This window comes from Pogoniulus pusillus, chromosome 44 (genome assembly GCF_015220805.1).
Source record: "Pogoniulus pusillus isolate bPogPus1 chromosome 44, bPogPus1.pri, whole genome shotgun sequence".
In the NCBI taxonomy this organism is placed as follows: domain Eukaryota; kingdom Metazoa; phylum Chordata; class Aves; order Piciformes; family Lybiidae; genus Pogoniulus; species Pogoniulus pusillus.
In genome coordinates, this window is record NC_087307.1 from 16,438 (window position 1) to 143,195 (window position 126,758).

The following is a 126,758-nucleotide window of genomic DNA, read 5'->3' on the forward strand; positions in this document are numbered from 1 at the left end:
GCACCCTCGGGTACAGGCGGCCCCACGGTGAGGCACCCTCGGGCATCGGCGGCCCCATGGCGAGGCGTGACGTTATTGGCTCCATAGCAAGGAGCATTGCTATTGGCTGTGAGTCGCTCCCAGCATGCCCCGGCGGTGCAAAAGGGTGCCTGCGGTGCAGCCTGGCATGTGGTCGTGGCTCCTGGGGCTCAATCCCTCTGCTATGGAACTCTTCTAGGGTCAGGATGGCTTCACTAGTCTCAGGGGCAATGTAGCCGGGGATGAGCAGGTCGGCAGGAAGTGAGAACGAGGCAAAGTAACAAGGAGGATGGCTGCCCCATTGTCCCGAGGGTCCCCAAGCAGGGGTCCACTGCTGGACAGCCCTGGCTGACCCCAGCACGTCCAGGGAGCAAGCGAAAAGCCTTAGGTACTCCTCAGGAGTCGTCTCCTTGTGAAGTGCAAAGTGTTGCCATTTGCTGGGGGTCCCTGGGACTCCCTTGGCCATGGGGGAACTGCAGCCTCCAGGGCCCCACGGGGCAGCACTTAGCAGATAAGAAGTGCCATGGCCAGGCATGGTGGTGGCTGGTGGAGGCAGGGTGCTGTTTGTCCCCTGGGTGTGAAAGACCTGGGGGTTGAAGAAGCAGCCACATGGAGCCCTCTTCAACCCTTTTTGGGACAGAAGAATTTATGCTGCTGTGGGGGCCTGTCGAGAGTGACCTGCTGAGCCTGGCTTGGTCAGCATTCCCCAGCTCTGTGACAGGCAGTTGGGGAACTCGTGTCCAGGGCGCTCCGTGGGGTCAGCTGCTGGGCACACATCAGAAGAGACACCTTGCAGGTGACACATGAGGGGTGGGCCCAGGGATCTGGGAAACTCTCTAGGAATTGGACTGAATGGGCATGCATCACACAGGTGAGGGCAGAGGTGCTTGCCCAGGCACCCTGCACCCCTTACCAAAGCTGCCATGGGACAGGGGGGATGACTACCTCTATATAACTGATGTAATCTGATGTCTTTGTAACAGAAGAGTAAAATATTCCATGCAAATCAACTGAAAACTCTCCTGCTGTCTTCCCCCCACTCTCTTCCCCCGCCCGTTTCGTATCTCCTGGTGAGAAGAGGAGACAGGAGGGGCAGTGGGGAGGGGGTAGTGGGGGAGTTTAGCCCTTGCACTAAACCCTTACATCTGACCTCCTCGATTGGGCAGAATGCTGCAGATTTTCCGGTGTGGCTTTGCAGGTGAGATCTTCCTCCAGAGCTGCCCCAGAGGGCACTCTTCCACCACTGAAAAGCAGAGAAGCTTTATTAAGACACTTGTGTGTACTGAAGTGCAAATGCCATTTTAGCACTTCACTGGTCACAAACAGCCCTTGCCAGCCTTCCTAAGAATGGTCATAGACTCCTAGAATGGTTTGGGTTGGAAGGGATCTCCAAAGCTCATCCAGTCCAACCCCCTGCAGTCAGCAGGGATATCCTCCACTAGATCACCCTACTCAGAGCCTTGTCCAGCCTCACCTTGAATATCTCCAGGGATGGGGCCTCACCTACCTAGGGGAGCACCCTGTTGCAGTGTTCCAGGGTGCTGGTGGGTGAGACGCAGGACATGAGTCAGCAATGGGCACCTGCAGCCCAGAAGGCAAATAGCAGCCTGGACTGTATCTAAGGATGCATGGTCAGCAGCATTGTGTCCAGCTCTGAACTCCCCAGTTTAAGAGGGACAGGAAACCACTGCAGAGTGTCCAGGTTAGGTTACGAGGATGTTGAAGGGAGTGGAACGTCTGTGTGATGAGGAAATGCTGAGAGTCCTGGGGCTGCTTAGCCTGGAAAGGAGAAGGCTGAGAGGAGGCCTTGTTGATGTTTAGAACTATCGGAAGAGTGGGTGTCAAGAAGCAGGGGCCAGGCTCGTTTCAGTGGTGTCCTGTGATAGGACAAGGGGCAGTGGATACAAATGGGAACACAGGAGGCTCAGGCTCAACATGAGGAGACACTTCCATGGTGTGATGGTACTGGAGCCCTGGAGCAGGCTGCCCAGAGAGGTTGTGGAGTTTCCTTCTCTGAAGACATTCAGGACAGATCTGGATGCGTTCCTGTGTGACCTACCCTGGGTGATCCTGCTTTGGCAGGGGTGTTGGCCTGCATGATCAGTGGAGGTCCCTTCCACCCCCTCTCATTCCCTGATTCTCTGCTCCCCTGCCCTGTAACAGATGCTTTAATACCTGCGTATGCATCAGCTCCCCTAATCCTGGGTCTTCAGGCAGTTTATGACCCAAGGTGGTGTCTACTGAAGAAAAGGCACCATGAGCTGCCCTCTCTAGCTGCTCACAGCTTGAACTAGGACACCCAGAACAACTGTTCATGCCTCTTGTGGTAGGAAGAGGCAAGGTTTTACTCTCTGGAAACAAAAAAGTCAGAGGTTTACTCACATTTCAAAATCCAGTGTAGTGCAGCTGCCGTTCATGCTGGCTTGTGTCCAGCTTGCTGAACAGGATTCCCATGTCCCATCCTGTAGAGCTGCTCCAAGCATGTCCTAGTGCTAATGGGTTTGTTCTCCTCATCCCTTGCGCATCAACTTTGTGTCAGCATAACCCTCATGAATTCCCAGTGTCACAGAGGGTTAGGGGTTGGAAGTGGCCTCCAAAGATCTGAGTCCAGCCCCCTCTGCCAGAGCAGAATTGCCCAGTGCAGGGCACGCAGGAATGCAGCCAGATGGGTCTCGAAAGCCTGCAGTGAAGGAGACTCCCAGTCTCTCTGGGCAGCCTGGTCCAGGGCTCCAGCATCCCCACAGCAAAGAAGTTTCTCCTTATGATGATGTGGAACCTCCTCTGCTCCAGCTTGCACTTACTGCCCCTTGTCCTCTCATTAGACATCACTGGGCAGAGCCTGGCTCCATCCTCCCGACATGGCCACGGTGGTGTTGAGTCAAAGGTTGGAGTCAGTGGCCTTAGAGGGCTTTTCCAAGCTGAACAACTCCAGGATTCTCCAGGTGCGGGCATGCTTGGGGCTGGAGGAAACTGTCCCGCAGGAGGTGCGCGCCGCGGCTGCGGAGGTGATGCGGTGGCTGCGCATGCGGTTGCAGTGCCACCTGGCAGGCCCGTGGGGGCAGTTGGGCTGTTGCTGTGGAGCCCCAGGCAAACACTGCCCGCAGCGCCCGGAGCAGCCTGCAACTCTTGGTCTGGCCGGAAGGTGCTGCTGAGTGATCCCTCGTCCATTAGCTGCACAGTATGCAGTGACCTGCGCTGTGGCCAGCATGGCAGGGAGATTCTGTGCTGCCCTTGGCTTCCTGTTTGATGTGGCCTTCAACTTCCTGCTAGACAAGCCCTGGCTAGTGACAGAGCTGGTAGCAAGTGAGTAGAGGTTCTCCCTAGATGCAGCAGCAAAGCTGGCTTCTGCAGGGATGGTTTCTTGTTGTCCTGAGGAACTGCCATGATTCTTCAGCAAGGACACAAGGAAGAGACCATAGACACCGACACTGGAGTCTGTCACCTCCTCCCTTTTCTGGCTCAGCCAGGACAGCTTCCACAGTGCAAATGGGGAGGACTTCTCAGAGTCCTCCTAAAGATGCTGCTGCTGCCTCCAGAGTTCTGTAACAGTGCCCTTCTTTTGAGGGCCAGCAGCTTGCCTTGCTTTGCGGCAAGAGAAGCTCTGACTGCCTGAGCTGACACTTCACACTCGAGGGCTTTGGCGAGGAGCTGCCAAACTCCAAGCAGTTGTGGGCTGCTCCCAGCCTGAGGAGCTCTTCCTGGGCTAGTTCAGAACAGAGCTGCCATGGCCAAGGAGAGTCTGGGGGAAGCTTTCATGGGGTCACATTTTCAGCAGCTAAGGGTGCATGGAGGTGACTTGACTGGCCAAGTTTTGACCAAGTTTCTCTTGGTTGGATTTCCTGGTGCAAGAGGACAAAGATTGCTGGGAGAAACTGTGGCAAAAGAAGAAGCAGGGAGAATCTTGCCCTGCTCTTTTGTGGCTGTGCCAAATCATGGGTGTTACTGGAGGAAGGGTGGGAAAGAAAGGTGCCACCTCTTTAGGCGCTCTTGTTGTGTGGGGTTCTGCAGCCCAGGCATGTTTCTGATAGCCTCTGGTTCCTTTTTGCTTGCCCACTGCAGATCAGCTCGTCGGTGCGTTTGGAGAAGCCTGTCCTTCAGTGAGTGTGCAAGTCCCCTTCTGCTGCCAGGGAGTTGAAGAGTGGTGGGGCAGGCTGGGAGCTTGGGCGGAGAATGACTAGGACAGGGGACAGGGGGTTTAAACAGGGGGCCACTCACTGTCCCTCAGAGACTGTTGGGTCAGGGGCCAGTCTATAGCTTGGTTCCAGCCCAGTAGCATTGGGGGCCGGACTATAGCTGGGTTCCAGCCCAATAGCGTCGCGGGCCGGACTACAGTTCAGTTCCAGCCCAGTAGCATCGGGGGCTGGACTATAGCTGGGTTCCAGCCCAGTCCCGCGGGTGCCTGTGCGGCCGGTGAGCAGATTTGGTGGCAGGGAATGGCTGCTTGGTTCCCCCCAGCCCCTGGCAGAGGCGGGGGGAGGTTCACTAACTACCAGCGGCCCGGACTGAGTACCCTCAGGAGCTGTTACCAGCCCACAGGCCGTAGCTTGAGGACCCCTGCTCTAGGGCGTCCTTGCCTCCTTGGGCCAGAGGAGCAGCCTCTTGCATCATTGCCCTTCCAAAGCTGGGCACTGGCGCTGAGTCTCTCCCGGCTCCAGCAGGCTGTGTGTGTGTGTGCAGCTCTGTGACAGTGGCTCCAGGACAGACAGGGACGAGCAGCCATCAGCGCAGCCATGCAGTGAGCCCCAGGCCCGAAGATGAGGTCTCCCTTTTTGCTGCAGGCTGCACTCTCCCTACAGAGAAAGTGCAGCCTGTGTTAAGTTAGGGACTGGTCCAGGGCAGGCTGGTGAGGAAGAAACAGCTCCTAGGCAGGGAAGGTCAGCACTGGGGTGGAACCAGGCAAGCACAGGTGAAAAAGAAAGAACCAAGCAGCCTTTGCCTCCTCTGCCAAACTCCAGCCAGTGGTGAGGAGGCTTTGCCCTTGGCCATGTGTTTGCTCACTCAACCAGTGAAGGCACCTGGAGCTTCATGAGGTGCTACCAGTTCAGCAGGCACCGTGCTAAAGCAGTTCCCCAGTAGCCTGCTGGGACTTGTGGAGGTCTACTCCAGCTTTCCATTGGAGACACAAGGCAGAGTGAGGCTGGGAATGGTTTAGCTGTCCTTAGCCAGAATAAGAAGCACCCAGGTGAAGTGACAAAGCAGCATGGTGAGTGCCACTCACACTTCTGTCTGTCCACAGAACACAGGAGCAGAACCCGTGCCATGCCCCTGTCTCTCTGAGGAAGAGGAGACAGCCATTGAGGAGAAGGCAGCCAGTGGTGGATCTGGAGCAGTGCTGGTGCTCCAGCCTGAATGGACACAGTCAGTAAGTCCTGGCTTTGGTCATCTCTGTTCAGGGTCAGCATGTTTCTGATCAGACAGCTCTTGGATGAAGACTTCCAGGGCTGGAGTCCTCCCATGCCTTATGTGCCCAGCGTGCCTTAGAGCTTAGGCTTGTAGGACCAGGGGCATGTCTGGATTGCTTCCTGGTGTCTAAGCAGACTACATGAGAGTGTGATCACCAAACCTCCCAAGGGTAGTGACTGCCACTCGTGCTTCTATCCACAGTGCACACTACCAGGAGCAGGACCCCTGTTAGCCCCATGCGCTTCTAATGGTGAGGATGACCATGAAGAGCGTGATGAAGATGACGACGGGTATGGCTGTGAGGATGAGATGGAGGAGAACAGAGATGAAGGCAAGGATCTTACAGTTGAAGAGCAGAAGGGATACAAGGCTGAAGACCAGGGTGCTGAGAACTGGGAAGATGAGTATGAGGCTCAGCCTGTGATGGTGCCACCCAAGAACAGCCAGTGGGTAAGTGCAGCTCTGCGGCTGGCGCTACTCAGGGCAGCATGTCTGTGTGTGGAGAGCTCTTGGGTGAAGAATCTGAGCGCTCAGTGAGCAGCTTAGCCCACACCCTGCACCTTTCCATGCCTGAAGTTGGGTGAGAAAGAGCTCCACAGCTCTGAATTGTAAAGATAAGGGAGTCAGCATCTTCCCAAAAGTCTGCATTTGAAAGGTGTCTTGGGTTCAAATGCAAGTTCCCAGAGACTCTGATAAATTTAGTAGACCCAATGACAATTTATAGAATTTATAGAGTGCCCTCCCCTCTTCCCCCTCCTTTCCCCAAAAGACAGGGAGAGAGAGAAAGGTAGGGACACCCAAATAAATCAATCTCACTCGATTTGGAAGTTAAAAAGAAAAAAAAAAAGTTTAACAATAACTTAGAAAAAGGGATTGGAGGTAGGGGAGTTTACAAAGGATAAGGAAGGGAAAACAGCAAAATACAAACAGGGATGGATACAACCCGAGTAGTGTGATGGTGTCTCTGCCTCGTGGCTGCCACGTGGTGTGCTGGTATGCAGTATCAGTGTGTGTGTGATCATGAACGCAGGAAAAAGAGAAAGAGAATGAGGAGCAGGAAGTGCTCCTCTTTTATACCGCAGGAAGTGGGGGGAGTGGGCTAACCATCACCTGGAGTGTGGCCCACCCCTGGGGAGGGGCCAAGACCCCTAGGGTCAGGTTCAGGGTCACTCCCCCAGGAGTGTTAACCCTATACATTCCACCCCTTGGTTAGACCACTTCCACCTTCCTACGAACAGTCTTCTTCTCCAAAGATGGGAAAAGTGTCCATGGGTTAAGAGTTCTTAAAGTCCTTCTTGGTCCCTGGCTGTATCCCAAGGCGATGTGCTCCTCTAGTCTGGTGCAGGTTGGTGAGGTGTGAGCAGGACAGGAACGGAAGAAAAGTCAGTGAAACAGGAACAGTTCTTGTTGGAACTCAGGAAAGATTCTTTTCCCTCTGTGAAGAAAAACATCAGGAACAGTCTCTTGGTGTCTGGCATCAGGGGAACAGGTGTAGATGAGATGGCTGTAGACATCCTCTGGAGGGAAAATCAGGAACAGTCTCTCACTGCAGGGCATCAGTGACGAATCAGATGCAGGGTTCTGGTTGGACGCCTCCTTGTGATGTGATGCTGTAGGACTCTGGATAGCTGCTGCTGTCATGTAGGTTCTGTTGGACGCCGTGTAGTGGTGAGGGTGTAACTACAAAAACAACTTGTAACCCTTTATGAACTATAATACAAGTATTGCACAACTATGATACAAGTATTGCACAACTACGATACAACTATGATACAAGATAACCTGAAATATCTGGAACACATGGAATCAACTCTGAGATTTCAAACCTTTTTGGCTAAAGAGAGATTTCTCTGAGGGACACACTCGATAACACCAGTTTCCATCATCACCCAGTATGTATGACCAGGACCCTCTGCAGATACCACCCCTTTGATAGGTTTTCCCCCACCAGAGGCAGGAGCAACCCACACAGTCTTTCCCAGTAGATTCCTTTCACAGACCACAGGAACTCCATCTCCCTCAACTATGGGCAGTAGGGCAGACTGAGCAGGACCAGCTCTGTTAACTGATCCCCTGCTGTTCACCAGCCAAGTGGCTTCTGCAAGGTGCTTCTCCCAGTTTCTGAGAGTTCCACCTCTCATAGCCTTCAGGGTGGTTTTCAGCAGACCATTGTGTCGCTCAACCTTTCCTGCAGCTTGTGGGTAGTATGGGATGTGGTAAACCCATTCTATCCCATGCTCTTTTGCCCAGTTGCTTACAAGGTGGTTCTTGAAATGGGTCCCGTTGTCTGACTCAATTCTCTCTGGGGTACCGTGTCTCCACAGGATGTGGCTCTGCAGGCCCAGAATGGTGTTACGGGCAGTAGCATGAGGTACTGGGTAGGTTTCCAGCCACCCCGTGCTTCCCTCCACCATGGTTAGCACATACTGCTTGCCACTGCGAGACCGAGGCAGAGTGATGTAATCCATCTGCCAGGCCTCCCCATACCTGTACTTTGACCACCGTCCCCCGTACCACAAAGGCTTCATGCGCTTGGCTTGCTTTATGGTGGCACAGATGTCACATTCATGGATAACCTGAGTTATGGCCTCTATGGATATGTCCACGGATCTGTCTCGGGCCCATTGGTATGTGGCATCTCTTCCTTGGTGACCAGAAGAGTCATGTGCCCACCGAGCTAAGAACAGTTCACCTTTGTGCTTCCAGTCCAGGTCAATCTGGCAGATGTGGGCAGCCAGGTCAGCTTGGTGGTTATGCTGCTGTTCTTCAGTGGCTCTGCTCTTTGGAATGTGAGCACTGATGTGTCGGATTTTAACTGGTCGTTTGTCCAGGCGTGCAGAAATGTCTTGCCAGAGGTCAGCAGCCCAAATAGGCTTCCCTTTTCTCTGCCAATCATTTCTCTTCCACTCCTTCAGCCACCCCCATAAGGCATTTGCTACCATCCATGAGTCAGTGTAGATGTCGAGCATTGGCCACTGCTCTCGTTCTGCAATGTCCAGGGCCAGCTGGATGGCTTTCACCTCAGCATACTGGCTGGATTCACCTTCTCCGTCCCTTGCCTCTGCAACCCTGCGTGTGGGGTTCCAGACGGCAGCCTTCCATCTCCGCTTGCTGCCTACCAGGCGGCAGGATCCATCTGTGAAGAGAGCATATGCCTTTTCCTCCTCAGGGAGGTCACTGTATGGGGGGCTTCCTCGGCACGGGTCACTGCCTTCTCTCCTGCTGGTTTTCCAAAGTCAGTGCCCTCTGGCCAGTTGGTGATGACTTCTACAATGCCTGGACGCTCGAGAGTCCCCATCCTAGCCCTCTGAGTTATCAGAGCCATCCACTTACTCCAAGTGGCATCTGTGGCATGGTGCAAAGTTGAGTCTTTCCGTTTAAACATCCAAGTCAGGACTGGAAGCCTTGGAGCTAAAAGGAGTGGTGACTCCGTCCCAATCACCTCAGAGGCAGCTCTAACTCCCTCATAGGCAGCTAGGATTTCTTTCTCTGTGGGGGTATAGTTGGCCTCTGAGCCTTTGTACGCCTTGCTCCAGAACCCGAGTGGGTGCCTCGTGTCTCACCAGGAGCTTTCTGCCATAGGCTCCAGCTAGGACCATTCTCACCGGCTGCTGTGTAGAGAATGTTCTTAATCTCTGGGCCGGTTCGAACTGGTCCCAAGGCCATGGCATGGACCACCTCTCGTTTGATCTGGTCAAATGCCACCTGCTGCTCAGGTCCCCACCCAAAGTTATTCCTCTTTCTTGTAACGTCAAAGAGGGGTTTCACAACTTGACTGTACCCGGGAATGTGCATCTTCCAGAAGCCCACACACCCCAGGAAGGATTGTGTCTCCTTCCGGTTAGTGGGTTCCACCATAGTGGCCACTTTATTCACCACATCCATAGGGATGTGGCGTCGGCCATCCTGCCAGCGAACTCCCAGGAACTGGATCTCTCTGGCAGGCCCTTTCACTTTGCTTCTCTTAATGGCAAAACCAGCATCCAACAGGATATTAATGATCTTCTCACCCTTCTCAAAGACCTCCTCTGCTGTCTCACCCCATACAATGATGTCATCGATGTACTGCAGATGTTCCGGAGCTCCACCCTTCTCCAGTGCAGTCTGGATGATGCTATGGCAGATTGTAGGGCTGTGCTTCCACCCTTGAGGCAGTCTGTTCCAGTGGTACTAGACTCCTCTCCAGGTGAAGGCAAACTGCGGCCTACATTCTTCTGCAATGGGGATGGAGAAGAAAGCATTAGCAATGTCAATTGTGGCATACCATTTGGCCTCCTTTGTTTCCAGTTCATACTGCAGCTCCAACATATCAGGCACGGCTGCGCTGATTGGAGGAGTCACTTCGTTCAGGCCTCGGAAATCCACCATGAGTCTCCACTCCCCCGTCTCCTTTCGCACTGGCCATATCAGGCTGTTGAAGGGTGAGTGGCTCTTGCTGATGACAAGCTGCTGCTCCAGGCGGCGAATCAGCTGCTGTATGGGTAGCAGGGAGTCTCTGTTGGTGCGGTATTGCCTGCGATGAACTACACGAGAAGCAATAGGTAACTTAACATCTTCCACCTTGTGGGTACCAACCACGGAAGGGTCATCTGACAAGCCAGGCATGATAGACAGCTGCTCTTTGTCTGCAGTCTCTACAGCTGCTATGCCAAATGCCCACTTGTTCCCCTTGGGATCTTTAAAGTACCCTTCCTGGAGAAAGTCGATCCCCAGGATGCAAGGTGCATCAGGGCCAGTTACTATGGAGTGCTTCTCCCACACATTCCCGGTGAGGCTTATCTCAGCCTGCAGCACAGTCAACTCCTGAGACCCCCCTGTGACTCCTGCAATTGTAACAGTTTCTGTCCCCCTGTGGCTGGAGGGGATCAGAGTGCATTGGGCACCGGTGTCTACCAACGCTCTGTACTTCTTGGCTTCAGAAGTGCCAGGCCATTTCACAAACACGTCCCAATATACTCTGTTATCCCTGGCCTCCGCCTGGCTGGAGACAGGGCACCTCTAATGCTGAGCAGTGTGACCGCATGAGGCACATGGACCTGAGTTACTGGCTTCACCACCCCTTGGGCGAGAGGGCTGCCTGCGGGACACTGGGGCAACCCCTCTTCTGGAGGAGTTATTCCCTGTGTTTGTCCCCTGCAGTTCCCTTACCCTGGCCGATAGAGCTGAGGTGGGCTGGCCATGCCATCTGTCCATGTTTTCCCCATGGTCACACAGTGTTCTCCAGAGTGACCCCCTGTGTGTACCCTGTCTGCTCTGGGCTGGTCTCCTGCGGGGAGGAGGAGGAGCACGGCGTGTGTTCCTTACAGCTGAGACTCTGAAGGTGAAGAGCAGTCATCCTCTGCCTTCTGCATTTCAGAGAAAGAGGCTTTTAGCTCATTCATTTCTTGGGTGAGGGTCTCTACAGTGGCAATTAAGGTTTTCCTCGACAAACTGTCTTCAAACTGTATTAGGTCATTCACAAACTCCCTGATTGTGGGAAGATTGTTGGAGTCTCTGCCCAGCAGCAGTGCTCCCAGTGTAGGGGCATATGTGGAAGGGGCACACTGGGTCAGTTTCTTTAAGAGGGCTGGCTTCATGTGGACATCATCAGGGTCCGAGGGCATCTGGTCGGCTCCATAAATTATCTCCTGAACCGCCATTTGCCTCAGGTATGAGATCCCCTGTTCCATATCTGTCCATTTAAGGGGATGGAAAATCTTGTCATCCTTAGTCGGGTACCTGTACCTGACAGCAATGAGAAGCCTGGCCCAAAGTGAGTGGGTACCATCGAGCCTTCCCAGTTCCTTATCCACACCACCATCCCTCGACAAGGATCCCAGCTGCTTTGCCTCCCTCTGATCTAGGTCCACGGTTTCTGCTCCTGCATCCCAACATTTCAAAAACCAGGCTAAAAGGGACTGTCCGTTTGCCCTTGCATACTCCTGCCTTGTGTGCCTGATTTCCTTTCTGGGCGTGGAGCTGATAAGGATCACTCCATTATCAGGTCCATTTCCAGCTGGCTGCTGTTGCTGGGGGGTGCTGGTTCCCGAAGAGGTCCCTTGCCCTGGATCGGTGTCTGTGGGAGGGTTCGGGTTTGATCTGACTTGCTGCGTGGTAATTGGAGCCAGATGGAGGGGGCTGGGCTGTAGGGGCAGGATGCGGGGGGCTGCCCTGGGCGGGACCGGAGGCGGAGTTCGGGGCGGAGCCGCGCTACGGGCGGTGCCTGCGCTCGGGGCGGTCGGACCGGTCTGACCTGTCGCCCACCCCCCACAGCTGCAGCTCGGGCAGTGAAGGCCACCTCTCCCCCTAAGCATCCTAATGGCGGCGCCCACCCGATACTTCCACGTGTCCAAGTTCAGAGCTACCTTGTTAATTCCCAAACCCACATTTACACACAGTGAAATAACAGCTATCCAGTACCATTTCTCCCCCAAAATATCTGGAGCTTCTGTGTTCCAATGCATATACTCAGATTGATTCCATGTTCCAGAAACATTTCTAAACACAGTGATATTGCTAACAGAATTCAGGAAATAGGCATAGACTCGGGCAGGCAAATGCTTAGAATATTCCCAGAGCATATCAATGACAATCCAGAAGACATGGTAACTTATAAACTTTAACAGCCAGCCCCAAAACAGCCATGCAAAAGCCTGAATGATTAAGACTCTCAGAATATCCATTTTTTAACTTCCAAATCTTCTCTGAAAGAATTCTTTCTACCTAGCCCCACGTTGAGACGCCAAATAAATTGTCTTGGGTTCAAATGCAGGTTCCCAGAGACTCTTATAAATTTGGTAGACCCAATGACAATTTATAGAATTTATAGAGTGCCCTCCCCTCTTCCTCCTCCTTTCACCAAAAGACAGGGAGAGAGAGAAAGGTAGGGACACCCAAATAAATCAATCTCACTCGATTTGGAAGTTAAAAAGAAAAAAAAAAAGTTTAACAATAACTTAGAAAAAGGGATTGGAGGTAGGGGAGTTTACAAAGGATAAGGAAGGGAAAACAGCAAAATACAAACAGGGATGGATACAACTCGAGCAGTGTGATGGTGTCCCTGCCTCGTGGCTGCCACGTGGTGTGCTGGTATGCAGTATCAGTGTGTGTGTGATCATGAACGCAGGAAAAAGAGAAAGAGAATGAGGAGCAGGAAGTGCTCCTCTTTTATACCGCAGGAAGTGGGGGGAGTGGGCTAACCATCACCTGGAGTGTGGCCCACCCCTGGGGAGGGGCCAAGACCCCTAGGGTCAGGTTCAGGGTCACTCCCCCAGGAGTGTTAACCCTATACAAAAGGTAAGCTGTGGGGCATCTCTCCAAGCCACCTTTCTGAGGCAGAGCATTTTCTTGTCCCAGGTTGCCATCTGGTCATTCTTCTGCGAGCCATCAGGGCAGCAGAGAAGCACAAGCAGGGGCATCATGGAGAAACTGAGTAAGTGTTCTGGACTTCAGCTGTGGTCAAGCAGTGCTCTGAGGGGCTGGCTCAGGAGGCTGTGTACCAAACGTTCCTCATCTGAGTGTCAAGAGTACCTCAGGGCTCCCTATGCAAGCTGTGTCTGTGCTCATAGGAAGCCAGAGGGCACTGTGGGTGTTGCTCCTGCCTCTGAGGGCAGCTGTGCCTGGGCTGAGTTTGGCTGAGCTCCCTCCCATGCCAAAGGCCCAAGCAGAGATTGGCTCTGGGTGAGCAGAAAGCTGTGAGCAGTTTCTGTTGCAGTTCAAAGCAAGGAACTTGGGTTTTATTCCTTCCAGGGGACGTCGTGCGTGGGGAAGACCCTGAGGATAAATACTTAGAATTGCAGGAACTCGGCCAAGGGTAAGTCCCACCACAGGTCCTTAGACAAAACCAAGGGTCAGGGCTTTTGTGGTGTGCTGTGAAGGGTGAAGCTGGGCAAGCTGCAGACATCTTCAGACACTGGGGCTGGGCTCTGCTGTCTCTCAGTCCTGCTTGGAATTTCTGACTGTGGTCAGAAGGCATCGTCAAGGACAACTTGATGCTGGCAATGTCTGTCTGCAGCAGGCAGCAGGACCCAGAAGTTCTGGTGTCCCTCCAGGGTTTGGCACCTGTTTGGCTGCTTTTTTAGGAGGAAACATTTTGGGATGTCTCACAAGAAGGAAGCAAAAGCACAGCTGCCTGAGAGAGCAGCTTGCGACATGGGGGCTGTTAGAGACGCAAGGGTTCTGCAGGAGATGTCTTTGTGCAGGGCAGAGGGCTGGTGGGCTGCTGCCTTGCGTGATGCTGGGTGGACATAGGAGGTCTCTAAGCACTGCAGGCTGCAGACATCTCCTGTCTGGGCTCACTTTCCCTGCCAGAGAGCAAAGCCCTGCTCATTGCTCTGCTGCTGTTCTGTTTGCAGGGCATCAGGAACAGTTTATCGGGCTATTGAGATGTCCAGAGGACAGGAGGTGAGTGTCAGGATTCACAGCAGAGCTTGCAGCTCTGCACAGCTTCCTCTGGGGTGCTGGCTGGCCACAGGGCTTCCAGGTCACCACTGGACCTTGGCTGTAGATGCTGCTTCTCTGAAGCACAGAGCAGTGTCAGCTGGCAAACTCCAGCCTCTGGTCTCTTCACCTTCTCAGGGAGGCTCCCTAAGGGCTGTGCTGTTGCATGCTGAAGGAGCTGAACCTTCCTAGGCCTTCCCCTTTCCAGCAACCTTCACACACAGCTGTGCCTGGGGAGGGGTCTGCAAGTGCCAGGGGCAGATCTTGGTCTCTCTGGGGCCAGCTAGAACCTAGGTGTTGTCTGTGCATGGGCTGAGTGGGCCACTCCCGTGGCAGGTGAGATTCTCAGCTACCTGCAGTGCAGCCCTTTAGGACTGCTCTGAGGCTGAGGTGCTAAGTGAGGTCCAGCTGAGAAGAATGCAGGGCCAGACAGTGCCGGTAGAGATCTATGGCTGCACATCTGAAGAGCATTTGTAGAGGTTTACAAGGCCAAATGTAGGTGGCCTTATGTCCTGTAGCTAGTAGCCAAGGCAGCAGAGAACCAGGAGGTTGTGAAGCAAGGTCCTGAGCTCCCGTGGCCAATACCAGGCCAGTCTGGCACAGCTCGGCCGTGGCGCTCCAGCAGCACTTGCTGTGTGTTCCTTCTGAGCTGCTGCAACAGGCTGCTCCCCTTCCAGCTTTGCCATGCCATTGCAGGTGGCTATCAAGAACATTAACATCCAGAAAGAGGCAGAGGTGGTTCTCCTGAATGAAATCAGGTTCATCAAGGGGAACAAGAGCCCAAACCTTGTCAACTAATTAGACAGGTGAGGAGCTGTGTTATCACGTCCGTGGTGGTCCCCATCCTGCCAGCCAGTTTACAGATGAGTTCACTGGTGCTGATCTCCTCTGCCATTGCTTTCTTCTCAGCTACATGGCGGGTGAGGAGCTGCTGATTGTGATGGAGTACCTGGATGGAGGATCCTTGGCCAATGTTGTCCTGGAGATGTGGATAGAGGAAGAGCAGACAGCAGCCATCTGTAGGGAGGTGAGGGACCCGCGGGGTGATGTGCACAGGAGGGTCGTTGGCAGCAAGTGGTGAGAACATGAGCCATGTCCTCTCGAGAGGCTTCTGTTTCTCCTTTGCTTTTACAAGAGGCAGAGGAAAGGACATCTGAAGTGCCCTGCCTGTCAGCAGCACTGCACTTCTTGCTCTCAGCTGCTCCACTCCTCTATCCTCTTACGGTGCTCTCTCTTGGTCGTGGCAGTTTTGCTCTTCCCAGCCTTCCCAGAGCACCAGGCTCTTTCAAGTCTGCTGTAGAGCCCAACCATCCAGTGTGTCATGCAGCCTCCCACCCAGCGTGATGCCCTTCATGCTGAAGGAAGGGACTTGCCTGCTTGGGCAAAACAGGGTCTGTCAGCTGGCTGGAGGTAGCAGAGCTGCAGCAGCAGATGCTGTGCTGCCTTGCTTTCAGGGGAGAGTCTGCAGCAATGGACATTTCTCTTGCACAAGCTGCTGTGCCTTCCTTTAGAAGGTTGTTGCTGTGCAAGTGCTGGAGCAGCCAGCTGTGCCTCTTGACAGCACAGTCTTCTGGCACTGCTCACAAGTCCTCTAGAACTGCAACCCCTCAGAGTCATTTCCTTTCTGCACTGATGGAATCAGGTCCTTCCTTCTGACCCTTGTGTTTCTCTTTGCTCTGTCAGTGTCTGCAGGGCCTGGACTTCCTGCACTCCAACAGCATCGTCCACCGTGACATCAAAAGCTACAACATCCTGCTGGGCATGGACGGGGCCGTCAAAGTGGGTAGGTGTCCCTGGGCAGGGGCAGTGTTTGCAGGGCTGCTGTGGGGCTGCTCTTGCCTGACTGGCAGTTACCCAAAAGTGGTGCCTGTGCTCGTGGCCTGAGCTCTGCTGCAAGCTGAGAGAGCAGCTTCAGCCAGCAGAGAAGGGTGGAGAGGAAGGAGGTGCCCAGAGCTGCTTGGTGCCTGGCTCCATCATCCTAGCTGCTTTAACAAGCTTGTTTCTCTCCTCAGCTGACTTTGGACTCTGTGTTCCGCTCACCTCCGAGAAGAGCAAGATGAGGGAGTGCGTTGGGACCCCTCACTGGATGGTGCCAGAGGTGGTTAAGAGGGAGCCTTATGGTCCCAAGGTGGACATTTGGTCCCTTGGGATCACTGCCATCGAGATGGCAGAAGGAGAACCACCTTACAGCCACGAACAGTACAGCAGGGTAAGGTGCACACAAGCAGATGCCACTGCTGTGTCTGCTCTGAGATAAGATCTTGGTCACAGCAGCTGGAACTGGTCCCCCCAAGGCCTGCTTCTGCCCATGGCACTGGAGCACAGCAGCAGCAGCAGTGTGCAGCTTGCTTTCCATTAGGAGAGGACCCTCAGAGCAGAGGCAACACAGAGGCAGATGAAAATGTGCCAGCCTGGACACCTGCCCTGGGGATTTGAGCTCTCTTGGGCTGTGTCTTGAGAGATTTCCAAGGGCAGGTGTCTCCAACTGGGGAGCTTTCAAGTGAAGTCTCCCAAGCCTAGTTCCAGGCAAGGGAGTCTTCCCAAACTGCCAGCAGTGCCCATGGCTCGCTCCTCAGCACAGGGCTAGGATTGCTCATGGCTCTGATCAGACCTGGTGACCATTTGTATCCAGCAGAGCAGGATATTGGAGCACCTTTGCTTGGTGGCAGTCAAATCTGCTTCTGCTGCTGTAGTTCATAGTGACTGGGTCAGCCACAGCAGTCATCTGTCAAGGCCAGGCCATTTTGATGCTGGTATGCCTGTGGCTGCACCAGGGGCTCTTTGTTGGTTTGGCAATATCACCTCTGACCCTCTGCCAGAGAAGAAACTGCCTCTGGAAACTGGAGCTCAGAAAGCAAAGAGGGGGCTGTGTGAACATTGGTGGGGATGAGAGAAAGAGACCAAGTCCTGTCTTTGCTTCTTCTGCAGGTGGGAAACCTGATAGTCACCAAGGGGACCCCAGAGCTGCAGAACCCAGGGCAGCTGTCAGCTGAGCTGCTGGACTTCCTGCAGCACTGCCTGGAGGTGGATGTGCAGAGGAGATGGTCTGCCAAGGAGCTTTTGGAGGTAAAATGCAAAGGGCTGCAAGGGAAGAAGCTGCAGTAGGAAGGGGTTTTCTCCCAGGCTCAACTTCAAGGCACCTCCAGAGGCTGCTCACATTGGTGGCAACCTTGGTGCTGCTCAAGCGAAGAGTAAGCAGAGTGACAGAGTGGTTTGAGTGGGAAGGCACCGCTGCAGGTCGTCTAGGCCAAGGGCCCTGCAGGGAGCAGCCCATCCTCCACTGGAGCAGGCTGCTCAGAGCCCTACCGTGCTGCAAGCCAGGGCTGTGTCCGTCGGTGCTCTGCCCTGTGTCTGTTGCTCTGGTCCTGGTGCTGCAAACCTGCGCCTGGCTGGCCTGCAGAGCAGCAGCTGGGCCTTGACACCACTGGGCTCAGCATTTCCTAGAGGCACTGGGGCTTCCTCAGGAATGACTTGAGGCTAGGAGGAGCTGAGGTTGGGAAGTAATGGTCCATGCTTGTTCTTCTCCTGGCCAGCACCCGTTTGTGACCGCAGCCGGACCTGTGTCCTGCCTGGTTCCTCTGATCGCGGCAGCCAAGGAGGCCAGGCAGGCCAGGCAGTAGAGCCTGAGGCCAGCCTGCTGGGAGGTCTGGGAGCAGGGCTGGCAAAAGGTTTGAGGCCAGGACGTAGGAAATAGACTGTCAGAGGTGCTGACCTGTGATAGTCTATTTCCTATGTCCAGACATGCAAATACCATTTTAATGAAAAGCAGAATTCCTTCATTGCACAGACAAGCAGAGGGCAGCAGCCTGTGTGCTCTGGCGGCCGTGGGAGGCTGCCAGGGCCAGGGCTGATGAAGCAGCCTTTAGCAAAGCTCCATTCGTCCCACTGAAGCAGGCTACACAAACAGCCCAGCAGAGGAGGAAGCCTGGAGAAGCCTCAGCTGGTGCCCATGGTTGTGGCTTTCTCTGACAGAGAAGAGACTACTCCTGGAGCCTGGACCTTAGAAAGAAAGGGCTCTGTGTGAGCGTTGGTGGGGAGGAGAGAAAGAGACCCAATCTTGTGTTTGCTTTTTCTCTAGAGGAGAAACCTGACCACCAATGGGACCTCAGAGCTGCCAAACCAGGGCAGCTGTTGCCTGAGCTGCTGGATTTCATGGGCAAGCTGTTACAGTTCCTGACCACTCTTAACAGCGTAGCAGGTTTAGAACCAAAGCAGAGCCTTAGCTCTGAAATGCAAACAAGAGAGAGGAACTTTCTGCCTGCTCTTTTGAACGTGGAGTAAATGAGCAGGGCATTTGCTGTAGAAGGAAAAGAATGATCAATTCTCTGTCGCTCCTTGCTTTGCTGATTGGTACAAACAGCCAATATAGAAACAGCTTCTCAGTCTGTGTCCCCTTCTCCTTCTGCCTTCCAGCTTCCACCTCCTCCACTGCTGCTCCGTGCATGGCTGAACGCTGACCCCAGCTGAAGCGACAGACAACCAGCAAGATCTCGCCTGGGAGCACTCTGAGGGGAGAGAAGAAGGTGGCGTTGGCTCCTTTGGGAGTTCCTTTGTCCAGGGGAGAGGATTTGATTTCTGTGCTATTTCTAAGTTGTAAATAGATGTATGTGATTGTGAATACTTGTTTCTATAGGTGTTTGTGAATGTAGCTTGCTGCACAATGCAGTTTGATCTTATTGCCATGCTGTCTGAGCTGCTCTGCTGATTTCAGTTTTATTTAGGGGTAATTTCTCAACCCATCCCAAACAGCAATGAAATTTTTCCTCACCTTCAACCTAAACCTGACCTGGCACATCTTGAGGCCATTTCTGCTCATCTTGCTGTTAGTTCCTTGGAGAAGTCATCACTGGCCTCACTGCAACCACCTTTTATATAGCTGTAGAGAGCTATGAAGGCTCCTCTTAGCCCCCTTTTCTTCAAACTAAACAACCCCAGCTTCCTCATCCTCTCCTCATAAGTGATACTCTCCAAATCCCTCACCAGAAAGCAAACAGATAGGAACTTGTGTTCTTCATTTTAGCCCAAGTCTTATTTCACCTTTGAGCTGTGTGCTAGAAGATGTGGAACAGAAGACTGATGTCTGCTAGAGAGGCTGATCCAAGTATGTGCCCAGGTGCTGAAGGAAGCACAGTGTGACTGAGGACAAGATACAGCTTTTACTTCATGCCTGCCTACTCCAGTGCAGCAATGCGGGCAGTGATCAGAACAGCACTGCTCCTAATGGCTCTGGCAGCTAACACACATCAGCATCAGAAGCGATTTGTTTTCTGATAGTGCCATGGATTTAAAAAGAGGCAGGGAATATTTACCTTCCTGTTAGGCTCATCATTAGGATTCCAAGTGCAGAGCCACTCTGACCCAAATGATCAAGACAAGGTTTGTTTATTCATGTTGCAGGGATGTTGGCAGATCAGTTTTCACAAACCTGCTTAATCATTTAAGGCCTCTCTGCTTGGATTTGGTTTGGCTTCTCAATTCTTATCTCTAAAAAGATCTTTTCATTACCCTTAAATAAGTGTTAAGTCCATATTTGCTCTTACGAACACGCTCACTTCATTCAAGGGTAAAGGCATGCTGGTTTCTTTTGGACACAAAAGGGGAGACCTTGTTGCTCTCTGCAGATAACAGAACAAGAGGAAATAGCCTGAAATTATGCCAGGGGACAGGACAATATTGACAATATTTTTGCTGCAAGAGAGGTCAGGCACTGGAACAGGCTGCCCAGTCACAGCACCATAGAGTCACTGCATCATAGAGTCACAGCATCACAGTCACAGCATCACAGAATCACAGCATCACAGAGTCACAGCATCACAGAGTCACAGCATCACAGAGTCACAGCATCATAGAGTCTCAGCACCATTGAGACACAGCATCAGAGAGGAACAGCATCATAGAGTCACACCATCATAGAGGCACAGCATCATAGAGGAACAGAATCACAGAGTCACAGCATATTAGAGTCACCGCATAACAGAGTCACAGCACCATAGAGTCACAGCACCATAGAGTCACAGCATCATAGAGTCACAGCATCACAGAATCAGAGCATCATAGAGTCACAGCATCACAGAGTCACAGGATCATAGAGCCACAGAATCATAGACTCACAGCATCAAAGAATCACAGCATTATCGAGTCACAACATCACAGTATCATAGAGTCACAGCATCATAGAATTACAGCATCATAGAGTCACAGCATCACACAATCACAGCATCATCGAATCCCAGTATCACAGACTCACAGCATCATAGACACAGCATCATAAAGTCACAGCATCACAGAGTCACAGCATCATAGGGTCACAGCATCATAGTCGCAGCATCAGAGAGGCATAGCATTAGAGTAACAGCATGACAGTCACAGCACAATAGACTCACTGAATCATAGAGGCACAGCATCACAGACTCACAGCATCACAGAGGTACAGCATCACAGAGTCAGAGAATCACACAATCACTGCATCACGGAGTCACAGCATCATAGAGTCAGAGCATCACAGAGGCACAGCACCACAGAGTCACTGCATCATAGAGTCACAGCATCACAGAGTCACAGCATCACAGAATTACGGCACCATAGAGTCACAGCATCAAAGAGTCACTGCATCAAAGAGTCACGGCATCATAGAGGCACAGCATCACAGAGTCACAGCATCACAGAGTCACTGCATCATAGAGTCACAGCATCACAGAGTCACAGCATCACAGAATTACGGCACCATAGAGTCACAGCATCAAAGAGTCACTGCATCAAAGAGTCACGGCATCATAGAGGCACAGCATCACAGAGTCACAGCATCATAGAGTCACAGCATCATAGAATCAGAGCATCACGGAGTCACAGAATCATAGAGTCATAGCATCACAGAATCAGAGCACCACAGAGTCAGAGCATTATACAGTCAGAGCATGATAGAGTCACAGTGTCATAGAGTCACAGCATCATAGAGTGAGAGCATCACAGAGTCACAGCATCACAGAGTCACAGGATCATAGAGTCACTGCATCATGATGTCCCACAACTGCAGATTCATCTGAAAGTTCAGGTCTAATGGACAGTTTCAATTTACCATCCTCAATCTCTACAGCTGCTATTCCAAAGGCCCATTTGTGACCCTTAGGATCTCTGAAACAACCTTGTCTCAGAAAGTCAATTCCCAGAATGCAAGGCACATCAGGACCAGTTACAATTGTAAGTTTCTTCCGCTCTTTACCAGTTAAACTGATCTCAGCCTGCAACTTAGTTAACTCTTGAGATCCACCAGTGATTCCAAAGATAAATATTGACTCTGTCCCCTTGCAATTGGGTGGCAACAAAGAACACTGAGCACCTGTGTCAACTACAGCCCTGTATTTCCGAACTTTTGAACTTCCAGGCCAACTAATGAATACATTCCAATAGATTCAGTTCTCTCCACTATCCCTTTCCTCCTCCTGGCTGGAGGCAGGGCACCCCTAATGCTGAACATGGCATGTAGGGTGTACACAGTGATTGGTATTGTTGTGAGAGGAACTGCAATTGTTGGAACCATTGCAGTTGCTCTGGGGAGCTGAAGAAGTGACAGCTACTTTCCTGGCATTGCTGCCTCTGTCTCTGCCACTCTGCAGTTCCCTGACTCTCTTTGAAAGAGCTGAAATAGGTTTACCATCCCATTTGTTCATGTTCTCCCTGTATTGGTCACGCAGAATTATCCACAGTGACGCACGTGATTGCTGATGTCTGGGTGGAATTTGTCTCCTCCTGGGCTGGCATTGCCTTGCAGGAGGTGGGCGTCTGTTCCTGACTGCAGAAACATGCACCCATTCAGATGATGCAGGAATGGTATCCTTTACCAGATTGGAAATTGAGGTTTTAAGATCCTCCTTCAGTTCTTTCATAGTATCTTTAATGTCATTCCTTATCTCTTTCATCTCTGTAGTCATAGTCTTTATAGCAGAGACTAGGGCAGAGTGTGACAAGCTGTCCTGTACCTGCCTGAGCTGGTCAGTGAATTCACCAACAGTGAAAGCCCTTCCATTATCACCCCTTGATAGAAACCTGCTGGCCAAGATGCTAGCATAGGATGAAGGAGCAAGCTTAATCAGCTTCTTCATGAGACCTGTTCCACGAGGAATGTCATCAGGCTCATGAGTGCCATGATCTCCATAAAGCACTTCCTTCACAGCAAACTCCTTCAGAAGCTTAATTCCCTGCTCAACGGTGTTCCACTTCTTGGCAGCCCATGGCAAATCATCTCGGGAAGGATATCTCATAGCCACAGCCAACAGAAGGCGTGTCCACAAGCTAACCCTACCAAGAGGACTTGCTAGGTATTTGTCCACTCCACTCTCCTTAGTGAGTGGTCCCAGCTGCTTGGCAGACTTGTCTCCTACCTGGAGGGCATTGGCACCAATGCTACAGCATCTCACTAACCAGCTTAGGATTGGCTCTCCTGATTCCCTTGAGTATTCCTTTCTAACTTCCCTGACCTCTCTGAGAGGATTGTTGGAGTCCTGGATGTCATCATCCTCCTCTTCCTCCTGTTGATCTGGTTGTCCCTGGCCTAGAAACAGAACCTTCCTCATAGCACTCTTAAACTCATTGGAACCATCCTCTTTCTTGGCAGCCAACCTCACAGTGCTCTTCTCATCAGAGTACTGCGATCTCAGCATGTTTGCCAGGTCCCGAAGACTAAATGCCTCCTCTTCCTCCTCTTGCTCACCAGAGGTCCCCTCTCTTACATCCTCCTTTGAGTCACACTTTGTCAAATGCTGTGTCTTGGCTTTTGCCTTAGCAGGTGCCAAAAAGGCCTGCACAGAAACAGACTTGGACATGTCTGCTGGAGGGTTTGAATCACTGGGGGTCTGACCTGGGGTCTGTGAGTTCAGATCTGCCTTAGAGCTAGCAGGACTCTGGTCTGCTGGCTGGAGGTTCAGATTTGAACTGACTGAGCTGGTGTTACTGGTATTATCAGTGGCATTAGGAACATTCTGACTTTGAGTGTTTGCTGTGCTCCTGGGATGCTGCCAATCCTGCTTTGTTGTCATTCCCGCTGGGAGTGTTGGCAGCGTTCCCAGAATCTGGAGAGGCAAGTGTAGTAACTGCTGTCCCTTGTTGTGCCCCTGAATTTTGCTGGGAAGGAGATTGTGTTCCTGAGTTATCTTTATTTTGATTTCCACTGGTCCATTGTTGATGTGAAACTGTCCCATTTGGTTTTGAGATAGAGACCTTCCTAGTTCCTACAGGTATGGCACTCGAATTTGTCACACAAAATGCTAGAATTAATATGAAAATCCAAACTACAAGACATAAATTGACACCTGAGAGTAACATCGTGGTCTTACATGAACAAAATCCTGAACAAAGGTCTGGCATCTCAGTTCTGGGGTGAATTACCCTCATCAGGGCTGTAGTTAAAGCAGTATTTTGATTTGATGTAACATTATTGGTAAATGCCCCTGTAATGTTACTGGTAAGATTTTCAGTGCCATTAAAACCAGCATACCCAAGAATGAGATCACCCCAGGACCAGAAAATACTTGTGAGCTTAGCTTTGACCTTCTTATAAACTACATGAAGCAAGAAATAACCAATCTGGGCTTTGATCCAATTGTACACAAGAAAACAGAAAACAGGCCACATAGAAGCCCCCACCAAGTACAATAGCTGCTTCATTACCTTCATTCTGATTCCCAGAGTTAATTAACAGTCACTCAAATGAATTTGCCCTGCGCTGGGGAGAGCCAAATAAAAACTATGATGGTTTGGGTGTTCCCTGCCCCCCCACACTTTAGCAGGTAACCAGACTGGTCTCATCTGGCTCTGGGAATATGAATGAAGCTTTTATTTACAGCAGCACAATGCACAAGCAGCTATTTACAGTATATACATTTATAGACAGAAATAGACAAGGTAAAAGTAATACAGAAACACAACTCCCCTCCCAGAAACCTGAGTCCCCAGGAGGGGCTCTCAACCACCCCTGCACCTTCCCCCTGCCCCTCTCAACCTTAACCCAGTCCCAAGGAAGAAAAGAGGTTCGGCCAAGAGGTTAAGAAGCAAAGTTAGTGGCAGGTGAGGTTAGGGAGCTGCAGCTCAGTCAGCAGCCAGCCAGAAAGTGCCACAAACTGGTGAGAGAGTTATCTAATGTTTACATTTCTTCTTCAGCAAGGCTCTGAGGGAAGCAGACATCACCATTGGTTTTCCTTCACATCCTATGAGCTAGTTTTTTCTCACCAAAACATTTTACCCTGCTTCAAACTAGCACAGAAGCCTCCTGACAAACAAGAGCCTTTGGCCCAGTGGAACACTCCATGAGCTGAAAGAGATTCTCACAGATGGAGATCTCCTAAGGGTGAGGCCCTGAAACAGTCCTCTTTGACTGGTAATTTAGGCACCATTTTATAATTCATTACATTTGGGATACTGAAAAAGCACCAAGCAAAGCCCCTGACTTCTGCCCAGGGCCTCTGGTTGTCCTCTCTGCTCAGCCTCTGCCATGCAGCTCAGTGCTGCTCTTGCCTAGGAATGATCTTGGCTGTGAGAGGATTACTCTGCAGAGCTCGGGAAGTGCTTCAGGTGGTTGCTGCTTTGTCATTGCCACAGAGAAAGGGAACGAATGTGAAATGCTCTGAGTTCAGCAGAAGGAATGTGATTGTTCTACTCCTGTCTGCACACAGTCTTCTCCTGAAGTTTATAGAGGTCTAGGGCAGAGGCTGTGCTGCTTTGGCTTTGCACTAAAGGGGCCATCCCCAGAGTCTGTCAGATTAGGGTGTGAGAAGGAAGTTGCTGGCAGAGAGAGTGATTGGCATTGGAATGGGCTGCCCAGGGAGGTGGTGGAGTCACTGTCCCTGGAGGTGTTGAATCCAAGCCTGGCTGGGGCACTTAGTGCCATGGTCTGGTTGGCTGGCCAGGGCTGGGTGCTAGATTGGGCTGGATGAGCTTGGAGCTCTCTTCCAACCTGCTTGACTCTATGGTTCTGTGATTCTGCCTGGCTTACACTGCAGAAAATATCAGGGCTCCTGTCTCATGTTCTGCAGACTCTGCCAGACATCTCTGCTCTGTGCATTTCTTTCATGTTGAAGACTATCAAGACCTTCATTCAGGTTTGTCTGACTGACACAGATGTGTCAGGTGGGTTAAGGACTGAGCTAAAGCTGTCTGCATTTAGATATTTCCATAGCCATGGAAAGTCTCAGCTCCCACCACTGTCCATGGAGTTGTAGTCAACACCCTTAGAATCACAGAATCAGTCAGGATAAGGGACCACAAGGATCAGCCAGTTTCAACCCCCCTGCCATGCCCAGGGTCACCCTACCCTAGAGCAGGCTGCCCACAGCCTCAGCCAGCCTGGCCTCAAACACCTCTAGCAATGGGGTCTCAAACACCTCCCCGAGCAACCCATCCCAGCCTCTCACCACTCTCCTGCTCAACAACTTCCTCCTCACCTCACTCTGACTCTCCCCACCTCCAGCTTTGCTCCATCCCCCAGTCCTGGCACTCCCTGCTTGGATCTGTGACTCTGTGCCCTGTGCTGCAGGAGCTGAACAAGTATGGACTGTGAGAAGGCAGCTCCATTTCCTCCGTGGCTGCAGTGCCTGATGAGATGTTGTTGCCATTCTCTGTGCCCTCCTCTGGCACTAAATATGCATTAGAAATAAATACCTAAGCTTAGGCTGCTTTGTGCCCCAGGAACTCCTGCTCTCCTGGCCTCATGTGCACATTGGACTCTGCTTAGCCATAGAGATTAGAACAGACTTTTCCTGACCTCTATTTCCAGCTGAGGAGTTGTTGTTTGCCCACAGCACAGTGAGGAGCTGAGGGTTTGACTCTGCACCTTTTGGCTGAAGGGGATTATTGCCACTGCAGTGGCTGCTGAGATGGCTTCAGAGTTAGAAAGGTATGAAGTGAGGGGTGCTGAATCCATTCTGGCTCAAGGACCAAAGTCCTTCAGGGTTCTGATTTCTCTTACCTTGACACTTCCTTTAGCCTGTTCATTTTGGATCTGCCAGTGATGTGCAGCCAGTTCCCTACAGCCACTAACAATTGGCTCTCTCCTTTAGCATTGTGCAGTCAGGGATTAAATGGTTCCTTGGAGATGAGAGAAGCTCTGACAGCTGCCACCCTGGAGGAGTTCCAGCAAAGCCTGGCTGAGGCACTTAGTGCCATGCTCTGCTTGAGTGGTGTGCTAGTTTGAAGCAAGCTGGAATGTTTTGGTAACAGAACTAGATAACAGGCAGTGAAATGAAAACAATTGATGTCAACTTCTCTCACAGTCTCGCTGAGAACTCTGGGAAGAAGAAAGACTTTTTCTCCATTTTGTTTCTCACTCTTGCTTTTGCCTTAGACCTGGTCACATCTCATTAACCCTGCTCCTACTAACCTTGCTCCCTAACCTCTTGGCTGCACTTCTCTTCTTCCTGAGAACTGGGGTAAGGTTGAGAGGGCCGGGGGGAGGTGTTGGGGTGGTTTGAGAGCCCCTCCTGGGGACTCAGGTTTCTGGGAGGGGAGTTGTGCTTTTGTATTGTTTATCCTTTGTATATTCCTGTATATAATTGTATATAACTGTATATATTGTAAATAGCTGCTTGTAAATTCTGCTAGCTGTAAATAAATTGCTTCATCTATATTCCCAGGGTCCATCTGAGTTAGCTGGGGCAAATACAAAAGTGTGGAGGGGCGGGGTAACCCCCAAACCATCACAAGTGGTTAGGGCTGGGTGCTAGGTTGGGCTGGATGATCCTGGAGGTCTCTTCCAACCTGGTTGATTCTCTGATTCTACGACCCCAAACCATTTGGTGACTCTGTGGGTCTCTATTTCATCCTGCCAGTGCCTGCTAAAAACAGCTTTGGGGAGTGACTTTTTTTCTCTCCCAGTCTTCCTCAAGCCCATTTCTAGATTGTTCCCTAATGCTGGCAGTCTTTGTGCCACTGGAGATGACACTGAGCCTGCAGCTGTGGGAAGGGTGAGCTCAGCACTCACCCAGACTGCATTCACACTGAGGGGGGGTACAACACCAGCACAGGTCACTGAGAGAGGTGGGAGATGTCCCCTGCTGGGGATATTCCAGGTCAAGTTGGATCTCCCTTCAGGGAGCTGTAGACAGCAATGAGGTCAGCCCTGAGCCTCCTCTTCTGCAGGCTGCACCCCCCCCAGCTCCCTCAGCTTCTCCCCACAGGGCTGTGCTCCAGGCCCCTTCCCAGCTTGGTCTCACTTCTCTGGCCATGTTCCAGCACCTCAGCATCTCTCTGGAACTGAGCAGAAGCTGGATTGTTAAAATGAGTGTGTGTGGGGGAGGGTTTGAGACTCCTAAATCCCAACAGTAATAAACAACATTAATTTGGAAACTATCAGCCTGCAGTAATTAATTACCCCTGCACTACAACAGGGCTCTGAGCAACCTCAGCTAGTGGAAGATGTCCCTGATTAGTGCAGGAGGATTGGACTAGTAGGCTGGACATGAGCCAGCAGTGTGCCCAGGTGGGAGGCAGAGCCAATGGCATCCTGGCTTGTATCAGGAGCAGTGTGGCCAGCAGTACAAGGGAGGTTCTTCTGCCCCTGGACTCAACACTGGTCAGCCACACCCTGAGTGCTGTGTCCAGTTCTAGGCTCCTCAGTTCAAGAGATGTTGAGGTGCTGGAAGGTCTCCAGAGAAGGGCAATGAAGCTGGGGAGGGGCCTGGAGCACAGCCCTGTGAGGAGAGGCTGAGGGAGCTGGGGGGGTGCAGGCTGCAGAAGAGGAGGCTCAGGGCAGAGCTCATTGCTGTCTACAGCTACCTGAAGGGAGGCTGTAGCCAGGTGGGGTTGGTCTCTTCTCCCAGGCAAGCAGCACCAGAAGAAGGGCACACAGGCTCAAGTTGTGCCAGGGCAGGTTGAGGCTGGATGTGAGGAGGAAGTTGTTGGCAGAGAGAGTGATTGGCATTGGCATGGGCTGCCCAGGGAGGTGGTGGAGTTGCTGTCCCTGAAGGTGTTGAAGCCAAGCCTGGCTGGGACACTTAGTGCCATGGTCTGGTTGGCTGGCCAGGGCTGGGTGCTAGATTGGGCTGGATGAGCTTCGAGGTCTCTTCCAACCTGCTTGATCCTATGAAGCCAAACCATTTGGTGGCTCTGCGGGTCTCTATTCCACCATGCCTGTACCTGCTAAAAACAGCTTTGGGAAGTGATTTTTTTTCTCTCCCAGTCTTCCTCAGGCCCATTTCTAGATTGTTCCATAGTGATGGCACAGCTGTGCTTGGAACTGAAGAGAGGAAGGCATAAGGGAAGAAATGCTCACTTTAATTCAGGTTTGTTGATTTGTAACATCTGAGGAAGAATCTGAGCTCCTTAACCCTTGGGACCTCTTCAAACTTGGGACTGTCTTTTAAACACCTCAGGAGGTGCTTAGGAGGAGAGTGGATATGGTGCTTGGGGCTCTGGTCCAGTGATGAAGGATGCTGGGATGAAGGTTGGACTGGATGATGCTGGTGCCCCTTGCCAACCACAGCCATTCACAGGGATTGGATGTTGTGCTGAGGGATTTGGGTTAGTCAAGGACTTGTCAGTGTGAAACTAAGGACTGGACCCGAGGAGCTGGAAGGGCTTTGCCAATCTAACAACTTCTGTGACTCTGTGACTCTGTCTGCAGTAGCTTTCAACTCTCTACTGAGGCCGTGACCATGTGGTGTGAGTGACAGCACCCAGATGTCCAGGGGTGGTTATAGAGCTGGAGCAGAACATCCACAGAGGCCTTTTGTTCTGCAGAGTGTTTGATGGACTGTCCTCATCTTCAGACAAGGAAAGCAACAGCACCCAGCCCTGGCCAAACAACCAGACCATGGCACTAAGTGCCCCAGCCAGGCTTGGCTTCAACACCTCCAGGGACGGTGACTCCACCACCTCCCTGGGCAGCCCATTCCAATGCCAATCACTCTCTCTGCCAAGAATTTCCTCCTGACATCCAGCCTAGAGCTCTCTGTAAGCATCACAGCACAGCTATTCCATGGAGCAAAGATGTAAAGAGGGCCCAATTTAAGAGTCTGCCCGGGGAGGTGCAGAGGCACCGCAGATGGTCGGGGCCCTGCTGCCGCATGTGGCACAGCACCTTCTAGGCAGCTACACTGTAGGTAAGCTCAGGGCGACAGTTCCACCTCGGTGGCACATGGGCAGCCCAAGCCTGTAGGGTCCGAGATGAAGTGGAGGGGCAAAGTGTGCTCTGGGTAGTCTTGAGCAAGGAACTCACCAGTGGCTGCCCTGAGCCAGAAGCTGCCAGGCTGCAGTGTGGGTACAGCTGGAGGACAGAAGCAGCTCCCTTAAGTGCCTCTCTTCAGGCAGCCACTTGTAGAGGCAGGCAGAGCACAAGAGCCCATGGAACCCTGCAGCAGGGAGCTGTGCAGCTTTACTTGCCCCCTGAGGCAGGGGAAGGAGAGCAGGGCTGAGGAGCAGGGATGTGCTGCTGGCACTCTGCTCATGCGGCTGTGCAGAGGGCTCCGTGACCAGCTCTGGGCTGGCACTTCACCAGCTGGGGGCAGCTGTGTGCAGAAGGAGCTCGAGGCTTGCTTGGGGATCCTGGCAGTGCAGATGTTGCCTGCAGCACTCTTCCTGCAGCTCTGGCACTGGAGAGAGCCTTCACTTACACACTCTGTGAATCACAGAATGGTTCAGGCTCAGAGGGAGCTTCAAGAGCATCCAGCTCCAACCCTCCTGCTGTGGGCAGCGACACTGTACCCTAGAGCAGGCTGCTCAAGGCCTCATTCACCCTGGCCTTAAACACCTCCAGGGAGGGGGCATCCATGAGGTCCTGTTCCAGTGTCTCACCATCCTCACTGTAAAGGATTTCTTCCTAAGATCCAGTCTAAATCTCCTCTCTGCCAGCTTCAATCCATTCCCTCTCACCCCATCACTACAAGCCCATGTAAGAAGTCCCTCCCCAGCTCTCCTGTAGTCCCCTGCAGGGACTGGAAGGCTGCTGTAAGGTCTCCCTGAAGCCTTCTCTTCTCCAGGCTGCACAGTCCCAGCTCTCTGCAGCTGCCCCCATAGGGCAGTGTTAACATTTTCTTCTTTCCCCTTCCAGAGCACAGTGAGATTGTTGATTTGGGGGTGCTGAGCTCTCCTCTCTCCATGGCTAACTCCTTTGCTTTGGGAAAGAAGGGGGAAGAGGGAAAGGCTTCCTATAAATTGTTCTTGGCTCTGTTAACTCTCTTGGAGTCTCTGGGAAGTTTAAACTAGAGCTGAGACAAGGAGTGAGGCTGCACCTGGAATGCTGGGTTGAGTGTGGGACCCCTCTGCAGTGCAGACACTGAGTTACTGGAGTGTGCCCAGAGAGAGGCCAGGAAGCTGGCAGTGGGGCTGGAGAACAAGGCCTGGGAGCAGTGGCTGAAGGAGCAGGGCTTGTTTAGCTGGGAGCAAAGGAGGCTAAGGGGAGCCCTGAGTATTCTCAGCAGCACCTCAAAGCAAGCTGTAGTGAGGTGAGTGTTGGTCTCTTTTCCCACGTAGCAAGTGATAGGACAAGGGGAAATGGCTTCCAAGTGCACCAGGAGAGCTTTGGGTGGGTTGTTAGGGAAACTTCCTTCACTGGAGGCGTTCCCAAGCCCTGGAACAGGCTGCCCAGGGAAGTGTTGGCTCAGCAGCCTGGGTGGTATTTACAAGAGGTGTGGCTGTGTTACACAGGGACAGCTTTCAATGGTGGCCTTGGCAGTGTTAATGGTTGGACTTGATGCCCTTATAGGTCTCTTCCATTTGTTCATGTTCTCCCCATATGTGTCACGCAGAAGTATCCACAGTGACGCACATGATTGCTGATGTCTGGTGTCCTGGAGTCCTGTACCCCTAAATTCCTCTCCTGTCCGGACTTCGGGGGGAAAGGGGAAAAGCCGCCTGGTTTCCCCCCCCCCTCGCCTGCCCTGCAGCCGTGAAGGGGGCGGGGACTGCCCCGTGAGTTCCCGCACTGGAGCCAGGCTGGGATTGGCCGTGCACTTTCGCGCCTAAGGTGTGGTAACTCTGCCCTTTGTCTAGCCAAGGTTATAACTATTGGGGGTCTTCCCGCCTTTGGGGTTCCCGCTTTGGATTTTGCCTGTGCCTGGACGCATGTCTCTGCCTGAGTTCGTTCACTCCCTTGTGCCTGGACTGCAGAGAGACTAAGGATTTGCTTTGCTGTTAGGCACACCTTTGTCTGCCTAACGACCCTTAACGACCCTTAACGACTCCTGCAGCCGCTAGAGGAGGAAGACAGACCGCACGAGCCAGCCTGAGTGAGTTATTTGGCTTAGCTTAATTTAGTAAGAAACCACTATCAATTAATAGCTGAGTCCTTTTCCAAAATCTGACTTCCAAATATATATAGTCAGATTATTAATGGTATCCTTGTAGATTTCTCATGCAACTCAACCTGTTTATCAGACGAAATTAATCTTTGTATATATAGTTGTGGGGGCGGGTTTTGTAAAAATAAAAAATATCTATTTTTGATAAATTTTCGACTCGGCCACGAATTAATCCTGCTCTCTGCAACATCTGGGTGGAATTTGTCTCCTCCTGGACTGGCATTGCCTTGTAGGAGGTGGGCATCTGTTCCTGATGGCAGAAACATGCACCCATTCAGATGATGCAGGAATGGTATCCTTTACCAGATTGGAAACTGAGGTTTTAAGATCCTCCTTCAGTTCTTTCATAGTATCTTTAATCTCTGTGGTCATAATTTGTATAGCAGAGATTAGGCCAGAATGTGACAAGCTATCCTCTATCTGCCTGAGCTGGTCAGTGAATTCACCAACAGTGAAAGACCTTCCATTATTACTCCTTGCTAGAAACTTACTGGCCAAGATGTTAGCATAGGATGAAGGACCTGTTCCCAAAGGAATATCATCAGGCTCATGAGTGCCATGATCTCCATAAAGCACTTCCTTCACAGCAAACTCCTTCAGAAGCTTAATTCCCTGCTCAACGGTGTTCCACTTCTTGGCAGCCCATGGCAAATCATCTCGGGAAGGATATCTCATAGCCACAGCCAACAAAAGGCGTGTCCACAAGCTAACCTTACCAAGAGGACTTGCTCGGTATTTGTCCACTCCACTCTCCTTAGTGAGTGGTCCCAGCTGCTTGGCAGACTTGTCTCCTACCTGGAGGGCATTAGCACCAATGCCACGGCATCTCACTAGTCAGCTTAAGATTGGCTCACCTGATTCCCTTGTGTATTCCTTCCTAACTTCCCTGACCTCTCTGAGTGGATCCTTGGAGCCTTGGATGTCATCTTCTACCTCCTCTTCCTCCTGTTGTTCTGGTGGTGCCTGGCCTAACACAATCTTCCTCATAGCATTCCTAAACTCATTGGAACCATCCTCTCTCTTGGCAGCTAACCTTACAGCGCTCCTCTCACTTGAGTATTGATGTCTCAGCATATCTGCAGGGTCTCGCAGACTAACTATCTCCTCCTCCTCTTCTCCTTGCTGATCACTAGAGGTCCCCTCTTTTACATCCTCCTGTGAACCACACTTTGTCTTAGCTTTTGCCTTAGCAGGTGCCAGAAAGGCCTGAACAGCAACAGACTTGGACATACCTGCTGGAGGATTTGAATCATTAGGGGTCTGACCTGGAGGGTTTGAATTATTAGGGGTCTGACCTGGAGCTTGTGAGTTCAAATCTGCCTTGCTTTTAGCAGGAGGATTTTGGTTCTGGTCTGCTCGCTGGGGTTTCAAATTGGCTGAGTTGGTGTCATTAGGATTTGGACTGACTGGGCTAGCGTTACCAGCATTAGTAGTATTATTAGCATTAGTGGGATTATTTGCCTGTCCTCCTAGGACTCCTGCCAAACTCTGTGGATTGTTGTTGTTATTAGAAACGCTCTGACCTTGGGTACCTGCCGGTACTCCTGGGACGCCTGCCAAACTCTGCCCGTTATCATTATTGTTTATGTTAGTGGCGGGAACATTGGCCGTGTTCCCAGCGCTTGGAGAAGGAGGGGCAGAGGCTGGCAGGGGGGAAGCCGATAACTGTGTTCCCTTGTTTTGCTGTGAAAGAGACTGCTTCTGAGACGCAGAATTTTTCCTAGCTCTTACAGAAGCTGGTTTTGAATTTTTCACCAATAATGCCAAAATTAATATGAATATCAAAATCATGAGGCAAATATTAAAAACTGTGAGTAGCAAAACAGTTTTACACGAGCATGTACCTAAACAAACAGTTGGAATTCCTGTCATAGGCTGAATAACTCTCATTAGAGCCATATTTAAAGCAGAATTTCCATTGATTGTCACATTATTGACCAGAGCTCCTGTAATGTCCTTGGTAATATTCTCAGAGATATTAAAACCAGCATAACCAAGAATCAAATCACCCCAGCTCCAGAACATATCTGAAACCTTAGCTTTAGCCTTATTATAAGCCAGATCAATAAAATAAGCAACAATTTGACCTTTTATCCAACTAAATGCCAAGAAAACAAAACCAGACCAGAGCAATGCCCCAACCAAATACAATAGCTGCTTGATTAGCTTCATCTTAATTCCCAGAGCTAATTTCCAATCACTCAAATCTATCTAGCCCCACGTTGGGAAAGCCAATTAAAAATGTGATGGTTTGGGGGTTACCCCACCCCCCCACACTTTGTAGGTACCCAGCTAACTCAGACGGCCTCTGGGAATATAGATGAAGCAATTTATTTACAGCTAGCAGAATTTACAAGCAGCTATTTACAATATATACAGTTATATACAATTATATACAGAAATATACAAAGGATAAACAATACAAAAGCACAACTCCCCTCCCAGAAACCAAGGTCCCCAGGAGGGGCTTTCAAACCACCCCAACACCTCCCCCGGCCCTCTCAACCTTACCCCAGTTCTCAGGAAGAAGAGAGAGGCGGCCAAGAGGTTAGGGAGCAAGGTTAGTAGGAGCAAGGTTAATGAGATGTGACTAGGCCTGAAGGCAAAGGCAGAAGTGAAAAACAAAATGGAGAATGTTTTACTTCTTCTTCCCAGAGTTCTCAGCGTGACTGTGAGCGAAGGAGACACAATTGTTTTCATTTCACTGCCCATTATCTAGTTCTTTTACCAAAACATTCTAGCTTGCTTCAAACTAGCACATGCCGTGAGGGGGGAGGTGTTGAAGTGGTCAAATCCCCCAGTTGTTTAAATGGGTTTGTGCTTGAATTGGGTTTGGGGAACCTGAGCCCCTCTGGGCTCTCCTCCCCAGCATTTCTGTGTCATGGGGGTGGAAAGCAGGAGGTGCTGGTACCAGATGCTTCCCCTCTGCACCTGGATTCATCTGAGTGCTTTATGTAACCAAATGTAACAGAGATCTGTTTTAGCACTGCGCTCAGACCTAGAGAATATGGTTCAGTAAGGAAGGAGCTGGGAGACACTGTCGGCATCTTGCCCCTTGGAAGGGAGGGGAAGGGACTACCTCGGGGTGCTGCTGGCAGTGCCTGGCAGGGGCTTGTTTCTCTCTCTCCAAAGGCAGGCATTGAAGGCGGCGGTGGTAGGAAGGAGCCGCAGTGCTGCCTGCTCTGCCTCGGACAAGTTAACAATCAGCCACTCTGCTGCTGTACAAAGGCTTTGGGCTTCTACAGGAAGGATCCAACAGTGTCTCGATTGCTGTTGTTTCCCTTGCATATACTGTATTGTGCCTTGAAGAATGATTAAAAGAGAAGGTTGGGCTGGTTTTGGGGTTTTTTTCTATGTTTGAAAATGTTGAATTCGGTTTAAAAGTGTTGAATTCATTTAACAATGAAATGTAAAATTCAGCAGCAGTAGAGACTGCTTTGGTTTGCGTGGAGCAGAAGGATGCAATCCCTCTGGAAGAGTGTTTTGTGTCTCGGAGTGTGGTGGTGAGAGGAGCATCAGCATCTTCCCCCTTTCAGATGTGAAGTCTTTGAAAGTGCTCTTAGTGGGAAGGAAAGATTAACAAAAACCTAAGATTGGCTGTGAAATGGGGAAAGTGAAACCCAGACCCCCCCAAATGAAGATTGGCTGTGAAATAGGGAAAGTCAAACCCAGCCCCCCCCAAAATGAAGATTGGCTGTGAAACAGGGAAAGTGAAACTCAGCCACCCCAAAATGAGACTGGCTGTGAAATAGGGAAAGTCAAACCCAGCCACCCCAATGCTAACTTTAATACAAGCATTAGACAAAGATGAGTAGTAGTATAATAATAAGTAGTGGTCTCCTAAGTAGTGGGGATGTAATCCGAGTGCCACTCAGTGTCTCCAGACCAGTGTCTTCTGTTCCCAGCTGCAAAGGTGTCTTTTAATTTCTGCTTCTGCTGAAACCTTCAACTGTGAGAAATAGAAGCCAAGGGGCATCTGAAAAGCAGGGAGTGGGAAGCTGATGGAGAGAGCTTGGGATGGAAATCTCTGTAATATTAAACCACAAAAAGGCATTTTTGCTGTTGCAGTAAATGGCCAAACTTGGGTGGTTTTGTCTCAGGCAGTGACTGCTGGTGGAAGAGTGTTGCAAGTGCCTGCCAACTTTGCTGAGGTGGTTTTTACAGGTTCTGCAGGGCTGTCTCCTGTTTCCAAAGGAATTACTCTTCAGTAAGCTAGTGCCTTGGTCTGGTTGATTGGATAGGGCAGGTGGATAGGTGATAGGTTGGACTGAATGGTCTTGGAGGTCTCTTCCACCTGGTTGATTCCTTGACTCTATGATCTTGAGCGTGGACTCGGTTCTTGTTCCCACATGTTCAGTTGGTTGTTGTTGATTGGTTTGGTGCATCAGTGATTTTGGAGGGTTGGGTTTTCCTTAACTAGTTACTTACTTGTTTCTTCACACTGCCTTATTTTGAAGCCCCAAATGCTGGTAGTGTTAGGGCTTGGGATAAGTGTAACAAGCCCCTTTGTCTCCTCACTGGCAGCCTGTCTTTCCTTCCCTTTCCAATTGCATGTCACCAGCGGGATGCCTGGTGAGGAGAGAGGGAATCCTCCTGCAGAGCAGCTGCCTTGCCAGGAAAAGTCCCCAGCAGCCGTGTGCACGCCTGGCTAAGTACTGGAGGAGCAGGGGAAGCACTCTTGTGGCTCTCTGGTTCTAACAGCTCTAAATTAAACCAAAAAAATCTCCAATTAAAAGAATATGTTAAAAAATTAGAGAAACCTAAGGAGCAAGAACAGATTTTCTCCAGCTGCAGCATGAGGAGGATTTGCTTTGCTTTGCCAAGGGAATTAAACTTTCTGGAGGTGTTCTTTTTTTATGGGATAAGACTGGATGTGATGCTTGGTGCCATGGTCCAGTTGATTGGATAGGGCTGGGTGACAGGTTGGACTGGGTGAGCTTGGAGATGTCTTCCAACCTGACTGATTACAGTTCTATGTGCTGGGTAACAGCAGGCTGGAAATTGGGGGTGCTGGAAGTGAGGCCGCTCTCAGCCCTAGCCTGGGTTTTAAATTTATACCTTCCTTATATTTTCTCTCCTTTTCTGCTGCTATACATTGATGGAAATAGCTTTTAGCATTTAGTGTGTCTTTGTGTATATATGCACACACAGCTGTAAAAATAGATGAATCTATGGAAACATGGAATCAGTCATGGATGTATGTGCATATCTTCTGTGCATGTAGGAATGAAAACCACTCTGTGTAAAGGTACTGTAAATGTATCATAGAGAGTCACAGAGTGGTTTAGGTTGGAAGTGACCTCAAAGATCATCTCGTTCCAACCCCCTGCTGTAGGCAGGGACACCTCCCATTAGAACAGGTTACTCAAGGCCTCATCCAGTCTGGCCTTGAACACCTCCAGGGAGGTTGTGGAGCACAGAATCACTCAATGTGATCAAAGATGTATAATTGGTTTGGTTTCTTACTCTGTGAATACACATTTAGATATAATTTAAACGTTTATATATATTTATATATGAATTTCTGTATTATATGCTGGGTAACACCAGGCTGAAAATTGGGAGTGCTGAAAGTGAGGCTACTCTCAGCCCTAGTCTGGGATTTAAATATGTACCTTCCTTATATTTTCTTCTCTTTTATGCTTCTATAAATCAATACAAATACCTTTTAGCATTTAGTGTCTTTATATATATGCACACACACCTATAAAAGTAAATGAATATATGTAGGTATCTTCTACATATGTGGGAATAAAAACACTTTAAATGGAGGTGTTATATATATAATTGGTTGGGTTTTTTAAACTATGAATGCATATTTAGATATATTATTTAAAGATAATTTATGTATCTGTTTAAATTCACAGAATCATTTTGACTGGAAAAGACCTTTAAGTTGAGTGCAACCATTCCCTGACTCCCTATGTATACACACAGACACATAAGACACTGCTAGAGTGATGCTGGTGGCAGGACACTTAGGGAAACCCACTCCTGCTGCCCTCTGGGTGTGCAGGAGGTTTCTCTTAGATCCCAGATGGTGTTTCCTAAGGAGCTGCCCAGGAGAAACCCCTCGGAGCTGATCCTCTCGTAAGTGGATTCCAGTGCTGGTGCTGCCTGGGTGCAGTGCCCTCACTTCTTGTATTCTCAGATGTGGGTAAACTGGGAGCTGCTGGCATTTGCCTTGGTGTGCTTTTCTGTAGCTGCCTTTTTGCTTGCCTCCTTGCCAGCTGTTGGTATCCAGGGATGGTCGCAGGGTGGCATAGGGGATGGCAGTGAGGTGGCATCAAGGATGGGAGCAGGGTTGCATTCTGGCTGCAGAACGGCAGGGATGCAGGGGAGCCCCCAAGGACATTCATTCACTCTTATCTGTGTGGGTTTATAGTTCCTCTGGCAGTTGGAACTTGCCCTTCTGTGCATTGCATTCATGCCCTGCCTACCCCTTCTCGCTACCCATCTGCCTTCCCTGGTGAGAGGCAGGTACTGGGGCAGGAGTGGTTCATGGCTGTGGCTGGCAGGGGACAAGAGCAGGGCACAGCTGAGGAGCCCTTGCAGCAGCTCTGCACATCCCTTGCCTGCCCAGCACGGTAGGGCCTGTGAAGCTGACAGCCATGTTCCTGAACAGCCTTGGGTTTTTAACTCCCCACCTGCTTGTTTGTTTTGGTTTGTTTTGGAGGGTTCTGCCCTTTCCACTCCCCTACTGATTAACCTTGAAAAGCTGTGGCCAGATGGGACATTGTTTCCCCTTCATCCCTGTTGTTCATACATCCCTTGACCTTTGCAAGGCCTTTGGCACCATCTTCCATGGCATTTAGTGAGCAAGCTGAGGCAATGTGGGATGGGAGAGCAGGCAGTGAGGTGGGTTAGGAACTGGTTGCAAGATAGAGTTCAGAGGGTGGTGATCAATGGTGCCAGGTCCAGCTGGAGAGCTGTGACCAGTGCTGTCCCCAGGGATCAGTGCTGGGCCCAGTCTTGTTCAACATCTTTGTCAGTGACATTGATGAGGGCACAGAGAGACAGAGTCTGCTCAGCAGGTTTGCTTCTGACACCAAGCTGGGAGGCTTGGCTGAGACAGCTGCAGGCTGTGCTGCCCTCCAGAGAGAACTGGGCACAGAGGAGCCAAATGAAGTCCAACAAGGACAAGTGCAGAGTCTGGGGAGAAATAACAGACTGCACCAGTCCAGGCTGGGAGGTGACTGCTGGAGAGCAGCCCTGTGGAGAGGGACCTGGGGGTGCTGCTGGCTAACAAGCCAGCAACGTGCCCTGGTGGCCAAGAAGGCCAATGGGATTCTGGGGTGTGTTAGGAGTGTGTCCAGCAGGTCAAGGGAGGTTCTCCTCCCCCTCTACTCAGCCCTAGTGAGATCTCATCTTGAATATTGTGTTCAGTTGCAGAGGGACAGGGATCTGCTGGAGAGGGTCCAGTGGAGGGCTAGGAGGATGATGAGGGGACTGGAGGGCATGGCTGATGAGGAGAGGCTGAGGGCCCTGGGGCTGCTTAGTCTGGAGAAGAGAAGACTGAGAGGGGATTGGATAAATGTTTCTAAATATCTGAGGGCTGCCAGGAGCAGGGGGACAGGCTCTGCTCACTGCTCCCTGGGACAGGACAAGGAGCAATGGGTGTAAGCTGCAGCACAGGAGGTTCTGCCTCAACACAAGAGGGAACTTCTTGACTGTAAGGGTCCCAGAGCACTGGCACAGGCTACCCAGAGAGGTTGTGGAGTCTCCTTCTCTGGAGACTTTCAAGGCCTATCTGGATGTGTTCCTCTGTGCTCTGTGTTAGATAGCACTGTCCTGCTCTGGCAGGGGGGTTGGACTTGATCTCCTTGGGTCCCTTCCAACCCCTAAGATCCTGTGAGCTGTGATTCCCAGCCGGGGGGGTACCCCTCACCTGCTGCTCTCGTCGCCTGCCCCTGCGCCATCCCTGGCATGTTGCTGATGCTGTGGAAGAGGAGAAGGTTTTAGCTGGAACAGATATTAACTCCTTAAGAGCATCAAGGCACAACCCCTGGCCTGGGAGAGGACCTGGAGCAGACACATCCATGGCTCTCTTGGCAACTGGTTTAAACTGGGGCAGATCTTCAGTGCTTCTCCAGCCTGGTGCTGACGGAGCCTTGCTTGTTAAGATCCACTACTGAACTGGGTTGGGCAAGAGCAAAACTTGTCAGGGATGACCTTGATAGACCAAAATTATATGTCATAAGAAAGAGAAGCCAAGGGCTGCCTTCCTCCCTGCCTGATTGTAGGAGCATTCCTGCCTCAGCCTGCCAGCTGCTGGCTCTGAAGAATTCAGGCAGGGCTGAGTTTAGTCCCTACCTGATGGTGACCTCCATTTTTCTCTAGGTACTTTCTTGTCTGGGACAGTTGCTCTCTAAAAGCAGGCAGGGCTGGGGGGGAGATGATTTGTTTCCAGTATGTTTCCCTGCTCCTTTTTTCCCCTGGTTCTTTGCTGAAATGATACTTACTGAAATCAGGAGGTGCCAGGCAGTGTTTGGTCTGCTCTGCAGTGCTGATCTGAGATGGAAGGTGGCTTTGTTAGAGTAAGATACTTCAAAGCTTAACTAGGGAAAAAAAAAAAAAAAACCAAAACTAAACTTTTTTTTTGGGGGGAGGGGTGTCAAAGAGTTGGAGATCCAGGGCTGCCATGGTATTTCCCTTGGCAGAGGTGTTTGGAGATCACATCTGTGGTGCAGTTCAGTTCTGTTGCTGTTAGTCGCTGTTAGCATGCTGACTGTTCCCAAAGTTGAGGAAATGGACTTACAGAATCCAATATGGATTGTAAATGTAAGACGTTTAATACACAAATCAGAAGGCTGTTTATACTATTACAGGATTACATGTCGATTTCTAATTGGTCCATGCAATACATTTTTGTGGTTTAAAGCATAATCATTAGTAGATACAAAAAGGTATTTTTTTAAGCAGTACGTGTGCTCATATATCAAACCCTACATTTCCAGATGTGCAGATCCTTTGTTCTAAGGTATATTCATGACTGATTCATTACTTTGTTTTACTTTGCACAGCTGTATCACAAGGACACAACATCCTCAGGCCAACCCTGCTTTTTTTCATAGAAAGCACGAAGCGGACACAGTGTCCTTGGGCTGAGTGGTGTCTTACCCGCTGTGTTCCAATCGCCTACGTATCGATTGCAAAGCAACAGCCCCTACAAAATTCCCCACATCTCCCCCTTTCTTTTCAAACACTGTAGCACCGATCCAATGCATCTGCCAGGATAGACATCGGAAGATGCAGGGTCCTAAGAATAACAAAACAATAACAATAAGCAATACTATTCCTACAGTTTTGATTAACTCTTTTGCCCAAGCTGAAATTCCCCATGACATTAGCCAATCATCAAAGGGGTTATGATTCGTTGTAATTTTCTCTGTATGATGCTGAAGCCAGTCTACCTTTTTATGGATTGAATCACTATGATCAGACAAGTTAAAACAACACATTCCTTCTACATCTTCACAGCCTTTTCCTTGTACTAAAAGCAAGTAATCTATAGCTGCTCTATTTTGCAGGGTAGCCTTTCGCAAACTATTTTGATCTACTGCAAGCTGAGAAATAACACTAGTAGTAACATTAGCTTGTTTTGCTGTCCAACATGCTAATCTCTGAATGGCTGACAAGGCATGTGCTGTTCCTATAGGAGGAAACAATGCTCCAAAAACTCTTGCTGTATGAGACCAAAGTTCCACTTCATCACTACAATCAGAGGTTAACATTTCTACATTTCTACGATTTCTTAATAGAGTTGCACTACTTGCAATATGATTTCGGATAAATTCTGAAGTAGGAGTTAGCAAAGAAAGGTGACCAATGTAACATGGCCCTCCGTTACTTTCTTTTGGGATTCCAGGCCACGCTCTTCTACCACAGATCAGGAACACATTTCTAGGCAATCTTAAGGCTTTGGTAATGTTAAGGCACATACCATTTGTGTTCCAACCATAAACCGTGTCTTTAGCACAAAAATCAGAGGTACTCCAATAAGGAAAATGATAGGATGTTAGATCTGTTCTTTGACGATTCGTCAGATTGTACGAGCCAAATATCAGACATCCTGACTGATTTGGCATTCTACTTCCTAACAGGTTGAACTCTTGAGGATCCCATGGTAAAGGGTCATTGAGGCTTGCAACTATTAATGCCATACAATGACTTATACTTTTTGCTGTAGAACAATCTTGATGTGTGAGAGATGAAAAGGAGGCTACCAAAGTGCGTTGATCATCAAATGGCAACCCTATCAGGCATGTTTTAAATGGGTCTGTGGCTGCTGATAAGTGTAAGCAAAAGGATGGGTTATTTGTCTCCTTTGCCCAATTCACCCAAAAGTTGTCTTCACTAGCCCACCCAAAATTCTCCTGCACCACAAAAATAATTACAATAGCAGATAACCAATACATATTGTTCAACATTTAGCTCAGATCAGTTGTCTCTGGTGACGTTGTGTGCAGCTTCTAAGTCAGCAATTTCTTCTATCGCCGTTTGATCATCCTCCTTGTTTTCCTTGGTTTCAGCATGTAGCCAGGGTCGCACCCACTTGGCTGGCAACCACCGCTCTCCGTCCTCTGTAATGACACAAGCATATCCACGACCCCAAGTTATTAATCTCCATGGTCCATTCCAGGTGGCTGATGAGGGGTCCCAAACTTGCACAGAAACGTGTGTTTCTTTTAAAGGATTGTTTTGAGTAAAATGTCTAAAGATAGGGGTTGACCCAACTTCTTGATTCGACTTTTGTGACCAGAGTTTCCAATTTAAAACATAAATGGCCTTTGAAAGAATATTGTGGGGGGAGTGGGAATGGGAAAACTCCCCCTGTCTTTGAAAAATGGCAATATATCCTTTGAGATCAGAATGCTTTCTTTCAACAATCGCCTGTCCTGTGCTATTGTAAGGAATTCCAAATAAATGTTTGATATTCCAGGCTGAAAGAAACGCTTCAACAATTTGGCTTTTATAATTTGGACCATTGTCTGTCTTAATTGTCTGGGGGTTTCCTAATACAGCAAATGCCATTCTCCAATGTCGACAAGTTGCTGATGCCCCCGATGATGTCATGGCAGATGCCCACAAGTCTGAACTATAGGTGTCTACTGTGACATGAACGTATTTTAGACGTCCAAATGACGGAACAATTGTAATGTCTGTTTGAAATAACTCTCTTGCCTCAGTCCCCCTAGGATTAGTGCCTTCTGATTGTAGGGGTGAGACCTTGGCACAATCAGGACACGAGGCAATAATGCCATGAGCAGTTTGCAGAGATATAGAGAATTCTTTAGACAAACTTTTTGCAGATTGGTGAAAGAATGCATGACTTACTTGTGCTTGCTTAATTGCCTGTGTGGCTGATTTGACAGAAACAGAAGGTTCATCAGTATCATTTTGCTGGGCTCCAGCACTCACCACCTCATCAGCTTTCATGTTTCCTTCTGACAAGAATCCAGGCAAGTTAGTATGACTACGAATATGAGTACAAAAATATAAACATTTTCTGTTTAGAATCAAATTCAACAATTGAATAATCACAGCTTCAATAACCTTGTTAGAAATGTGTCCAATAATTGACTCCTCTACTCAATTCACAACAGAAGCTACATACATAGAATCAGTAATAATATTTACAGGGATATTTACAAAGTCTTCAAACACCATTGTTACTGCTTTGAGTTCAAGGCATTGAACAGAAACTCCTTCTAGTTCTTTCACTACAGTCTTCCATTGTTTGGAAGTGTCACACCATTTAGCATAGCCATATTTGTGTGTTTTCCCAGAAGCATCAGTAAAAACTGTAACACCATTTTCAATAGGTTGTTCACATTTCAGTGCTTTCTGGTTTAACATCAATTGAGTACCAAATAGAGGAAATGCAGGATAATGATTATCAATAGATGTAGCAATCACTGCAGTAGCAAAAGAATATGACATGTTACACCATTCTTCTACCACTGATTTCATTGCAAATGGTAACACAATCTTAGTTATTTCTACCCCAAAAACATGACGTACTCTAAGTTTTGCCTTTAACAGCAAGGAACCAACAAGGTCAAGTTTGTGTAACAGTGATGCATGAGGCTGACTTTTTGGAAATAACCACTCCAATAGTAAGAATGTCTTCTGATCCTGTTCCTGTCCTATTGCCAAATAGTAATCATTGTCTTGTTGGCATAAATAAACATTGATTGGCAAGGCAGTATTGTAACGATATGCTTGTAATTCAGCTATTTTGTTATTAATTTTTTCAAGTGCCTCATAGTGCTGGTTTTGCAAAACTCTAGGTTCCGCTGGATGTTTTGATCCTTTTAGCAACTCTCTAAGGGGTTCAAGATCTTTATTAGTAATCCCTATCCATTGTCTGATCCATTGCAATTCTCCTAATAATTTTTGGACGTCGTTCACTGTTTCTATTTTCACATGTAGTGTAATTTTTTGAGGTCTGATTCTGCTTTCTGTCACTATCAGTCCTAGATAATTCCATGGTTCTTGGGCCTGAATCTTATCTTTTGCAATTGTCAATCCCCAGTGCTTAAGAGTCTGATAATGTAGTCTTTTCAGTTTCTGTTAAGGGAATGGGAGAAGCAATCAAGATATCATCCATATAATGTAATACCACGTATGTAGGGTGTGAACTCTTCCAATTTTGTAATGCTTGGTTAACATACCATTGACATATGGTTGGGCTATTACGCATTCCCTGTGGCAGAACTATCCATTCAAATCTTCTCATGGGGGCACTGTTATTCTTTGATGGTATACTAAAGGCAAATCGTTGAGTATCAGCAGGATCGAGTGGAATACTAAAGAAACAATCCTTAAGATCAATAATGTAGACAGCCCAATTAACAGGTATTGCAGCTGGAGAAGGTAGGCCTGGTTGTAACGCTCCCACTGGCGTCATTTGCTCATTAACAGCACGAAGATCGTGCAAAAATCGCCATTTTCCTGATTTTTTCTGTATAACAAAAACTGGAGTGTTCCAAGGACTAAAAGATTCTTTTATATGGCCTTTCTCTAATTGTTCATCCACAAGCTGGTTCAGGTGCTCCAATTTTTCATCAGTGAGCGGCCACTGATCAACCCACACAGGCTTATCAGTTTTCCAAGTCAGCTTAATAGTGGGAAGAGGACCTTTGTCAGTGGCCGCTATGAAAAAGGAGTAGACAAAACAAGTTGCCATTGGGAGAGTACATCTCGACCTAGCAACCATAAGGGTGTGTTCATGATTACAGGTGTTACTTTTGCAATGTTCCCCTCATTGTCTTTGATGTCCAATAACACAGCACTTTTTCTCATTTCTGCTAGTCCTGCTATTCCCAAAACCTTCTCAGATGAATTTACAATTGGCCACGCTTTTGGCCAATATGCAGCTGGCACTATAGTGACATCTGCACCCGTGTCAATCATCATCTCAGCTGTAATGGTTTTAGGGGTGATCTGAGTGTCGGGATGGATAATGGTAACAGAACGTGTAGGTTTGTTGTTAGTTATCACCTCAGAGAAAGCTATTAGTGGCTCTGTAGACCCAAACCCTCCTGTTCCTCTGATTTTAGGTGTTAAATGTGGTACACAGGCTTTGAAAGGAATCAATTGTGCTATCTTACTGCCTTTTGGAATGGTAATTGGTGGTGTAAAAACATTAACCATAATGTGAATAACTCCTGTGAAGTCACTATCGATTAATCCTGGTTGTACAAAAATTCCAGTTCTTGTAGCTGAAGATCTTCCTATTAGCATAGCTGAAGATCTTCCTATTAGCAAGGCAGAAAGTCCATACCCTAATGGTCCTTTACTGGTAGTAGGGATTAGTGTAACCTCCTGTGTTGTGATTGTTATTGTTTCACTTACGACCAAATCGAGGCCAGCGCTTCCTCTGGTGGCGGCGAGTAGATCGTCGAGGCAGCCTCCGTTGTGGGGGGTCCGGTCGCTTAAGATGAGGTCTGAGCTGCGCCCCCCACGCGGCCTCCCCCGTTTCCCTGCTGGGGCACAAGAGGTGTTCCATCCTTCTTAAATCGGGATTTGCAGTCTGACGCTCTGTGTCCGAACTTGTCACACTTGTTGCAGGTACCTGCGAATGGAGAACTCATCGACGATACTTGGTTAGTAACAGCCTTAATTGTAGGACAATGCTTTTTAAAATGTCCTGTCTGTCCACATTTAAAACATACAGGATTTGAGCCCTTGTCCCCCTTTCCTTGTGGCGAGCATTTGGACAATGCAGCTGCTAATGCAGAGGCATGAATTCGAGCCTTTTCCTTCTCTTCTTCCATCGGGGCTCGAGAGCATTGTTCTACCATTTGCAGTAAAGAAGCAGCAGGGGGTAAAGTGGCAATTAACCTCCGACAGGCAGCATTGGCATTTTGCATAGCAATCTCTTTTACCAATGTCTCTTTCATGTTGGCTGGAATGTCAGGTGCCATTTCAACACCTTCTGTAATTCTGTCAACAAATGCCATAAATGACTCAGAGTCTCTCTGTTTAATTTGCAAGTATGGTTGTTTTGGAGTGCCGACCTGTGGCAAACTGGCGAAAGCTTCAAGGGCAGCCACTTTGCTTTGAGCCAGAATTCGCAAGTCTAGCGCAGCTTGCCGCTGTGGGTCAACGTACTGACCGGTCCCCATCAATTGCTCTAGGGAGGCCACCCGTAAGGGATCTCCGTGTGGCAATGCCAAGTTATCAAGCTGTTTCTGCTCTAATCTTTCCTGCCACTTGTTAACAAACATCATATAACTCGTAGGTCCCAGCATCAGTTCAAACAGATGTTTAATGTCTGTGGGTATTAGTGTCTGATGTTTTATAAATGTTTCCATCTGTCTTCTGACCAGTCGATTGTCTATTCCATAATCTAAAATTGCTTTCTGTATTTTGGCAACTGTGGTCCAGTCTATAGGCTGCCAGTTTCTCTGTCCATTATTATCAATAGTTACTGGTGCAGCTGTAAACTGAAAATCCCCAGTAATTTCAGCATTGGTTACAACTCCCTTCCACCGGTTTGACATGTCAAAGTTGGGATCTTTTGGGATGTAATCAGAATTTCTCTGTTTAAGAGTCTCCTTTGACTTTTCCTCATTCGCTTTCCCTCTCCACCACTTCCAGACATCATCCACCATTCCACTTGCTGAATCCTCTTTCCTTTTATACTGAGGATACAATGCAAACCAATCTGCAAGCTTTCTCTTATCCTCCGCAGACAGTCTCGCTTCTGAACCATACTTAGACCGCAAATACCAATCGCCCTCCTCTATGTCCATTTCACTATCTCTGATACTTTGTAACACCCGTTGACGAGCCCTTTCCACTGACATTTTACCATCTGTATTTTTCTCTTCAGTAACAACAGCAGGATGAACACAATTACCAGACTCAATCTTTGTTAATTGTTTCTCAATATTTTTCAGACCTTGCGATAACTCTCTTTAACCACCCTTGATTTGGAAACTTTATCCAACCGTTGCATCTCATTCAATAGTTTAGTCATTGCATCTGCCTGCTCATGTAAAAGAGTCTTTAACTCCTCTTCCTCAGGAGGCAGAGGGACAGTTGCAGGGTCTATTTGCGGAGCTGATGGTACCGCTTGTCCCACTTCCATAGGCTCGGGGACTTGTGAACCTCCCACTCCCTTATCGGGGTCCCAATCAGGAATGAGATAATCGTAAGGACCTTGGGTAGCAGGGCAAACAGTTTTCATCTCAGTTTTTATCTCAGTTTTTGTCTCCGCGGCAGTTTTTGTCTCCGCCCCCGATCCCGATGTTACTTTATTTTTAGCATCTTTCAAGATGGTCTGAATTATTGCTTCAACTTCTGCCTCCGCTCCTATTTTTTGTACTAAGAGACTGATCTGTCGATAGGTTGAAGCAAGTCTTTTTGCTTCTTTATTATCAGTCTGGACAGATTCCCATATTTCCTCCCCTATATGCTTCCACGTCTCGTCTTTAAAAACTTGTGCAGTTTCCTTGAGTAAGCCTCTACGGCGTGCCCAAGACAACAAATCTGTCACTAGAGCCCGATCCAGCGGGTCTCCAGCTTTCTGTCCAAATTTCAACAAGGCTTCAACAGAAGCTTTTTCTATTCCCGGGGCCGTATTCCCCATTCCACGCCTTTTCCCTGCTCTAGGCAGCCGACTCACCTGCTGAGTCGAAAATCCGTGGTACCACTCACGCCTCTCTCGGACGCCCGTCCGCAGCCGCTGCGGAATTTCTTTTCTTCTTCCCCGCTTTGCAGTCAGCTCAGCTCTCTTCCCGGGTATCAGGTCTCTTGCTGATCATGTCGGGGGTCACCAGATGTCGCTGTTAGTCGCTGTTAGCATGCTGACTGTTCCCAAAGTTGAGGAAATGGACTTACAGAATCCAATATGGATTGTAAATGTAAGACATTTAATACACAAATCAGAAGGCTGTTTATACCATTACAGGATTACATGTCGATTTCTAATTGGTCCATGCAATACATTTTTGTGGTTTAAAGCATAATCATTAGTAGATACAAAAAGGTATTTTTATAAGCAGTACGTGTGCTCATATATCAAACCCTACATTTCCAGATGTGCAGATCCTTTGTTCTAAGGTATATTCATGACTGATTCATTACTTGTTTTACTTTGCACAGCTGTATCACAAGGACACAACATCCTCAGGCCAACCCTGCTTTTTTTCATAGAAAGCACGAAGCGGACACAGTGTCCTTGGGCTGAGCGGTGTCTTACCTGCTGTGTTCCAATCGCCTACGTATCGATTGCAAAGCAACAGCCCCTACAAAATTCCCCACACAGTTCAAGGCAGAGGCCCTTCTGGAGTCACTGCTGACATAGTGATCACAGAGTCAGCCAGGTTGGAAGAGACCTCCAAGATCATCCAGTCCAACCTAGCACCCAGTCCAGTCCAATCAACTAGGCCATGGCACTAAGTGCCCCAGCCAGGCTTGGCTTCAACACCTCCGGGCATGGAGACTCCAGCACCTCCCTGGGCAGCCCATGCCAATGCCAATCACTCTCTCTGCCAACAACTTCCTAACAACATCCAGCCTAGACCTGCCCTGGCACAGCTTGAGGCTGTGTCCCTTGTTCTGTTGCTGGCTGCCTGGCAGAAGAGACCAACCCCACCTGAGTACAACCTCCCTCCAGGTAGTTGTAGACAGCAGTGAGGTCTGCCCTGAGCCTCCTCTTCTGCAGGCTGCACCCCCCCAGCTCCCTCAGCCTCTCCTTACAGGGCTGTGCTCCAGGCCCCTCTCCAGCTTCGTCGCCCTTCTCTGAATGAGAAGGTCCTGATGAGAGGCCCATGCCCAGCCAGCAGCCCTCTTTGCTTGGGGAGCTGCTTTAAAATGTCTCTGCTGTTCAGGTTGGGGGGGGGTTGCTGACAGGGTGAGCCAAGGGAACCCAAAAAAGGAGAGTGGCTTCTCCATGCTTTGTCCTGCAGCATGCTGTGGGCACCAGTGGTTCCCAGGCTGGGAGAGGAGGATGTCTGTAGTGATGTTCTGCCTTGCAGCTTGGGATAAGGCAGATGAAGGTGTTGTGGGGCTGGAAGGTGGAAGACTTATCTGGGCAGTATGTCCAGTTCTCTCTGCCAGCAGGGAGAAGCCAGTCCTGGGCTTTGGTTGGGCTCTTGGAGCTGAGAAGGGCTTGTCCCTGGAAAGCTTTCAGGTGCTGATGGTTTGAGACTCACTGGCACTTGGGCTGGGATTTGCTCAGGCTCCTGTGATCCGCTGCCAGTCAGCTTGGGAGCAGGGTGCATCTCTTGGAACAGGCAGGAGTGGTCCCCCTGGGAGCTGAGCCCCTTCCAAGACTGGACCTGAGCTTCTTGAAGTAGCTCCTCTGAGGAATGTTGGTGGGTTTAAAAAAATGCAGTAGGTCCCATTTTCTGCAGTGAGCCTTGCAGGGTGTAGGTGCTGCGAGTGGTGGTGCTGTGCCAGCCCCAGGCAGGTGACAAGGACACTGCAGAGTTCAGGCTGTTGGTGAATAGTGCAGGATTGTCACTGCTGTAGCCCCTCTTGGACCACATCCCCCTGACTGCCTCCTTCCTGGAGTGGGGTGGCAATGGATTGGAGTGGGATTGGATAGGATGAATCTTGCTCCCTGCCTCATGAGGATCTTATGGCTGTGTGCCCCACCTGGAAACTGCTGGTGGCATCTGGGGAGAGGAGGAGTCTGTGGCTGCTGGCGGGCAGAGGCTTGGTAGCGCTGCAGGAGAGCACTGTTCTCTCCAGCTCTCACTTCTCCACTTTTTTGGAGTGGTCATTTCTTTCAGTGGGCAGAGGCATCCCTGCAGAGACATCACAGAATCAGCCAGGTTGGAAGAGACCTCCAAGAGCATCCAGTCCAACCTGTCACCCAGCCCTGTCCAGTCAGCTAGGCCATGGCACTAAGTGCTTCATCCAGTCTTTGTATTCTAGAAGCCTTTATGGTTCATAGAGGAGATACAGGGGAGGTCCTTGCCAAGACTTTCCTACATGCACATGAATGCAATCCCCCAACATACAGCTAAAACCCAGAGCTTCTTTTCTGCTGGGACACCTCACACTGATGCTTCCCGGGTTTAATGGGTTTTAATCCCATCCAAGCATTTTCAAGCTTTTCAAATGTTCAAGGCTGCAAGTACACTTTCAGGGAGGCTGCCCCCATCCCTCACTCACCTGCTCCTCTGTGGCATACTCACACCCTGCCCTCCCCACCAGTGGCATCCAGGAAGGAGAGAGACGAGGACGGCTGACAGGCTGTGACCTTTTTCTCATGGGAGGTAGGTCGTGAAGCAGGCAGAGTTCTTGGCCATGGTGTGGAGTTGGGCATTCAGCAAGAATAGCCATAGACAGTAGATCCCTGGAGTGGAGGCTCCAGCAAAGGCTGGCCTGGGGGAGCCATCTGTCAAAGCCAGGCAGGGTTCTGGTGAGCACACCTCCTGCTGGATGCAGCCATAGGGTTTATTGTCCTTACTGACTGCACCGTGCCTGACCATACCTCGTTGAGCAGCACCATGGCACATGAGGCTGCTTGGTGGTTTTGGCTGCTCTGCTCGACAATGTCCCTTCTGGGGAGTTGAGCTGTGAGTTTTGCCATGCCCTCACAGCCCAGATCTCAAGGAACATCCTTTGCCTGCCAAACTGGGAGCTGAGCTTGCTCGCCCACTGAGCCATTGTATGGAGAAGTTGGGGCAGTCTGACAAAGTTCCCACAGGTTGGGAAAGGGGAAACATTGTCCCCATCTTTCAAAAGGGGAGCAAAGAAAGCCCAGGGAACTACGGAGCAGTCAGTCTCAGCTGTGTGCCAGCTCAGACATGGAGCAGATCTTCCTGGTAGCTGTGCTCAGGCACATGGAGGTTAGCGAGGCGGTAGGTGACAGCCAATGTGGCAACGCGAGGTGAAAGTCCTCCTGACCAGCCCAGGGCTTGTACAGCAGAGCCACAGCTCTGGCAGGTGCAGGAGGAACAACTGATGTCATCTGCCTGGACTGGTGCAGGACACTGTCCCACAGAGCATCCTTGTCTCTGAGGTGGAGAGATGTGGGCTTGGTAGATGGACCACTCAGGGGGTAAGGAACTGGCTGCATGGTCACACTCAAAGAGTTGTGATCAACAGCTCCGTGTCCAGGTGGAGACCAGAGACAAGTGGAGCTTTTCAAGGGTCTGTTCTGGGTCAGTGCTGTCTAACATCACTGTCAGCCACTGGGACAGTGGCATTGAGTGCCCCCTTAGCAGTTTGTGGATGACACCAAGCTGTGTGTTGCACTGGACTCAACTTGAGGGCAGGGATGGCATCCAGAAGGATCTCAACAGGGTTGTGAAGCAAGCACCTGACAGCTGCATTCCACTGCCTCTACAGCAGCAGCAGCAGCCCAACCTGCAGTGCTGCAGTGCCTGTCTCTGCCTAGCCCTGACAGGTTTAGGTCTCCATGAAAGTCAGCCTTTCCTCCTGGTCTTGCCTTAGTGCTGGCCCAGTGCTACCTGAGAAACTCTTTGTTTGGCAGTGCTGTTTGCAGGGACCCAGGGTGCATCTGTGCAGCAAGCAGCTAGAGCAGGGACCAGCCTTGCCACTTGGGCCACTTGAAGGTCTTGTTTCCCAGCTGTGGAAGACCACCAGTAGAATCAGGGTGTTGAGTGTTGATGTTTGCAGGTGAGCAGGGCCCACCTGCTGCAGATTTGGCCCAAAGGCTCTGGGTGTTGCTGCCCATCTGGTGGGGCTGTTGGTGGCTGGGTGCGTGTCCCCAGGTAGCGGTCAGGCTGTCATCCCAGTCCTTCCAAGCATCCTCCTTTTGCTTGTCCCAAGGCAAGACAGAGCTTCCTAAACCCAGCTTCCAGTTGCCAAAACCTGGCTGTGTTAGAGAGCTCAGCTCTGATTGTGGCAGAGGTGGTGTGGCTCTGCTCTGAGCAGGGCATTAGAGCTGGGCTAGGTGAGATCACGCATCCAGGTGCACAGTGAATGAGTTCATGGCTTGGCTGGATCCTCTGTGGGCTTGGTTGTCTCACAATTCCCCAGTGCCAGGCTGGGGAGGGTTTTGGTGACTGTTACCTCTTGGGAAGCCTTTGGAATCCTTTGCATCCCCATCCCAAGGCTGCCCCTCAGCGGTGTCAGGAGTGCCACCCCAGGCAGGTTGGGTGTGTGGCCATCTGGAAGGGCAGGCCTTGGGGATATGTGCTTAGATGTCTCCTTGGAAAGCAGCCCTACAGTGCTTGGAAGTGGTGGGCATTAGCAGGATGCACTTTGGGAGTTCCCACCTCAAGGGACACCAGGGCCATGGAGGGTCTTGGAGTCCTGTCCCCACCCAGCTGGCCATCCCAGGGCAGTTCTGCCAGAGTGATGCATAGGTCCCAGCTGTGCCTGTGTGGCCATGACTCTTTTCAGGTCTCTTGGTAGGCAGAGGACAGAGCATTGTGGGGGCGGCTTCAGCCCCAGCAAGTAGTGCCTGGGGTGAGGCTGGCAGAAATGGCTTTCCCTGGCAATAAGCTGCTCCAGCTCAGCCTGGAGAAGGAAGATGATTTGGCAGGCTCTTACCAGCTGCTGTTTGACTCTTGGAGAGCCTTTGTCCTCTTGCCACGGTATGCCTGCAGACCCTAACCCAGGCCTTTGTCTTTGCAGGAGCAGGAAGATCCAGATCCAAAACATTTCCCCCACCTGCAGTGGGAGGTAAGAAGTGGATGATCCTGAACACCATCCCATTCACCTCTTCTTCCACCAGCTGAGCACCATGAGTTCTGCTGCTGGAGTATGTGGCCAGCACACGAGCTACCTCTAGTAACCCCAGGAGGGAGGTGGAACAGGGCCTGAGCTCCATCTCTTGCCTGCTTTTGGGTCCCTGAGCCAGAGGGCAGCTCTGAGGAGTGGGGATAGGCACCGAGCTAAGGGGATGCAGGTGGATGAAGGAGCTCAAGCAGCTGGGTGACACTGGCTCTTTGGCAGGTGTCTGTGGGTGAAGCAGGCTCTTCCCCTGTCTGCTCCTTCCCTGTCCAGCAGCCTCTTCTGCGTGCCTCACCTGCCCCATTTGCTGCTCTCTCCCTCAGGTGCTGGGGGGCCTGTTAGCTCAGTATGGGGTGGTGGAGAACGTAGAGCAAGGTAAGATAGCCCAGCATGGTTCTAATCTGTGTAAAAGTGCCAGTGCTGCTCTCAGGCATTGCCCATACCAGAGGAAACCCAGTGGAGTGAAGTGTAGTTTTCCCAGCCACTTGTACAGGGCTAAAGCTGTTCTCCCTGAGGACACAAACCCTGCTGGCAGGGATGGGGCCATCTGCCTGGCAGCAGGATGTCCTGGGCTCAGTCCTTCAGCCCCAGGGCTTCTGATTGCTTGCAAATCAAAACAAACAATTGTCCCTGTCAGCAAAAATGAGCTGAGGGTTGCTGGGGGTCTGCTGGTGCATGGGTGATGTGCAGCTGTGCATCCTTTTTGGCAAGGGTGGCAGGATCTGGCCGTGGCACTTTCCGATCCTTTGCCAACCCAGCCCAGTCCTTGCCATGGTGGAAAACACAGTGGTGCACAGTGGCTATGCCTTGTGGCACAGGCATTACCCTTACACCATCTCCACCTGAATCCTAGAGTCACTGATGGTTCCTTGGTGGGCAGAGGCTGGGAGCAGTGGTGATGCTGCTCTCCACCCTTGCTCTTCTTCTCTTGCTCTTGCTCCAGTCAACACAGACACAGAAAGAGCTGTTGTTAGTGTGACTTCTGCAACTAAAGAAGCAGCAAAAGTGTAAGTGGATTTGTTTCTTTTTCTCTGTATTTTAGCACCACTCAAACCTTTCCTGAGGAACCTGTGACACCTTCCAGGATGCTTCTTGTCTCTTACAGTGTGAGCTTCAAGTGCCTTAAGGGTTCTCTGTGTACCTTCTCAAGGAACAGCAAGCAGATGATGGTTTTATCTTGAGCTGTGTCATCTCATGTGTCTTCTGTCAGCTCTCTTTGTCCCACTGCTGGGCAGACTCTTGCCTTCTCCTTTTGCACAGGGGTGGAGTTTCTTGTGGAGCTCCATGCTACATGCACAGGCACCACTGGTCCAGCTTGGGGCCATCAGCCCTGTGGTTGCTCACTGTGCTAGTTAGAAGCAAGCTGGAATGTTTTGGTAAAAGAACTAGATAACAGGCAGTGGAATGAAAAACATGGTGTCTCCTTCTCTCACAGTCATGTTGAGAACTTTGGGAAGAAGAAGCAAACATTCTCCATTTTGTCTTTTTCTTCTGCCTTTGCCTTCAGACCCGGTCACATCTCATTAACCTTGCTCCTACTAACCTTGCTCCCTAACCTCTTGGCTGCACCTCTCTTCTTCCTGAGAACTGGGGTAAGGTTGAGAGGGCCAGGGGAGGTGTTGGGGTGGTTTGAGAGCCCCTCCTGGGGACTCAGGTTTCTGGGAGGGGAGTTGTGCTTTTGTATTGTTTATCCTTTGTATATTTCTGTATATAATTGTATATAACTGTATATATTGTAAATAGCTGCTTGTAAATTCTGCTAGCTGTAAATAAATTGCTTCATCTATATTCCCAGAGGCCGTCTGAGTTAGCTGGGTACCTACAAAGTGGGGGGGTGGGGGGGTAACCCCCAAACCATCACATTTTTAATTGGCTTTCCCAACGTGGGGCTAGATAGATTTGAGTGATTGGAAATTAGCTCTGGGAATTAAGATGAAGCTAATCAAGCAGCTACTGTATTTGGTTGGGGCATTGCTCTGGTCTGGTTTTGTTTTCTTGGCATTTAGTTGGATAAAAGGTCAAATTGTTGCTTATTTTATTGATCTGGCTTATAATAAGGCTAAAGCTAAGGTTTCAGATATGTTCTGGAGCTGGGGTGATTTGATTCTTGGTTATGCTGGTTTTAATATCTCTGAGAATATTACCAAGGACATTACAGGAGCTCTGGTCAATAATGTGACAATCAATGGAAATTCTGCTTTAAATATGGCTCTAATGAGAGTTATTCAGCCTATGACAGGAATTCCAACTGTTTGCTTAGGCACATGCTCATATAAAACTGTTTTGCTACTCACAGTTTTTAATATTTGCCTCATGATTTTAATATTCATATTAATTTTGGCATTATTGGTGAAAAATTCAAAGCCAGCTTCTGTAAGAGCTAGGAAAAATCCTGTGTCTCAGAAGCAGTCTCTTTCACAGCAAAACAAGGGAACACAGTTATTGGCTTCCCCCCTGCCAGCCTCTGCCCCTCCTTCTCCAAGTGCTGGGAACACAGCCAATGTTCCCGCCACTAACATAAACAATAATGATAACGGGCAGAGTTTGGCAGGCGTCCCAGGAGTACCGGCAGGTACCCAAGGTCAGAGCGTTTCTAATAACAACAACAATCCACAGAGTTTGGCAGGAGTCCTAGGAGGACAGGCAAATAATCCCACTAATGCTAATAATACTACTAATGCTGGTAACGCTAGCCCAGTCAGTCCAAATCCTAGTGACACCAACTCAGCCAATTCGAAACCCCAGCGAGCAGACCAGAACCAAAATCCTCCTGCTAAAAGCAAGGCAGATTTGAACTCACAAGCTCCAGGTCAGACCCCTAATAATTCAAACCCTCCAGGTCAGACCCCTAATGATTCAAATCCTCCAGCAGGTATGTCCAAGTCTGTTGCTGTTCAGGCCTTTCTGGCACCTGCTAAGGCAAAAGCTAAGACAAAGTGTGGTTCACAGGAGGATGTAAAAGAGGGGACCTCTAGTGATCAGCAAGGAGAAGAGGAGGAGGAGATAGTTAGTCTGCGAGACCCTGCAGATATGCTGAGACATCAATACTCAAGTGAGAGGAGCGCTGTGAGGTTAGCTGCCAAGAGAGAGGATGGTTCCAATGAGTTTAGGAATGCTATGAGGAAGATTGTGTTAGGCCAGGCACCACCAGAACAACAGGAGGAAGAGGAGGTAGAAGATGACATCCAGGGCTCCAAGGATCCACTCAGAGAGGTCAGGGAAGTTAGGAAGGAATACACAAGGGAATCAGGTGAGCTAATCTTAAGCTGACTAGTGAGATGCCGTGGCATTGGTGCTAATGCCCTGCAGGTAGGAGACAAGTCTGCCAAGCAGCTGGGACCACTCACTAACGACAGTGGAGTGGACAAACACCTAGCAAGTCCTCTTGGTAAGGTTAGCTTGTGGACACGCCTTCTGTTGGCTGTGGCTATGAGATATCCTTCCCGGGATGATTTGCCATGGGCTGCCAAGAAGTGGAACACCGTTGAGCAGGGAATTAAGCTTCTGAAGGAGTTTGCTGTGAAGGAAGTGCTTTATGGAGATCATGGCACTCATGAACCTGATGATATTCCTTTGGGAACAGGTCCTTCATCCTATGCTAACATCTTGGCCAGTAAGTTTCTAGCAAGGAGTGATAATGGAAGGTCTTTCACTGTTGGTGAATTCACTGACCAGCTCAGGCAGATAGAGGATAGCTTGTCACATTCTGGCCTAATCTCTGCTATACAAATTATGACCACAGAGATTAAAGATACTATGAAAGAACTGAAGGAGGATCTTAAAACCTCAATTTCCAATCTGGTAAAGGATACCATTCCTGCATCATCTGAATGGGTGCATGTTTCTGCAGTCAGGAACAGATGCCCACCTCCTACAAGGCAATGCCAGTCCAGGAGGAGACAAATTCCACCCAGACATCAGCAATCACGTGCATCACTGTGGATACTTCTGTGTGGGAGAACATGAACAAGTGGGATGGTAAACCTACTTCAGCTCTTTCAAAAAGAGTCAGGGATCTGCAGAGTGGCAGAGACAGAGGCAGCAATGCCAGGAAAGTAGCTGTCACTTCTTCAGCTCCCCAGAGCAACTGCAATTATTCCAACAGTTGCAGTTCCTCTCACAACACCACCAATCATTGTGTACACCCCACATGCCATGTTCAGCATTAGGGGTGCCCTGCCTCCAGCCAGGAGGAGGAAAGGGATAGTGGAGAGAACCGAATCTTTTGGAATGTATTCATTAGGTGGCCTGGCAGTTCAAGAGTTCGGAAATACAGGGCTTTAGTTGATACAGGTGCTCAGTGTACTTTATTGCCATCCAATTGTAAAGGGACAGAGTCCATTTCTATCTTTGGAATCACTGGTGGATCTCAAGAGTTAACTAAGATACAGGCTGAGATCAGTTTAACTGGTAAAGAGTGGAAGACACATACAACTGTAACTGGTCCTGATGTGCCTTGCATTCTAGGAATTGACTTTTTGAGACAAGGTTGTTTCAAATATCCTAAGGGTCACAAATTGGCTTTTGGAATAGCATCTGTAGAGATTGAGGATGATAAATTGAAATTGTCCATTAGGCCTGAACTTTCTGATGAATCTGCAGTTGTGGGACATCATGACATGGAGGACCTGGAAGTGCCAATTGCAACTCAAACTGTTCATCATAGGCAGTACAGAACTAACCGTGACTCTTTGTTGCCTATTCATCAGCTGATTCGTCAATTGGAGAGTCAGGCTGTCATCGAGAAAGCTCATTCACCTTTCAGCAGTCCCATCTGGCCTGTGCGTAAACCTACGGGCGACTGGAGACTCACAGTTGACTTTCGTGCCCTCAACGAGGTGACGCCACCCATGAGTGCAGCTGTGCCGGACATGCTGGAACTCCAGTACGAGCTGGAATCGAAGGAGGCTAAATGGTATGCAACCATAGACATTGCTAATGCTTTCTTCTCTATTGCCATAGCAAAGGAGTGCAGGCCTCAGTTTGCATTCACCTGGAGAGGAATCCAGTATCAGTTCAACCGTTTGCCTCAGGGGTGGAAACACAGCTCAACCATCTGTCACTCAGTCATCCACAATGCACTGGAGAAAGGTAAAACTCCAGAGCACATCCAGTACATCGACGACATCATTGTGTGGGGCCAAACTGCTGAGGAAGTCTTCGAGAAAGGTAACAAAATCATTGACATTCTGTTGCAAGCAGGTTTTGCCATTAAGAGAGACAAGGTCAAAGGACCTGCCAGAGAAATTCAGTTTCTGGGTGTGCGGTGGCAGGATGGTCGCCGTTACATTCCTCAGGATGTGATTAACAAAGTCTCCACCATGGCAGTTCCCACCAGTAAGAAGGACACACTTTCTTTTCTTGGTGTGGTGGGATTTTGGAGACTACACATTCCTGGTTTCAGTCAGATTGTCAAACCTCTGCATGATGTGACTCGTAAGAGAAACAATTTCGAGTGGGGACCTGAGCACCAAGCAGCCTTTGATCAGATCAAGCGAGAAGTAGTCCATGCAGTGGGCTTGGGACCTGTGCGATCTGGTCCGGACATTAAAAACATTCTGTACACGGCTGCCAGTGACAATGTCCAACTTGGAGCCTTTGGCAGAGAGCTCCAAATGAGACACGTGGTCGTCCTCTTGGTTTCTGGGGATGTTGTTACAGAGGTTCAGAGACAAATTATACCGCAACAGAGAAAGAGATTCTAGCAGCCTACGAGGGAGTGAAAGCAGCTTCTGAAGTGATTGGAACTGAGTCACAATTGCTTTTAGCTCCTAGACTGCCAGTTCTAAACTGGATGTTCAAAGGCAAAGGTTCATCACCACATCATGCCACAGATGCAACCTGGTCTAAATGGATGGCTTTGATAACCCAATGAGAATGAATGGGTAATCTTGACCGACCTGGTCTGGTGGAGGTGATCACCAACTGGCCGGAAGGCACAGACTGTTCCAAACCTCCAGAGGAGAAAATAACTCGTGCTGAGGAAGCTCCTCCCTATGGTGATCTCTCTGATCAGGAAAAGAACTATGCTTTGTTCACAGATGGTTCATGTTGTCTTGTTGGGAACAAGCGAAGATGGAAGTCAGCAGTTTGGAGTCCTACCAGGAGAGTTACCGAAGCGAGAGATGGCGAAGGAGAATCCAGTCAGTTCGCTGAGGTAAAAGCTGTTCAACTTGCTCTTGATGTGGCTGAATGTGAGAATTGGCCTATCCTTTACCTCTACACCGACTCATGGATGGTAGCCAATGCTCTATGGGGTTGGCTAAAGGACTGGAAGAAGCATGGTTGGCAGAGGAAAGGAAAGCCTATTTGGTGTGCTGATCTATGGCAGGACATTGATGCACGGCTGGAGAGAACTCCAGTGAAGGTGCGGCACGTAGATGCACACATGCCTAAGAGCAGAGCCACTGAGGAACATCAACATAACCAGAAGGCAGACCAAGCTGCTAAGATTTCTCAAGTTGATACCAACTCTGAACTTGACATTGACCTTGACTGGAAACACCGAGGTGAGCTGTTCTTAGCTCGGTGGGCCCATGACTCATCTGGACATCAAGGCAGAGATGGAACATACCGATGGGCTCGTGATAGGTCAATTGACTTGTCCATGGACGCTATCACCCAAGTCATCTATGACTGTGACATTTGTGCTGCTATTAAGCAGGCTAAGCGAATCAAGCCCTTATGGTATGGTGAGAGACGGTCAAAGTACAAGTATGGTGAAGCCTGGCAGATTGACTACATCACTTTACCTTGATCTCGTTCTGGCAAGCAGTATGTGCTGATGATGGTAGAGGCCAGCACTGGATGGTTGGAAACCTATCCAGTTCCACATGCTACTGCACATAACACCATTGTTGGTTTGGAGAGACAAATCATGTGGAGACATGGAACTCCAGAGAGAATTGAGTCAGACAATGGTACTCATTTCAAGAACAATCTTGTGAAAAACTGGGCCAAAGAGCATGGTATTGAATGGATCTATCACATACCCTACTATGCACCAGCTTCAGGGAAGATTGAATGCTACAACGGTTTGCTAAAAACCACCCTAAAGGCCATGGGGGGTGGAACTCTGAAAAACTGGGACAAACATTTAGCACAAGCTACCTGGTTGGTAAATAGTAGAGGTTCAGTGAACAGAGCAGGACCTGCACAAACAGATTTGGTCGAAACAGTAGACGGTGATAAAGTTCCTGTTGTACGTGAGAAGAATCTGTTAGGGAAAACTGTTTGGGTATTTTCTCCTTCAGGCGAAGGGAAACCTGTCCGAGGGGTGGTTTCTGCTGAAGGTCCTGGTCATACCTACTGGGTAATGCAGGAGAATGGTGAAATCCAGTGTATTCCACAGAGAAATTTAACCTTAGCTGAGAGAGTTTAAATTCAGAGTGTCTAATATAAGTTGTTAGGAGTTTTCTGTTCTAGGTAACATCGGCGCCCAACACTGAGAGAAATCTACAGTACGTGAGCACGAACCCAATATCACCTGGGAGTCCCTGTTCTGAGCTTTTGAATCACCTGTATCTGTTTGAAGTGTGAACTGAACTTGTATATATTGTTTTAGTGTAAATATTGGTTTAGATTAGATTGGATAATTCTCAGCGATACTCTGAGCGAAGTAGACAAGGGGTGGATTGTGCTAGTTTGAAGCAAGCTGGAATGTTTTGGTAAAAGAACTAGATAACAGGCAGATGAATGAAAAACAATTGTGTCTCCTTCTCTCACAGTCACGCTGAGAACTTTGGGAAGAAGAAGTAAACTTTCTCCATTTTGTCTTTTTCTTCTGCCTTTGCCTTCAGACCTGGTCACATCTCATTAACCTTGCTCCTACTAACCCTGCTCCCTAACCTCTTGGCCGCATCTCTCTTCTTCCTGAGAACTGGGGTAAGGTTGAGAGGGCCGGGGGAGGTGTTGGGGTGGTTTGAAAGCCCCTCCTGGGGACTCAGGTTTCTGGGAGGGGAGTTGTGCTTCTGTATTGTTTATCCTTTGTATATTTCTGTATATAATTGTATATAACTGTATATATTGTAAATAGCTGCTTGTAAATTCTGCTAGCTGTAAATAAATTGCTTCATCTATATTCCCAGAGGCCGTCTAAGTTAGCTGAGTACCTACAAAGTGTGGGGGGGCAGGGTAACCCCCAAACCATCACACTCACTCTTCTTTTGTGCCTTCTCTTCCTGTTCCCAAGGATGTGTCTCCCAGATGGACTGTTCTGCAATTCCCTCTAGACACTGAACTTCCTGCAAGGTCCTCTGCAGGGCTGCAGTGGCCTTAAGTGAGCATAGTGCTCTAGAAGGCTGGGAGTCAGGTTAGAGAAGCAGTTTGTCAAGGAGTCTTCTTCTCAGGATGGAAATTGAGACCTTAACCAGGAATGCACTGGATTAATTGGCAGTCGGAACACTCAACCTGAGCTGCTGAAGTGGTGGAGTTTGGTGAAGGAGGTAGGAGAGATGCTCTGTGGGAGATGTAGGTACACCCTGCCATGTTGGAGAAAATTCAAGCTGGAGACCAAAATAGGCAGAAACTTTCAGCTCCTGCTTCTTGGAATCAAGACAGAGCAGCTGATCAGCTTCTGTGCACTTGCAGCTCAGAAGGCAGCTGTGTTCTGGGCTGCATCCAAAGAAGTGTGACCAGCAGGATGAGGGACATGACTGTGCCCCTCAGCTCTGGTGAGACACCACCTAGAGCACTGCAGCCAATCCTGGTGCCTCCAACACAAGGAGGACATCAAACTGCTGGAGTGATTTAATGGAGGCCATGAAGATGATCAGAGGGCTGAAGCACCTCTCCTGTAGGGACAGGCTGAGAGAAGTGGGGCTGTAGAAGGCTCCAAGGAGACCTTAGAGTGGCCTTCCAGTTCCTGGAGGGGGCTAGAGGAGAGCTGGGGAAGGACTTCTTACATGGGCTTGCAGGGACAGGATGAGGGGCAGTGGCTTTGAGCTGGAAGAGAGGAGATTTAGACTGGGGATTAGGAAGAAATTCTTTACAGTGAGGGTGGGGAGACACTGGAGCAGGTTGCCCAGGGAGGTTGTGGATGCTCTCTCCCTGGAGGTGTTCCAAAGCCAGAGCAGACACTGCCCTGAGCAGCCTGGTCTGATGGGAGGTGTCCCCCACTGTGGCAGTGGGGTCGGAACCAGACGGTCTCTAAGGCCCCTCCCAACCCAACCTATTCTGTGACTTCGAAAAGGCTGTCACAAAGTTCTGCCATGGAGAGAGCCTTTGGGTTGATGAATCACTTGTTAGAGGAGGTGAGAGGGAGCCACAGGTTCATGGGCAGTTCCTGCAGGAAGGACAGGGCAGCCAAGGGCAAATTACCTGCCTGTGGTGCAGCAGAGTCAGAAAGGTTACTCAGCAAGAAGAACTTCGAACAGGTGGAAGAAAGTGCTGGGGCTGTGCATCAGGGCACAGGGCTGTGTGAGGGCGTTCTGAGAGGTCTGTCACAGCCAGCAGAGGAGAGCAGTACAAATTAAGGGTACCTTCAGAATGGTAAGGGTTATTACAAGGAAACTGCTTTGTTCTAGGCTTGGAGATGACTTTAGCTCTGTGCTAGAGACCAGCCCCAAGCTGGCTGTGAGTCCATAGTGAGCTCATCTACTTAGTCACCAGGGTACTTTGATATGACTGAGAGCCAGGCAGGTACCATGCAAGGGAGAGCCTTGCCAGAGTCCATTTGCAGATGAGTGTTGCAGCAATTTCTCATCAGAGTTGACTTGTCACAAGGTTGGACTTGTAAGGACAGACATGACAGAACCAGTATGGTTGGAATAGATCTTCAAAATCATTGAGCCCTGTTGGAGAGATTCTTGCTAGCAGAGAACACAAAATGATAAACATGAGCAACCCATGCTGGAAGCATCCTTGAGTCCATCTTGGGACCTAAGATACCAGGCCCTGGGTAGCTCCCCCCACATGCAGCTGCAGGGGGTGGAGTGCCAGCTGCATGTGGGCAGAGTTAGCCAGCCCCAGAGGCTGACCCTCAGCTTGTTATGGTATATTACCCTATCCATGCTTCACATGTAACCCTGTACCCTCTGTATGTAACTAATCTTAGTGTAGCATGCCTCTTGCTAGAATGCATATAAGTCTCTGCATCACAGAAATAAAGTCAGTCTATGACCATCTAACCATATTGGTGAGCAAAGAGTCATTGTACCCAGGTGCTCCACTGGCATTACCCAGTAGGTGTGACCAGGACCTTCAGCAGAAACCACCCCTCGGACAGGTTTCCCTTCGCCCGAAGGAGAAAATACCCAAACAGTTTTCCCTAAAAGATTCTTCTCACCTACAACAGGAACTTTATCACTGTCTGCTGTTTGGACCAAATCTGATTGTGCAGGTCCTGCTCTGTTCACTGAACCTCTACTATTTACCAACCAGGTAGCTTGTGCTAAATGTTTGTCCCAGTTTTTCAGAGTTCCACCCCCCATGGCTTTTAGGGTGGTTTTCAGCAAGCTGTTGTAGCGCTCAATCTTCCCTGAAGCTGGAGCACAGTAGGGTATGTGATAGATCCACTCAATGCTGTGCTCTTTGGCCCAGTTCTTCACAAGGTTCATAAGACCCACGCCCCTGTCGCATGCAAGGCGTATGCGCCCCCATTTTTGAAGGAGAACAGCCTATGGGTTCTTCCTTTTTTGGGTATATTTGGGTGATTGCCAGAAGGTGATTGGGTGACACTGTGGCCAAAGAGACCATTAGCCTCAGCCATTGTCCTATAAAAGGGGGTAAGCAGGTGAATAAGGAGCTTGCGTGCTTGTTCATTAGTTCGTTCGTTCCTTGCTCGCCCGCCACCTCAGCCTGCCGTGCCAGCAGCCGAGCCACATCGAGCCCACTTGGAATTCACCACAGGACTTCTACTGAATACTTTCCTGCGCACGTTTTGGGCCACAGACATTGAGACTGAGGACTAGTGAGTATTCTGAATTCTTTGTTCAAGTTGCTGAAGGAATTTGCTTAACCTCACAAGTGGTGAATGAAGCTGCCAGACTCTCTCAAAGACATTGCTAAAGCCTTTCAAAATTCCATTGCACAGAGACATTCTGTAAAATAGTTTTGCTAACCGCATCCAAGAACTTGTGTGGAGAGCTGTAAATAAGTTTGGGGGAATTCTCTTTGTATATATTAGTAAATTATTTAGTAACTTTTGAGTTGGCCTCATTGCATTTCACCCCAAACTCAGATTTCAGCTATCCCCTTCATAACAGGTGGTGGCAGTGCACAAGTGGAAGAACTACATGCTCTCATTCTGGCAGCAGAAAACGGGGCAGAAACCATATGTACTGATTCCTATTCCACATTCAATGGTGCCACTGAGTGGATTTGTCAGCAGGAAGCTAATCAGTGGAAGGTTTCAAACACTGAAGTGTGGAGGATTACTGACTGGCAAAAAAAAATCCAGACCCCTTAAAGTGGGATGAGTAAAAGGGCATTTCAAAGAGCAAACACCTGCTTCGATCTGGAATGAACAGGTGGATTACCTGGCAAAAACCAGCGTGGTTAGTGATGAAGAAAATGACTGGCAACAATTAGCTGAGTGGTTACATATCAAAAGAGGTCAACATTAGCAAATTAATTATGTTGGTCCTCTCAGACCCTCACACAGGAAAAGGTACATACTGGTGGGGGCGGAAGTGATTTCAGGTTTAGTGATGGCCACAGACACCAGTACTGCCACAGGAGCTCAAACCACTGAGGCTCTGAAACAATGGTTCAGCATTCTGCCAATGCCTAAGCCTATCTAAAGTGACAACAGATCACACTTAACTGCAACCTTGATACAAGACTGGGCCAGAGGTGAGGGAGTTAAATGGGTATTTCATACTTGTGCTTGTTTGAGGATAATTGGAATATTTTAATGAGAAAATTATAGGCTGTGAAAAGAAAACAATGGTGATGTCTACTTCACCCGTAGGTTTGCTAGGATGTATAAAAAAAAGGACACAAGCACAGATAAGGCAGTCTGTGTCTGGGTTTCTCCCTTGCTTCTGCCATATTAACTGCTTTGATCTGGAATCTGTGTAACCCAACTAATAATTTCCTTTTAATCCCCCTGGCCAGTTCACCCAATTCACCTTGCATGTAAGGCAGACTCTGGGATAAGGTAAGGGTGGTGGAAAGAAGGTGGAAGAATGGTTGGGAAAGCCTCCTGGGGACTCTGATTTCTGTGAGTGGTGTTGTGTTTCTGTATTACTTTTAATTTGTATATTTCTGTATATAAATATTTGTAATAAATTGTGAACATCTGCTTGTGTATTGTGCTAAGCTGTGAATATGAACCTTCACTCAACTTCCAGCCCACTGAGTCTAGTCTGGGTGAATTCACTGGTGGGGGGAGGGGGCGTGTAACTACCAAACCATCACAGTACTCCATATTACCCCCATGCTAGTGGTATTGTGGAAAGGACAGATGGCCTTATTAAGAAATATGGCAATGTCTCCTGTGGACAGATTTCTTTCTAACAGAGGACAAGAACTGATAAACATGAGCAATCCATGCTGCAGAAAGTCCTTGAGTCCATCCCGGAGGCAGGAACTAAGGACAGTGAAAACAGCCCCCCACATGCAGCTGCAAGGAGGCAGGGTCTGCTGGCCACAGGAGGCTGACCCTACAGCTGGTTTATATAAGTTTAACCTATCTGTACCCCACACATAACCTTAAGCCAATCTGTACCTTCCACATGTACCAATCTTAACTAAGCTAGCCATGCACACCTCTTCCAAGTTGGCATACAAGTCACTGTATGAAGGCAAGAAAGATTATTACTGGAGAACAATTATCTAACCACATTGGTGTTACAGTTGTTACTCTGGGGGTGCAACACCAGGTGCAACACCGGCAGTCTCTGAAAGGAATTGGGACAAACAACCTCACACAGTTTTCATTGTGAACAATAGGTGAGGACACCACAGCAGTCTCAAAATCAAGGTGTTCTGTCCTAGTGAAGCAGGGAGGGATACTAACCACATGCCAGGTGGGCCAAAAGACAAATCTCTGCAATCACTAACATGACTGCAAGTGGATCAACCTTTTTTTTGTAAAATTACATTCAACTGGAATTGTGCTTTATGACCTCAGCTAATCCCAGAGGTTTGTACACCTGGGAGGTCACAAACTTAAATGGAAAAGCACACCATGTAAGTGCACAATGGATCATTCCAGATTTCTGATTGTTTAAGCCCTGTTTTCACACATTGTGGCAAGTTTGTTTCCCTACAGGAATTCCAGAAAGCAGTACTCTTCTATCTACAGGTGGAGATCAGCTCTATTACAACAAACCCATCCTGCAGTCAGGGGTAGAACTCAGAGCCAATCTGCTCAACCTCATTTCTTGCTTAGAACATGGTTATGTATAATGTTTATATATAATTAGTATAATGCATAGTTCATGATGTTTACATGTATAGTTACTGTATTTGCACAGGCTAAGACAATCTATACAGGATATATTTTTCTGGTAGGGGTAAATTCTGCTCATATAATATTTGTCTATGTCATGGAGGGCCTGTAGGACCGAAAAGAGGCTTACTTATGTCTTGCCTTGCCTGGACATGTTTTTCTGCCAGGACCCCTGGTTGTAAACAGGTTGTGTAAGCCCCCACACACCCAGCTCGTGTCTCCCTGGTGTAAGCCCATGTGATCCCCATATTTGGGAAAGTCCAGGCACTGTAGCATTTGCCTATTATGGTAAGGTTTGGCTGACTGCCAACCTGATTGGGCATTCTAGTGGCCAAAGGGCCTGTTAATCTCATCCACATTCAATAAATAGGGGTGCACAGGTAAACAAAGTGCTTTGACCCTCACTTGCAGCTCAGCCACTCAGACCCCAGCTCAAATGCCATTGCTCACACTCGGAGCCTCACTTGCAGCTCGCCTGCCTGCATACCTTAGATGCAGAGCTCATTCAAGCCTGCCTATATATATATAAGGAGCCTATAGTCTCCAGCCAGCTGTGCAAATCTGCACACCACTGTGTTATCAGGACCAGATCTTGTGTTGCCTTTACCTATGGAGCTCAGTCTCCCAGCAGCCGCGCACACCTTGCATGCCCGCTGCCTATCATTGCCTGGTAAGCATGCCACTGCTGCTGAGATAACCAGGAAAGCAGACTCTGAATTGTCTGCACACACAGCCTGCTAGCCGTGAGAACTGTGCCAGAGACAGCACGATATTCTCCTCCTATACCTGAGATCCTGCCAGCTAAGAAGTCCTTGGACACAGCATCCAGAAGGAGCCAGCAGCACCAAGGCAGAGACTGCGTCCCTCGCCAGGAGAACAAGGTTAGCAATCACTATTTCCTCACAAATTGGGAAGATTCATCCTTTGCCCTCAAGCCAGAAGGATTCCAGCCTCAAAGTCCACAGGCAGAGGTGCCCTGAAGTTTGGACACTGGCATAGGCTGTGACGTAGCCTGGAGGGTGATGAATGATTAATAAGAGTTGTGAGTAAATACTTTAATACCTCTGTAAATATCTGTTGCCTCTGCCATAGAGCAGAATCAGTTTCAGCCTGCTCTGCTGGGCAAACAGCATAGAGACCCCAAACGGTATTTGCTGCAGGGAAAATTCCTCTCTCTGTTTATAGTTTGAATGTTTGCTAGTTAATTAACAAATTTCTGTACATATTTTATCCTAGATTGTTTTCATAACCATGTATTGAAATTTAATATTAATATACAGTGGTTGGGGGTGGCAGAGTTCAGAATATTGAGTTTAATAAATATTAATTTCTCCCCTCCACCAAAACCATCATAGGTAGCAGAATACCCCATCTGCGACAGCCTAATAGCAAGCAGGTGGATTTCTGGTGGAAGGTCCAAATTGTGCCTAAAAGACTTGTCTTTACAGGTCCTAAACATGTGCCTACATAACCAGCTTGCCCCCACCCCCCTTCCTGGGCTGGAAGAAGTAGGAGAAACAAACAAAAGCCTTGGTCCCTCTCAGTCTGCCATAGAAACAACTTATTTGGTCTCATTTTGCACCCTGTTTTGCTTTTGGTAAACATAGGTCACAATGCTGGGCATCTTCATCCCCCTTTATTTGAAAAATAACCTAGGATTGGTTCTAAGGGCATCTTCACTTGTTGCTATTGGTCAAAGACACTCAATAAAATGCTTTAAAAACTTAGGCAACTTACTTGTTTGCTGCTGCTGCTTTTTGTTTGCTTGTTACCTTTCTTGCCCTGTGTGCCTTGCACCGCATGTAGCTGGGAGCCTGCCTCTCCCATGAACAGAAGATGCAGGCTCCTGAATTGAAAGAAGGGTCTGCAATTGAAAGAAGGGTCTGCAAATGCTTGCCCCACTCTGGGAAGCAGCTACCCACCTAAGCTCATCCAAGACTGCATTGGTTAGACTCTGGCAAAGTTTAGTAATGGGCTAGCAATGAGTTGCAACATTGGGGACCTACTCCTGCTGCTCCTGGCCAATCATGAACAGGGTGAGCCCCACGCATTGCATTCTCTGGATGTCCCCAAAGCCTGTAAACCTGGATCCTGTTTCACCCAGGTGGCTGGCCAATCCAACAGCTTCCTGAGAGCCACAGAGGATTTGCCTCATGTCCATGGATCTTTTCAAACACCGTGCTTAATTTGATCTGTGAAAGCAGCAAACCACCTCCTCCACCATCACCACATAGAAAGGCCACCACGTGGCTAGGACTATGTTTTCCTCATTTGTGCATCTGCATATAGTTTTGGATTACCAATACTGAAACTCAGGACAGTGAGTAAATTAACTCTATTTTCTAAAATCTGTGAAGGTTTATGCTTATGTTTAACTTTTAAGCAGCAGTTTGTGTTGTAAGACTCTCTTCAACTGTTTTAATGTTTAAAACTTCCTTAAAATAGTTTAAATAACTGAATTGTACATATCCATTCTGCAAAGATAGCTTTACCAATCGTGTAACAGAATCTGGATGTGTTGATTGTAAATAAGCTTTGGAAATTTGAAACAATATATTTAATAAACTCTTTAATATTTTTTACATTGGCCTCATTGTAATTCACATCTAACCCATATACAAACCCCTCCAATAACACTGACATCATCCAGCATGGAGCACACCTTTGGCCAGTTCGGGTCAACTTGTCTGACTGTGTCCCCTTCCAAGAGCTTGCCCACCCCTCTAATGCGTTAGCACAATGGCTAACCTACCAAAGAAGAGAGGGGAAGATGAACACACAAAACTGAGGGCTGAGATAGAGTTTAATATAACATGAGCTATCATAATCACAATGTATAATTACCTTGGCTAATAATCTAATTGCTCTAATAATATAATGCAGGAGTACTTTAACCTTTTTGCAGAAAAAAGCACAATGAAATACACAGGAGGGGAAAAAACAGCATAAACCAGAAAACCCAACCCAGTGGCTAGCCCACTGGCACCCACTCTGCTGCTGTGCCTTCAGAGAGCCACCCACACTCAAGAGATCAGAATTTTGAAGCAACAACTCTAACAGAAACCCTCCCATGTTGCAATCTGAAATTCAAGGCCCATAATGCTTTGCTGCAGTTAGCACTTTCAGTTTTTGAAGCTGGCATAACTGTGGTGTGGTGCAAATAATAGCAGCAGGTTCAATTCAATCCATGACAACTCCTGAGCATACCCCCGGGGTGGCGAATTGTTGGGGAAGCACAGCCTGGATGCTTGTTCAGCAGAAGCCAAAACACTGCTGTGTAATCAGCTCCAGCTTGTAGACACACTGAGGAGGATTAACTCCATCTCAGCCAAACCAAATACAACTTGTAAAGCTCCTAAAAACTAAAAAAAAAAAAAAAAAACAAAAACAAAAAAAAAACCTCTTCCCACTTCTGGGTGGGTGAAAAGCTTCAGGGGGAGAGCCCCAAGTCTGCAGGAATCTGTCAAGAACGCTACTGAGAGAGAAGCCCTCTGAAAGCTCCAGGCCTGGTGAAAAGCAGCAGAGGCCCTTAGTGGAAAGCTGACAGAAGCTAAGTGCTTTGAAAGACCTCTCTCAGAAGCCCCCTGCACCCTCCAAAGATCCCCAAAATCAATCCAAACCCTCAAGCATCTAAGACTGTTTGATACCCCACAAAGAACTCCTTTAGGATGCCCCCTCAAGGCTCCTTTGAGAACCTCATTTTGACTGCCCTGAATTGGGCATATGGTTCCAGTCCCATTCCTAAGGGACAAATGCCCCCAACATCTGGGCACTGTGGGCAGGACTGTCTGAAATAACAGCAAACAATATAGGATTTGGGCAACTTTGGGATTTTGTAGACACGTCTGGGTAATGGACAGGGATTTTTTTCTCACCCCAAGGAGACCCAAAGCATTGGGGAAGAATCAGACAAATCCTGGCAAGCTCGGCCCAGCTCCAGTGGGGGCTCCAGCTGTGTTGACTCAGCACCATTGTCATTTTCATCACCACTAACTGGGGTTCAGAAGGGCAGGAGGTGTTCTTGCTGGAGCCCCTAGCATCTGAGAAATGCAGGTGAAAAAGATGTGATTTTGTTTCAATCTGCTGGAAAGGCTCTCTCAGGAGGATTGGAAAGGCCCTCTCAGGAGGATTACAATTACCCCAACAGACCCAGGGTGGGTCTATTTGTGCCCACCTCCCAGTGAGGAATGGTCACCAGCATGAGCACAACGGTGCCTGCTGAGGTGAGACCTCTAGCTGAAGCTCTTGTCACATTCACTCAGCAGTGTGGATGTGGCGATGCTGAATGAGACTGCAGCTGCGTTTGAAGCTCTTGCCGCAGTCTGCGCAGCTGTATGGTTTTCCACCACTGTGGACGAGTTGATGCTGGATGAGACCAGAGCTCAGGGTAAAACTCTTGCCACACTCAGCACATGTGAAGGGCTTTTCTTTGGTGTGAGTGTAGCCATGGCTAGTGAGGATGGAGCGCTGGTTGAAGCTCTTTCCACATACACCACACACGTAAGGCTTTTCTCCAGTGTGGATGAGGCGGTGACGTGTGACATGGGAGCTGCGGTTGAAACTCTTGCCACAGTCTGCACAGGTGAAGGGTTTCTCCCCAGTGTGAGTGCAGCAATGGCGGATGAGTGTTGAGCCGCGGCTGAAGCTCTTCCCACAGTCACTGCAGGTGAAAGGCTTCTCACCAGTGTGGGTGCGGCGGTGCCGGCTGAGGTTAGAGATGCTGTTGAAGTTCTTGCCACAGTCGGCACAGTTGTACGGTTTTTCACCAGTGTGGATGAGTTGGTGCTGAATGAGTCTGGAGCTCGTAGTGAAGGTCTTGCCACACTCTGCACATGGGAACAACTTCTCTGACGTGTGGATGCGACGGTGGTTGACAAGGGTGGTGTTCTGGCTGAAGCTCCTGCCACAGTCACCACAGACAAAGGGACGGATACCAGGGTGAGGGCAACAATGGCGCTTTGCTGGCTCTGAGCCAGCTGGAAAACTCTGCCCACACTCAGGGCACTGATTCAGCTCCAGGGGTGGCACAAAGGGGGCTGCCATTTCTTCACCCTCATAATCATCCTCACCCTCATCCTGGTCATCTTTATCCTCATCATCTTCTTCCTCCTTATCATCATCATAATCATCATTCACCTTGTCATCATTCTCCTCCATCTCTTCCTCCTCCTCTTCCTTGGGGCTGCATTTTGCCTGCTCCATCTTGTTCTCTGGGTGTGTCTTCTTCTCCCAGCTCTTGTCTGGGTCCTTCTGTGAGGCCATGCTGGTGAGGGAAGAGGTCACCTTTGTGCCCTAGGGAAGATGGAAGCAACTGACTCTAGGAGCTCAAACCCTGAAATCCTGCCTTGGTAATGACAGTCCCTTACCCCTCCCAATGCCCAACATTCAGCTGTGGCAAGGAATGGAGAAAGGCTCTCAAAATTCCAGATCTTGAAATGGTGAAAGGTGAAACCTCTAATACTTCTACTGAGAACCCTGCAGTTCCTGTGCTGGTGAAGGTGAGACACAGTGGTATGTATGGAGCAGTCTCATTTCCCCTGTTACCATGCCTGACAGCATTAGCAGGGTCGTTCCCAGACCATGCCCTGTTCTTTGACCTCTCCTGGCTCTGACAATGGAGGCAGTGGCACTGATGCAAGAAGACCAAGCCACCTTCTTTCAACTCTCTCCTGCCTACCCTCCACATCCCAACCCTAACCACCACCTTCTTCCACACAACTGACCCCCACCCACCTGGGGGAGTCTCAGACTCCCAATACAGCTGATAGATATCCTTCAGACCCCTGTGATTGGTGAAATGTGGTGGGGAGGAGGATCTGGAGGAGACTGGGAGGTGCCCCAGGCATCAGCAATGGGCTGGGGTCCTGCTGTTGCCCCAGTCTGGGTTCTTTACCTGATAGGCTATTCCAAGGGGCAGATCTACAAACTCTGCTCTTCCCCAGCACAGAGAGGCAGGGCTGATGGAGAAAAAAAAGGACACAGCCCCTGCTAGAGAGAAGCAAAGGGCTCAGAGGAGAGGATGGACCTGCAAGGAATGTCTAAGCACTGCCCAGGACCATACAGAACTGAACTTTGCTTGGGGTAGCTCCCAAGCCCAGCACCACTGCCACAGCAGACAGGCAGGGCTGCTGGCAATAGGAGGTCCAAAGAATCACAGAATTAACCAGCTTGGAAAAGATCTTCAAGATCATCAAGTTCAACCTATCACCTAACACCTTCTAATCAACTAAACCACGGCATCAAGTGCCTCATCCAGTCTCCTTTTAAACACCTCCAGGGACAGTGACTCCATCACCTCCCTGGGCAGCCCATTACAATGACAATTACTCTTTCTGTGAAGAACTTTCTCCTAATGCCCAGCCTAAACCTGCCCTGGCACAGCTTGAGACTGTCCTCTTGTTCTGTCACTGGGTGCCTGGGAGAAGAGACCACCCTCACCTGGCTACAACCACCTTTCAGATAGTTGTAGAGAGCAACCTCTCTACAACCTCCTATTCTGCAGGCTGAAAAACTCCAGCTCCCTCAGCTGCTCCTCGTAGGGCTGTGCTCCAGCCCTGTCACCAGTCTTGGTGCCCTTCTCTGGACACGTTTAAGCATTTCAACAGTTTTTAATTGAGTGGAGTCACCCAGTACCATTACCTTTCCTCTTAATACCAGAGGTTGTAATGCAGGGAACTTCTTGTCTAGACTTTGGTGATGCCTCTAAGCTGAAGGAGCCATCATCCTCATCACTGTAAAGTTCTCCTTGCACAGCACTGTACCTGTCCTTGTCTCCATCTTCATTCTCCTGGCTGTTAACTCTCAAAGCCACATATCTGTTGTACAACAGCAACTAGGTAGGTTCCTGTGTCACTGTCTCTTCAGAGGAAGTGGAGACTCAGTGCCTTGCCCAGCACACAATCCCCAGCAGACAGCTGCAGGGCAGTACCGCAAGAGAGCAGCCTACTACCAGCCTCTCCCAGGCACTGGCTGCAGGTTCCTCCCACTGCCTGCCCAGGGCTCTGCTGCTTGCAGCTGCATTTGCCAGGAACTACTGCTCTGGCCCCAGGTTTTCTCCTTCCTCCTGCTCGAAGTACCCACCCCACCCACTCTGCTCAGCTCTGTCCTGCAGTCACCTCTTGCCAGCAGAACACTTCCCAGAGCCAACTCTCTACTGGCCACTCCCCAGGAGAAGATCAGAGAAGCCTCAGGGACACAGAGAAAGGGATGTTCATGTTCTCTGGAGATGCAGGTAAGAGGGAAGAGACTTAATCAGATTCTTGAAAAACCAGATTAGCCCTCCCTGTGATGATGGAAGTCTCTCATCTCTGGGCAAACCTCCAGAACCACTCACACACAGGCCCCATAATGAGACTAGTCTGAAAGATTTCATTTATTTTTTTTATCCTCTTCCTGCCCATTTCTGTCAGTTTTCTTTTTGGATTTCTCCTGGAGCTGCCTCTCCACATCTGCAAACAAGGCTTGATGTGAAGGCAAAGTGCCCATGGTCTGTTGGCAGTCTCCCAGATGACACATGCAGAGGTGCAGAATTCACTCCTTTCATCTCCTGAAATGCTGCCAGATTCTGACATTTCCTTCACACACATTTTTCAGCTGGGCCCTTGGTCCTGTTCTGTTTTTGAGGGGACAAATCCTAATTGCTGTCTGATCATTCCCAGGCCCTTCCCCCATTCCCAGACCATCGATGTTCCCTGGTGTCTTTGCTGTCTCACAGCCCTGTGTTCCCTAAATACACTGCCACTGTGGCTGGGAGGGTGGAATGTAAAGTATTGTGGCTGAGGAAGCACCTAAAGAACTGGGCTGAAAGCAGAAGCATCAGAGTGGAAGGCCCCTGAGACTAAAGACTGGGATAAGCGGGACAGCTGAAAGAACCAGCAGCAAGCCAAGAGAATGAGTTAACAGATGAAGGGTGTGGAGGGATCCTGCAGCCTTCTCACCCAGGAAATGAAGTGGGACAGAGAAGGAGACCTTAGGTTACTCCTGACATGTTGTGCTGGTCTGAGACTAATTGGAATATTTTAATGTGGAAAAATTTGTTTATAGACTGTGAAAGCAATGGTGATGTCTGCTTCACTCATAGGTTTGCTGAGATGTATAAGAACAAGGACACAAACATAGATAAGACAGAGAGTCTTTATCTGTCAGAATCAGTGACTATGTTTTTCTCCCTGAAGCTTTGCTGCTCTGCCTGGATCTGTGTAACCCAGCTAATCATTCCGCTTCTAACCCCCCTTGCCAATCCTCACAACTCACCTTGTATGTAAGGCAGACTCTGGAATAACATAGAGGTGGAAAGAAGGTGGAAGGGTGATTGGGACCCTGATTTCTGGGAGGAGTATTGTGTTTCTGTACTACCTTTACCTTGTATATTTCTGTATATATCTGTACATATTTGTAATGTATTGTAGATACCTGCTTGTGTATTGTGCTGAGCTGTAAATATAGCTTCATTCCTTAACTTCCAGCTGGATGAGGCTAGTCTGGGTGAATTCACTGTGTGTGGGGGGCATGTTACTCCCAAACCACAACACATCTTATTTTGGTTGCTCAATGTGCGGCCAATTCAACTTGGTTAATTGCTAATTAGCCTTGGAAGTGGCTAATGTGGCAGGTTTTGCTTTCTACTTTAACCATTGGTTCACAGTAAAAATTGGTTCATTGATCTCTGATATGATGTGAGGAAAGATCAAATTGACATTCTTGAACCTCAGAGATAATTTTCTTGTCTGGATTGTCTTTAATATTACTGAAACTGTTACCAATTCTGTTTTTAGTAAGTCAGGAAATATTACAACTTCTGTAACTTATTCGGCATCCCTGATGAGAGTTATTTTGCCCAAACTGAACTTCCAAACCCCTTTATCGAGTTCTACACATGTAATACAGTGGTATATTTATCATGTGTGATCTTAGCCCTAATAATTTCAGTTTTAGCATTAATGGTAGCATTGTGTATTAAAAATTTGAATGAACTGAAAGAGGCAGACTTCCTCACAAACAGAGTTAGAGAGAAGGTCTGGAGAACTTGGCCAGAATCCTGGACAATTTTCTCAAAACAATTATTGTTCAGGTGGAGAGCAAGAGGGAGCCACCATGTCCACCACTGCACTTTCTTGCACAGGTTCTGGGACAACTGCCAAAGTCTCAGCTCTTGACAATAATGTGGCAGGCAGCCAAAGACCAGGTCCAGCTGATCAAGTCTGTTTCTTCACCTAGTTCAAACCCTCAGGCAGCAGTTTCCAATTTTAAAACAGATTCACAGTATCACAGTATCACAGTATTATCAGAGTTGGAAGAGACTTCACAGATCATCATGTCCAACCCTTTAACACAGAGCTCAAGGCCAGACCATGCCACCAAGTGCCATGTCCAAACTTGCCTTGAACAGCCCCAGGGATGGCAACTCCACCACCTCCCCGGGCAGCCCATTCCAGTGTCCAGTGACTCTCTCACTGAAGAACTTTCTCCTCACCTCCAGCCTAAATCTCCCCTGGCACAGCCTGAGGCTGTGTCCTCTTGTTCTGGTGCTGGCCACCTGAGAGAAGAGAGCAACCTCCTCCTGGCCACAACCACCCTTCAGGTAGTTGTAGACAGCAACAAGGTCACCCCTGAGCCTCCTCTTCTCCAGGCTAAACAATCCCAGCTCCCTCAGCTTCTCCTCGTAGGGCTGTGCTCGAGGCCTCTCCCCAGCCTCATCACCCTTCTCTGGACACGCTCAAGCATCTCAATGTCCCTTCTAAACTGGGGGGCCCAGAACTGAACACAATACTCAAGGTGTGGTCTAACCAGTGCAGAGTACAGGGGCAGAATGACCTCCCTGCTCCTGCTGACCACACCATTCCTGATGCAGGCCAGGATGCCACTGGCTCTCTTGGCCACCTGGGCACACTGCTGGCTCATGTTCAGGTGGGTATCAATCAGCACCCCCAGATCCCTCTCTGTTTGGCTTCTCTCCAGCCACTCCGACCCCAGCCTGTATCTCTGCATGGGGTTGTTGTGGCCAAAGTGCAGCACCTGCAATTGGAGCTATTGAAGCCATCCCCTTGGACTCTGCTCATCTGTTCAGGCGGTCAAGGTCCCGCTGCAGAGCCCTTCTGCCCTCCAACCCAGCCACATCTGCCCCCAGCTTAGTGTCATCTGCAAACTTGCTGATGACTGACTCCATGCCCTCATCCAGATCATCTATGAAGATGTTAAAGAGGATAGGGCCCAGCACAGATCCCTGAGGAACACCACTAGTGACAGCCGCCAGATGGATGTGGCACCATTCACCACCACTCTCTGGGTCCGGCCCTCCAGCCAGTTCCTAACCCAGCACAGAGTGTTGCCATCCAAGCCATGGGCTGACAGCTTAGCCAGCAGTTTGCTGTGGGGGACAGTGTCAAAGGCCTTGCTGAAGTCCAGACAGACCACATCCACAGGCCTCCCCACATCCACCAAGTGGGTCACCTGAGCATAGAAGGAGATCAGGTTAGAAAGGCAGGATCTGCCCTTCCTAAACCCATGCTGGCTGGACCTGAGCCCTTTGCCATCCCTCAGGTGCACTGTTATTGCCCCCAAGCTAACCTGCTCCATCAGTTTCCCTGGCCGTGAGGTCAGGCTGACAGGTCTGTAGTTCCCAGGTTCCTCCATCCGACCCTTCTTGTGGATGGGTGTGGGAAGCTTTCTCCTGCAACGAGGTATGAAATGTAAACACCAGACCCTGTGATGGGAAGTGTCCTTGGAGTCTTACAGATTCCCAGAGGCCTAGGCTGAAAACAGTGAGCAACCCACGCACAGCTGCCAGGGGGTGGAATCTGCCCGCCCCTGAGGCAGGCACAGCTCCAGGGGGCTGACCCCCTGGGTGGTACCCACAGGTTGTTTACCACAAGGTAACCTATCTCTGCCTTACACATAACTTGGGGCCAATCTGTACTGTCCACTTCTGCCAGCCCCAGGCTGGTTGTGCACACCCCCTCTGGAGGCTATATAAATCGCTGTATCGCCTTAATAAAGTGTAAGGCCTAGAAGTTGCCGTCTCGAGTCGTCAGTACCCCGATCTTGCCTCTCGCCAGCCTCCGTACCCCAACAGATGGGGATCACATTGGCCATTTTCCAGTCTCCTGGGACCTCTCCAGTGAGCCAGGACTGCTGGAAACTCACAGGCAGCAGTTCAGACCCTCAGAGATTCGGACCTGCTAGAAGGTACTTCCAAAGCCTTTCTGGCTCCAGCCAAGGTGCAAGCTAAGATGAAACATTTGATAAAGACTGATTTAAAAGAGGATTTAGGGGAGGGGACCTCTGGTACACAAGAGGAAAAAGAGGAGACATACATCCTTAGAGACGTAGCCAATATACTAAGGTCTCAACACTCTGATGAGAAAAGCTATGTGAGATTGGCTGCCAAGAAGGAGGATGGCTCTGAGCAGTTTAAGAGAACTCTCGGCAAAGTTCTATTTCTAGGCCCAGGACAACAAGAGGAAGAGGAGTCGGATGATATCCACGATTCCAATGATCCCCTCAAAAGATCAGGGAAGTTACAAAGCAATACGCAAGGGAATCAGGAAAGCCAACCCTAAGCTGGCTGGTGAGATGCCGTACTGTTGGTGTAAATGCCCTGCAGGTAGGAGACAAGTCTGCCAAGCAGATAGGGCCACTCACAAAGGAGAGTGGAGTGGATAAATACCTAGCAAGCCCTCTCAGTAAGGTTAGCTTGTGGACACACCTCCTGTTGCCAGTGGCTATGAGATATCCTTCCTGAGATGATTTGCCATGAAGCACAATTGAGCAGGGAATTAAGCTTCTGAAGGAGTTTGCTGTGAAGGAAGTGCTTTATGGAGATCATGGCACACATGAGCCTGATGACATTCCTCTTGGAACAGGTCTCATGAAGAAGCTTATTAAGCTTGCTCCTTCATCCTGTGCTAACATCTTGGCCAGCAAGTTTCTATCAAGGAGTGACAATGGAGGTTCTCACACTGTTGGTGAATTCACTGACCAGCTGAGGCAGATAGAGGACAGCTTGGCACATTCTGTCATCGTCTCTGCTATATAAAACATGACAACAGATATAAAGGAAATAAAGGATGGCATTAAAGATAGCATGAGAGAATTGAAGGAGGATCTTAAAGCCTCCATTTCCAATCTGGTAAAGGATAACATTCCTGCATCATCTGAATGGGTGCATGTTTCTGCCATCAGGAACAGATGCCCACCTCCTGCAAGGCAATTTCAGCCCAGGAGGAGACAACTTCCACCCAGACAGCAGCAATCACGTGCGTCACTGTGAATACTTCTGCGTGACACATACGGGGACAACATGAACAAATGGGATGGTCAACCTACTTCAGCTCTTTCAAAGAGAGTCAGGGATCTGCAGAGTGGCAGAAACAGAGGCAGCAGTGCTAGGAAAGTAGCTGTCACTTCTTCAGCTCCCGAGAGCAACTGCAATTATTCTAACAATTGCAATTTCTCTCACAACACCACCAATCACTGTGCACACCCCACATGCCATGTTCAGCATTAGGGGTGCCCTGCCTCCAGCCAGGAGGAGGAAAGGGATAGTGGAGAGAACTGAATCTATTGGAATGCATTCATTAGGTGACCTGGCAGTTCAAAAGTTGGGCAATACAGGGCTGTAGTTGACACAGGAGCTCAGTGTACTTTATTGCCATCAAGTTGCAAAGGGACAGAGCCTATCACTATTCGTGGAATCACAGGTGGATCTCAAGAGTTAACTAAGGTACAGGCTGAGATCAGTTTAACTGGTAAAGAGTGGAAGACACATACTATTGTAACTGGTCCTGATGCGCCTTGCATTCTGGGAATTGACTTTTTGAGACAAGGTTGTTTCAAAGATCCTAAGGGTCACAAATGGGCTTTTGGAATAGCATCTGTAGAGATTGAGGATGGTAAATTGAAATTGTCTATTAGACCTGAACTTTCAGATGAATCTGCAGTTGTGGGACATCATGACATAGAGGATCTGGAAGTGCCAATTGCTACTCAATCTGTGCACCACAGGCAGTACAGAACTAACCGTGACTCTTTGTTGCCCATTCATCAGCTGATTCGTCAATTGGAGAGTCAGGCTGTCATCGAGAAAGCTCATTCACCTTTCAGCAGTCCCATCTGGCCTGTGTGCAAGCCTAACAGAGACTGGAGACTGACAGTTTTTTTTTGTGCCCTCAATGAGGTGACTCCACCCATGAGTGCAGCTGTGCCGGACATGCTGGAACTCCAGTACGAGCTGGAATCAAAGGAGGCTAAATGGTTGTTTTCTTCTGAAGGTCCTGGTCACACAAACTGGGTAACGCAGGAGAATGTTGAAATTCAGTGTATTCCACATAGAAAGCTAACTTTAGCTGAGACAGTTTAAATTCAGAGTGTATAATGCAAGCTGTTAGGATTTTTCTGTTCTAGATTCTACCTGGTGTCCAATGAGTGAATCTACAGTATGTGAGCATGAACCCAATATCACCTGGGAGTTCCTGTTCTCATCTGTGAAGAGACAAATTACTTACTGTTTTCTAAGTTTTTGAATCCCCTGCATCCAAGATACCCAGAACAAAACATGATCTGAACTTGCACTATCTACTATTGTAAGTATTATTTTTGAGTAGACAGATAGTTCTCAGCAAAACTCTGAGTGAAATAGACAGGGGTGGATTGTGCTGGTTTGAGGTTAATTGGAATATTTTAATTAGAAAAAAAAGATTATAGGCTGTCGAAAGAAAGCAATGGTGATGTCTACTTCATAGGTTTGCTGAGATATATAAAACCAAGGACTCAGATAAGACAGAGTCTCTGTCAGAGTCAGTGTCTTTTTCTCCCTGGGCTTTTGCTGCTCTGCCTGGATCTGTGTAACCCTACTAATCATTGTGCCTCTAACCCCCCTTGCCAATCCTCACAACTCACCTTGCACATAAGGCACATTCTGGGATAAGGCAGAGGGGTGGAAAGATGGTGGAAGGGTGACTGGGAGCCCCTCCTGGGGACTCTGATTTCTGGGAGGGGGTGTTTCTGTTCTACCTTTAACTTCTATATTTCCAGCCAGCATGGGTTTAGGAAGGGCAGGTCCTGTCTCACCAACCTAATCTCCTTTTATAATCAGGTTATCTGCCTGGTGAATGTGGGGCAGGCTGTGGATGTAGCCTACCTGGACTGCAGCAAAGCCTTTGACACTGTCTGCCACAACAGGCTCCTAGCCAAGCTGGCAGCTCATGGCTTGGACAGATTCACTGTGTGCTGGGTCAGGAAGTGGCTGGATGGCAGAGCCCAGAGAGTGGTGGTGAATGGTGCCACATCCAGTTGGCAGCTGTCACTAGTGGTGTTCCCCAGGGATCAGTGCTGGGCCCAGTCCTGTTCAATATCTTTATTGATGATCTGGAGCAGGGGATTGAGTCCAGCATCAGTAAGTTTGCAGATGACACCAAGCTAGGAGCAGGTGTTGATCTGATAAAAGGTAGGAGAGCCCTGCAGAGGGACCTAGACAGGCTGAGCAGAGGCCAATGGGATAAGATTTAAGAAGTCCAGGGTCCTGCACTTTGGCCACAACAAGCCCAAACAGCACTACAGGCTGGGGCCAGAGTGGCTGGAGAGCAGCCAGGAGGAAAGGGACCCAGGGGTACTGATAGATAGTAAGCTGAAGATGAGTCAGCAGTGTGCCCAGGTGGCCAAGAGAGCCAACGGCATCCTGGCCTGTATCAGGAACAGTGTGGCCAGTAAGATGAGGGAGGTGATTCTTCCCCTGTACTCAGCACTGGTCAGACCACACCTTGAGTACTGTGTCCAGTTCTGGGCCCCTCAATTCAAGATGTTGAGGTACTGGAAGGTATCCAGAGAAGGGCGATGAAGCTGGTGAGGGGCCTGGAACACAAATCCTATGAGGAGAGGCTGAGGGAGCTGGGGTTGTTTAGCCTAGAGAAGGAGGCTCAGGGCTGACCTCATTGCTGTCTACAACTACCTGAAGGGAGGTTGTAGCCAGGTGGGGGTTGGTCTCTTCTCCCAGGCAACCACTAATAGAACAATGGGACACCGTCTCAAGTTGTGCCAGGGGAGGTTCAGGCTGGATGTCAGGAGAAAGTTCTGCAGAGTGATTGGCATTGGAATGGGCTGCCCAGGGAGGTGGTGGAGTCACCATCTGTGGAGGTGTTCAGGAAAAGACTGGATGAGGCACTTAGTGTCATGGTCTGGTTGATTGGATAGGGCTGGGGGATAGGTTGGACTGGATGGTCTTGGAGGTCTCTTCCAACCTGGTTGATTCTGATTCCTGTATACAGCTGTATGTATTTGTAATATACTGTAAATACCTCTTGTGTATTGTGCTGAGCTGTAAATATAGCTTCATTCCTTAACTTCCAGCTGGCTGAGGCTCGTCTGGGTGAATTAATTGTGTGTTGGGGGGAGGGTAACTCCCAAACCATCACACATGTGGTATGCAGTGGGGTGTGGAGGTAAAACCTCAAAATACCTGCTTCAGTGGTGCTGGATGTCAGGAACTGTCAGGGGACTCTCCTGGCCCCGGCAGGATTTGGGTTTTGAGCTTCTGCGGTCAGCTGCTGCCACCACCACTGTAGGCCCGAGCCAGCAAGAGCCACACAGCTGTCAAACCTCTCCCAGCCTCCTATAGCCTTGACCCTCCATCGGTCCATCTGCACTCACTTTGTGCCCTCTGAGATTCCCCAGGGTCCCAGCAAGGCTCCAGGGCTGATCAAGAGCCCCAGTATGGCCCAACAGAAACCTCTGGATCAGAGCATGGAGGAGAATACTGAAGTAAGCAGACCCAGCAGCTGTTTTTCACTAAGTTTTTTTTCTTTCTAATGGAATTTCTGTCTGTTAGAAAACTTTCCCAGCAGAATCTGAGTTAATTTCAGCACAAGGGGTAGTGGTTTAGACATTAAAAAAAAAAAGTTTTAATTAACACAGGTACTGGCACAGCCTCAAACTCAGATAAAATTGAAGCTGTCAGACACAGCCGCTGGGTGTGGAGAAACTATGATAAAATCCTCAGCTGCTTGAAGGGTGGCTGGAAAGCAACAAGAAGAATCAACCAGGAGGATGAGATGCGGAAGCAACATTGTTGGAAGGGCAGAAGGTGACAGTGAAGACCCAGGAGTGAAAGGATTTTGTCTACATAAAGTAAGAGTTTAGAAATCCTACTGCATCTGCACTGCTCAGCTCGAGAAGAGCTGTGAGCAGCTTTGCTCAGGGCTCACAGCCTTTTGGATCCATCCTCTGTGGCCCAGGAATGTTCTGCAATAAATCAGCAAGAGCTCTGCTGGAGGGTGAGTTTCTTCTCTAGCTCAGCTGGGTTCCTGGGGAGTGTGGAATCTTCCCTGGCACCACGGGATACTCTTCCAGAGAGATTCCCTCTTCTCCCTGGACCCTGGCTGCGATAGAAAGAGATCACTTGTGGTACAAGGTAGCCTCTAAAATTCATTTTGGTGTTTGGTGAAACATTGTGGCCACCAGGGGACGCCGTGCAGCTGGCAAGAGCTGTGGGCCAGCAGGGTCACACAACTACCTGCTTAGGGGAAGGAAACCTCATCTGGGAAATTTACGGTGTCCCTTTGGGGAGCATATGGTGGGCCTGGCTGTGCCCTAGGTGAAGGAGGGAGAGCTTTCTGGTGTCCCCTGTGAGCAGCAGGCTCAGGCAGTAGTAGAGCCTTGCAGCGGCTAAAGGATTGGCTTTTGGAACAGGCTCTCGGCAAGTTTGTGTCGGCAGCTCCGGGGTGTGTGTGTGTGCTTGAAACTTCCCCTCTCCAGAGCAGGGAGGCAGCCGCACTGCCTCTCAGCTCCCCTTGGGCTTTTGCTGGCACGGACAGAAGACAGGGGTCAGTGGTCTGTGCCGCCTGAGAAAGAGCAAAGTGACCAAGTGCTTTTGAATGCAAATTGAGCTGTTGTGATGCTGCTGCTAGTTCGCCCCTGGGTTTGTGCTGGGAGAGTAGCGCAGGGTCCAGTGCTCTTTTTGTTTGCTTTATTCTTGCAGGAACAGGGGAATGGTCTGTTAGTAAGGAACAGCTGCCCGAGATGAAACAAATACAGCATAGACCTTGGGCATGGAATGTGTGGGTCAGACAGACCACAGAAGAGAAAGATAAATAGGATCCTGAGGTCAGGACTGCTCAGATAGTTGCATAGCAACATACATCAAGCAGCAGGGACAGTAAGGAAGAAAGCAGAGACAGTGTCTGTGGCCTGAGCAGAGTGTGTTAGCCAATCATGTAGTAGTTACTAACTTTCTTACTGTGATTTTAGCCAAGCAGTGATTAACAGGCCAGCCTTTCTGAGAGAATATGTACCTGCCTATTTTTCTAATCAAGTGGAATTTTGGCTTGCAAGTCGTTGCCCTGTCCCTTCATCATGACAATTCTTTCTGTGGTCTTGGCAGGTCTGCTTTCCTGTGCATCACCATCTTAGCTGTGTGCTGTGCATTGCCAGATATAACAGGAGCATCATGGGTGGGGGTCAGAGTAGTGACATTATAAAGGAAAATCCTTTGGGCTGTATATTGGCTCATGGGAAGGAAACTGGAGGAGCCCTAGGCTGAAAAGTAACAAAGGGAACCTTAATTAAACATTGCAATGGTATTTGGCCGATTTATCTTCGGCGGGGGGGGAGGGAGAAGGGAGCAGAACATGAAAGAGACTGATCAAAGGGTCCTTAGAGTATCATACAGTCCTACAGCTAATACTGCTCCTTAGGAGACAGAAGTGGAACGAAGCTCTGTGTGCAGACAGGGTCTTACCTTTAGAAAAAAAACAGAATAGTAGAGGGATTGTGGAATAAATCTACCTCCACAAGACCCTCTGGGTTTAGCTTTAGGAGCAGACAGGAACAAGAAGGAAAAGGAGACTTGCGGCTGGTGGAGCTGCTGTTTAGAGAGCTCAAAGTAGTACTGAAAAGGCAGATGCAGGAAAGCAATTAGCTGAAGAAGGAAGAGAAATATTCCATCAGGATTTATCCCTTGCACTGCCTGTCTTGGTGAACTTATGTCCAACACCCCCTCTTGCTCATTGCTCATCCTTCTTCTCCTGCATATTCCCCCTGCTTCTCCTCCCCTTTCTGCTCCTCCTCCTTCTCCTGCACATATCCCCCTCCGTTCATCCTCCCTCTCCTTCTCCTGCACATGCTCCTGCTCATTCTCTGCCTCCACCATCAGACTCCACGAGTAGTAGCAAGGGGAATGAGGATGGGGACAGAACAATCCCAGAGCCCCCTTGTACAAGGAACAGATCTGGGGTTGCTAACCAAGAGGTTGTGACTGTATCTGTTGTAGGCTAAGGGAAATGAAGAGTTAATTGGTGTAACTATAGAGACAAGGCCTCCAGAGACTAGAAAACCTTGGAGGAAGACACAGGATATGGCAATTGTTACTCTGCTCTCCTTTCCTGTGTCTCCCTATATAATGTGCAGACATTCCAATCTCTGTCTTCTCTGTGTCATTCTCTCTGCTTTGTGGGGGAGTTTGCAGCCTTGTCTGGAAAGCTAATTGTTCACTGTGCCACTGGGCCTAGCAGCCAGGCCTGTGGGTGGGCATTCAGGCCTACCTAACACTTGGTGCATCCATCCTGGGAGGGCTTTGAGGCCTGAAACTGGACAGAACCAACCTAGCAGTTGGGGCTCAGTGATATGCTATAGAGCTCAGCACATTTTGCAACCAAGAGGGCAGGCCAAGGAAGGCTGTGTGGCTATATGGAGATTTGGCTTTTGCACAGTACAGTATTCATATGACTTAATCAGTAAAACAAGGTAACCAGTGGTGTTAAGAGCTGCCAGGGTGTCCAGGACCAAAGACAGCGCTGCTGCAGTGAGTGCTGGGAGGCTCCAGCAGGCTCCTCTGATTGATGTTCAAAGAAAAGAGAAGAGGGCAAACTGAACCTTGTAAAGATGACCAGCTCTTGTTTTGATTGAACTGACTAAGAGCTGGGGGTAAGGGGGCTTAGGGGTAGTGCTTAGAAAATGCAAAAGAATACTCATGAATATGTATCAGGCTAATGCAATGTTATCCAGTCCTCATCCTACATAAGCATTATTACCTGTTGTTAGTGTGCCTCTAGCAGTGCTGTTATTTGCATGCACCCAGACCTCTCTGCCTTTATTTTATAATAACCCTTTTATATTCAAATTTTAGAGTGAGTGCATCCCAGAGAACACCACCAGGGTAGCACCCACCTGTGTAAAAGATAAGGACCGTGGGCAAGCAGATGTAAAACACCTCTGGGAAGTACTTTGTATATGCCTAAGTTTTCCCTGGAACTCTCAGGGATGTGTAATAAGCAATGACAGACAAGCACAAGGCTGGCACCCAGGGTGTGAACGTTTTCTGGTGGAGAGATCCCCTGTGCCCCAGTGTACTTAATAAACACACCTGCTTTAGAACCTTTTGGGTTGTAAGGGTTTTTCCCTGTGCATGTCCTCGGAGGGCCTAGGTGGAGCACTGGCCCAGATTTGTGTGTACATTACTTTTCCTTGAATGCCTTTTGTATCCCCGTGCCAGTGTTTTGATTTCACTCCCCTGAGGCAAACTGTCCTTTTGCCCTGGGAAGCTCCTAGCTCAAACTAGGACAGGCTCATAGAGAAGTAACTGGGGGGGGGGGGGGGGGGGTGGTGCAGGGAGGGACTTAAAGTAAAACCTTCTTCCCAGAGACATGTAGAGAGCTCCAGAAACTCAGAAAACTGATACCAGGATTTAGAGAAACTGGTGGAGGAGACCTGGAGGGTTTGGAAAAGGAGAGTGGGGAGGGGCACATGGGTGAAAGCTGTCGCAATAAACTGGCATCCCTGGAACAGCAGGGAGAGGTGAAAAAGGGGGAAAGAGAGTGACATAGTAGAGGGAAACCTTTTGACAACAGGAGAGGTTTTGGGAATAAGTTGGGGGAAAAAAAAAAGCAGTGTTCTTTCTGGTATGAATAGGGACACTTGGAGAAAGATTGTCCCAAATGCCAGGCCTTGATAGCAACATCAGGTGTGGACTGAGTGGGACCTGGGGAGTCTACTCTAATGGATCCACTGGTTAAAATAAGGCTGAGGAAACAAGAACAAGAGGTTCTGTTTTGGTGGACAGAGGTGTTGCTGTTCCTGTGCTAAATCAAGAACTGATGCCTGTCGGCACTGATTCTGTAACTGCTCAAGGAGCCACTGGCCAAAGGGAAAAGGAATTTTCCTTGCAAGCCCTGAAATTCAATTTGGGACACAAACTGGAGCACACAGAATCATAGAATGGTTTAGGTTGGAAGGGACCTCAAAGATCATCCAGTTCCAAACCCCCACCATAGGCAGGAGTGACTAGAAGAGGTCACTGAAGGCTTCATTCAACCTGGCCTTGAACACCTCCAGAGAGGAAGCATCCACAACCTCCTGGGGCAACCCACTCCAGTGTTTCACCAGCCTCACTGTAAAGAGCTTCCTCCTACATCTTCCTATATTTGCCAAACTCTCCAAAATCCTGATTAGGCTGGGACTTGTTAGAGCAGTTGGATGCAATAAGGACATTTAAGCAGGGAAGTATAAAATCAGAAGAGGAGCAGTTGCTGAGTGTTCTCAGCTTATCCTTACTAAGCTCAGAGCTATCAAGTGAAGTCAGCCCTGCAGCAGAAGGAATTCCCAAACAAGTGCATCCAGGGCTTTAGGCAGCAGGGATTCCAGGGTGAGCCAGCACTGCCAGCCCTGTAGTAACAGAGCTTCAGGAGGGAGCAAAGTACTGCCAAAACCAATATCCCTGGAGAGTGAAGAGTGCAGAGGGACAGGAGGCTCAGCTAACAACTCTCTGTAGCATGGGCTGTCAGCAGCCTGACCCAGGGCACAACGCTCCCATACCACCTGTGCCAGGTGGGACAGATCGGATGGTGCAGGACCTGAGGGCCACAAACAGGATTGCTACGAGTTTACACCCAGGTGTGGCCAATCCACGCACTCTGCTGACAAAACAGAGGGACACTCAGACAGCTCCCATGACTAGATTTAAAAGATGCATTTTTCTGTCTGCCTCTGGCACAGGAGAGCCAAAAACTGTTTGCATTTGAAGGGGAGAGCCCCATGACAGGCAGGAAAAATCAGCTCACCTGAATGGTGCTGCCACAAGGGGTTAAGGACAGCCCAATAATGTCTGGAAACCAACTGGCACCAGAGCTGGAGAGCTGGGAGCCCCCTTGGAAAGAAAGAGCCCTTCTACAGTATGGAGATGACCTCCTGACAGTCACTGAGACAAAGGTGGACTGTAGTGAGGGGAGGGACTGTGAGCCTGCTGAGCTCTCCGGGACTCAGAGCCTGTGGAGTCTCTCCACAGAAAGCTGGAATGGCTCCGCAGCAAGTGACCTATCCTGGCTGCCAGCTAAGGGTGGCACAGAGAAGCCTGGGGAGCAGAGGAGAGAAGCCATCTGCAGGGCTCCTCTGCCCCAGGCACTGAAAGAACATGTTTGGGAATGACAGGTTGGGGTTCATTAGGGATCTGAAGTTATGGGCTGGCAGTAAAACCTTTATAGGAACTGATCAAGGGAAGTGGCACCCAGCTGGGAGGAACTAACAAGGCCCAGACTGCATTTCAGACACCCTCCAGAGAGAACTCCTGAGGGCAGCAGCAGCACGGGGCCTGCCAGGTGTGACCAAGCCCTGCTGGCTACTCTCCTGTGACAGACAAGGCACAGCTCTGGCAGTCCTGGCTCAGCAGCTGGCACCACACTGACCAGCCACAGCTTCCTGTGCACAGCAACTCCCTGCAGCCAGCAAAGGCTGCCAGGATGCCCTCGGGCTGTGGCAGCAGTGACAGTAAAGATGCAAAGCTTCCCCTGGGGCACAGAACTGCAGTGTTAGTTCTACACACTTCGGGCAGCACTCTCGGCACAGAGGACAGTTAGTGGCTGCATCCAGGCGATCCGGAGTAAGCCAGAGGACATCACAACGCAGTCGCTGACAGTGTAAATTAGTTTCTTGCCTCAGCAGTGTCACCACAGAGCCAGTGGCACAGGACTGGTTGCAAACCATGGCCACAGCACACTCTACCAGAGAAAAGCTGAGGGAAGAGCCCTTGGGGGATGCAGAGGATTCCTGCTTTAGAGAGAAGCAGTTTTATCCCACAAGGCATCCCAAAAACTGGACATACAGGAACCACTGCAGAGAAGAGAATCGAGTCTGGGGCACTGCCTCCTGCAACATCAGCTCAGAAGGCTGCAATCAGTGCCCTGGAGTTGGCGGAAAGGAAAAAGATCAATATATGGACAGGTTCAAAATATGATTTTGGAGTCATGCAGGCCCAGGGAGCAGTCAGGAGGGAGCAGGGACTGCTACCAACGGAAGTAGAGCAAGGAGAGCAGACAAAATATGCAGAGCAGATCCCACATCTCTCAGCAGTCCATCTGCCAGCTGAGGAGGCTGCTGTGCACTGCCAAGGACACCTGAAGGGTAACCCTAACCCAGAGACAGGGAACAGGTTGGCTGAGACTGAAGCCAAAAGGGCAGCAGAAAGCACATCTGAGAAACAGGTTTTAGCCTCAACCCTATAGAGCAGAGATCACACTTTAGACAACCAGAAAGTGTTCAAAAGCAGATGAAAAATTCCCACAGGAAGCAGGGGGACAAATCCCCTCTGAAGGATGGGCTCAGCTCAGTACCGACAGGGTTAGAACTCCAAGCAGATTGGTCTGTGGAGTCGTTAAGGTAGGACACAGCCAAAAGCATTGAGAGGCAGAACCTCTATGCAAGTATCTAACCCAGGAGCTGACAGGGAACAGTCTCCACAGCACAGCTCAAGAGACTCAGCAGCCTGAGGTGCGCCTGAGAAATAACCCTGACACTAACTGCAGGCTGCAGCTGGGGAAGTGGGAAAGGAAATTCTCCAGGAGAAGAATGGCAAAGTGATTGTTGGGAACTGCCAAGCAAAGGAGGGCACAGGGAGCTGTGACTGCTCACAGGTACCTTTTCTAGAGGGCCAGAGGCATTCCCCTGTGGAACAAACAAAGCAAAGGATGCCGCCAAGGGATCATTAAACAAGAAGCAACACCCCGGGCTGGAGTGCCCCTAAGCCAGAGGCACTCACTGCTGTGCCCGAGGGGTGCAACAGCTGAATGCAGTACTGCAGCTACAGAAACCCTACAGAGCACAGGCCAGGGGGCAAGGGGAGAAGAGGAATCACCTGAGAAAACAGCAAACAGCCTCAATTTGTCAGGAAGCAAACTCACACCAGTGTCAAGCACTGCTTAGGGTGCGGGCAAGGCCCTGAGCCAAAGAGAATTTAAGCCCCTTTGGAATATTGTCTGGAGACCACAGCAAAGAAAACACACAAGGGAAGGCTTCAATCAGTTGGGGGCTTCCTGCCTGCAGAGTTTTTACTGCCCCAAGAAAACAATTAGAGAAAAGTCACAGGAAGGTCCTAGGAAGCAGAGCTCAAGGCCCGGACCATCCTGTTCATCCCCTGAGCACTGGGGACTGGGTTTATGTTCAGAGAAGTGGAGCAGAACTTAGCAGGTGCTGCTGACAACCTGCACTGCAGCCAAGATCCAAGAGCAACCAGGGTGCATGTGCTGCTGGAGTGCAGAGAGCTCCGGAGCAGCAGTGGACTTCTAAGCCTGTTGGGCCTGAAACTGAAGCTGCAGAGATAAGAAGAGGATGAAGAATGTCTGCTTGCCTTGTTGCAGGGATCTGTGTCAATGCTGTAACTGCTGCTGGTGCTTGCCATAACAGTGCCCAGTCCCAGGCTTGGCAAACTGCAGCTAACAGTGCTGAGACCAGGCAAGGTTGGAGCTGCACTGCCACACCCAGAGAGGACTCAGAAATGCCTTTGCATGGAGCACACAGACTGGACAAACATCTCATTTCCTAAGTGAAACCCTCCTCTGGCACAGAAGGGTCCATGTCAGCCTGGCAGTGACTCTTCAACCCCTGCACCAAGCTCTGAACTGCAGTTGCTGAGGCAACAAATCCTACACTCTGCAGGAGATGCACTCAGAGAGATGATTTTAACCACAGCAGCAGAGCCCTGGGAACCCTGGGGAGGAAGGGAACGGACACCAAAGCTGTCAGTTATGCTGGTGAGGATGAAGGGATTGGTTGGGACAAGCAGGCCTGGCACACGTGGGGTGGTGCTGGCTCTGTGCAGGTACTTACACTGGGAGAGCCTTCCCTAAGCACTGGGAAGGAGCCTGTGCCACACAGTGTCTGCGGGGTACAGCAGCGCTCTGGAAGGTTATGGGATGGAGTCAGTGCAGTCATGGGGTGGGGGTGTAGCTTTTTGGGGGTATCTGTGGGGATGGGGGGAGGTCTGTGGAGTTGGAGAGGGGGGGTCTGGTGTTCTGGGGGCAGTCTGTGGGGTTGGGATTGGGATCTCTTGGGGCTGAGGGCTGTAGTCAGGATCCTCTGGGGTTTCTGGGGGGAAACCTATGGCAGGGATTGGAATCCACTGGGGCTGGGTGGGGTCTGTAGCATTTGTGCTTTGATGGGGCCTGGCTTGGACACACTGGGCAGGGCCACCTGGGAACCACAGGCCTCTGATGTGTGCCCATCTGTGCCCCCACCCGACAGCAGCAGCAATAGGGGACAGAGGTGGATCCTCCCCCTCCAGCTAGGACAAGTTCAAGGCCAAGGTGAAGAAACTGAGGCAGAAGCTGGCAGCAAACACAGGCTGGGGGAGCTGGGAGGGTGTTCGGGGAGGCCTGTGGGTTTGGAGTGACTCTTGACACTTCCTTAACCTCTCTGCCCAGCTCTGTGAAAGGCCCAGCACGAGGAGCAGGCACTGTGGTGCCAGGCCACGGGGCTGAGGCAGGAGCACCCCTGGTCCTTGGCCCAGCACCCAGCTGCAGGGACTGGCAGTGTGGGTGGGATAAAACCCTGAACTTCCCAGCCTCCTCTAACTCCCTGTGCTGCCCCCACACTGTGCCCCCTGGCACAAGCAGAAGGAGCAAAAGCCCAGCCCAAAATGCCCCCAGGCAAACCACAACAGTAGCCTGAGACCTCACCATGCCTCCCTGGCACTCCCACGTAGCCCCTGGCAGCCCAAAACTACCCCAAAGGAACCAAAAGTTCACTGGGGTGCTGAGAGCAAGCTGGGCACACTGGGCACAGGGGTTGGGCTTCCTGAAGGGACAAAGAGTCCAGCTGGGGGACACAGACGCCTGCAGAGAGAAGTGCCAAACTCTGTGCCCCAGGGCAGGCAGAAGCACTCCCTGGCACAACACCTGGCAAAGCCAAGGCCTGGAGAAGGGCATCACCTACACAGGGGAGGGCATCTGAGCACCATTCTGTGCATGGGCACAGTTCTGCCAGGGGCTGTGGGGCAGAAGGGCTTTGGCAGCACCAGGCCTGGCTCCACCCAGCACTCCCTCAATCTCTCTCCTCTCCTGCAGGTGTCCTGTGCCAGGACACCAATGCTGACCAATCCTGCTTGGGTGCAGTGCCCAGCCAGGGGAAGGGCTGTGCCAGAGCACCACAGCATGGACTCTGTCCCTCCACCCAGCGCTGCTGCACCTGCAGCCTGTTCAAGATGGGGCTGTGCCCAGTGGGCACCACCTGCTGCGGAGCCAAGGCCAATGTCAGCACAGGGGGGCAGGGGCAGACCCTTGCTCTTCTCACACCAGCAGCTGCTGCAGTTCTGCTATCTGCTGCAGCAGCTCCTGCAGGCCCTGAGGGGCAGCAAGGCTGCAGCAGGAGCAGCAGCAGCAGCCAGCCCAGGCTGCAGGGGCCTGGCACCAGCATTGCCCCCTGGGGCAGTGCCTGCTGACCCAAAGGCAGCTGCAGTGCCCAAGGCCTGCTCCGTGCTGTCCATGGTCTTCAAGGGCCCTCAGGGCTGCATTTGGCTCAGCTCTGGCACTGCAGCTGCCAAGGCTCACAGCTGCCCTTGCTTCAGCACAGCTCAGGCTCCTGGGTCAGCCCAGGCCTGCCAGCAGCCACCTGCCAAGTGTGGGCACCTCTGCTCAGCAAGTTCCTGCAGCCCCTGGGGCTGGAGCAGCAGGAGATGCCCATTTGTGCCTCTGAGACCTTCTCTGAGCAGGTTCAGTCCCACTGTGCACACACAAAGCCCCTGGAGCCCAGCCTGGGGGCTGCTGCTGCTGCCTCTGCAGCCTGCAGAACAGCTCTGCCACTGCCAGCCACAGCCTGCCCTGTCCTGCTGGGGCCCAGCCTGTGCTCAGCTGCCTGCCTTGGGCCTCTGCAGCCCTGCCAGGATGGCAGCAGGGAGCTCCTGCACCTGCCAGCAGCTGGGGGCTGAGCCCAAACCCCCCCATTAGCCACGGCTCCTGCCAGAGGGCTGGGGGGTGCCCACCCTGGGCAGGGGAGGAAAGAAGCAGCTCTGGGCAAATGCAGCCTGAAAAGAGGCTGCAGGGAGAGCTGGGACCAGAGGTGCCACTCCCTCCATGGCCACCGCTCACCTAAAACAATCCAAGAACCAACCCACGAGCCCTGGGGGCATCTGCAGATCTCAGGGGTCATTGCAGGAGTCCAGGGGCACCACCTTGGGGCCTCTGGAGGCAATTCTGAGATGCCAGGAGGGGAACTACAGAGTGCCTTGAAAGGACTTTGAGGTCTCTGGTTGCTACTTGGGGTTCCTTGGGGGCAATTTTAGGGTCCTGGGCTCCACTGAGGCATCCTGGGGGTGCCTCATTCTGGGGTCCCCCAGGGCCATTGGGGAGCTCTGTGGAACAATTTATGGTTCTAGAGTGGCATTTCTGGGTCAGTTTTAACCTCCATCGCTGAAGTGGCCTGGAGCTCGATGGCCTCCAAGCAGCGGGTGGGAACTCCCCAGAGCCGCAGGGTTCTCCTCAGAAGCCATGGGACACCAACAGCAAACATCCCGGGAGGGGCGAGTGGAATGGAACAGCAGGAGGAGGGAGCTTGAGGGCACTCCGCAATTAGAGGGTCCCCAAGAACATGCAGTGGGGGTTGGGGTCACTTGAGTCAGTGGTGGCAGCACAGGGCCGGGCACACCACACCCCCACAGGAAGGCTGTGGGGGGCACAGAGGGCTCTGGTGCCACTGCTCCCAGCACAGCCAAACCACCCCAGAGCTGGCATCAGCCCCAGGTGCTCCGAAGCCCAGGCTCAGCACAGCCCCAGCACCCCCCCGACACCCCCACCAAAGTCCGGCCACAGCCTGGGCTGGGCTCCGCCCGTGCCCGGCCCCCAGCCCAGCGCTGCCCTTCAGCACCGCAGCCGCCCGGCCCCTGCCGGCACAAAGGCTACAGACCCCCAGGGCTCGGCGGGGACACGAAGCCCCCACGGCAGCCTCTGCCGCAAGCCAGCCCCACGCTGCCTCCGACCTCTCCTGCCCACAGCAGCCCCCACGGCGCCGCTGACCGCTCAGCTCCGCTGCCAGGACAGCGCAGGGGCAGGGCCAGGCACCAATGGGCTCCGCTTGCTGGCACAGCAGCGGCCCCGAGCGGGGCAGCGAGCAGCAGAGCAGCACAAGGAACCCCATCCACACCCACCCGTGCCCGGCCCCACCCGCGGCAACACAGCGCACACAGCCCTCCCACGGCACCGCACACACCCTGCACACCTCTGCCAGCCCCACCCGCACCCCCACGGACACACACAGCCCTCCCACGGCACCGCACACACCCTGCACACCTCTGCCAGCCCCCACCCGCACCCCCACGGACACACACAGCCCTCCCACGGCACCACGCACACTGCCTGCACACCTCTGCCAGCCCCACCCGCACCCCTACGGACACACACAGCCCTCCCACGGCACCACGCACACTGCCTGCACACCTCTGCCAGCCCCACCCGCACCCCTACGGACACACACCCTACACACCTCTGCCAGCCTCACCCGCACCCCACGGACACACACAGCCCTCCCACGGCACCACGCACACTGCCTGCACACCTCTGCCAGCCCCACCCGCACCCCCGCGGACACACACAGCCCTCCCACGGCACCGCACACACCCTGCACACCTCTGCCAGCCCCACCCGCACCCCCACGGACACACACCCTGCACACCTCTGCCAGCCCCACCCGCACCCCCACGGACACACACAGCCCTCCCACGGCACCGCACACACCCTGCACACCTCTGCCAGCCCCACCCGCACCCCCGCGGACACACACAGCCCTCCCACGGCACCGCACACACCCTGCACACCTCTGCCAGCCTCACCCGCACCCCACGGACACACACAGCCCTCCCACGGCACCACGCACACAGCCCGCACACCTTTGTCAGCCCCCACCCGCACCCCCACAGCCACAGGCAGTCGGACACAGCTGCCCACACCACTGCCAGCACCACACACCCTCACAGCTCCCCACGGCCCCACGCAGCTCCCTGCCCTCACACACCCTCACAGCTCCCCACGGCCCCACGCAGCTCCCTGCCCTCACACACCCTCACAGCTCCCCACGGCCCCACGCAGCTCCCTGCCCTCACACACCCTCACAGCTCCCCACGGCCCCACGCAGCTCCCTACCCTCACACACTCCCCAGAACCGCCCAGAGCCCTCTCACAGCCCCGGCGCTGCCCAACCCTCATCCCCTGACCCACCCAACAGCCACACGGAGGCTCCCCCAAATCCACCCACTCCTACCACACAAACCCTGCACCCACGCAGCGCAGCGCACCCCACGGACCCCACGGACCCTCCCCACCCCCAGACGTCCCCCCGGAACCACACAGACCCCTCCCGAACTCCTCAGCCTCTGGGGATTCCCATCCCCCCCTCAGTCCCACAGCCTCCTTCACTCCACCTGGCAGCCGGGACACAGGGGATACAGAGCAGGAGCCAGCGGCAGAGCTCAGCTCACAGGACGGTGCCGACCGCCGGCCCCGGCAGGCTCCCACCGGCCTGGCGAGCACAGAACCGGGACCAAAGCCGCAACCCTTCCGCCTGCGGCGGCCTCCTGTCAGGGGAGCGGAAACGAGCCTCGAGGAAAGGAAGTCCCGCCCACAGCTGGGCAGCAACAGCCAATCAGACTCGACCAGCGCTCTGGCCCCGCCCTGCTGCCGAGGCACACCGAGGCACTACCGCTGCCGCCCGCGGCCGCCATTGCTCTGCCCGCCTGGCGCCCTCGGCCCTCTCCCCGCCGGGTGCCGGGGCCGCGCGGGGCATGCCGGGAGGTGGAGTTCTCAGCCGGAGCGGCCCCGCGCGGGCCGCGGGAACGGGGCCGGGACTGGGCTGAGAGCCTCAAAGCGTCTTGTGGTGGTCTGGCTGCTCCCTGCCCCCCGCACGCTAGCAGTCACCCAGACGAGACTCAGCCGGCCCTGGGAATATGAACGAAGCTATTTCTTTACAGCAGCACAATGCACAAGCAGCTATTCACAGTACATACAGTTATAGACTGAGACAAGGTGAAAGGTAATACAGAAACACAGCTCCCCTCCCAGAAACCTGAGTCCCCAGGAGGGGCTCTCAGCCACCCCTGCACCTTCCCCCTGCCCCTCTCAACCGTACCCCAGTCCCAGGGAAGAATGGAGGTTCAGCCAAGAGGTTAGGAAGCAAAGGTGAGTGGCAGGCGAGGTTAGGGAGCTGCAGCTCAGTCAGCAGCCAGCCAGAGAGTGAGTCACAGTGCCGAGAGTGTTATCTGATGTCTGAGGGAGCAGACATCACCACTGTGTTCCTTTCACAGCCTATGATCCAGTTCCTCTCACCAAAACATTCTACCCTGCTTCAAACCAGCACATACCTCTGAAAGGAGCCTGAGAAGGGCTCATGAGGTGAGCCTGAGAAGAGTCATGAGGACGACAGAGGTCTGGAGCTGTTCTGCTGCGGGGGCAGGTTGATAGGGTTGGGGCTGTTCAGTCTGGAGGGGGGAAGGCTCCAAGAAGACCTTATCGTGGCCTCCCAGTACCCGAAGGGGGCTACAAGCAAGCTGGGGAGGGACTGTTTAGGTGTCAGGCAGTGATAGGAGTGAGGGAATGGAGCAAAACGAGGAGTGGGCAGACCCAGATTGGATGTTAGCAAGAAGTTCTTCCCCATGAGGGTGCTGAGACCCTGGCACAGGTTGCCCAGGGAGGTGGTGGAAGCCTCATCCCTGGCGGTCTTTAAGGACAGGACGGATGTGGCTCTGAGCAGCCTGATCTAGTGGGAAATGTCCCTGCCCATGGCGAGGCGGGTGTGTGTGTGTGTGTGTGTGTGATGTGGTTGGGACTGGATGATCCTTGAGGTCCCTTCCAGGCCTGACAATTCTGAGATTCTCATTCTATGAACTTGTTGACAATTTCAGATCAAGCAGCACAGCGAGAAACCAAACCCACTCTCACAACAGCTGCCCCCAGCCTCCCTGTCGGCTTCTCTTTGCCTCCTCAGCCAAGCAGCAGATGGGACAGGGGCATGGGGCATGGGGTTGGTCTGTGACATCTTCCTGCTGATTCTCCACCCAACAGTCCTTTCTAAAGAGTAACTGAGCACAGAGAAAAGTGCCCAAGCCTCCCTGGGGGATGTCACTGCTCAGGTGATCCTGAGCTGTCCTTTCTGGGCAACCCATGCTGCCAGGAACCTCTCTCAAGTGCCAGAGCACTGCTGTGTGCTGCATGCAGAACAAACAGGGGCAATCAGATCCCTGTGCATGGGTCCCATGTGCTGCAGCCTCCCGTGGACTGCAGTGTGGATACAGTCTGCAGCAGCAGCCATCATCAGAGCAGGGGAAGGAGGAACCCAACCCTATGGGATCCATACATTGATTCTGGAAAATGCTTCAGAACTGAAGTAGGAATTTCAGCCATGGTCACAGCTTCCTGTTGGATATAGCAATAGTATATGTAGTGATTTTATAGAATCATCTTGCTGAGGTGCAGCTACTGTCCAGCCATGGACAGGAGAGAGCTCAGCAAGTGCTGAGTTACAGATAGGGGCTGGAATGACCTTAGGGAATGGTGTAACAGATGTAAACAAATGTAAGGCTGCAGCCTGTGGTTTTTGCCTATCTCTGCTGACAGAACTGCTCAGACACACACATCAAGACAGAAAGCGAAGAGATTGTCCCCTTTGTTCTCACCACAGACAATGTTTCAGTACACAGCACAGACCCAGCTGCTCTGTTAGGAGGGAGCCACACTCTGTGCTCTGAGAGATGGAGTGAGGAGCCATCAGAAATAAGCAAGGTGGCCCCAGATCGATGGCAGTGCCTTCTCTGGCTGAGAACAAGAAGGTTTTGCTTATGGAAACAGCACTTTGGAGGCTCAAGGCAGCTGTTTGAAATCTCTGCAAAGGAAGTTCCTGAAGCTGTGATCAGCTGTGTAGGTAAAGGCTGTGTCTGCACAGGGACATCCTGTAGAGCCATGCTGCTTCGTGACTTCGTTTACGGCAGGACCAGTCAGTTTGGTTTCTGTCTGGATGATTTCTGTGTGGTTATTGACTGTGAGTTTGATCTCTCCACACCAATGACTGCTCACCAGGATGTGTCTTTGATCACAGGTTATGTCATGAGCTGCAACCTACACCCATTGCAATGAATTTCACTACAACCCACAGCTCCTCCACCACCCTGATCTCATCAGCCTTGGCCAGCAGCCAGGAGAACCAGGACCAAAGACTGCACACAGTGCACCAGGACACTGAAGCAATACACTGATCAAGGGGGATGGAGAGCACTGACAGTGGGAAGTGCTGTTGGGGTGGTGTCCAGCAGCAGCTGGGACACTGCTACTGATGTCACAGCCATTATGATTTTACTGCCTGCTCTGCTATGGGCTTGCTGTTCAACACTGGTTTCTGTGTCAGAGGCTGGAGGATGGCCAAGCAAGTCACCTGCTGCAGACATCTCCCCTGGACACATTCCCTGTGTGCTTGATGTCACTGAAGCACAGTGAAGAAGACTTTCCTTCCCACACCACCAAATTTCCTTCCCATTCTGACTGGCTGACAGCATTCTCTGCTTACAGGCATAGAAGCAGGTAGTAACCACATGGCCACTCCCTGGGTGAGATACATGGACTTCAGTCACGGGGCAGGTTGTGTTGGCAAGGTGCCCATGTCAGTCAAAGCCTACTTGAGGGCTGATGTGCTTCTTCCTCCCCTCTTTCCTAGGCCATGAACCAAGGCAGGGTAAGTCAGGCACAGACTTGGAAAGACAGAGCACTGAGGGAGCTCCTTGGTGTGCTGGGTCCTCACTTTCCCAGCCTTGCACTGCTTTACCTAAGACTTAGAACTTTGTCAATTCCTGGCAGGCCAGAGCACCTGCATCTGGGTCCTGACAGCCCAGTGCAGCTATATCTGGGTCCTGACAGCCCAGAGCATCTGTACCTGGGTCCTGACAGCCCAGTACAGCTGTTTGTCTGTACCCAGAACAATCAAAAAGGACTTCAGGGCCATGGGACAAGAGGCATGAGATTCAGGGGCACAAATCATCTTCTCTTCTGTTGTCCCAACCGATGGCAGAGACATTGGATTAAGGATCTGCATGAGGTCTTTTAATATATGGCTCCATGGATGGTGTCACCACCATAAATTTGGGTTCTTTGGCAGTGGTATGATCTATACAGCACCAGGGTTGTTGACACCAAACAGGAGACACCTCTCTTGAAGGGGGAAGAGAGTCTTTGTAGAGGAGATTGCAGGGCTAGTTGACAGGGCTTTAAATGGGATGTGGAGGGGGACAAAGTCATCAAGCTTCTACGTGGCAAGGTGTGGGAGGACACACCAGTGTGGGAACCACGGGGGACTAGTAAGGGCTCTCAGCCAGCTGCCCAGAAGCATGCTGGGGACAAAATAATGCAGTCAAAGTCTTAAAGAGGCAATTCAGATCCCCTTCAGGTAGTAGCTGCCAACAGAGGAACATCACATGGTAATCCATGTGGTACTGATGACATGAGGGGTAGAGATAGGTTGATAGCTACAGAGGTGCCTGAGCGTGGACAGGTGGGATCTGACCCTAGGGTTGGAGTACAGACTGAGAAAAGAGCTCCCAAAGATCAGAGCAAGGGAAAATCAGTCAGGAAGTCAGCCCCAAGAGGCACCACTGAAAAGCCTCTACACTAACGCAAGGAACATGGAGAACAAAGAGGAAGAACTGCAAATCTGTGCACGCCTACAGGGTTATGATGTCACTGGCACCACTGAGCCATGGAGGGATGGAGCTTGTGATTGGTGCTTGGGGATAGATGGTTATAGACTCCTTAGGAGGGACAGGCAGGGGAGAAGGGGAGAGGGTGTTGCCCTCTACATCAGTGATAAACAGGAGTCCATGGAGCTCCATCTGGGGATGTGCAACACAAAAAACTAGAGAGCTTATGGGTAAGGGTTAAAGGGAAGGCAGGGGAAGGTGACATCACAGTAGGAGTCTGCTACAGCCCTCTTGATTAGGAAGGCAAAGCAGATGAGGCCTTTACAAACAAATAGAAGAAGCTTCACAATCACAGGCCCTGGTCCTCATGGGGGACTTCAACCACCCTGACATCTGTTGGAAGGACAGCACAGCAGAGCACCAGCAATCTAAGAGGTTCCTGGAATGCACTGATAATAACTTCCTCCTCCAAGTGGTAGAGGAACCCACAAGAAAAGGTGCTATGCTGGACCTAGTCCTCATCAACAAGGAGGGGCTGCTGAGTGAAGTGAAGCTGAAGGGTTGCCTTGGCTGCAGTGGCCATGAAATGGTAGAGTTTAAGATCCTCAAGGCATCCAGGAGGGTGCATAGCAAACTCACTGCTCTGGACTTCAGAAGAGCAGACCTCAATCTCTTCAGGGACCTCCTTGGCAGGGTGCCATGGGAGAAAGCTCTGGAAGGAAGAGGGGCCCAGGAAAGCTGCTCAGTGTTCAAGGATCAGCTCCTCCAGGCCCAGGAGCAATGCATCCCAAAAAAGAGGACGGCAGGTAAGAATGCCAGGAGGTCTGCATGGATGAATAGAGAGCTCCTGGACACACTTACGTGCAAGAAGAAAGCCTACAGAGAGTGGAAGCAAGGACAGGGAACCTGGGATGAGTACAAATAAATTGTTTGTGCAACCAGAGCTCAGGTTAGAAAAGCTAAAGCACAGCTGGAATTGAATCTGTCTAGGGACAGAAAAGAGAGCAAGAAGAACTTCTTCAGGTACATTAGTGAGAAAAGGAGGACTAGGGAGAGTGTGAGACCCTTCCAGAAGGGAAATGGAGAGCTGGTGACAAAGGATAAGGTAAGGCTGAGGTGCTCAATAAGTTCTTTGCCTCAGTCTTCAAGTCTCAGAGGGCAAAAGTAAGGACTGGGAGAAGGAAGATCTGCCCAATATAATTGAAGATAATGTTTGTGAGCACCTAAGGAATCTGAATGTGCACAAGTCATAAAATCATAGAATCAACCAGGTTGGAAGAGACCTGCAAGCTCATCCAGCCCAACCTAGCACCCAGCCCTATCCGATCAACCAGACCATGGCACTGAGTGCCCCATCCGGTATTTTCTTAAACACCTCCAGGGACAGTGATTCCACTGCCTCCCTGGGCAGCCCATTCCAGTGCCAATCACTCTCTCTGTGAAGAACTTCCTTCTAACATCCAGCCTATACCTCCCCTGGCACAACTTGAGGCTGTGTCTTCTTGTTCTGTTGCTGGTTGCCTGGGAAAAGAGCCCAACCTGACCTGGCTACAACCTCCCTTCAGGCAGTTGTAGACAGCTGTGCTAGTTTGAATCTAGCTAGAGTGTTTTGGTCAGAAGGACCAGATTACAGGCTGTGAAAGGAAAACGATGGTGATGTCTACTTCACTCATAGGCTTGCTGAGAGGTATAAGAACAAGAATCAAAACATAGATAAGGCACTACTCCTGCTGGGGAGCTCCGAGCTGCATCTCTCTCTCTAACCTCTCTGCTATTTTCTCTGATTAATCCACTTTGCTTCCTAACCCTCTGGCCAAACCTCCATTCTTCCTTGGGACTGGGGTAAGGTTGAGAGGGGGAGGGAGGAGGTGAAAGGGTGGTTGGAAGTCCCTCTTGGGGACTCAGGTTTCTGGGTGGGCTGTTGTGATTCTGTATTACCTTGTACCTTGTATATTTCTGTCTATAACTGTATAGACTGTAACTATCTGCTTGTATATTGGCTAAGCTGTAAATATAAGCTCCATTCAATTTCCAGAGCTGGCTGAGTCTAGTCTGGATGATTTCCAAAGTGGGGGGGTGCAGGGAACACCCAAACCATCACATCCTTTTATTTTGGCACTCCAGCATGGGGCAAATTGATTCTGAGTGATTGTTAATTAACTCTGGGAATCAGAATGAAGCTAATGAAGCTGTTCTACTCAGTGGGGGCTACTGTGTGGCCTATCTTCTGTTCTCTTGTTTACAATTGGATCAAAGCCCAAATTGGTTACTTTTTGTTTAATCTAATTTTGAAGAAGATCAAAGCAAAACTTATATCAGTTTTTTGGAGTTGGGGGGATTTCATCCTTGGCTATATTGGGTTTAGTGTCTGTTAAGGAATGCAGTTTAGGGGAATTTATGGGGAAGAACATGCGAGGCTGATTTGTAAAAGATTAACTGATTTATTGCTAAGATATGGAAAATCTCCTTCCCCAGACTGATCTAGAACTACCCCACGTAAGTTCTTTGGTCTGAGGTCGCAGGTAAAAATGCAGAAAATAGCAAAATAAGGAGAGTCTGTGACTTTAAGAGACTTCTTTGAGTCTTGATAAGTTGCTCAGTCTTTAAGCAAAAGTTTGTTGGTTACTCACTGTTCAAGGCAGTTTCAGCAGAGTTTCGAAGTTCAGGGCATTGTCTGAGCCCTCCACAGGATCAGGCCTAGGTAGGCCCTGGCCTCAGAGGATCCAGCGTCCGCTGGACTCGTGCCAAGCAGGCCGAGCAGGCGGTGTGTCCTTCAGCAGAGTTGAGAGGACATCGAGGTGCAGAGGAAGAGAGGGGCGAGAGAGCTAGAGCGCCCAACTAAGGCAGAATACCCCACTTTATAGTCTTTGACAGGGGTGTGCTCAGCCAGGGCAGGCAGCTTTACGTTATTTTTACAGACTGGTACAAAACTTATAATCAGTCTATACAATTGGACAATTCCTAAGGCAAAACAACCTGTAGGACCACCCAGGGGTCAGCCCCCAACAGATGTCCAGCGGGCATGGGAACCAAGGTCCCCTCAATTCAAAACAAGGCCAATGTTTGCCTTTTACCCTTCCTAGGGAGGAACATTCTCAGGGGCCTTGTGGCTGCTGGAAATATTGGTTTTGGTTTTGCGATTGCTTTTGGCCTTAAATGTGAGACACTGTAGCATGCACAACAGGGGCCTGCTAAAGGGCCTTGCTACCCTCCATGACAGCATCTCTGAGTTTTTTACCAGTAACATTACAGGAAATGGAAGTGTTACTACTTCTGCTTTATCTACAGCCCTCATGAGAGTAATCTTACCTAAGACTCAGAGATGCCAGTGGCATCCTGGTCTGCATCAGGAATGGTGTGGCCAGCAGGAGCAGGGAGGTCATTCTGCCCCTGTACTCTGCACTGCTTAGACCACACCTTGAGTCCTGTGTTCAGTTCTGGGGCCCCCAGTTTAGAAGGGACATTGAGATGCTTGAGCATGTCCAGAGAAGGGCAACAAGGCTGGTGAGAGGCCTCGAGCACAAGCCCTACGAGGAGAGGCTTAGGGAGCTGGGATTGGTTAGCCTGGAGAAGAGGAGGCTCAGGGGTGACCTTACTGCTGTCTACAACTACCTGAAGGGTGGTTGTGGCCAGGAGGAGGTTGCTCTCTTCTCTTAGGTGGCCAGCACCAGAACGAGAGGACACAGCCTCAGGCTGCGCCAGGGGAGATTTAGGCTGGAGGTGAGGAGAAAGTTCTTCACTGAGAGAGTCATTGGACACTGGAATGGGCTGCCCAGGGAGGTGGTGGAGTCGCCATCCCTGGAGCTGTTCAAGGCAAGATTGGATGTGGCACTTGGTGCCATGGTCTAGCCTTGAGCTCTGTGGTAAAGGGTTGGACTTGATGATCTGTGAGGTCTCTTCCAACCCTGATGATACTCTAATACTGCTTTATCTACCACATTGATGAGGGTTATCTTACCCAGAACTGAGATGCCAGACCCTTGTTCAGAATTTTATTCACGTCAAACTGTGGAATTTCTGGTGTGTGATTCTAGGTCTTATAAGTTTTGTTCCCAACAAGATGACAGGAACCATGTGTGAAAAAAGCATAGTTCTTTTCCTGATCAGAGAGATCACCATAGGGAGGAGCTTCCTCAGCATGAGTTATTTTCTCCTCTGGAGGTTTGGTACAGTCTGTGCCTTCCGGCCAGTTGGTGATCACCTCCACCAGACCAGGTCGATCAGGATTCCCCATTCGTGCTCGTTGGGTTATCAAAGCCATCCATTTAGACCAGGTTGCATCTGTGGCATGATGCAGTGATGAACCTTTGCCTTTGAACGTCCAGTTTAGAACTGGCAGTCTAGGAGCTAAAAGCAATTGTGACTCAGTTCCAAACACTTCAGAAGCTGCTTTCACTCCTTCATAAGCTGCTAGTATCTCTTTCTCTGTTGGGGTGACCTTCTTATCTGTGGGAACTGCCATGGTGGAGACTTTGTTTATCACCTCCTGTGGAATGTGACGGTGACCATCTTGCCACCGCACTCCCAGACACTGAATCTCTCTGGCAGGTCCTTTGACCTTGTCTCTCTTAATGGCAAAACCTGCTTGCAGCAGAATGTCAATGATTTTGTTACCTTTCTCGAAGACTTCCTCAGCAGTTTGGCTCCACACAATGATGTCGTCGATGAACTGGATGTGCTCTGGAGCTTTACCTTTCTCCAGTGCATTGTGGATGACTAAATGACAGATGGTTGAGCTGTGTTTCCACCCCTGAGGCAAACGGTTGAACTGGTACTGGATTCCTCTCCAGGTGAATGCAAACTGAGGCCTGCACTCCTTTGCTATGGCAATAGAGAAGAAAGCATTAGCAATGTCTATGGTTCCATACCATTTGGCCTCCTTCGATTCCAGCTCGTACTGGAGTTCCAGCATGTCCGGCACAGCTGCACTCATGGGTGGCGTCACCTCGTTGAGGGCACGAAAGTCAACTGTCAGTCTCCAGTCGCCCGTAGGTTTACGCACAGGCCAGATGGGACTGCTGAAAGGTGAATGAGCTTTCTTGATGACAGCCTGACTCTCCAATTGACGAATCAGCTGATGAATGGGCAACAAAGAGTCACGGTTAGTTCTGTACTGCCTGTGATGCACAGTTTGAGTAGCAATTGGCACTTCCAGATCCTCTATGTCATGATGTCCCACAACTGCAGATTCATCTGAAAGTTCAGGTCTAACAGACAATTTCAATTTACCATCCTCAATCTCTACAGATGCTATTCCAAAAGCCCATTTGTGACCCTTAGGATCTTTGAAACAACCTTGTCTCAAAAAGTCAATTCCCAAAATGCAAGGCGCATCAGGACCAGTTACAATAGTATGTGTCTTCCACTCTTTACCAGTTAAACTGATCTCAGCCTGTATCTTAGTTAACTCTTGAGATCCACCAGTGATTCCAAAAATAGATATGGACTCTGTCCCTTTGCAACTTGATGGCAACAAAGTACACTAAGCTCCTGTGTCAGCTGCAGCCCTGTATTGCCCAACTTTTGAACTGCCAGGCCACCTAATGAATACATTCCAATAGATTCGGTTCTCTCCACTATCCCTTTCCTCCTCCTGGCTGGAGGCAGGGCACCCCTAATGCTGAACATGGCATGTGGGGTGTGCACAGTGATTGGTGTTGTTGTGAGAGGAACTGCAACTGTTGGAATAATTGCAGTTGCTCTGGGGAGCTGAAGAAGTGACAGCTACTTTCCTAGCACTGCTGCCTCTGTTTCTGCCACTCTGCAGTTCCCTGACTCTCTTTGAAAGAGCTGAAGTAGGTTTACCATCCCCCTTGTTCGTGTTCTCACTGTATTGGTCACACAGAATTATTCACAGTGACGCACGTGATTGCTGATGTCTGAGTGGAAGTTGTCTCCTCCTGGGCTAGAATTGCCTTGCAGGAGGTGGGCATCTGTTCCTGATGGCAGAAACATGCACCCATTCAGATGATGCAGGAATGGTATCCTTTACTAGATTGGAAATTGAGGTTTTAAGATCCTCCTTCAGTTCTCTCATGCTATCTTTAATGCCATCCTTTATTTCCTTTATATCTATCGTCATGTTTTATATAGCAGAGACTATGACAGAATGTGCCAAGCTGTCCTCTATCTGCCTCAGCTGGTCAGTGAATTCACCAACAGTGTGAGAACCTCCATTGTCACTCCTTGGTAGAAACCTGCTAGCCATGATATTAGCACAGGATGAAGGAGCAAGCTTAATCAGCTTCTTCATGAGACCTGTTCCCAAAGGAATATCGTCAGGCTCATGAGTGCCATGATCTCCATAAAGCACTTCCCTCACAGCAAACCCTATCAGAAGCTTAATTCCCTGCTCAATTGTGTTCCATGGCAAACCATCTCAGGAAGGGTATCTCATACCCACAGCCATCAGGAGGCATGTCCACCAGCTAACCTTACTGAGAGGGCTTGCTAGGTATTTGTCCGCTCCACTCTCCTTTGTGAGTGGCCCTATCTGCTTGGCAGACTTGTCTCCTACCTGCAGGGCATTGGCACCAATGCTATGGCATCTCATCAGCCAGCTCAGGATTGGCTCTCCTGATTCCCTTGAATATTCCTTTCTAACTTCCCTAACATCTCTGAGGGGATTGTTTGAATCCTGGATGCCATCCTTCTCCTCTTCATTTTGTTGTTCTGGTTGTCCCTGGCCTAGAAACAGAACTTTCCTAAGAGCACTCTTAAACTCATCAGAACCATCCTCTTTCTTGGCAGCCAACCTCACAGCACTCCTCTTATCAGCGTACTGAGATATAAGTACGCCAAATCTCCTCTTCCTCCCCTTGTGCAGCAGAGGTTCCCTCTCCTAAGTCCACTTTTGAATCACTCTTTGTCAAATGTCTTAGCCCAGTCTTTGGCTGATGCCAGGAAAAAAATGGGCTGAGGTTTCCTCTAGTGGGTTTGAATTATTGGGGGTCTGGCCTGAGGCCTGTGCGTTCAAATTTGCCTTAGGGTTACGGGTTTCTGCTGCCTGAGGAGTTAAATTAGCTGCAGAAAGATTTTGAGGCTGAGCAGTTATCTCTGTTCCTGGGCTTTGTGAGATGTTATTGATGGTTTTGTGAACAAGTGAGACTTTGGCAGTATGCCCATAAGATATGGGAGGAGGTGCAGTGGTGGCCCTCCCTTGCTCTGCCTCCGAGCTAGAATTGTTTACATTTGCACTGCTGCTTATCTGGCTCTCTCTATTGTTTGTCTGGGACACTGGCCTGTTCTTTGTAATTCTTAAAGGCATCACACTCGAGTTGCTCATACACAATGTCAAAATTATTACAAAATCCAAAATTATAAGACCTAAGATCACACATAACAGAAATACCACAGTCTCATGTGAATGAAATTCAGAGCAAGGGTTAGGTACCTGGGTCTTAGGCAAAATTAATCTCATTAAAGCTGTTGATAAAGCAGTATCATTTCCTGTATTGTTGCTGGTAAAAGACCCTGTAATATTAAATCCAACATACCCAAGGATGTGTTTTCCAAAATAAATTAAAAAAAAATGTAATCTTTAATTTAATCTTCTTCAAAATTAAACAAAAAGTAACCAATTTGGGCCTTAATCCAATAATAGACAAGAAAGCAGAGAATAGGCCACACAATAGCCCCCACTAAGTAAAACAGCTCCATTAGCTTCATTCTGATTCCCAAAGTTAATCAATAATCACTCCACCCACGTTGGAGTGCCAAAATAAAAGATGTGATGGTTTGGGTGTTACCCCCCCCCCCCCCCCGCCCCTTTGGAAACCACCCAGACTAGACTCAGTTGGCTCTGGAAATTGAGTGAAGCTTATATTTACAGCTTAGCACAAGATACAAACAGATATTTACAACATACATACAGAAAAATACAGGGTAAAAGGTAATACAGAAACACAACAGCCCTCCCAGAAACCTGAGTCCCCAGGAGAAGCTCCCAACTACCCTTCCACCTTCTCCCACCCCTCTCTACCTTACCCCAGATGTTGCCTTGTGCTCAAGGAAGAATGGAGGGTTGGCCAGGGGGGTTAGGAAGCAGGTGGATTGATTAGGTTAGGTTAGAGAGAATACAACCCAAAGCCCAAGCAGTGACTGAAAGTCTTATCTATATTTACATTCTTGTTCTTATACCTCTCAGCAAGCCTATGAGGGAAGTAGACATCACCATTGTTTCCCTTTCACAGCCTGTAATCTAGTTCTTCTCACCAAAACATTATAGCTAGCTTCAAGCTAGACCAGCTGGGAAGGAAACTCTTAGGCACCACCCCTGCTGCAGCCAGCCCCACCCCCTGTGCTGCTGCCTCCGGATGCTGTAGGCTCAGGTGGTGCCATCTGTGAGGAGGTGCCTGGCACCAGCAGTGGAAGATGCCCTGTACAGGGTTAACCCTCCAGGGGGAGTGACATTGAACCTGACCCTAGGTGGTCTTGACCCCTCCCCAGGGGTGGGTCTGAACACCACCAGGTGATTCATGGTTAGCCAACTCCCCCTTCCCGTCTAAAGGTCTACAAAAGCAGGGGAGATTTCCTGTTCTCTCTCTCTCTGTGCTCCCTGCCTCCCTGCTTACCAGCATCACCATCCTGTTCCTGGTTCTCTTTGTTTTACCATGTGGCCATCACCCACGAGGCAGACAAACCCCTTACCATCAAAAAATCTGGTTGTATTTACACATTTTGTATTTGTTTTCCCTTCCCTATACCTTTGTAACTTCCCTACCTCAAATATCTTTTAAATTTATTGTTAAACTTTCTTTTGTTTTTGTTTTTTTTTACTTCCAAATCGGAGGAGATTTTTATCTGAGTGTACTTCCCTTTCCTCTCTACATCTAATTTTCTTTCTTTTGGGAAAGAAGCAGAAAGAGGGAAAGGGCACTCTAAAATCTGTTATTGGTTCTATCAAACATATTTGAGTCTCTGGGAATTTAAATTAGAACTGAGACAGTTAATTTGGCTAGGTAGAATATCATTATTTTAGACACGATTTGGAAGTTAAAAATGGATGTTTTGAGAGTTTTAATAATTCAAGCATTTGGCTGGCTATTTTGGTCCTGGACTGGTAAATTCATAACGTACCATGTTTTCTGGATAATGATTGATATAGTCTGGGAATATTCTAAGCATTTTCCTATGCAGGTTTATGCATATTTTATGGATTCTGCTGGAAACTTAAGCGCTTTTGGTAATGTCTCTGAAACATGGAACAGCTCTGAGAATGTGTGCTGGGACACAGAAAGTCCAGAGATTTTGGGGGGAAAATGGTACTTGCTAGCAGTAAGCATCACCCTTGAGATGGACAAACTCCTTGTTGTGGAGGGCCTGTAGGCCCAAAACCAGGTTTGTTTATGCCTTGCCCTGCCTGGACATGTTTTTCTGCCTAAACCAGAGGTAAACACATTATATAGATGAAAGGGGCACAATAGGCCTGGTGCCATAAAGTCTGGCCTGCCAGGACCCCTGTTTATAAACAGGTTGTGCAAGCCCCCACACTCACAGCTCGTGCCTGCCTGGTGTAGGCCCATGTGATTCCCATATTTGGGGAAAGTCCAGGCAAGTGGCTTTTGCCTATTATGGTGTGGTTTGGCTGACTGCCAACCTGATTGAACATTCTAGTGGCCAAAGGGCCATTCATCTCGGCCCACGTTCAATAAATAGGGGTACACAGGCAAACAATGTGCTCAGACACCCCTGCTCATGATACCTTGCTAGCTTGGACTCCCCGATTGCCTGCCTGTGTACTTACTAGCAGAGCTCACTTAAGCCTGCCTATATATATGTGGAGCTCATAGTGTCCCAGCAGCCGTGCACACCTTGCACGCTCACTGCCTTATTACTGCCTGGTAAGTGCCATTGACGCTGAGTTACCAGGAAGCAGACTCTGAATTGCCTGCACGCGATTGGCCTGTCTGGCCAGCACTACATCATGCTGAGACAGCACAGCATCCTTCTCCCTCTGCACCTGAGATCCTGCCTGCTAAGAATCCCTGGACAGAGCATCCAGAGGAAGCCAGGAGACAAGGGCAGAGATTGCATCCTTTGCCTGGAGAACAAGGTCAGAGACTGTCATTTCCCCAGAAACTGGGAAGATTCTCCTTTCCTCTCAAGCTGGGAGGATTCCAGCCTCAAAGTCCATGGGCAAAGTTCCCCTAAAGTTTGGACACTAGGTATAGGCTGTGATGTAGCCCCGGAGGGTGATTGATAATTAATAAGAATTGTAAGTGAATGCTTTAATGCCTCTGTAGTATCTGTTATCTCTGCCATAGAGCAGAATCAGTTTCCAGCCCGCTCTGCTGGACGAAGAGTGTATAGACCCCGAGCAGCATTAAGCCACAGGGAAAACTCCTCTCTCTGTTTATAGTTTGAATGTTTGCTGGTTATTAATAAGTCACTGTAGATATTTATCCTAGAATGTTTTCATGACCGTGTAAGATTCCATTTTAATATTAATATACAGTGGTTGGGGGTGGCAGAGTTCAGAATATTGAGTTCAATAGATATATATTTGTATAGAATATTACCTCACCCCAATTAATTTCTCCCCTCCGCCACAATCGGCGTAGGCAGCAGAATACCCCTCCGTGACACTCCTTACCGTCAAAAAATCTGGCTGTATTTACACATTTTGTGTTTGTTTTCCCTTCCCTATGCCTTTGTAACTTCCCTACCTCAGATACCTTTTTAATTTATTGTTAAACTTTTCTTATTTTTATGAACTTCCAAATTGGAGCGAGATTGTTTATCTGAGCGTGCTTAGCTTTCCTCTCTACACCTGATTTTCTTTCTTTTGGGAAAGAAGGGGAAAGGGCACTCTAAAAAATTGTTATTGGTTCTATCAAATATATTCGAGTCTCTAGGAATTTAAATTAGAAGCGAGCCATGCCCCTCTGGCTGTGCTCAGGTGCAGAGCAGCTTCCCACACTTTGGGCCACATCTCGCTGGATCAGGAAGGATCCATCCCTGTTCCTGAGGCAAGATCTCAGCCAAGCCCACAATCTGGTTGTTCATGTCCAACAGAAGCTCATCCCTGGCTGTGAGGTGGCAAAGAACAGGCTTCTGGCTCTGCACTGTGCCCTGAAGGGCTGCTGAGGTCTTGCCTGACCTTGGCACAGGCAAATTCTGGGCCTTCTCTTTTGCCTCCTCCAGCTTCTGGGCGAAGATCCTGGTGAGGCCAATGACTGTTGTCATTATATTTTATATATATATTATATTATATTATATTATATTATATTATATTATATTATATACATACAAAATCTTGCAGAGGCTATTTACATCCCTCTCCCCCAGCCTGGTGGTGCATTTGCAGCTCCTACGAAAGACCAAGAGGAAATTCAGGAGGTCAAAGCTGGGAGGTCCCCAGATGCAGAAGTCCCCACCTGGATCGTCCTCTGCTCCTTGCTGCTGCCCTGCTGTGCCCTGCTCAGCGAGCACAGGAGGAACTGAGGTGGCCTCGTCCTGCTCTCCTGCAGGGCTCAGAGGGGCTCTGCTGCTCTCTGAAGCCATTTTCAACCAGTTCCCAACAAAGGTGTGCTAGTTTGAAGCAGGATAGAATGTTTTGGTGAGAAGAACTAGATCACAGGCTGTGAAAGGAACACAGTGGTAAGTCTGCTTCCCTCACAGTCTTGCCGAGGAGCATGGGAAGAAGAACTGAAAACATTAGAGAACACTCTCGGCATTTCCTCTCACTCTCGCTTTGGCTGCTGACTGAGCAACATCTTACTCTCTAATCTCACCCTCATTTGGTCTAACCACCTTTGCTTCTTAACCTCTGGCTGAACCTCCATTCTTCCTTAGGACTGGGGTAAGGTTGAGAGGGGCAGGGGGAAGGTGCAGGGGTGGTTGAGAGCCCCTCCTGGGGACTCAGGTTTCTGGGAGGGGAGTTGTGCTTTTGTATTACCTTTTACCTTGTCTATCTCTGTCTATAACTGTATATACTGTAAATATCTGCTTGCATATTGTACCAGCTGTAAATAAATAGCTTCATTTATATTCCCAGAGCCGGCTGAGTCTAGTCTGGGCGATTTCTAAAGTGTGGGGGGGCAGGGAGCACCCAAACGGTCACATCTCTTTGTACTGGATGTGGCTGCGAGCAACCTGGGCTGGCGTGAGGTGTCCCTGCCCACGGCAATGGGGTTGGAACTGGACGGTCCTTGAGGTTCCTTGCATCCCTGGCAGGTCTGTGGTTCCACGGCCCCAGCTGCGGTGCCAGCACAGCCTCCAACAGCCCCTGCAGCCGCACTGCCGCCTGCGCTCCCTCGCCTGCCACTGCCTCCCAGCAGAGAGGCGGAACCTGCCCTCGCTGCCGCTTGCCGCCCGCGGGAGCCTTCGCCGGAGCGCCCGCGGCGGGGACCGCAGCTCTCTGCAGCTCTCTGCCGCCCGCGGCGGGGACCGCAGCTCTCTGCAGCTCGCTCTCCGCCGCCCGCGCAGGAGCGCTGCCTGCGGCAGGACTGCTCAAGCTCGGTGCTGAAATCCTGCCGACAGCAGCAGAATTGGTCCATTCCCACTCAGGTCCCTTGCTCCCCGCCCCATGTATTTGCGTTTCCCATTCAGACTTTGACCCTTCTCAAGGTTCCTGCGTCCGAGGCACGAGCTGGAAATCCTCACTGCGCCTGGAGTGGCCAAAAAGAGCCTGGGAACAGCCCCCAAAACCCTGAGATTTGTGGCAAGCAAAGAGCAGAGGTGAGGCAGGAGTGGGGCAGGTGGGGTTGTCCCAGTTTGATCTGGGGAAAAGCAAGCAGGAGAAACCAAAGTGTTGGGGGGTTAGTCCCCAAAAGGGTGGGGGTTAACCCAAAATGGGTGGGTTTGGCCCCAAATGTGTGATTTTAGCCTCAAAGTGGGTGGGTTTAGCCCCAAAATAGGTGAATTTAGCCTCAAAATAGGTGGGTTTAGCCCCAAATGTGTGATTTTAGCCTCAAAGTAGGTGGGTTTAGCCCCAAAAAGGGAGGTTTCTGCCCCAAAATGTTTGATTTCAGCCTCAGCCTCCTGGTTTAGGACCAGAGTATTTGGGGGTAGCCCAAAGTGGGTGGGTTTGGACCCAGAATGGTTTTGTTTACCTTGAAATAGGAGGTTCTGGCCCTGAAATCAGTCAGTGCAGGACCGAAATATGTGGGTTTGTTTTCAAATGTGTGGGTTTGGACCCAAAATGAGAGGCTTTGGTCTCAAAATGAGTGGTTTATCTCCAAAATGGGTGGTTTCTGCCTCAAAATCAGTCAGTGTGGGACCAAAACAGGTGGCCTTAGCTCAAACCGGGTGGGGTTTGACCCCAAACGAATGATTTCAGCATCAGAATGGGTGGATTTGGCCCCAGAATCAGTCACTTCAGGATCAAACTAAGCGTTTTTAGCTCACAGTGTGGACGTTTGGGCCCCAGGTGATTTGGTTTAGCCTCAAAATGTTTTATTTCTGGACTCAAAATGTGTGGTTGTAGCCCCCAGATGTGTGAGTTTAGGCCCAAGGTGAGTGAATTTTGCTCCAAATGTGTAGATTTAGGTCTAAATTGTGTGGGTTTAGCCTCTAGAAGTGTGGATTTAGCCCCAAAGTGTGGGAGTTAGCCTGAAAATCAGCGTGTTCCGGCCCCAAACGCACTCCTAGCCCCCAGGGATGCGGGTTTAGCCCCAGTGTCTGTGAGCTTAGCTCAAAACGGGTGGGCTCTGCACCAAAATGTGTGGTTTAAGCCCCCAGATCAGTCCATTTAGGACCCGCAGATGAGGTTTTAGCTCAACATGGGAGCATTTAGCCCCCAAATGGGAGATTCCCCCCCCCCCCCAGATTTGATTCAGCCTTAAAATGTGTGGGGTTAGCCCTGGAAGAGGAGGTTTCAGCCTCCAATTGGGATTTTAGCCCCCAAATGGGTAATTTCTGCCCTAAAATCAGGTTAGGACCAAACCAGGTGATCGTAGCTCAAATTATGTGGTTTTAGCCTCACATTGGGGGTTTTCCCCCCCGCTGGGTGGCTTTAGCCCTAAAATAGGAGGTTGAGGACCAAAACCTGTGGATTTAGCCCCAGACTGGTGGGTTTGGAGCCAAATGGAGAGTTTTTTCCCCCCAAATGTGTGATTTTAGTCATAAAACGGGGGGGTGGTGCAAGGGGGTGGTGTGTTGAGCCCACAGGTAGGAGATTTTGGCCTCAAAATGTGTGACTGTAGGCCCCAAGTGTGTGGGTTTAGGTCCCAGATGAGTGAATTGACCTCCAAATGGGAGGTTTTACCCCACATATCTATGGGTGTAGCCTCCAGACTTGTGGATTTAGCCCCAAAACCTGGGGCTTGGCCTGAAAATCCTGGGATTTGGTCCCAAAATGTAAGGTTTTAGACCCCAGATTGATTGTGTTAGCTCAAAATGAGTAAGTTTAGCCTCAAAATTGGGGAGGTTTGTCCCCAGATGTGTGCTGTTAGCCCCAAAGTGGATGGTTTTAGCCCCAGATCAGTCAGTTTGGGACCAAAACAGGTGAGTTTAGCTCCAAATGTGTGGGGTTTGACCCAAAAAGGGAGGTTTTAGCCCCAAAGTGAGTGTGATTTTTGCTTTAAAATGTGTGGGTTTAGCCCCGAGATAGGAGGGTTTGGCCCCTGAAAGTGTGGATTTGGCCCCCATATGCATGGGTTCTGACCCCAGACAGGTGGTTTTAGCCCCAAAATGGGAGGTTTTACCACCAAATGTGTGATTTAGCCTTAAAATAGGAGGTGCTAGCCCCAAAAGAGGAGGTTTTGGCCTTAGTATGTGTGAGTTCAGCATCAAAGTGAATGGGTTTAGCCCCAAAATCAGTCAGTTTGGGCCCAAACTGTGTGAGTGTAGCTCCAAATGTGTGTGGCTTGACCCAAAATCACAGTATCACAGTATTATTAGGATTGGAAGAGACCTCACAGATCATCAAGTCCAACCCTTTACCACAGAGCTCAAGGCCAGACCATGGCACCAAGTGCCACGTCCAGTCCTGCCTTGAACAGCTCCAGGGACGGCGACTCCACCACCTCCCCGGGCAGCCCATTCCAGTGCCCAATGACTCTCTCAGGGAAGAACTTTCTCCTCACCTCCAGCCTAAATCTCCCCTGGCGCAGCCTGAGGCTGTGTCCTCTTGTTCTGGTGCTGGCCACCTGAGAGAAGAGAGCAACCTCCTCCTGGCCACAACCTCCCCTCAGGTAGTTGTAGACAGCAATAAGGTCACCCCTGAGCCTCCTCTTCTCCAGGCTAACCAATCCCAGCTCCCTCAGCCTCTCCTCGTAGGGCTGTGCTCAAGGCCTCTCCCCAGCCTCGTTGCCCTTCTCTGGACACGCTCAAGCATCTCAATGTCCCTCCTAAACTGGGGGGCCAAGAACTGAACACAATACTCAAGGTGTGGTCTAAGCAGTGCAGAGTACAGGGGCAGAATGACCTCCCTGCTCCTGCTGGCCACACCATTCCTGATGCAGGCCAGGATGCCACTGGCTCTCTTGGCCACCTGGGCACACTGCTGGCTCGTGTTCAGGTGGGTATCAATCAGCACCCCCAGATCCCTCTCTGTATGGCTGCTCTCCAGCCACTCCGACCCCAGCCTGTATCTCTGCATGGGGTTGCTGTGGCCAAAGTGCAGCACCCTGCACTTGGAGCTACTGAAGCCATCCCCTTGGCCTCTGCCCATCTGTCCAGGCGGTCAAGGTCCCGCTGCAGAGCCCTTCTGCCCTCCAACCCAGCCACATCTGCCCCCAGCTTGGTGTCATCTGCAAACTTGCTGATGACTGACTCCATGCCCTCATCCAGATCATCTATGAAGATGTTAAAGAGGATGGGGCCCAGCACAGATCCCTGAGGGACACCACTAGTGACAGCTGCCAGCTGGATGTGGCACCATTCACCACCACTCTCTGGGTCCGGCCCTCCAGCCAGTTCCTAACCCAGCACAGAGTGTTGCCATGCAAGCCATGGGCTGATAGCTTAGCCAGCTGTGTGGGTTCAGGCTCAGAAAGTGTTGTTTAGCCCCCAAATGTGTGGTTTAGCCTTACCATGGGAGGTCTTGGCCTCAAAAGAGGAGAGTTTGGCCTCCAAATGTGTGATTTGAGCCTCCAGGTGAGTGAGAGTTGTTGGATTTAGGCCCAAACAGTGAGGTTGTAGCCCTAAAAGATGTGGGTTTGGCCCCACAAATGTGTAGTGTGAACTTCCAAAAGTGTGGTTGAAGCCCCCAAAAGTGTGGTCCTACCCTCCAAATGAGAAGTTTTAGCCCCCAGATGGGTGGGTCTAACTAAAAAATGCTGGTTTCAGGCTTGAAAGGTGTAGGTTTAGCCCCCACATGGGAAGTTGTTGGGCTAAATTGTGTGCTTCTACCCCCAAATGCTTAGTTTTCACCCCAAAATCAGTCAGTTTAGCCTCCAAATCTGTGGGTTTAGCTCAAAGTGTGTGGATTTAGACTTAAAGTGGGCAGCTTTAGTCTCAAAACAGGAATTTAGCCCAAAATAGGAGGTTTTAGCCCCCAAATCAGTCAGTTTCAGATCAAAACAGGTGATTTTAGCTCCAAATCTGTGGAGTTTGACTCAAATTGGGAGGTTTTGCCTTCCAGATCTCTGATTTAGCCTTAAAATAGGGGATTTTAGCCACAAAATAGGAGGGGTTGTCCTGCAAATACGTGGTTTTAGCCCCAAAATTTGTCATTTCACGACCAAAGTTGGTGAGTTTTGCCCCAAATGTGAGGCTTTACCCCAAAATTGAAGGGTTTACCCTAAAATTGAAGGTTTGGGCCCTAGAAGATATGGGTTTGGCTGTAAAATATGTGGGTTTAGCCCCCTAAAAGTGTGATTTCAGCCTCCAAAAGTGTGGTATAAACCCCCAAAAGTGTGGTTTAAGCTTCAAAATGGGAAACTGTAGCCCCAAATGGGTGAGTTCAGCCCCAAATGACTGTTTCTAGCCCTACCATGAGTGGATTTACCTCAGAATGTGAAGTTTTAGGCTCATATTTGTGATTCTGGCCTCAAAAGGAGAAGTTTCATCCTCCAGGTGGGTAGTGGTGGCTAAAAAATGCTGATTTCAGGCCATAAAGTAGGTTTAGCCACAAATGGGAGGTTCTTGGCTTAAATGATATGGTTTTGCCCCAGAAGGTGTGGGTTTGCCCCCAAATGGGAGATTGTAACCCCCAAATGGGAGACTTCCTCCAAATCTGTACTTTGAGCCCCTGAAGTGGAAGTTTGAGCCCTCACTTCTGTGGGGTTTGCCCTGATGTGGGGGTTTTAGCCTCTAAGTGGGAGCTTTTAGTCCACAAATGAGACATTTTAGCACCAAAATGAGAGGGTTTAGCCCCTGAGTGGTTTGGTTTAACTCCAAAATTTGATCTTTTAGCCCTAAGATAGGTGAGTTTAACCCAAGAAAGTGACATTTTAGCCCTTAAATAGGTTATTTAAGGCCAAAATGGGAGGTTGGAGCCCCAAAATTGAAGTTCTTACCCCCTGAATGGTTTGGTTTAACCCAAAAATAGGACTTTCTGGCCCCCAAATAGGTGGTCTTACCCCAAAATGGGAGCTTCTACCCCCAAAATTGTTGAGTTTAATCCTCAAATGGAAGTTTTTAGCCTCCAAGTGGGAGTTTTAGTTTTCAGCCCTAAAATTCGTTGATCTGACCTCCAAATGGCAGTGTTATAGCTCCCAAATGGATGAGTTTAATCTCCAATTAGCCCCCAAAAGGGACTTTTTAGCACCAAATAGTTTGATTTAACCCCAAAAATGGAACTTTTTGCCCTGAGAGAGGTGAATTTAATCCCCAAAAAGAGTTTTTCACCCCCAAAATGGTTTGATTTAACCCCAAAATGATTTGGTTTAACCCCAAAATATTATTTCTCACCCCTAAATGGGTGGGTTTACCCCAAAGTGGGAGTTTTTTGCCCCAACATGGGTGAGTATAACCCCCAAAAGGGAGCTTTTAGTCCCCATATATATTGTTTTAACCCCAGAATGGGAGGTTTGAACCCCAAAATTGGAGCTTTTATCCCCGAAGTGGGAGCTTTTAGCCCCAAGATTTGTGACTTTATCCCCAAAAATGAGAGATTTTAGCCCCTCAAAGGGAGTTTTTAGCCCCCAAATAGGTTGATTTAACCCCAAAATGGGAGATGTGAGCCCCCAAATTGGTGCTTTTAGCCCCAAAATTGGAGGTTTGAACCCCAAGATGCTTTGGTTTAACTCCCAAATGGGAGCTTTTAGCCCCAAGATGTGTGACTTTGTTCCCAAAATGAAAGGTTTTAGCCCTCAAAGGGAGTTTTTAGCCCCCAGATAGGTTGATTTAACCCCCAAATGTGAGATTTAAGCCCTTAAATGGGTGAGTTTAACCCCAAAAGGGAGTTTTTAGCCCCATATAGGTGAGTTCAGTTAATGGTGCCAAAAATGCTGCTTCTTGTTCATTAAAAATGTGCATTTTTGAAGGGCAGGTTCCGGAGGTGCCGTCGGGATGGGGCCGCGCGAGGTAGGAGGCAGCAGTTTGGGTTCTCTTGGGGGAGTTCAATCGTTGTGGGGGGGGAAATGGAAGAAAAATGGAGGCAAAATGGTGTGAGGAAGGAATTTAGGCCAGAAAGCAAATTGGCAGTAAAAAGAGGACAAAATAGAGGAAAAAATGTAAAAATAAATGGAATAAAGTGGAGAAAAGCTAAAAATAAAGGGAAAAAAAGGTGAAAGTGAGGGGGGTAAAGGAAATAAGGCAAAATAAAGGTAATGGGAACTTAAAACGAGGAATAAAGTGGAGAAAAAGTGAAAGAAAATAAATTAAAGCAAGAAATGAAACTAAAGGAATAAAAAAGAAATGAAAGTAAAGAAAGAAAAACGAAAAATGGAAAAAAAAAGGAAGAAAAAGTAAAACTAAAAAAAAAAGTTTTGAAAAGAAACAAAAATGAAGGAATGGAAATAAAAAGAAATGCAAATAAAGACTTCTAAAACACTTGGAAAGTGAAGAAATCTGAATCAATGAAAATAAATGAGAATAAATGCTAATAAATGCCATTAAGTGTTAAAATGTCACTGTTGTGTTTATCACAGTGTCACAGTGTCACCAAGGTTGGAAGAGACCTCACAGATCTTCAACTCCAACCCTTTAGCACAGAGCTCAAGGCCAGACCATGGCACCAAGTGCCACGTCCAGTCCTGCCTTGAACAGCTCCAGGGACGGCGACTCCACCACCTCCCCGGGCAGCCTATTCCAGTGTCCAATGACTCTCTCAGGGAAGAACTTTCTCCTCACCTCCAGCCTAAATCTCCCCTGGCACAGCCTGAGGCTGTGTCCTCTTGTTCTGGTGCTGGCCACCTGAGAGAAGAGAGCAACCTCCTCCTGGCCACAACCTCCCCTCAGGTAGTTGTAGACAGCAATAAGGTCTGCCCTGAGCCTCCTCTTCTCCAGGCTAACCAATCCCAGCTCCCTCAGCCTCTCCTCATAGGGCTGTGCTCAAGGCCTCTCCCCAGCCTCGTCGCCCTTCTCTGGACACACTCAAGCATCTCAATGTCCCTCCTAAACTGGGGGGCCCAGAACTGAACACAGTACTCAAGGTGTGGTCTAAGCAGTGCAGAGTACAGGGGCAGAATGACCTCCCTGCTCCTGCTGGCCACACCATTCCTGATGCAACAACACTAATAACAATTTAGTAATTAATGCCAAATTAGCTGTAGCATAAAAATATAAAATTATGAGTAAATTACTGCTAAAATATTATATAATGACTGAAATCATTAAATTATCAGTGTCATGAAATAGTTATTACTGATATTAGCAGCAGTAGTGGTTGCTGCAATTGTTACATTCAGTATTAAATACTCTTACAGTTAGTAGGTCATAATTAAGAAGTCTCAAATCTGTGATGTTGTTTAGTGCTGCCTGTTATTAATATTAAAATATTTTATTGCAATATTTAGTATTCATGCAGAATTCTTACATTCAGCATCAAATGTTGTTACAGTTAGTAGCAATAACAAATACATTACTGCCTACATTATTTACTGTTGATTATTATGAAATTATGTCATATTTAGTATGAAATTATTTGGCATTAATTATAATATGCAGTATAAAATATTCACTATAAAATGCATATAGTAGTAGTAGTAGTAGTAGTAAGTTTGCAGATGGCACCAAGCTAGGCACAGGTGTGGATCTGGTGGAGGGTAGGAGAGCCCTGCAGAGGGACCTGGCCAGGCTGGATGGGTGGGCAGAGCCCCATGGGATGAGATTAACCAAGTGCAGAGTTCTGCTCTTTGGCCACAACATCCACAAGCAGCTACAGGCTGGGGACAGAGTCTGGGAGCAGCCAGGCAGAGAGGGACCTGGAGGTGCTGGTAGAGAGTAGGTGAAGATGAGCCAGCAGTGTGGCCAGGAGAGCCAGTGGCATCCTGGTGGGGCTGGGCTCTTCTCCAGGCAACCACCAACAGAAGAAGGGGACACAGTCTCAAGTTGTGCCAGGGGATGTTCAGGCTGGATGTTAGGAGGAAGTTCTGCAGAGAGAGTGATTGGCATTGGAATGGGCTGCCCAGGGAGGTGGTGGAGTGCCCATCCCTGGAGGTGTTCAGGCGAAGCCTGGCTGGGGCACTTAGTGCCATGGTCTGGTTGATTGGCCAGGGCTGGGTGCTAGGTTGGGCTGGGTGAGCTTGGAGGTCTCTGCCAACCTGCTTGATTCTATGATTCTAGTAGTAGTAGTATGTTTAGTATGTAACAATTAAGACTTATTTACTCAGTTACTAAATTATTAAATTATTAATATATTTTTTGGTGTCCACTATTATTAATATTGAATTATGTCATATTTATTAAGTTATTTGGTATTAAAGTGTAATTATTGTCACATTTAGTCTAAACTGATAGAGTAAAAAATAAAAGAACAACAATGCTACATTTATGTTTTTTATTGTTAGCAGCAGCATTATTACTGCTGTTGGTGTCCAAGGCCCCAAACCAGTCCCTCTGCGGTATCCTGACCTCAAACTGGTCCCAGCTGGTACCAGCCTGGGCTACCCTCAGGTGACCCTCATTGGCTGTCCCAGCTGGTGACACCTGTCCTGCTTTCACCACAGCTCTTCATCTTCCTCTTCCTCCTTGCTGGCCAGGAGTGGTCTGGTGGAGCTGCTGGAAGCTCACTAGCAGGACTGGTGGGCAGAAGACCTCTGGAGTTCCCAGGTGAGTCCTGCTTGCTGGTAAGGTGACTTTGGCTGGTTGGTGGACACCAACCCAGCTGGTCTCCTGCCTTGGTCAGTGAGGAGGAGATGATCTTGGCTGGCTGGTGGACACCAGTGTGGGTTTGCTTGAGGATGATGATGGAGGCCACTCATGGAGGTTGCATCATCTGTAGGTGATGGGTGGAGGTTGGGTCCTTGATGATGTCCTCATCTTGGGGTGAGGGTGGAGGCTTTGTCCTTGGAAGCCACCCCTGCAGGTGTCCTCACCTGGAGATCCTGGTGGAGGCTATGTCCTTGGTGCTGTCCCTCCAGGGCACCTCCCTCTGACAGCTCCACGCTGCTGCAGCAGTGCAGTCTCCACCTCCTTTGACCCAATCTCCCCCATCCTGTCCCCCCAGCCAGCAGCGCCCCCCGCAGGAAGCGTGCCCAGGTGCCACCATCCTACCTCCAGTGGGTCCCATTCCAGGGCCAGCTGCCGGCGGATGCTGTCTCCAGCTGGAACCAGCAGGCCCAGCAGCTGGAGTTCGTCTGCTCCACCAGGGAGTTCCACTGCAACACTGGGGCCTACGTCCCCCAGAGAGGTCCTCGCTGCTTCTACCCCCACGGCGGGGTGCAGAGGTCCACAAAGGACTTCAAGCTCTTGGTCAACGTTGGTGGCTTTGAAGCACTGGACTGGGTGGAGGAGTCCTTTGGAGCAGTGCCAGAGGAGGCTGTTGAGGGTTGTCCTTCCATCGACATCTTTGTTGGGAGGAACAAGTATGGCCTGGGCAAGGTCTCCAAGGAGCACAGAGCCCTCTTTGTGGTGGACCCTGATGATGGTGAGGAGATTTGGTTCAAGTGGTACCAAGTCCTGGTGGTGAGGAAGGGCCCAGCAGATGTCACCATCAGGGATGTCCTCTACAACATCAGCGCGGCGGTGGAGAGCATCCAGGAGGTCACCTTGGCGAAGGCCACGCTGAGAAATGAGGCCTGCCAGAAGGCCCAGGAGGTGATCACCCTGAAGGAGGACACTGAGGTGGAGCACGACTGGCAGATGGACCAGAGGATCTTCTCCACCATCCGTGGGGTCCTGGAAGTGTCTCCTCTGACCTTCAACGGCACCTCCTGGCAGGCCACCAACTCCACCTCCACCGTGCCTTGGGTGGGGGGAGCCAGCAGCAGCCACTATGTTGTGCACAGCCGAGTGGTGGAGCAGGAGCTGGAGGCCCTCACAGCCTGCGAGGTGGCCATGGAGGGACAGCGCCGAGATGTCCACGTCCCCTTCCGTGCCCTCCTCAGCAGGGACTTTGGCCACGGCCACACCCACCAGGTCACCGTCACCGGCTGGGCCCGCAGCAGGGCTGTGCTGGACGTTGAGGCTGGGGTCAAGCAGTGCTGGCGCATCCCTGGGGTGCCACCCTGCCAGGGGTAGGGGTGGGAGGAGTTTGGTGGCTTCTGCTGGGGCTTTGGGCCTCAAACACCCATGGATGGGCTCCAGATGGCTTCCGGTGTCTGCTTGTGGGCCTCAGAGTGGCAGAGCTGGGCCCAGAGGTGGCCTGAGAGGACACTCAGGGAGACAGCCTCAGATGGGGGTCATGGTGGAGATTGGGTCCTTGAAGGACATTCATGGAGGTTGCTTCATCTTAGGGTCATGGTTGAGGCTGAGACCTTGGAGGCCAGCCCTGGAGGTGGCCTCAGCTGTGGGTCATGGTGGAGGTTATATCCATGGAGGCCACTCTTGGGGGTGGCTTCAGATGGGGGTGATGGCAGAGGTTGGGTCCATGGAGGCCACCCATGGAGGTAGCCTTACCTGGGGGTCATGGTAGAGATTGTGTCTGTGGAGGCCACTCTTGGAGGTGGCCTTACCTGGGGTATGATGGTGGAGGTTGGGTCCTTGGTGGTGGCCTCCTCTCGAGGTGAGTCTGGAAGTTGGGTCCTTTGAGGCCATCCATGGAGGTGGCTTCATATGGGGTTTGTGGTTGAGGCTGAGACCTTGGAGGACATTCATGGAGGTGCCATCAGCTGAAGGTGATGGTGGAGGTTGGGTCACTGCTGGTAATGTTACCTGGGGCTGCTGGTGGAGGCTGAGTCCTTGGAGGTCAGCCCCGGAGGTGACTTCACCTCCAGATGAGGTCATTCCCCCCCAGCCCCTCCCTGGCACCTGAGAGGTTAACTCCTCCCCTCCCACCTAGCCTCGAGTGGCAGCACTGGCAGCCAATCACTGCTTGAGGAGGAGCTTAGCCCCGCCCAGTGGGCATGGCCTGGGGGAGAAGGGCACTTGGGGGGCACCCCTGAGAGCCGAGGAGATCCTGGAGGGCTTTGGGGGTCTTGGGAGGAGTCTGTAAAGTTGGGGTGGTGGTCCTGAGGGTCTGGATTTGGAGTCCAGGATCTTAGGTGGTCCTTGAGATCTTGAGGGAGCTTTGGGGGAGTCCTGGAGGCCTTTGAGGGGTCCCTGAGGTCTCACTGGGGGTCTAGGGGGTCCCCAAGATCTGAGAGGTCCAGGGGGGCTGAACTGGGTGAGCCTGAAGCACTGTGTAGGGTCCCAGGGGTCTGGGGGGGGTCCCAGAAATTCGGGGAGGGGTCCTGGAGGACCTTGAGGTACCCTTGGGGTCTCAATGGGGGTCCCCAAAAGCTGGGGGGAGGGTCCAGGGGTTCTGGACTTGGTGGGGGCAGGGTCCAGGTTCAGGGTATCCCCAAAAAGCTTTGGGGAGGGGCCAGAGGGTCTGGGCTGAGGGGGTCTGGGAAGACTTTGGGGGTCCCAGGGGTCTCGGGAGGAGGTTCCTGACACCTGAAGGAGACTTTCAGGGGGTCTGGATTGGGAGGTCCCAGAAATTTGAGGAGGGGTCCAGGAGGACTTTGAGGGTCTTGGGGTCTTGGGGTGTGTCTCTAAAAGTGGGGGTGGTCCCAAGGAGAGAGAGGTCCTGAGGGGCTGGGTTCGAGTCCAGGGTCTGAGGAGGGTCCTTGAGACCTTGGGGGAGCTCCTGGAGGCCCTTGAGGGGTCCCTGGGCTCTGGTGGTGGTGCCCCCAGAGCTGAGCCCAGCACTGCAAGGGGGAAGTGCCAACGCTCCCAGTGCCCCCCCAGCACTCCCAGTGCCCTGCCCCCAGCACTCCCAGTGCCCTCCCAGTGTCCCCCCCAGCACTCCCAGTGCCCTCCCAGTGCCCCCCTGTGCCCTGCCCCCAGCACTCCAAGTGCCCTCCCAGTGCCCTCCCCAGCGCTCCCAGTGCCCTCCCAGTGCCCCCCCAGCACTCCCAGTGCCCTGCCCCCAGCACTCCCAGTGCCCTCCCAGTGCCCTCCCCAGCACTCCCAGTGCCCTCCCAGTGCCCCCCCAGCACTCCCAGTGCCCTGCCCCAAGCACTCCCAGTGCCCTCCCAGTGCCTCCCTGTGCCCTGCCCCCAGCACTCCCAGTGTCCCCCCAGCACTCCCAGTGCCCTGCCCCAAGCACTCCCAGTACCCTCCCAGTGCCCCCCCCCCAGCACTCCCAATGCCCTCCCAGTGCCCCCCTGTGCCCTGCCCCCAGCACTCCCAGTGCCCTCCCAATGCTCCCACCCCAGTGCTGGGCCAGGCCTGGGCTCTGGGGGGTGACCTCCTGGGGGTCTCTCTGGGTCCCCCCCCAGCGTGGAGCTGGTGCAGGGGGGACCCCAAAGTCCTTGGGGGAGCCCCAGGACATGGAGCCAGCCTGGGTCTGGGCCCCTCCCTGCTGCCACCTCCCTGTAGGGCTCCTTCCCCCCTCCCCCGCCCATGGTCTTCAGCCCCTTAAGAGACTCCTGCCCCCCCCCAAGCCTCTTTCCCCTCTTGTGAAGCTCTTTTCCTCCTTACAAAGCTCCTTCTGCCCTTCAGAGGACTCCTGCCTGTCCCTGCAGGGCTCCTTTCCCCTCTTCCTTGGCTCTTCCCCTCCTATAAGGCTCCTTCCCACAGTGTAGGACTTCTTCACCCCCTCACAGTGCTCCTTTGCCCCTCGCCAGGCTGCTGCCTCCTCTGTGGGACTCCATTACCCTCCTATAAAGGCTCCCCCACCCAAACACAGGGCTGCTTCCTGCCCACCTAGGGCTCCTTTCCCCCCCTCTAAGGCTCCTCCTTACAGGGCTCCTTTATTCCCCTTAGGAGGCTCCTTCCCTGCTCCAAGACTCCTTTTCCCCACCTAAAAGGCTTTTCCTCCCTATAATGCTTTGTCCTATAAGGCTCTTTCCCCCCTTATAAGGCTCCTTCACACTCCCCAGAAAGCTCCCCTCTGTATAGAGCTCTTCACCCCCCTACAAGGCTCCTTCAGCCCCTCATAAGGCTCCTATGCCCCCCCTAAAGCTCTTTTACCTCCTCATAAGGCTCTTCCACCCCCCCATAAGGCTCCTTCCCTCTCTATAATGCTCTTCCCCCAAAATAAGGCTCTTTCACCCCCCCACAGGGCTCCTTTCCCCCCTTATGAAGCTCTTTTATTCCTTATAAGACTCCTTCACCACTTCATGAAGCTTTCACCTTCCTGTAAGGCTTCTCTGCCCCTCATAAGGATTCTCCCCTCCTACAAGGCTCTTTCACTCCACCCCCTTATAAAGCTCTGTTACTCCTCCAAAGGCTCCTTTCCTTCCCTGTGAAGCTTTTCCTCTCCCCCCCCCCCCCCCCCGCCTAAGGCTCTTTCAGCTCTCTGTGAGGCTTCTTCCCCCTTCACAAGGCTCCTTCACCTGCCTATAAGGCTCCTTTGGCCCTTGGAGCTTGGACCCTTCACTGGGGTGGCCCCAAAAGAGTGGTGGGGGAGGGGAGGTTGGAGATGGCTCCAGGTGGGGGGTGTTGGAGCTGCCTCCAGGCCCGGGTGCTGGGGGGAGCTCAGCAGGGCCCCTGGGCAGGGCCCTTGGATCACAGAGCACAGCTGCCAGGGGCTGGAAGGGACACAAAGAGCTGCTCGAGTCCCTGCCAGGGCTCAGGGCACACAGGAGCACATCCAGACAGGCCTGGGAAGGCTCCAGAAGAGACTCCACAGCCTCTCTGGGCAGCCTGTGCCAGGCTCTGGGACCCTCACAGGCAAGAAGTTGCCCTTGTGCTGAGCTGGAGCCTCCTGTGCTGCAGCTTCCATCCACTGCTGCTTGTCCTGTCCCAGGCAGCAGTGAGCAGAGCCTGTCCCCCCCTGCTGACCCCCAGAGCCTGTCCCCTCCTCCTGACCCCCAGAGCCTCTCCCCCAGCTCCTGACCCCCAGAGCCTGTCCCCCCCTCCTGACCCCCAGAGCCTGTCCCCTCCTCCTGACCCCCAGAGCCTGTCCCCTCCTCCTGACCCCCAGAGCCGGTCTCCTCCTTACCCCCAGAGCCTGACCCCCTCTCCTGACCCCAGAGCCTCTCCTCCAGCTCCTGACCCCCAGAGCCTGACCCCCTCTCCTGACCCCCAGAGCCTCTCCCCCAGCTCCTGACCCCCAGAGCCGGTCTCCTCCTGACCCCCAGAGCCTCTCCCCCAGCTCCTGACCCCCAGAGCCTGTCCCCCCCTCCTGACCCCCAGAGCCTGACCCCCCCTCCTGACCCCCAGAGCCTGACCCCCTCTTTACCCCCAGAGCCTCTCCCCCCTCTCCTGACCCCGCAGCCTGTCCCCCAACTCCTGACCCCCAGAGCCTGTCCCCCCACTCCTGACCCCAGAGCCTGTCCCCCCCTCCTGACCCCCAGAGCCTGTCCCTCCCCTCCTGACCCCCAGCCCTCAGATAGTTACAAACACTGATCCAATCCCCTCTCAGCCTTCTCCAGCCTGAGCAGCCCCAGGGCCCTCAGCCTCTCACCAGCAGTGCTCCAGTGCCCTCAGCCTCCTCCTAGCCCCCCACTGGACTCCTCCAGCAGTTCTGTCCCTCTTAAACTGGGGAGCCTGAACCTGAAGGCAGTGCTCCAGATGAGGTCTCAGCAGGGCAGAGCAGAGGGGCAGGAGAACCCCCCTGGATCTGCTGGACACATTCTGCTGAATGCCCCCAGGGTCCCATTGGCCTCTTGGCCACCAGGGCACATTGCTGCCCGCAGGTGCTGCCCACCAGCACCCCCTGGGCCCTCTCCCCAGGGCTGCTCTCCAGCAGTCACCTCCCAGCCTGGGCTGCTGCAGTTTGTGCTTCTCCCCAGGGCCCTCAGGCTGGCTGGGGCTGAGCTGCTGGAGGAGCTCTGCAGGGGGGGGGCCCAGGCTGAGTTTGCTCCATGGGTTGGGGTCTCCCTGCCCAAGGCACAAGGGTTGGGGTCTTGGCTTTGTAACAGGGGAAAGAAGCCTTGGGGCTGGGGGTGAGGGGGGAAAGGAGCCTTATAAAAGGGACAAAGGAGTCTTGTGGCAGGGAAGAGCCATACATGGGGGTACAGGAGCTTTATAGGGGAGCAAAGGAGCTTTATGGGGGAGGGGAAAGGAGCCTTAGTAGGGAATAAAGGAACCTTGTAAAGAAGTGAAGGAGCTTTACAGGGAGGGAAGGAGCCTCAAGGAGGACATGGGTCAAGAACTGTCTGGGTGGCCGGGCCCAGAGTGTGGTGGTGAATGGTGCCACATGCAGTTGGCAGCTGGCACTGGTGGTGTGCCCCAGGGATCAGTGCTGGTCCAGTCTTGTTCATGCCCTGTGGCATCTCTTACTGATGATCTGGAGCAGGGGATTGAGTCCAGCATCAGTAAGTTTGTAGATGGCACCAAGCTAGGCACAGGTGTGGATCTGGTGGAGGGTAGGAGAGCCCTGCAGAGGGACCTGGCCAGGCTGGATGGGTGGGCAGAGCCCCATGGGATGAGATTAGCCAAATGCAGAGTTCTGCTCTTTGGCCACAACATCCACAAGCAGCTACAGGCTGGGGACAGAGTCTGGGAGCAGCCAGGCAGAGAGGGACCTGGGGGAGCTGGTAGAGAGTAGGTGAAGATGAGCCAGCAGTGTGGCCAGGAGAGCCAGTGGCATCCTGGTGGGGCTGGGCTCTTCTCCCAGGCAAGCAGCAACAGAAGAAGGAGATACAGTCTGAAGTTGTGCCAGGGGAGGTTCAGGCTGGATGTTAGGAGGAAGTTCTGCAGAGAGAGTGATTGGCATTGGAATGGGCTGCCCAGGGAGGTGGTGGAGTGCCCATCCCTGGAGGTGTTCAGGCGAAGCCTGGCTGGGGCACTT

The 126,758-nt window shown here is 50.4% G+C and overlaps 2 protein-coding genes across 4 annotated transcripts; one reads left to right on the forward strand and one right to left on the reverse strand.

Annotated features, from left to right (window-relative positions):
• Positions 1–47,517: 47,517 nt before the first annotated feature.
• Positions 47,518–94,498, reverse strand: LOC135192834 (gastrula zinc finger protein XlCGF7.1-like). Of its 3 annotated transcripts, XM_064176209.1 has the most exons (3): positions 94,349–94,498; positions 76,255–76,357; positions 68,243–70,980 (listed from the first exon to the last, which is right to left on the reverse strand). In XM_064176209.1, the coding sequence occupies exons 2-3, from the start codon at positions 76,318–76,320 to the stop codon at positions 69,943–69,945; spliced, it is 1,104 nt and encodes a 367-aa protein (XP_064032279.1). In that variant the 5' UTR covers positions 76,321–76,357; positions 94,349–94,498; the 3' UTR covers positions 68,243–69,942. The 3 variants fall into 3 exon arrangements, 2 of the variants coding, with proteins under 2 accessions (XP_064032279.1, XP_064032280.1); XR_010309040.1 differs by lacking the exons at positions 68,243–70,980; positions 76,255–76,357 and adding an exon at positions 47,518–49,387; XM_064176210.1 differs by lacking the exon at positions 76,255–76,357.
• A 21,950-nt stretch (positions 94,499–116,448) lies between these two features.
• LOC135192821 (natterin-3-like) lies at positions 116,449–121,121 on the forward strand. Its single transcript, XM_064176197.1, has 3 exons — positions 116,449–116,452; positions 119,549–119,704; positions 120,102–121,121. The coding sequence occupies exons 1-3, from the start codon at positions 116,449–116,451 to the stop codon at positions 121,112–121,114; spliced, it is 1,173 nt and encodes a 390-aa protein (XP_064032267.1). The 3' UTR covers positions 121,115–121,121.
• The last annotated feature ends 5,637 nt before the right edge of the window (positions 121,122–126,758 follow it).

Excerpts from the sequence above, each read along its gene's own strand:
- LOC135192834 (XM_064176209.1), bottom strand. The coding sequence starts at position 76,320 with ATGGAGGAACCTGGGAACTACAGACCTGTCAGCCTGACCTCACGGCCA. Across the intron at positions 70,981-76,254 it reads CAGGGAAACTGATGGAGCAG|GGCACAAAGGTGACCTCTTC; the intron begins GTTAGCTTGGGG and ends CATCTTCCCTAG.
- LOC135192821 (XM_064176197.1), top strand. Across the intron at positions 119,705-120,101 it reads AAGACCTCTGGAGTTCCCAG|CCAGCAGCGCCCCCCGCAGG; the intron begins GTGAGTCCTGCT and ends CTGTCCCCCCAG.